The sequence below is a fragment of the Lepidochelys kempii genome, chromosome 4 (assembly GCF_965140265.1).
Source record: "Lepidochelys kempii isolate rLepKem1 chromosome 4, rLepKem1.hap2, whole genome shotgun sequence".
Taxonomy (NCBI): Eukaryota; Metazoa; Chordata; order Testudines; family Cheloniidae; genus Lepidochelys; species Lepidochelys kempii.
Window position 1 is genome coordinate 92,402,512 of NC_133259.1, and position 137,656 is coordinate 92,540,167.

The window sequence follows — 137,656 nt, forward strand, 5'->3', positions numbered from 1 at the left end:
TATTGTAGACTCTATAAATGGATCCAGTAGAAATAATGTTCCATGCTGCAAGTTGATGTCTGCAAAAGGGCCCCAACTTGTGGCACACTTACTAACAAAATGGCACCTCCCCAGAGGATTTCTTCATCTCTGGAGTTGCTGCTATGTCCTCAGAAATCTGGCATTCATAGTCAAAAACAAAAGAGGTGGTAAAGCTCTGTCTGCAGCTCCAGATCCCTCCACAGTCTCTCCTGTCAAGAAGGAAACAACTCCTTATATCCTGCCTCTCTCTGCAATATATTGTACTGCGGAGGCCTACAAGTCCAGCAGCTCCTGGGAATACAATTCCTAGGATTCCTTCTTCCTGAGAGAAGTCTTGCCCTTGTCAACTTGAGCTTTTGAAATGCGAGACGTCAGCCACTGGACAATGAGCCAGTTTAAATATGCAGGCTTTGGAGAGCTCTTTCTCTTACCAGTAGTGTGACTTGTTTATTGTAATCCTACATTGTAATATATTCATCTAAATGTAAAATGGGATACCTGTGTATTCCTCCTCATTTAATTCTCTCATGAACAGCCCATAACTATTTTTTTTTCCTCCTTGGTATAGTACCTTACGTTTTGGCTGTCTTTCCCTTAAGCTAGCTACTATAGATTGCTCCCTGATTATGAGTGTTTTTAAAGGTGTATTAAAGAGAACCTAGTATCCAATACACAGAACACTGCTAAAAGTTTAAAGAGAGGATTAATAAGCAACAAAAATCCTCCAGCATTGAGCAGCATTTCGAAGAAAGGGAAAGAGGGACCTCTAGCCACCTGAGAACTTAAAGCATGGGAGTTTCAAAACCAGAAACATAGGTTCCTGTTAAAAGTTTTGTGCACAGGCACACAGGAATTGCATGCTTCTCTTTTCTATTCCTTTGAAACATAATGGGGTGGGGGAAGAATAGGGAAAGGAATCACTTATCTTTAACTCCCTAATGAGATTCAGAGAACGATTTCTCTCAGCTCAGTACAGTGAGTGGGTCACTATTCTGGTATTCTGCCCTTCGTGCATGAATGGATTGTCCACTGGGAAAGTAGAATATTAAAGGTGAGAACTGACATGAGCATATCTGAGAGAATAATTTTTGTTAATTGTTGAATTGTTATCCTTTGCAGGGATGGGGGAGAGTGACTGACTGCATTCTTCCTGAACCCCTACAGCAAAATTGTGCCCCTATTGAAGTACATAGGAGTTTTGCCATTTGGCTTCAGTGACACCAGAATGTAATGTCTAATATTCAACCCATTTTACCACATCTTTTTGGTTTAGGTCTGTGTACAACTAGCATTACTTACAACTTTAAAATCACTTGTTTATGAGCAATTTCTTCTACTCTTCCACTGTAAAATTCGTATGTTTAAGAAAGAAATCTTCTCTCCCTCCCACCCCATCACTAAGTAAAACTCTTAGTTAGTGTAGAGTAGATAAACTTGTACCAAATGGACACTACCAGACTTGCTTTAAAATGGTTATATTTGTCCCAGAATATTAGAGACCAGGTGGGTCTCTCTCAAGGTTACCTGAAAAAGAGCTCTGTAGAGCTTGAAAGCTTGTCTTTCAGCAACAGAAGTTGGTCCACAAAAAGATTTTACCTAACCCACATTGTCTCTTTAAAATATTCAGAATTTCAGATGCAGAGATCAGATATAAACACCCACCGTTACATGTTCTATCAGGAAAAACACAGCAACTCAGAATAGTTCTCATCATGAGAATGTTACTAGCATGCATACAAGCGAGAGGAGCTCTTTGGAGCAGGGACTATCTCTTTGTCCTGTATTTGTATAGTGCCTAGCACAATAGGGTCCTGTTCCAGGATTGGAGTCCTATTCCCACCAAAATAATAAACATAATCACCTATAATTGGAATGTACAGTAAGCAACTAATAGATGACAGTATATGGAATTACTTTGCATGTCTACAGTACATGCAGACCTGCCTACATTGGCCTATCTAAAAACTGGATAGCTTATCAACATAAAGTTGACATAAATGTGAGTGATCATTCCAAAATCACTTCATTCTCAGGTTCTGGAAGTTCTTCATGAAGGCCATTTTCAAATGGAAAGCAAAGTGCTGTACTACATGTCAACAAATTCAGCATGATCCTGGCCCAACTCATCTACACCCTTAATTATGACCACAGACTACATGGATATGCATTCATGTGGACTTTTGCCAGCCTTCAGAAGATTATATGTGTGTTTCTAATAGACACCCATTCAAAGTGGCCAAAGTACGACTTCTACTATAGCTCCTAAGGTCATTGGGCATCTTCTTACCTAGGTTAGCCAATTTGGTCGACTGTTACAGTTGATAAGTGACAATGGACCTCAGTTCTGCTTAGAAGAATTCAAGAGGTTCCTATCTTCAAATGTAATTCAGCATGTACATTCTGCTCAATACCAACCGGCTACAAATGGACTAGTGGAATGCTTTGTACAGATACTTAAGCATGCCTCAAAATGAGTCTGTTTTGCATCAACAGAAATTTGACAACTTCTTGTCTATGGGAACTCACTACATGCACTTACCCAGAAGTCACCTTCAACTTTTTCTTTTAAAGTGGTCTTTGTGTACCTGTTGGGACCTGCTATGTCCTGAAGTTGCCTCATGTGTTGTCAAATCCCAAATTTAACAAACTAATCTGTGAGACTCGTCATCCTTATTAAGTAGGAGATTTTGTGTGGATTCCCAACTATGGTTGGATACCTGGAGAACTTATAAAATACTCGGGAGCTGTGGTTCATGGTAAAACTATCCAATAGTATTTTATGGAAATGATAGATGGACCAGTTGCAGCCTCAGAAAGTACCAGAGTCCAGGGATGTTCCTCTGATTGAATCTCCTCCTGTTCCAACTCATAATTTCAGCATGTTGGAAGAAACTTTGGGACCAGATCCAGTGATTCCTTACCACCAACTGTTCCTGTTGCATAGGACAATGCTGTGCCACCATCATCACAAAAGAGTGTGTGGAAACCAGTGGTGCACCTGAATTCATAAGCTTATTTAGCTAGTGAGTTGCTATTCTTCGGGCAGAATAATCCTATGCAACTCAAAAGTCTGCCGTAGTCCACCCACTAATTTTAGTTAGGTTATATAATGCTAGCCACATAAACAATGAGTGTGTGTGTGTGGGGGGGTGGTAAGTATTTTAAAGTAGGGTGAAAGAATGAGATGTCCTTCCCCTTAACAGAGTGCACAACCATTTACTCAGAGCAGAGCCTCACTTCTGCTTCTTGTTCTGGCAACAAAAACAGTAGCAAAGTCACAAAAGCAGATGTTAGTGCTGTGGGTATTTAGTGCTGCTGTTCTTGGAGCTCTGATGTTAGCTGCCCTATTAGAGAGCACATGTTGATTCATTTGCCCCTTTAAAAAAGTCTCTTTAAACAGACAGTAATTAGCTAGGAAAATGCAAGTTTGTAATATGTCCTTTTAAGTGATTTATACTATTAGTGAATGCCTAATTAATAAGAGGTCCTTTAAAACAATTCTACATCTTTGCAGTGCACAATCTGAATCAATTCCGCTGTGCAACTATGAATTTAATATAAAGTGCTTCACTTTATTTTGTAGAAAAATAAACAATAGCAATCCATTTATTTCCAGCCACTTTCATGGTGAAGGCATGCAGGATGTTAGGGTTTTTATTAGACAGAACCCAAGGAAAGAGGAGACTTCTCAAATTCCTGTAGCTCTAGGAGGTTTGGTTTGGACCTATTTCTAATTTCTATACACATTTGGAGATGCTTTTTTCTTTGTTTATATTTTTGCAGTTTGATTCTTAGGGTCTGATCCAAAGTCCTTTAGAAAAACTGCCATAGTTTTCATTAGGCTTTAGATCAGGCCTGTAACCTCTGAGCAATCTTAATCTTGCAGGATTCTTGGTGTATGGGTTTCTATCTTGCTTGCTTTTTCCTTCAGGGGAATACATACCATTATGTTGGCTTCAGTAGCCTATATGCTCAAGCTAAAAAATTATTTTTCACCACTTTGGACTTTAGGGTCTCTCTTAAAAAAAACCCTTTCATTTAAAATAAAATCCCCCACTCTAAAGTTGAGTTTGTCAGAGCCTGTTTTTAGTATGAGTCCTCTCACAATGGTCTTTTTTCTAGGCTTGGATTTAAAGATGTGATACTTGTACGTGTTAACTAATGTACTGACACTTTAGGTCTTATCTACCCTAAACTTTTTAAAAACATGTTAGTTAGCATGTGTTAAAATCACACTTTAAATCCTAGTTTAGACATGGATAATGATATTGAACTTTAATTACTAAGTTGCTCAACAATAGTTATGTCAAAATGATGAAGGGGTGAGGAAGGAACTTTTTAGTTTTTTGTTGAAGTGACTGATTTGTTCTAATGCCTGTGGGGTTCTGTTGTAATATTAATTGTGTTAGGGTATGTAGAGACTTGTATAGGAGTCTTAAATAAATGAGACATATATTGACCTGCCTCCTGTTTGTCACCTAGGATATATATGGCTAAGTCAAGAGTAACCTGTTTTTTCTGTACTGATATTATGTCTCAAAAATCTATAGTTTCTAGAGTGTGTTAATGTCTTCCTATTCATAAAATGTATCTACTATTAATAATTAAAGTCTGATGCAGCAAGGTGCTTGACCATGTGCTTACCTTTAAGCACATGAGTCGTTCCATTGAATTCACATGCCTTAAAATTAGACTCCTACATGAATACCTTGCTGAGTTACAGCCTAAATCATTAGATTTATTTTCTGTTTATAATATTAAAATTTTCATTAAACAAAATAATATACATCAAACTTCTTGGTGGTAGAAAACTTACACTTACCAGGTACCAAATTGATTTTCAGGATTTATTATTGTTAAGCTTGAATTGTACCTTTGACTTATCTTGGTCTCTAGCCTAGGATGTGTAATAAATTATAAAATGTTCTTATATGGTTGCTGTATGTCCTTACCAAGGACATATATTTTAGAGGAACATAAATCTTAGATTTTTTTTCAAAGGCCCTTATCATGGGTTGCTTTAAATGAGGATCTTGTATGGGCATTTAAATTACCCTGCATGCCCTGAATCAACCTATTTAAGGGCTGGAGTCTGCAAACTGCTGAGCACCTGTAGCTACCAAGAAATCAGTGGGAACTGTGGGTGCTCAGTACCTCATAGGATCAGACCCTACATTCTAAATATACATAAGCAATGAAATGAAGAAACAGTTCAGGTAGAGCATGCGTTCAAAGGAAGGAACGTAACCTGAGATGTCTATCAATGTGTTCTGTGCCCTACCTGACATCTAGCACTGTTTTTTTCATCTATATTCTGGAGAGGCTCTCCTTGTCCTAGAATGCCTGTGCAAGGCTCTGCCATAATCTGGCTCCCAGCACTGGGAAGCACAAAGTAGATGGCTGGATAGCACAGCGCATTCTAGCAGCCTTATAGTGGGGACACTTCAGGGCTGGGGGGTAATGGAATCGTGACTCATTTCCTATGTGCCAGGATGGCTGTGCCAAGAGCAACACTGGCTACAGGTGTAGCAAGAGGTAATTATCTCAGCGTTCCTTGATACCTGCAGAGAACACTGCTTTCCATAACTCTCTTGAGTGGTCTGCCTTTCACCCCTCCCCAGAATGGCTTAAGCGCGTAAGACCCATAGCTGGGCCTTTCAAAATACGCTATATTTTCATTTTTCATTTTGAAATTGTCTCATCACATCATTTCACACTGTGTATGTGAGTGGGTCTTTTGCGGCAGGCCAGGGCTGAGGTCAAAGAAGACTATAGATTTGATTGAAGACTATATATAAAGTTAAGGATTCAGGATTGTAGATAAAAGGGCTCTCTAACTAAGTTAGGTCCTGCACTTGGAATTCTCCATATACTCCAGAAGGACAGAGCCTATAAATAGGGAGCACTACCTGATGGTAAGCTGTAATACAAAGTTTTCAGCATTGTGAGTTGGAATTGCTGCGTTGGTTATGAGTTTATAATCTAAGGATTGGATTTTAAGCACCTAGTGCTCTTGCTGTGATTTCCTATCATCCACAAAGCCAAGTTAAGTACCGAGGCTCCCTATAAAATGAATAAGGAGAGACAGGAGCCTTAGAATGCTGGCTTTTGTAGCTCAAGTTCTAGCGGTGGATCTGCCTAAGCTAGTCAATGGGGAATGCTGATAAGAGTGGGTTGTGCTAAACCCCCTCCCCTCTGAGTTAGGTGCCTAAATCTAGGCTGCAGGGAGGTCCATATCTCTGCTTGGGATCCATGAATGGGCACGTGCCCCCAAGAATCAGGTGGCCTAGGCACCTGCTTCACTCCACATAAAACAGACAGAGGAAGTGTTAGACATGTCAGCATCCATCTCATAACTTTTAGCCCATTAGTCAGTACACTTGCCTGGGATGGGAGGCCCAATCCTTCAGACATGATCTGAGCACACTTAAAACCTGTCGGACCTCACAGCAAGAGAGGCAGATGCAGGTCACTGATTTGTGCAGGTGCTGTGCTGTCCCTGCACCTAAGACATGGGGCACAGGCAGGGCTGGCCTTACCATGAGGTGGACTGAGGTGGCCGCCTCAGGTGCTGGACTGTGGGGGATGGGGGGACACCACTAGGACCAAGAGTGTAGAAAATTGTCTGCTGCTGGTGCATATGTATTCTCTCCATTCCTGTGCCCTCCTTCCTCCAGCATAGCACTCCACCATCTCTGTGCATCTAGAGACATAAACAGGCAGGCAGGAGAAAGGGTAAGAGGGAATAACAGAAAGCAGCAAGAGCTACAGGGAGAGAGCGAGAGAGAGAGAGAGGAGGAGGAGCCTCTTATGTACCTCTCTAGCACCCCCAGAAGCCTGGACTGATTAACCCCAGCTTCTCAGGGAGCTTCCTGTTTCCTGCTGCTTCCCTGAACCCACTTGAGGAGAACAGGCAGTCAACTGAAGTAGTAGGAGCCAGTTAGGCCCTTAAGATGCTGATATCTTCTCTCACTCAGGCCCTGCTACCAGCCTGCTTATTCGTCCCCTTCAACTGAGTGTTTAGAGCCACTACAGCTTGCACAGAACAGCAGTTATGAGTGAAAGAAGAAAATGCCCCTCTGGGGCAGCATTCAGAAAAAAAAGCAAGCAAAGGAAGCTTTTCTATCTAAGCAGGAAGGAGCTCTCCTGAGATACAAAGACACAAATGTTCACGATGAGCCTTCTGGCCCCAGTGAGGATGAGTGGTGAGGAAATGCCTGATCTTCCAGTTAGTCAGAGTGCAGGTGACCTGGCAGCGACTGCAACATCCATATCTCCATCTCAGATGGATGTAACCATGCACATTCCTGAAGAAAAGTGTAGATCAGAGAAGAGTGTGGTGGAGGCGCAAGAAACAGCTGCTGATGAGTTTAGTTCCTTAAGTCTCGATGATCCAGGACTGTGGACCCACTTGAGCAGTAGCCTGAGGGACTTCCTTATACTGCATGGGCCACAGCAAATGAGAAACTTCATGTTCCCCAATGAAAATAGAAGTTTCCATCCAACACGTTACTGGCTTGAAATCCACAATGGTGAGAAAGTGGAGAGACCTTGGGCTTATGTATTCAAAAACCCAGAATGCTGCATACTGTTTTTGTTGCAAACTCTTCCAGTTTAATGTTCCAGCCACATTGGGTTCTACAGGAACAAAGGATTGGAAAAATCTGGCATGCCATGAGAAGGCAGCAAATCACCAGAGAGCATTCCATAGGTGGAAAGAGCTTGAGATGAGACTAAGGTTAAAGGCCACCATAGATGATCAGTATCAAGAGAAGATTGCATTAGAGTCTCTTTACTGGCAAAATGTTCTGAAAAGGCTCATTGCCATTGTGAGACTGCTTGCTACTCAAAACCTAGCACTGCGTGGCACTTCAGGTCAGCTGTATGTGCCAAACAATGGAAAATTCCTTACAACTGTGGAGCTGATGGCTGAGTTTGATGCTGTACTCCAGGAGCATCTAAGAGTCCCTACCCAAGAAATGTACACACACCACTACCTTGGAAAAACCATTCAAAATGAGATCATACAGTTACTGGCAACAAAAGTCAAACAGAAGATTGTGGCAGATCTGAAGTCAGCAAGATATTACTCTGTGTTGTTCTGGACTGCACACCTGACATCAGCCATACGGAACAAAAGCCTTTAATGGTGCGTTTTGTAACAACAACAGAACCTAGTGAAAATGTCCCTGCAATGGTGACTGTCAGAGAGCATTTTCTAGAATTTACTGACATTGGTGATACTACAGGAGCTGGTATGACAAATGTGCTTTTTAAAAAGCTGGAAGATACGGGAATTGCGATAACTGACATGAGAGGTCAGGGCTACGATAATGGTGCCAACATGAGAGGAAAGAACAGAGGAGTGCAGACGTGGATCTGAGAGTTAAACCATCAAGCTTTTTAGCTTTTTTTTTTTTTTTTTTTGTCCCATTCAGTTCTCATTCATTGAACTTGGTGGTCAGTGATGCAGCATCAGCTTCCAGTGAGGCTGCTGAATTTTTTAATGTAATTCAAAGCATCTATGTATTTTTCTCTGCATCAACTCATTGATGGCAAATTTTGAAGCCACATCTGGGAACATCCTCTCTGACACTGAAACCACTGAGTGCCACACGATGGGAAAGTCAAGTGGAGGCGATAAAGCCTATCAAATACCAAATCGGGAAGATAGATGATGCCATAGTTGCCATTATGGCGGATAATGCTATGACAGGAACTGTTCAGGGGAGAACAGTGGCAGAGGGAAATGGAATCACCAGAAACATACATAACCTCAAATTTCTGTGTGGTTTAGTGTTATGGCATGACATACTGTTTGAAATAAATGTTGTAAGCAAGAGACTCCAAGGTGTTGACCTTGATATATCTGGAGCAATGGAACAACTGGACAAAGCAAAGTCATACCTAAAGTCTTATTGGTCAGATGAGGGATTTCAAAATGTTCTGAAGAGTGCACAGAAGTTGGCAGAGGAACTTCACACTGAAGCTATTTTCCCACCCATTCAAGAATACAAGAGTCACCGAAGAAGACGATGTTTTGATTACAAGGCACGGGATAATCCCATAAGAGACCCCCAAACAATTCAAAGGTGAATTCTTTATGCAGGTGCTAGATTGTGCAATACAGTCAGTTGAACGGTTCATGCAGCTCAAGGAGCACAGCAGTATTTAGGATGTTGTATGATATTGCCAGACTCCTCACTGTACCTGAAGAAGACCTCCACCAGCAATGCAGGGCACTGGAGACACTGTTGACACATGACGACGTGCACAATGTTGATGTGAGTGATGTAGGTGATGAACTGAAAGCCCTTTCAAGATACATTGCAGCAGGATCAACTCCAAAGGCTGTTCTGGAATATATGTGCACAAATAAGATGACCACCCTCTTTCCAAATGCTTTTGTTGCTCTGCGCATACTTCTAACACTTCCTGTAACAGTTGCCAGTGGAGAACGCAGCTTCTCCGAACTGAAGTTAATAAAAACACATCTGCGCTCCACAATGACACAGGACAGGTGGTCGGCCTTGCAACCATCTCAATAGAGCATGAGCTGGCCAGACTGTGTACCTTCACGAGGAAGCAGTTCAAATCTTTGCAACCAAGAAGGCACAGAAAGCACCATTTTGCTTATTTACCAGATTGTAAACGCTGGCATTTTTATGCAGACAAGAAAAGTTACATTTGCTGTTCAGGCATTTGAAAGTTAAATGTTACTTACAATTTTTGAACAAGGTATTTTAAGTTGTTAGTTCTCCTTTATTGGGGTAGGTAGCAGAGCAGTACCATGAGAGGACTAGAACAGGAAGAAGGCAGAACTGAGACCTTTCAAAGTTTTGGCCCAAGCAAGGGGACATGGCGGCGTCATTTGAGCTCCCCGCCTCAGGTGCCAAAATGTTGTGGGCTGGGCCTGGGCACAGGGAGAATAGTAGGACTAGTGTAAGAGTGGAACTGAGGGTGACAGATGGTTTTGGGGGCTAGGACATGGGACACCTAAACTGCTGACCTGGCTTAGGTTCCTAAGGGTTTGTCTACCCTGCTATTAAAAACCCATGGCAGTTCACTCAAGCTAAGGCTAAGGGGCTGTTTAATTGAGGTGTAGACTTTCAGGCTGTAGGACCCTGTGAGGTGGGAGGGTCCCAGAGGTTGGGCTGCAGCTTGAGCCAAAACATCTACACTGCAATGAAACAGTCCCTTAGCCTATGTCAGCTGGTACTGGCCAGCCACGATTGTCTAACTGCAGTGTAGATCTACCCTAACTCTAGGAGAGCAAGAAGCTTATCTCCAGACTGTCTGCCAGGCTCGCCAGGCCAGCCGCTTAGGTGCCAAAGACCCTCTCCTCAGCGTTGTTCTCCTGGCTAGTGTAAGTGGCTCCCTGCTTAGCTGGCTGGCTTCTGAAAATCCCTTGCTGAATCACTTAACTATCCCCATGCACTAGGGATCCTAGTCAGCATGGAGCCACCTAACATTGAGCTGAAAATTCCACTAGCTGGCTAGGGGCTGGGTGTTCCCATGCTGAGTGGAACAAACCCTACACCCCTTTAAAAAATTATAGCACTCATGGCTCTCAAAGTAAGCTCACATGTCACCAGTGATAATGACAAAACATGTTCTGTCAAGCAGGTCTGTAATTTGGGAGCCATCTTCAGCTCCTCTCACCCCCTCTCTCATCCATATTGTCTTCACATCTTGATGTTTTTGTCCATTACATTTCTAAAATCTCACCTTTTTTTCCTTCTGTCCAGAGAACAAAAACATCCATCCAGGACTTTCATTCCCCACCTCCCTCTCTCTGATACACCCAAAACACAGCTGCTAAGATCATCTTCCTGGGTAATTCTGACTATATTACCACTGCCCCCTCTCAGAATCAGTTCCCTGTCTCCCACAATATCATTTTCAGTTTTAGTGATCCTTTAGGACTTTGACTATTTTGTTTTCTCTGCTATGATTTATAGCACATGTTAAAAGAAACTTGTCAGAAGAACAGAATGCTATTAATTGTTTGTTAAATCAATTGTAAATATTAATTTTGAAGTGCTATTACATCTTTTGTACAAGCTTTGTTATTTGAATGTATAATTATATAGTAATGATTAATGAATGCAACAGCTAGTCCCAAGAAGCCTCAGAGCAGAAATTTTCTAGCCTCTGACATTAAATTCATGCTTGTTTTAAATGAGTAATACAAATATTAAGTGAATAGGTCAGTGCTCAGGACCAGGTGGAGTTAGTTTTCAGAGTAGCAGCCGTGTTAGTCTATATCCACAAAAAGAAAGCCGGGGTGTTGTTGAAAAATATTACTGCATACTGCTTGGCCACAAAAGGAAAATGTACCTATCAAAAATGGCTAAAATATATACTTCAGCCATTACTAAATGTAGGGGGAGATTTTTGCAAAGCAGAGTTATGAAAGCAATTCCCACTGACCTTCAATGGAAATTGCGCACCTGTGAAAATCTCTCCCTTAAAGTAAGTGTGTGTGTGTGTGTGTGCTTTTGTTTTTACAAATGCCATGTGTCTCCTGAGGGTTAAATTGTAAATGAAGAGGCTCACACCTTGAAGTGGAGTTCTGGGAAAGAGGGTGTATATGAGAAATGAAATGCATAGAGACCAATATGGAAAAAGGTAATAATACATGAATTCATGAAAGACTTCAACCTAATCTTACATTCGAGAGAGCTCTTACTCTAACCAGCCAAATTACATTATTAATGGATTATTCAAAGTGGCTTGCCGAGAGATTCATCCTGTAGCTGTGACTTACTCTAGGTGGGCCCCGAAAGCAACATGCTGAAAGGATAGGCAAAAGCTTCACACTCCTCCTAAAGACATGTTTGCTGAAGCCAAAAATCCCAGTGTTCCTTTGAATGTCTCCACTGTGCTCCTAAAGCCACTGAACAAATGCTGCAAGGTGTCCTGCCCAGAGGCCAAATATAATCAGTGTGGGAATATTGGACATTATTTGATCTGCACAAAAAAACACGTTCTGTGAAATGCCACTGAAGTTAAATGAGGTACAGTGCTGTATTTATGACTGCAGATTCTCCAGAAGTCAAAGTTGTCTTATTTGACTAGACTTTCTGTTAATATGATAGGTCAAACTGTTGGGCTGATAGTGAACATAGGTTCCTCAGTATCATAGGTACCAGTTTCTTTACTAACAATAATTTCATGACTTTCCTTTGTTTAACTAAGGAATGGGTAATAATCCCCTCAGGACAACATGGACCTGTTCCTGGCTATCTACCTGGTTATGCTGTGTATAATGTAAATTCTGCAGTCCAGTTCTATATAAGACACTCCTTCACTAGGTATGCATTTTGCTGTAAGATTTGGGAAAATCAGATCATGTTACCTAGGTTGGTGAAACAGACAGTTGTAGCTCTTCTTCCTCTGTTCTACTCTTAGATTCCTCCTTTACATATGTCATCCCTCTCACCTTTTTCCTCCTCTTCTATCCCATGAACAGCACACAGGTGTGTGGTGTAACTGTACGTCAAAATAGGGTGATGGCTAAAATCAATTAACCCTTGAACAGCTCGTTGAACGAAGGTGGTCTTGTGGCATGTATGGCAAGTGGGTTACAGAAGCCTCTTGGGGGATCCTAGTGAGGAAGTCAGCCACACAGTAGACATGCAGATGTATAGGATTTGGTGGTTGCTTTAGCAGCCAGTGGTATGTAAACTGCCCCGCTGCAAGAATAGCCCTATAGAGGCTTTTGACTCAGATATCGCCGAGACACAACCTTTCCCCTGCTTCCTCCATAGTCCCAGGGGGTAGTTATTTAAACCTGGCCCCCATCAACAGTGAATTATGATCCCTTTTCCGTTCCCGGGCTGGTTCAACTGCTTGGAGTAGGGGGTGAAGTCAAGGCTCAGCCCAGTACTTGCCTACCTGCCTTGGGAGTGAGCAAGCAAGCAGGTGAGTAGCCCACTTCTATGCATTTAGACCCAAGGCCTGGCTAACTCATACAAAGGAACAAAGCGTGTTCTTAATCCTTTGCATGAGCACACATAATCCAAGTCCCACTATCTGACCCATGGATATCCTATGTATAAAGATTCCTGTGGCATAGCAATTCATGGTTATTCTTCCTTATCTGGACACTAACATCATGTGTCCTACCAGCTATATGAGTTCGGCTGGAGATTGAGGACAAACCTGAAGTTCATGCTCAAGCCGTAGTCTTCAGGCAAAGCTCCCATTGAAATAAAAAGGAATTTAACCTGAGTTAAGATTGAACAAAAACATAAGGCCAGATTCTGATACTCTTACTCAGAGTGAGTAGTGTCTTACTCCTTGATCAGTCCTGTTAATTTCAGTGGCATTAATTGAGGAGTAAGGTATAACTTGCTGTCAGAATCTTGTCCTTAATAGTGAAAATGTGACCCCAGGGCACTTACAAACACTGGTTCTTGTTAGCCTTTAGAAATGCTGCTCCCTCAGAAATAGAGGCATTGCTACACAAGGGTATTGGAAAAGTATCGCGGTTAATCTACTGCCTCCCGTCTCCCTTCTGTTAACCACATAGACAGTACTACAGAAAGAAGCTGACTTCCACTTAAGTAGGTATTTTCTGATGTACTCTGTACCCCATTCATTTTAAAATGGAGTTGGACAGCAGGTGATTTGATAGGTTAATCTGACAGGAGCTGTCACCACCAGGGTCAGTGTTAATTCTCTGCAAGGTACAATGAATTTTTGGGGTGCACAGCCCCAGCCATGTTCAAGCATTCTAATGTTCAGAGGTCAGCAGGAAAGCTACAATACTTGTTGTGTCTATTCCAGTGCACACTTAAAAGGTGGAAAAGCGGGAACTAAGAAGGGATCTGGCGGGTAAGGGACTGTCCCAGGTTAGTGGAGTGAGGTTATTCATTTAAAATGGACACAAGAAAAGAATGACTAACTGGATATGTGATTTGGATAGTGTAAAACTTCACTTGTTTATAACTTCTTTAATTTATCCTTTACACTTCCATGTTGGTAAAATACATATCTCTAACTCAGGACAACAGAGTATATGCCAAATTTGAACTTTAGTTAATGAATGTCTAGTCCCAAAGGTCTCTAATGTGCTTTAACTAAAAATAACTAAGTGAAACAAGGAATCTTGCCCAAAATATCTTACAGCAGGCTGTCAATTTTTAGAGTGCCAAAACACAAATTATAACATCTAAATTTCATTTTTTCATGTTCTAATAGTTAAAATAACCAAACTTATTTCAAATGTTCTTAGAAAAACAAATCACTTCTGTGTTGAAGAGAAGTGTGAGCAACGTTGGCCCCCATAGTAACTTTGGGGGAAAATTGTACAATGAAAATGCCATCCAAGCCATAATTATATTATTTGCTTGACTTTCAAATGTGTTGACCACCTACCCTCATTGCCAAACGTGAAGCTGGTATGCCTCTAGTAACTGGATGACACTTTTAATATGAATGAGTATTTGAGCAGAATATGGTCATATTAAGACATAGATTTGCATGCAGAACCTAAGAATGGCCATACTGGATCAGACCAACGATCCATCTAGACCAGTATCCTGTCTTCCGACAGCGTCTGGTGCCAGATGCTTCAGAGGGAATGAACAGAACAGGGCAATTATTGAATGATCCCATCCCCTGTTGTTTCCTGGCTTCTGGCAGTAAGAGGTTTAGCGACACCCAGAGCATTGGGTTATGTCCCTGACCATCCTGGCTAATTAGAGACATAAGGTGGATGAGAAAATATCTTTTCTTGGACCACCTTCTGTTGGTGAGAAAGACAAGCTTTTGCGCTTCCACACAGCTCTTCTTCTGGTCGAGGAAACTAACTCAGTGTCACTGCTAAATACAAGATTTGAACAGATTGTTTAGCATAAGTAGTTAACACATTTCAAGGGACCATTCAAGATGAAGTAGCCGATTAACATCCCTCTAGGCATAAGAGGGAAGCAGGGGGTGAGGGATTGTTAGTGTGTTACAGATTGTTGTAATAAGTCATACAGTGTCTGTTCAGTCCATGATTTTTAGGGTCTAGCAACATTACGAATTTAACTTCTCAGGCTTGTCTTTTGAAAGTGTTGCGCAGGTTTCCTTTGAGGATGAGGACAGATAGGTGAGATATAGAGTGATTGCTTTGTGGAAAGTTTTCACCCACAGGTGATATGGTGTTTTTGTCTTATCATTTTTCATGTGTGAGTTCATTAGGGAGCATAGTGATTGTCTGCTTTTCACCGACATAGTTGTTGGGACATTTAATGCACTGGATGAGGTACACAAGTTGTTGTGATAGGCATGTGGAGGGGACCCATGAAGCTTGACCAATGTCCATTCATGGACAGATGAATTTCCTATGTGCATAAATAAGAACCCTCCATCTAACATAGACACAAAGCAAATATTTATGCAAGAGTCAACCAAACGAAACCAAATGGGGTATGGATGTGGTTGGATCAAAATCTCCTCTTTTAGCATTTTACAAATATGCTCGTGAATGGTTTTTTACATAAGAACGGCCATACTGGGTCAGACCAAAGGTCCATCTAGCCTAGTATCCTGTCTTCCGACAGTGGCCAATTCCAGGTGCCCCAGAGGGAATGAACAGAACAGGTAATTGTCAAATGATCCATCCCCTGTTGCCCATTCCCAGCTTCTGTCAAACAGAGGCTAGGGACACCATCCCTGCCCATCCTGGCTAATAGCAGTTGATGGACCTATCCTCCATGAATTTATCTAGTTCTTTTTTGAACCCTGTTATCATCTTATCTAGTTCTTTTTTTGCCCTCTCTGCTCACCTGAGTGAATTTCCCTTCTCTACCTCTGTTGCTGACCCCTATCATTTACATTTAAAGGCTCAGCTGAAGCACATATGAAGGGTAAATCAGAATGTTAATTTGAGAATAGGCTATTCTTTCCAAAATACTATTTGGAAAGATGAAAGGGTAAACTTCCAGCTGTCTTTGCTTTCAAGTGTTAAAATTAATTTAATTTCTCCAACCCTTCAGTTCAGGAGTTCAGGATCCTGACGCAGGGAAGAAAGGTAAGCAGCAGGATACGGACCCTGGACTTCAGGAAAGCAGACTTCGACTCCCTCAGGGAACGGATGGCCAGGATCCCCTGGGGGACTAACATGAAGGGGAAAGGAGTCCAGGAGAGCTGCCTGTATTTCAAGGAATCCCTGTTGAGATTACAGGGACAAACCATCCCAATGAGTCGAAAGAATAGTAAATATGGCAGGCGACCAGCTTGGCTTAATGGTGAAATCCTAGCGGATCTTAAACATAAAAAAGAAGCTTACAAGAAGTGGAAGGTTGGACATATGACCAGGGAAGAGTATAAAAATATTGCTCGGGCATGTAGGAATGATATCAGCAGGGCCAAATCGCACCTGGAGCTGCAGCTAGCAAGAGATGTCAAGAGTAACAAGAAGGGTTTCTTCAGGTATGTTGGCAACAAGAAGAAAGCCAAGGAAAGTGTGGGCCCCTTACTGAATGAGGGAGGCAACCTAGTGACAGAAGATGTGGAAAAAGCTAACGTACTCAATGCTTTTTTTGCCTCTGTCTTCACTAACAAGGTCAGCTCCCAGACTGCTGCGCTGGGCATCACAAAATGGGGAAGAGATGGCCAGCCCTCTGTGGAGATAGAGGTGGTTAGGGACTATTTAGAAAAGCTGAACGTGCACAAGTCCGTGGGGCCGGACGAGTTGCATCCGAGAGTGCTGAAGTAATTGGCGGCTGTGATTGCAGAGCCATTGGCCATTATCTTTGAAAACTCGTGGCGAACGGGGGAAGTCCCGGATGACTGGAAAAAGGCTAATGTAGTGCCAATCTTTAAAAAAGGGAAGGAGGAGGATCCTGGGAACTACAGGCCAGTCAGCCTCACCTCAGTCCCTGGAAAAATCATGGAGCAGGTCCTCAAAGAATCAATCCTGAAGCACTTGCATGAGAGGAAAGTGACCAGGAACAGCCAGCATGGATTCACCAAGGGAAGGTCATGCCTGACTAATCTAATCGCCTTTTATGATGAGATTACTGGTTCTGTGGATGAAGGGAAAGCAGTAGACGTATTCTTTCTTGACTTTAGCAAAGCTTTTGACACGGTCTCCCACAGTATTCTTGTCAGCAAGTTAAGGAAGTATGGGCTGGATGAATGCACTATAAGGTGGGTAGAAAGCTGGCTAGATTGTCGGGCTCAACGGGTAGTGATCAATGGCTCCATGTCTAGTTGGCAGCCGGTGTCAAGTGGAGTGCCCCAGGGGTCGGTATCTTCAATATCTTCATAAATGATCTGGAAGATGGTGTAGATTGCACTCTCAGCAAATTTGCGGATGATACTAAACTGGGAGGAGTGGTAAATACGCTGGAGGGGAGGGATAGGATACAGAAGGACCTAGACAAATTGGAGGATTGGGCCAAAAGAAATCTGATGAGGTTCAATAAGGATAAGTGCAGGGTCCTGCACTTAGGACGGAAGAATCCAATGCACCGCTACAGACTAGGGGCCGAATGGCTAGGCAGCAGTTCTGCGGAAAAGGACCTAGGGGTGACAGTGGACGAGAAGCTGGATATGAGTCAGCAGTGTGCCCTTGTTGCCAAGAAGGCCAATGGCATTTTGAGATGTATAAGTAGGGGCATAGCGAGCAGATCGAGGGACGTGATCGTTCCCCTCTATTTGACATTGGTGAGGCCTCATCTGGAGTACTGTGTCCAGTTTTGGGCCCCACACTACAAGAAGGATGTGGATAAATTGGAGAGAGTCCAGCGAAGGGCAACAAAAATGATTAGGGGTCTGGAACACATGACTTATGAGGAGAGGCTGAGGGAGCTGGGATTGTTTAGCATGCAGAAGAGAAGAATGAGGGGGGATTTGATAGCTGCTTTCAACTACCTGAAAGGGGGTTCCAAAGAGGATGGCTCTAGACTGTTCTCAATGGTAGCAGATGACAGAACGAGGAGTAATGGTCTCAAGTTGCAGTGGGGGAGGTTTAGATTGGATATTAGGAAGAACTTTTTCACTATGAGGGTGGTGAAACACTGGAATGCGTTACCTAGGGAGGTGGTAGAATCTCCTTCCTTAGAGGTTTTTAAGGTCAGGCTTGACAAAGCCCTGGCTGGGATGATTTAACTGGGAATTGGTCCTGCTTCGAGCAGGGGGTTGGACTAGATGACCTTCTGGGGTCCCTTCCAACCCTGATATTCTATGATTCTATGAACCCGTATCAAGTGTGTAATCTCTATACAAAATGCAATGACTTTCTTTAAGAAAAGGGTATCAATGAGCTGGAGGTAGATGATATTCTGTAGAATACCTACAAGGGACATTTTAGTCAATTTCACTAGACCCCAGTAGCAAAGCTGCCCATGAAAGGGAATAACAGTCATGTCTCTTGAAGCCAGAGAGGTGAATTCCTGCTGGGTCACTATGGTTGAATTGACTAAATGACTCTTTTTCATTCTGCTTAAAAGAATGAGGAGCAAAGTGAACTTTAAATATCAAAAGAAGCCTAAAATGAATGTAATTTAGTAATCTAGTTGGTTTCATAAGGGGCCTGTAATACCTGATATTTTTATATATATTGTTAAACTTTGAGGGATTTTTGCTTTTTCTAGCTATGTCTTACTGATGCACACTCTGTAGATTAAGTGTAGAAAAACAAGTCTACAAGTTCAATGAGTTGCATTTTATTTATTAGATATTCTGTTCCAAAGGAGGTGTTATGAATAAGTCTTTATCTCCCCCTCAGAATACTATAATCATGGACATATAATAAAAATAGTAGAGTTAGTAACAGGACCATATACATAAGGTCACAGCAGTCTGAACACAGCAATTTCTTAATGTGTTTCACTTCTCAAATTGATTTTAAAGACTGATTATTTTAAAACTATTAAACCATGGATGAAATATTCAAACATTACATAAAAATCATATATGCAGGAGCCTCTGTTAATTTAATATATTAAATTAACAGGGGCTCAAGCTCATATTTAAAATGGCCAGGGAGACATTGACTTTGTATCTTTAAAATGAGTCTTTTAGAAAGTCCTAACTGGGAATTAAGTCAGGTTAACAGCTCTTTTAATTACTATGGTGAACTAGTTTTTAAGAACTAGGGCTTACTGTGCAATTATTTCTGCAAGGCACAGCTTGTGTTTTCATGCAATACGCTATTCTGTCCTGGTATATGGTGTATTCTGTCTTTTGTTTGTTTTTCCAAAATATCTGGGTATTACACCTAGGAGGGGTACTGGGGAGAGTGTGACACAACCCAGGAGCAGCTAGAATTCAAGCAGAATGCCCTTTAGTTGGTTTGTTCTCTTTAATTATTTCTAAGCAAATTTAGTGACCATGGAGGGTGCCAGATTAGCAGCAAAGGAGAATGAAATCTATTTATAGGCAAAGGATTGGGGGTTAAGTTCAGTTAAGCACCCAGAAATTCAGACATTTTTCTTGAGCTGTCAAAGCTGTTCTACACCTTTTGGGGCTGCAAAAAATGGGTGGGATGGAAATCAGGAACTAGCTCTTACATGAGATTGGAGTGGTTGTCCCGGAAAAACAGGAGTAGCCACAGTCATGGTATTTGGGCATTTCTGCTTCTGGTCCCACTCAGGTGATTTGAGAGGCATATGAAAAAAGGTTAACTAACTCTTCTAATCCTGAAAGGTTTGAATGAAACACCGTGGGGGGGTGAGAGGAGAATGTGGACAAAAGAGGAAGGGTTTTTGTTGTTTTGTTCTCCTCCTCCTAAACAAATACATCACAGACAGGAACATGACACAGGGTAACTGGACCCTTTAAGAGTGTGATCCACTACAGTTGTGACTGATTACCTATTGCCCAACTTCCTTAAAGGCAGGAAGCTGGGCCTTATGAAAGGAGAGATAGCAGCAGAGGAAGGGCTACCCATTGATCTCCCCTATACCATGGAGGTAAGAGGAAACTACACAGAGAATGGTTGCAACAGTTCCTGAAGGAAGCGGTGGGGGGAGCTGCTGGAGGACCGTCTGAGAGCCCAGAAACACAGGAAAGGAGGGATGTGCAACCCCCTGAACCCAAGAGGAGTAACAGACCGGCCAGGAAGGCTTTATTTTGAGACTGTGTGGAAGAGACTTGAACTAAAGTTTATATGGACTTAAAAATGTAGAACTTTAGAAGGAGAATTTTGTCCGGTTGCTTTTGGACTGTGTGGAATTCTTTAGTGGCCCCAAGAGAAGGGGAAACTGAGGCAGGACTCGGCAGAGCCATGGGGTGCTACAGGGCAGTATAAGTTTCTCCAATGTGTTTTGACTCAACTTTGTGAGACCTACACTAGTGGTGAGACGGTTGTTTGGTTCTCCTCATCCTTTCTGCCCAGAGTAAAAGCAAGAGGATCATTTGTGATGCCAGTTTTGTTTGTAATATTTGATATAGACAAGTTTCCCCAGAGTAACACCTGAAGTTAGACTGTAGTCAGCATGCAGCTATTTCAGAGGGTTATTTTTCAGTGTGCTCGCATATCTCTTCAAATTGATTATAATATTTTGTGGGAGGCAAGTCAGTAAAATCTCCAGGCAGGCCTTATGGTATGAAATATTCCTTCTTACTGAACAACAGGTTCCTTATTGAAAATCTGTTCATCTTCCCTTTTGTTGTTGTTATGCGTTGATTTGCCCTTCTTGGTGTTGTATTTGAAACGGGGGGAAAGTAGTAGTAATGACGATGAACATGTTGTGCATTAAGTAATCTTGCATTACAATGAAACTTACAAGGATCATGATCACTTTATAAGAATAATTATTTAAATCTTCACTGTGGTGAATGACACCATTTTGAACACACAGTACTTGCCATTAGCTGGAATAAAAATATATTCTGAAGGACTGTAATGGATAATATTGACTAAGCAATATCAGGGGATAGAATTAAAGCTCATGGTTTCTACAAGATCTTCAAATACATCAAGGCACAAAATCAAACCTAAATTAAACTATATGTATTTTACTAAGCATATACTGGGTTAATTGAACAGGCTTGCAGGCAATTACACTGTATTAACTTAGCTGAAACCATTAGCTGATCATTAAGGGTTAAATCCTACAGGTCGTCTTAGACTTATCTAAGGAAAATGACTTAAGTGAGGTCTCTTGGGCTGAAATGTTTAAGGCCCAGCTCCTCAAACTCCCCTTATCTTGTGAGAAGTTGAGGTTCAAATGCTGATTGGGCATCTAGGTTTAGATCCACAAACTGACTTAGGCACCAAATTCCCACTTTAGGCGCCAAAGTCCAAAATTTAGGTGCCACTTAGATCCTCAAAACCCTGCTCAACTGCTGCTGAACTCTAGGGACACCTAAATTGTTACTGTAAAAGTCACCTAAACCCCAAGTTTCCATTGTTGGGCATGTGTACAACATATCAGTGTAGGAATCTGGGCACCTATCGCACTAAGCCCCAGTGGGATTCTCAAAAGAGGTGAAACTAGTTCTCTTCCCCCCCCCCCACATTCTTCACGTTCTGAGCATGCCTAACTCCACACAAAAAAACTTGGGGGACTGGGGGGACAGAGCAAGGATGCCTCCCTTCTAAGCTTTAGCCCAGTAGTTAGGGTACTTACTCTGGATATGGGGATCCAGATCACTTTAGCCCTCTGCCTGATGAGAAGGGATTTGAACATAGGTTCCCCATCTCTCAGGAAAGTGACCTGACCTCTGGGATATTTTGAAGTGGGACTCTCTCAATCTTTCCTGCTGAAGCTGTTCTAATTGATATAAACTAAATATGCATTGGGCCAGAGAGTGATGGAGTGATTCTGTCATCCAGGGATTAGGGCATCCACCTGCGAGGTGGGAGGGCCATGTTCAAATCCCTTCTCCTCATCAGGCAGGGGGTGGGGGTGAGAGAAATGGGGTTATGTGGTGGTGCTACATCCAGTATTGCATACTAGGAGCTTTTTTTTTAAACTCTGTCAGGAAGTATAAGTAGGTATGTGACAGAGCTGAGTCAGGGAAGCTTCTGGAGCTGCATGGGTGTTGTTGTTATTATTTATTGTTAAAAAAGAGAACCTTGTTGTATTTCACTTTTTCAGCCTTTGCCTCCGCTATTCCACAAATTGGCAACAAGGATGGCTCTCCTGCCCCTGAATCCACCTCTACCCTTTCTTTAAAGACTGGGTGAGCCTCCAATTTGATTTTAAGGCTTGGATTTAGCATGTCTGAGGGCTATGTCCTTGCCATTAATGACAAAAAACTTTCCAAACCAAGAAACTATGCTCTGCTTATTTACTGCCTTGGAGCACAAGGCAGCGCGTATATTCTAGACTCTTCCCCTTCTGAATGAAAAATGAGACTGCACTCAATGCATTAAAGAGTTTGGGTTTTTTTTTTGGTACCTAAAGTATATGTGGTAGTGGAATGCTAGAAATTCTGCCAGTGTAAAGAAAACATATGGGAGTCGATAGATCGGTATATTGCTGCCTTAAGGAAATTGATTGCCAAAAATCACATTGACAATGTGGCAGACAAAATGATTTGAGATCAGCTTGTGGAGAAATTGGTTGTGCCCCATACTAGAGAACCCCTGCTACTTGAATCAGACATGACATTATAGAAACTCATAACCATTGCTAATCATATTGAGTCATCTATGGTGGAGGTGAAAATAAAGAGTCCAGGTACAGCAGCTGTGATCCAACCCATACAGCCATTAAAGATGTGGACTACAACAAGGCAGTCAAAACATTATAGGAGTACTACAAATTAGAAGTTACAGGCCCAGCAACTTCAAAACACACAAGAGAAAAGTATTTTACCTCTGGATTTAAACACACCACAAACTACGTAGTATGTCCTGCAAAGACAGCTCAGTGCAATCACTGCAAACAGACTGGATATTTTTCTAAGGTATGCTGAAGCAACCAGCCTAATCAACAAGTACATGCCTTAATTGTGCCTGATGTTACTGTTTTGAGTGTTAACGGAAGCAGTTCCACACATGTTGTGGATAAAATGTGTACTTTTCATGTTTCTGCTGCAGCAGAAGAGGAGCCCCAGGTGCTAGAATTACTGTTGGACACTGGCTCAGCAGTTTCTATGCTACCTGAATCACTTTTACTTGCAGTACTTTGGATGTGTGCCACTTACCAAAAAGCTTATGCCTACAGTTCTACTTGATTAACTACATTCCTATGCGTGGTTGCTTCCGTGTAACTGACTTTTGATACATACTAGCAGAATTCTATATTGTGCATAGGGGTATTCCTATCCTACCTAAACGTGCAGGTAGTCAATGGGTGCATTGCTTCTACTCCCTTTGGCACCATTAAGCACCAACTCCAATTCTGCACTTAATGAGGATGGTACAGAAGGAGCTCCCATTCTCAGTCAAGGAGTCTGTATCATACGATCTTAAAACTAGTACAGAATGGTATTATAGAAGAGATTGAATTATCTGAATGGGTCTCTCTGATGATGACAAAGATGACGACTGGAGGTATTTGTCTTTGCATAGACTTAAAAGAACCTAATAAAGCCATTGTGATTGACAGCTATCCATTCCTATCTACAGATGTGTTTATGGAACTTTGTGGCACAAAGATGTTTTTCTCCTCTTGATCTACTGTGTGTGTGTGTGTTTCACCAACTTATGCTACAGGAGGACTGCAGAGATCTTTGTTTTGTGCATGGTGGACTATTCTGTTTTAAATGTGTACTATATGGACTTACATCAGCACCCAACGCTTTGCAAAGAATGATGCCTGTGATTCTAAAGAATCAGCCTGGAGTCCAGTGTGTTTGGATGATATTACTGTGTTCGGGAAAACCTCTGAGGAACACACACAAATGATTTTCTAGATGGTCAGCAAGACCATCTTGCAGCCTATACTCTGTCATATGTGAGAATTAAAATGTGACTGCTGATTGCTTGAGCCCACCTGCCCTTATCTTCTACCGACATACAGACAGATGATGACTAAAACGTAGTTTTGACTTTTTCACAGCTGTTAAACTAGAACAATTCAAGTGTGCTTGCTTAGCATGCTTTAGAAAAAGATTGTAGGAACTGCTGACAATATGGCCACACAATTCCAAATGCTTTTGATTCAGCTTTACTCTCTTGCTGTACAGTTAACAACATGAGATACTTTAAACGTTGAGTGCCAGATGAACTGCAGCCAAAATTCATACACCGGGTGCATGACACAAGCAATTGTCAGAATGAAATAGCATCTACAGAACCTGTCTTGGTGGAATGAAGGAATGCTGAAGTTGAAGCAGCTATATATACATGCATTACTTGACAGTTGCACCACTCAAGACAGTTGTCCTGTCTGGGCTAACATTACAGCCTGTTCCTTTTCCAGATGCAGCATGGGTAAGACTTGCCACTGACATTATAGGTCCATTTGACAATGTGTCAGGTGACACATCCTGAAGGCTATGCATCCTCAACACATACTTCAGTAAATGGCTGGAAGTGGTGTTTACATCACAGGTCACCTCTACTATGATGATCAAGTTCTTCTTGATGGTCTTTAGCAGGGAAGGGTACCAAAAACAATTAGTATTTGATAACAAAACACAATTTACCTCTCTGGAATTAGAAATTTTTCTGGTAGAGAGGAGCATTAGACATAGAAGTTCATCTGTGTATTACCTTCAGCCCTAAGGTTGCAATTGAATGGCACAGTAGAAGTTTGAAAGACAGTCTGAAGGATAGATACATTGGAAAGAAAAGTAGGGACAGCTTTCACTATAGTTTTTTACAAATCTATAGAGCTAGGCACCATCCTACAATGTAAAGGTCACCTTCTGAATTATTGCATAGTAGAGAGATGCATACTAAATTTAAATGTTGCTGGATTACAGGGACTTACCTCTGACGTATCCATGCAGCCAGGCATAAGACAAACAATTTAACAGAAAAGGCAAAAAATGTAAAATGTCGGGGGGCCAAGGAACTGAAATTCAATTGTGAACCAAGAGTACAAAAACCTAGAATCTTACAAACACAGGTTCACATCTCCACTGAAAATTGTTGGGGGCAGCGGGGAAGGACTACATGATTAAAAGCTATCAGATGGTCAGCTGTGTACAGCTACTCATTTTGTACGTGCTTACCAATAGTGAGGCAAAGGTGTTTCAGATCATCTTTGATGATCCTGATGATTTTACTTTGCCACTGACAATACAGGATAATCGACAGTCTATTAGGCCTGACAGTCATGCTGTCAGCCAGCCACCTCTATGGACTAGAGACTGTTATGTAATAAAGGAAAAGAGGGTTAAGTCTCTTACAACTAGTGTTCAAATTATAGTTACATTACCATTTCTCTTAAGTAATTAGCAAATAAATAAAAACTAAACTGGTGTTAATACACTAACTTGCTACTATTAATTATTATTATTCTGAGATGGGGAACATGTGGTGTTGCTAGATCCAGAATTGCATGCTGAGAGTTGTAGTCTTTTTGTTTTCAAAACACTATCTGCTTCCTGTTAGTTGAAGAGGGTGCATGATACTACTGGGTTGGGGCTTCTGCTGCGACTGTTTCTGGAGCTGCATGGCGGTTGTCTGGATAAAAAATCCAGATGGTTCCATTTCACTCTTTTGGTCTCTCCCTTTTAACCTGTGGAGTAGTGGAAGCAGACTGCAACTGCTGCCATGTCACTGACTTCTTGTGGGTGGATTAAGGCATTTGGTGCTGGTAGTCTTTCAAGAATGGCTTAGGCACCTAACTGTAGGACAGAGTTCCTGACTGTGGATTCCAAATTGATACATGTGTCCCTCCAGTCTAGCCTAACACTCAGAGGGGGGTGGAGCTTTAGACACACCCATTTCTTCTGCATCTGCTATTGACTAGCTTGGGTGGCTTCCCACCTCATGTACTGGCAACTGAGGATCTCATTCTTAGGTTCCTGTCTTTCCCCATGCATTGTATAAAGAGCTGAGGCATCTAACCCAGACTTTGTGGATCCCACTGGCTAGCTAAGCATCTAGAAGTTAGGCAATTCCTAAGTGGTTAAGACCAGATTCACATGTGGATTTCTGTTTTCAGCACAAGGTACAATTCATACAATTTCTAACATCTGGAAATTCATAATTCATCCAAATGTTCCTACTAGCCCTTGCCTCCTCCCTCTCCCTTTCTTCCCTCCCCTTCCCCACCTGTTTCCCATAGGATGCTGGCTTCTTGCACCACACCCAAACTGCTTTTTAAAATCAGTGGTGAAGAGTGTAAGTGTTTTTCCGCTGCCCGAGTTAATCCACACCCGAATGAAGAAGTCACTCGCTCGGCACATCCTCCTCTGGTACGGAACTGGCAGAGAGTGGAGCCCTACTTGTAATAAAACAGCCAACTGAGCTACAGGGGTTTCACAAGCTTCAGGGGTTTCTAGCCAAGGTGACTACTTCAGATTCAGTGGTGGAATTTTCCCCACAGAGTGGTACTAAGCATGAGTAAGGGGTCACAATTTGGCCCAAAGGAAGCTGCCATGAATTAATTTGAGTGCCTGGGACTGCCTACGCCCGTCTTTGTTCCTGGGAGGGGTAATTAGGTTTATGCAAATGAAGGAGGAGGACCAGCTTTTCTCTGGCTGAGTGAGGGAACATTTTTAAATGGCTGGATCCCTGAAGAAATGTATAAACTTCTGAGACACGTAACCCTGCTCCCACACATTTCATGCTGCTTAAAGGGGAGGCATACCCCTTCACCTCAAAGCAGCACTGTGAACTGTGTAGTAACAGACATGTAGCATTTGATTAAAATAAACACATTGCCTGGGTACTATGCTGATTGGCAGGCTATACAAATACATAGTTTAGATATAAAAATATAATTTTCAATTGATTTTTGGGAACCTGGAGTTTTAGCAGAAACAAAGCTGTGCACTACCATTACAGATGAGGAAGACGATCATCGATTTTTATTTTTTCTGGGCAATGAAAGCATAGGGAGTCAACTTTATTTATAAACTAGAACATGTCACTTTCAACAAACAAAACCTGCATAAGTCAAGCCTCTAATATGGGGCTAGTTATTGGTTGAACTGTAACTGTGTCCCTGATTCTGTAAACAAATAAGCACGTAATCCTCTCCCAGAGCTAAATACACTTTTACAGGAGCTAAGCATGACAATCTCCATGACAAAAGCATGCCACCTTTTAAAACACAGGGGTGTTTGCTTTTTATGCATCTTATCAGCATCCAATTGCACTAATAATGAAAACTGGATTGAACTTCAGTGCCAAATGCTCAGGGATTGTCTACATAGCCCTGGCAAAGCACTCCAGAGAGGTCCTCAGCCAAGATACCTAGAAAAAAATAACCAGGTGATCAACCAACAGGTATGATAAAAGCACATTGGCCTGGTGACATTTTACACTATCTTTGTTAAAAATGGTGGCAGTATTTTGTGCACTGCTTATTGATAAGGGTACACTTGCTTTGTGAGTAATTATCCATCCCCACAAGTCATGTTGCATTATTTCTCTAGTAAAATAATGCTGCTTTTTGTTAGGTTTTTTAAGCTTTCTGTAAAATAATATTTGAATGTTTTATTTCACTTTATAATACAGGTTAGATAATTTTGCTTCTTGGAAAACAGCATTTCTAAATTATATGTTCTATTTTTAAAAGTCATTTGTGCTCTCTCAAATCTTTTGAGAAGTAATTTGGGGGTAAGACTATTATTAGAAGTATTAGCATTACATGTTTATATTATAGTAGCGCCTAAAAGCCACAATCTGATTTGAGCCTCCTTGTGTGGGCTGCTGAACAAATATATGAGCCTAGACCAACAAAGAGACATAAGTCTCTAACTCTTATGCATCTAACCACCAAGGGGAATTCACAGACCCTCAGTTAGGTGCACAAGCTCTCTATACAGTGCATGAGGGGAGAGAGGCCCCTAAGAATGGGAGCCACAGAAGCCAGCCTGCTGGGCAAAGAGCTACATAAACTAGCCAATGGGGAGATCTGAGGAGAGGGATGTGTCTGAGCCCCACTTGTCTGTGGGAGTTAGATACCCAGATTTGGTCAGGAGGGAGATAGATACCTATCCACACCAACCAAACAATTTGGGGTTGCTTCTCTTTGGCACCCGTAGAGTCCTTCCCCTGCTTGTGGTATATAAGAGTTTCTCCAAACAAAGAAAAATGGTTCTTTCCCTCTCCTTCCTTGAGGACCGGCAGAATCAATTGTTTTTTTGTTTTTTTTAAGAGCTTTTAACCTCTTAGGCAGTCTCTCAGGCACCGCTTTGGAGCTCGGCTTATCTGCGGGCTTTCATGAGGCAGAAGTTTAGGTGCCTAATAACTTTTACAGTGAAAATGTAGGCACCAAATGAGCTTAGGTGCTTACAGGGTTGGGCAGCAACTGAGTGTGGGGGTTGTGGGTCACATGGGCACCTAAATCCCTTTGTGGATCTGGGCTGTAATATGTAACCGTCGCTGCCCAAATAGCTTACAGTCTAAAGACAAGACATAACAGGAGAGGACACGACCAACGCACAGTCTGTAGTGGGAGACAGGTAGAGAGGGTAATGTGTCAAACAGAATGTGTGCAATTCTTAGCTTGTCAGTAGCAGTGAACACAACTTGCCACTTGCCTAGCCATTATGATGCAATTCTCCTCTATGCATTCCAGCAGTGGTGAATTTTTGAGGAGGGATTTGTCTACCTGAGGGGTCATCTCTCTCCCTGGGCCATATTGCCATGGCTGCGAGCGGCAGAGGTGCTGCAGCTGCATCCTTCTTGGCATAAAACAGGATGGAGGGAGCAGCAGGGCATTCTCTGTGAGAATGTTCAGACTCTGGAACTTGCTCCCACTAAATAGCCCGAATTGGGGACTTCCCAGGCATGCTGCAAAATACAGCTCTTTGAGAGGGTTTTTTTGAGGGCCTATGGTATGCTTTTTGTGATTAAAGTGAGAGGTTGTTGGGTGCCTGAGTTTCCATGGAACTGATGGCTGCTGCTGGGATGTAACTGAAATTGTAATTCCTGTATCACCATGTTAGGGTGCCAGCTTTGGGCAGGCATCTCTATTAATCTAAATAAATTAAAATACCTATATCAGTATTTTCCAAATCAGAAGAAAACTTGAGCTTCTATTTTCATGTGTTCTTTTGAGAATCCCTTCAGTTACCTATATCTCCAAGTGAATATTACTGCAAATTAGGATGCATCTATTCAACAAATCTCAGTGAAAAGGTAATAGTATTGCTTATTGATATAAAATGCAGTATAAAAACTATATCTAACTACATATATAACTACACAATAGAACTCTGCAATGAGCTGTCTTTTTGCATGTTTACTACTGCCCTCTGCTGGATAGACTATATCAGGCCTATTCAAGCACTTGTCACCTCCTTCTTCTGGTTGAGTGAGTACAGCTGCTCCTTAGGTCAATGGAGGATGTTTCTGAAGTGGAAAGACTTGAGTGGTAACCCAATGCTGCATGCATATATTCTGTTACCATTGTGTCTGTACACTGTCAGGGTAATATTTTTCATAAAATGGCCTATATTGTTGGTATTAATTGAATCTCATATGAGGCTGGATGAGATTGGTAATGAATTATAAACTATAAGGCCACTAGTGCAAATCCATCCCAGCTCAATGGCACTGAAAAGCTATTGTAATCTGATTGCTGCCTGGTCATCTAAACTTTTCCTGATCACAATAAAATAATAAATAAATACAAAACCCCCTTATCTAATCAACACCCATAGTCGCAACACCCAGAGGCCATGCACTGAATACTGAAGATGGTGACTCCTTTGACGCAAGGTTGTGGCACGTTGGCAAGGCTTGCACTTTCCTGGACTGTCCCTGTAGAAAATGTGAGGAATTCAGTTTCCAAAACTGTTGCTGTGTTGTCTTTATCTTTATTCAACTCGTTTGTAAGTCTTAAAAAGTGGGGGAATCACTGAACACAATTGCTTTGCTTGAATGAGCACTGGAGGTTAACCAGGTTAAACAAAAAACCTGCCAACAAATGGTGGAATAAAAATTCATCTCTTCTGCTTCCACACAGCTGCCTTATTTTGTAAACCTATCTACTAAAAAGCATTTGTGCTTCACATTTTTCTATCAGTGAGATACAGTTCTATACCCAGGTATCTTTGAACTTCTCTTTTCCCTTTTTAACCTTCAATATCAACGTCCCTAACTAAATAATTGAGAACATTTTATTTCCTTATTTTGGTCTCCCATTAACCTTTCCCGTATCTCAAAGATTTACTGTCTATTCTTTGCTTGCCAATGAATGGAATATATTTGTCATTTGACCACTGCGAGAGCTGTTGGGGGGCAGGGGGAGAATTCCCTTCTCTCAAAAATTCTGAGGTTTCAACATTTTGGTTTCATTCTGCATTGGGAATGAGGCCTTGCCAATTTTATTGGCAAAAATATGAGTGAGTGAGAGGGAGAGTCCCTCCCCTTCCTCCCCCACCCCAACAATAGCCTAGTGGCTTGGGCACTCACTTGGGAGGTAAGGAGATGAAAACATGCAACATTTTACAAATAACACCCTGCATAGCTCTGTAGTTGATGAAATCCTACTGCAAAAATATATTACATGATACAGCAAATACATTATACAATTAATTAGACTGGTATTTGCTAAATGCAAAGCAGAGAATCTGTGTGAGACTTTATGATGTGTAGAGTTGAAAGTCTGAATTGTGACCTGACAAAAGACAAACTGAACTTTTTTCTCTGTACTATTTCATTCTTTTACATCCTATGTCACAGCCTTATCCTGCTGTCATTGAAGTCAATAGCAAAACACCCATTGGCTTTTATGGGAACAGATTCTGGCTTTTAGAGATTCAGCACTGGAGTTTATCTTGCTCTACCCATAGGCCAATTTCTGGCTCCCTGTTTCATCTGCAATGCAAAGAAAGTGGAAAGCCACCTTAACCATCTGCTTGGAGATTCCCTTGGTGTGAGGGAATTCCCAGGTAGAATAGCAGTCCCTACATCCTCCCTTCTGGTGCCAGACTAGAGGGCATGTCAGAAGTATATGGTGGAAAAGGGGTACCATCAAAAATAGGCACATCCTGGAGACTCCCAGCTGGCAGAACCATCTCTTGGGAGCAGTTGCCAGATTCTACAAGTTACAACAACTCTGAAGTTGCTCAAAACAGAGCAAAGAACTGCATCAAGAAGAAGCAACTTTCCAGTTAATCATTGTTTCTTCAGCATCATGTGTGAGATAGAGTTTGCAAACATGGCCAAGGAATTAGATTTAAATGTTTTTTGTAATGATTTTAATAGGATATTGAAATGCTATTGTAAATTAAAATCCTTACAGCTTCTCCTCAAACATAAGATGGTATGCGTTATATTCCTGGAAAGCAACTTTGGTAAACTGAAAAATAACAGGATTTATTCTGGAATATAAGATTTTTTTTATATTCAGGGGTTTGCTTGTGTCAAGACAGCTCCTTGAATGGTGTCTTTTTTGAGTAACTGATTTAAATACATTTTTGGTTCCATAGGTCTTTGGCCATTTATAAACTGTTGAGTTTATCCATGATGTACTGAATAAGTTTTGTCAACCCTTAAATTAAATTATTTATCCATGTATAAATTGTTTTAGTTATGATACACTAAAACAGGACTTGCCATTAATTTTGGAAATAAGATATGCTGGTCTCCTGCAAAGGTAGACCCACTCTCGAATGTGTAATCTCTATCAAAACTCTCCACAGAGAGACATTGTAACTTCAGTTTTTCTGTTTTGTTGGGTTCACCCCCTTCTTTAATAATAGTTATAATTAAGAGTTGTGATTATTTTGCTCTTCTCTAACTGAGAGATCCCCTAAGGCATAGCAAAGAAACGCCCCTCAATTGGCATTGAGAGACCATTGGGTTTCTTTTGTCTGGAGAGAAGAAAACTGAGAGGGGACATAACAGTTTTCAAGTACATGGAAGGTTCTTACAAGGAGGAGAGAGAAAAATTGTTCTCTTTGACCTCTAAGGATAGGACAAGAAGCAATGGGCTTAAATTGCAGCCAGGATGATTTAGGTTGGACATTAGGAAAAACTTCCTAACTGTTAGGATAGTTAAGCAGTGGAATAAAGTGCCTAGGGAGCTTGTGGAATCTCCATCATTGGAGATTTTTTAAGAGCAGGTCAGTCAAACACCTGTCAGGGATGGTAGATAATACTTAGTCCGGTCATGAGTGCAGGGGACTTGACTAGAAGACATCTCGAGGTCCCTTCCAGTCCTACAATTCTATGATTGTTAAGATTTGGCCTGCTATTTCTTGTTTCTCTAAACTATCATTTTTTTGTAATTTTGGGGCCAGGGAATTACTTGAGGCTCAAGAACTGAAAACTCCTTTTTATCCCATATAATCCGAATCTAGGAAACCTACAAAATATATTTCACCTCTATTTATCTGTATGGAGATCACTAATACCTTATGAAATCAAGCCCATAGAACAAATAGAAGATCTTTCTGAAGATCATGGAGAAATTACTTTTTCAGTGCGCTATTGAATGACCTTCGGATCCAAATAGTCTAGAAGTAGCTGGAGAAGCTCCAAGACTTAGAATGTTTAAATGTATATGACATATTTATGTTAGTCTCTAAGGTGCCACAAGTACTACTATTTCTTAGAGCACTGATGTTTCATCACAGTTCTATTACTGTTGTATCCCCCAGTCCCTCTGCTAGGGGTTTTTTACAGTTTAATTTTTATCAGGAGACTTTGCATCAGTGTAATATTCCTGAGAAGTCTAGCATACACAGTTTAGCTGCTTATGGTTTCATAATGCTGCCAGAAGTGAAAAATACATGACATTTAATCCTTAGTCTTCAATTTATGAAAATGTGATTATTAAAGAAAATGAGCAAACCATAAGGGTTTATTCTTTTATATGATCAGCTATGTTGATCTCAGATTATCATCTTAATTTGAGGATTATTTTGGCTGCATCTTTTTAAGAGAGATCCTCAGAAACCTTGCCAACAACAAATAACTTTACATTGTATCTGCACCACCTTCGCCTGGGAGCAACTATAACTCCAAAAGGCAGTACATATTGGCACATGGCAGGCATTTTTAGCCCAATGTATAATTGTCAATTTTTACTCCCCAGTAGATTCCCAGATGTCGGTCTATTAAACTTGTTCTTACATTAGGTGGGATAATTGACATATAACAGATTGCTTATGCAAAGACACATGATCTATATGTATGTATTGCAAAGGAATAGATATACGTTCTTAAGTGTGAAGCTTCCAGTACTTATATGGTGATCATGATTACATGGGCTTGAGACATTCTTTGGAAGATTTCCATAAAGAGAGGAGTGTCTTACTCCTCAAATCCCTATGGCATTTTGGAATAGTTTTAATCCTACTTTCATATCTTTCATTCTCTCTCTCCTACCAGTCATCTGTGACATCAGAAGGTGCACATCTATCCATGTGAGGGTAAAAAGGAAAGAACAGAGCAAATCCTCAGCTGTCACAGAGCTCTGCTCAGCACAGCTGAAGAGAGGGAAGCGAAGTTCGCTTTAAGCCACCTCTTAGCTCTTTCAGTCTCTGGTGGTGCTTCAGGACTGCTTTAAATTCTTCCAGTTTGTACCAACAGGCTGTTACAATGGCTGGGCTTTGCCAGAGCATAGCGCACTCTGGTGACACCCATCCCTCACAAACGCGACCCCTCTGGCAAGGGGCTGGGAGTGGAGTGGCTGAGAACCAGCGCTGTCAGCTCCTCACTAGCTGGGAAAACACTCATCCTGGGGGAATCCTCATCTGCTCCATTACGGCAGCTTTCTGGTTCTTTTTGTCCACTGGCACAGCGGGTGCTGATAGTGGCGTCTGTGGAGCAGGGGTCAGAGTCTAGCTCTGAATATTTATGAAAATGTGTAAAAGCTGATACCAAACACATCAGACTTCTGTGATGAGAGAAACAGTTACGCTTTTAACTGTGCAGTAGTGTATGAAATAATGGAATGAAGGTTATTTATCCAAGATGTGTGTACGTGTGTGACCCGAAGCACCCCATATTCATACTCTACATGCTATTGTAGTAATCTTTGTATAAAATAAGCCTTGTGAGGTATCATTTGAAAACCAATAATTTGCTGGTCAATAATATCATGGTGAAATGTATGTAGCAACATTATTGTAAAGTTATGAATTCCCCCATGTGATGTTACTTGTTCAAAACCAGACAGCCCCACTGAGGCAAAAGAGTTAAACAAGCCTATCCTAAACAAAGGAACTTACATTTAAGTAGTAAACAGACCCATCAAGCTAACAAGGGGGAAAGCAAGCCTCACACTAACAAGTGGGGGAGAAGACAGCATGGTATCTTACACCAAGCAGGAAAAAGAGGCTTGGTCTGGGTTTTACTTTTCAGAAGAATTCATTTACTGGTCTATAAGGATGGGGCTGAACCTCAAGTGACAATCAACTGATTGTATACAATATTACTGTAGTATAAAAGCATAGAGTGAGGTCTGTTCTGAAAGCTAATTGCACACTGGTGATTAATATCATTGTGAATTGTATGAATTAACACTACTGGAGGAATTATGCATACTCATATTATGTCTTAAACAATGGCTGTACAGTCTGCTCAGACAGGAGTGAATGTCACAGCTCTCTACCTGTCTCCTATGTAAATTAAGCCTGGTGGAATCAGAAACAATGGAAGCCTTATTTACATAGAAATCCATAAAGGGGGATGGAAAGCCCACAAAATGGGAAGAACAGCATGAGGTCATCCTGCCTCTTGGAACAAGTTCATTGAACTTTGTATGATATAAGCAAGGAAAGAAGGCATCTTTGGCATCCATCACTGGACAGACACAAGGGAACAGAGCCCTTGCAAGCTGAGATAGATGGGTCCATCAACCAAGGGAGCGGTGAGGTGTCTGGAACTGGATGTAGATGAGAAACCTCTGTAGGCAAAGATCTTTCACCTAAAACAATGAGGGAAGCCAGCACCTTGTAGTTTTGTGGAAGGCGCTGACTGAGGGAAATTCAGCCAGGGCTGGAAAAAAGAATGACTGGTGAGAAAAAACTATCTTGAACAAAGCCTGTATCTTGGTAGATTAAATTTTAGAAGCATATTTTGTTTTGTTTTATTTGTAACTCTTTATATCTTAATTCTTTGAAGAACTTGAACTCACTTAATCCTATGTATATTTTGTTAATAAATGTATTTCATTTTATAAACCAACTCAGTGCTATGTTTAAAAGGAAGTGTGTATTTACCTCCAAGTAACTTAATATGATGTAATATGGTTTTGTGTCGTTAGAGAAACAAATGAACCATATTATTTCTCTGAACCAAGGCTGGTGAAAGCAGAGTGGGGCGGTGAACAGCCTGCTATCTAGCATACACAGACATTAGAAGATAAGCACCTATCCCTGTGAGAGGAAAAAGGAAAGAATGGAGCAGATCCTCCGCTGTAACAGAGCTCTGCTCAGCACAGCTGAAGAGAGGTAAAGCAAAGTTTGCTTTAAGCCACCTCTTAGCTCTTTCAGTCTCTAGTGGTGCTTCAGGACTGCTTTAAATTCTTCCAATTTGTACCAACAGGCTGTTACAGTGGCTGGGCTTTGCCAGAGCATAGAGCACTCTGGTGACACCCATTCCTCACAAACGCAACCCCTCTGTGAAGGGGCTGGGAATGGAGTGGCTGGGAGCCGGCGCTGTCAGCTCCTCATGCTGGTAGATGGGTTGTGAGCATCCCAGGTTGGGATCTACAACTGCAAAGCATTGTGAGGCACCCAAGGTTACAGAGCAGGCAGTGACTCAACCCCTTACTAGTTGAGATTGCACCCCAGAACGTAACAATGTTCACTTTTTGCAAATACATACAGTGATCACACAGAAGGGGACTGTGGCAGCCAAAAAGCAGGTATGTGGCTTCGTTGTGCTTTGACAAACATGGAACATGTCATAAAATTGTTCAACACCGAACACGTCCTTAATTACATATAGGCTTAATGTAACATGGGGTCCAGCACATGAGCTACATAATTTTTGTCCTTTCAGTGAGATCTTTGGTAAATCTTGGCCAGAATACTCCATGGTGACACTATCTCTTGCATTATTTGTTGTGACCATGTCCTTCTTGCACTAACATGCTTCAGCTAATATTAGTCCCAGTGAGGATTACTGTCTGTGAAAATCCAAGGTAGAGAACAGTAAGAGGCACAGTCTTTAGCGCCCCAAACGATTCTGCCTCTGTAAGCATATGCTTGAATCTGGAACAGATATAGCTTATTCTATTAGATGAACTCCCATTATGTGTTTAAGCAGCACAGAACTAGAAACTAGGGCTGGTTGAAAGTTTTCTGTCAGAACTTCACAAAATTGTCTTCAAATTTTGTTAGGGAACCAAAATATTATTGACTAAAATTGAAAAATATTCACAATTTCAGTTTGCTTTTTTTGACAGTCTAAAGTTCCTATGGAATAAATTAACACTTTCTGACCAGCTCCACTGGAAACCCATGCCTCAGCAAGATGCAGACTGTACGTAAGTGAGGGATTCATTTTAATTTCTCCATTTTTGTCTAGTAATCGATTGAACTCTCGGAAAGTAGAATTTAACTTCAGATAATGTCTGTGTGATAAACAGCTAGGGCTCAGTTGTGACATTTAGCCACAACGCAAGTTGTAGCAATGAAGGGAGTGGTGTACTCCGGCAGGAGCTCTCTAAGGCATTGGGACTTTTAAGCAGGCACAGTGACTCCAGAGCAACCTGGCATGCAGGGAACATCTGTGGGGAAGGATGTAGGGTGTATTCCCCTCAATGGCTGGCCAGCTATGCTCAGAGTGGAGATGGACCTTTTGCAGAGGCTGTCACTGATGGTCCTAAGTAATCTTTGCATTCCCTGAAGGCAAAGACTTCCCTAGTGTCTGGTCGCCTTGTGGACAGCACAAAGCGACAGAAGCTTATTTTGCCTTTTTTGTATTCCTGAACAGGGACAGAGCACAGGTAGATCTAAAGCTACAAACTCTTCTCTAGAACTCACTCCATAGTCATAACTGAATGTTTTCATATTTTCAAAGAGATAACTATCCCCCATAAAGTAAATGTCTAGCTTAATGTTGTAGGCCTGATTTTTAGAACTGCTGAATATCTCAGTACCTCTGATAATGAGGCCGTAAATGTCCTAGACTGGAAACTCAATATTTGAGATCCAAAATTAGTGGACATCTTTGAAGCAGCAAAAACTTTTCTCTAGGCCAAAGGAAAATTAAACAACTGAAGCCAAAATACTGCATTTGGAAAATTAAAATAATTAAAAAGCCTCAAAATAGTTCTAAAAGCTAGAACATATTCACATTTTTTGCTTTCTGGAATATTTATACAGGGCAAAAGTCTAGCATTGCTTAGTATTCTAACTTAAACATGTTTTGTGTGAGTTGCCTAACTGCCTCCCTCTGTCCGTAATCTATACAGGTGTAAAAAATAAATATGTAGATGGAGAAAACTACAAGGCCACCTATTCCCTCTCCTCCATTACAGAACTAGCACTTAGTTTTCCTGAATGGGAGTCAAATGTTTGTGGTGATCATCTTCACAGCAATATCCTGGCTAGTATGTATGTTGCGTTGCCCTCTACTGGATGAAGTGTTCATTGTTTTATGATTGTCTTGCCAGGAGAAGCTAGTGTCGTCTAAAAAGGTTATATAAGCCTCATTTCTACTGATAGCTAAAGGCGATTCTCCATTAGCTCACATTGTACAGGCCTGCTTGTTTGACAAAAAGACTGAGAATCCTAACGCTGCATATAGAGTATGAGGTTAGGTCAGGGTGAGCTCAGGAAGAGTAGTCCGGTGATTAGGGTGCTAATTTGGGATTTAAGAGAGATGTTCAATTCCCTTCTCTGCCACACCTTCCTGCTTGACTTCAGGCAAGTCATGTAAGCAGTAAAATGAGGATAATAATACTTCCCTCCCCACTAGAGAGTGGTGAGGAAAAATACATTAGTTTGTGAGGAGCTCAAATACTTCAGCACTGGGGGCCATATGAGTACATAAGATTGTTGTAGTTTGCATGAAAGAGTCATGAAACTTTTGATATTAACATCCAACTGTTGAATTTAATTCCAGTTACTCTGCAGTGCAGTTAAAGGTGATCACCCTTAGCTGGAGGAATTATCTAAATCCCTACAAGTCAGAGGTGGGTGATTTGCGGGGAGGGGGTTAACACTAAGGCATAATACAGGCTAGGCAGCATCCCAGGAGAATCTAATAGTGAATGATACATCCTACAAAATCTAATACAATTCTATGAGCAAATTGTAGAATTTTCACAAGTATTTTCCCACTTCTTGATGCAACCCACATGTAAACCTTAGAGGGGACTCTAGTTTTAAGTGTTTTGATTAAATGAGGAAGGTGTGTGGAGGGAAAGTGCATATAACTGTGAAAAGTCTTTATTCCACTCCTATCTTCAGAGACCCATACCTTCCACATAAGAATAAATTGCAAAGACTCTCGTTTGTGAACACTTCCATGATTTTCTTCCCAAGATAAATGTTTAGGATTAGTTTCCCTCCTCATACATGAGTCATTGGAACATTCACCTTAAGAAATCTTGATAATTGGTCTCAACAGAAGTCAGTACTTGTTTCTGCAAAATCATTTAGGGTCAGATTCTGATACACTGGTTCACAATGATTCCACAAGTTGTTCCATTAAGGTGAATAGAATTATTTGTTAAGCAGGGTACTACTTGACATGAATAAAAGGTATAATAATTTGGCTCTTCAAAACAAATTTTTAAATAAATAATGCACCCAAACCTGCATTTCCACTTAATGAAATATTGACTAAAAATTTTCCAATTCACTCTATTTCCTTATTCTTGGGTATGATTGTCATTCCTCACAGTTCTGGGTCAAGACATTCTAAAATGACCAGTTGAGATCAGAATACAGTGAGGATCAGCTAACTAAATTCTATTTAAGTCAATATGGAGTAAAGATAAAAGTTAATACATCAGCCTGACTGAAATGTATTAATATTCTTTTGTTTCAGCCACTCATTGGCACAAAGGCTAATAGACAGAGTAAGGCAGTGTTTCCCAGTAAACTAATCTGGGAAGGCACCTTAGAGACTAACAAATTTATTTGGGCATAAGCTTTTGAGGGCTAGAAACCATTTCATCAGATGCATGGAGTGGAAAATACAGGAGCAGGTATAAATACATGAAAAGATGTGAGTTGTCTTACCAAGTGTGAGGTCAGTCTAACAAGACAAATCAATTAACAGCAGGATACCAAGGGAGGAAAAATAACTTTTGAAGTGGTAATGAGTGGCCCATTTCAGACAGTTGACAAGAAGTTGTGAGTAACAGTAGGGGGAAAATTAGTATTGGGGAAATTAGGTTTAGGTTTTGTAATGATGCAAGCACTCCTAGTCTTTATTCAGGCCTAATCTGATGGTGTCCAGTTTGCAAATTCATTCTAGTGCAAGTAGAGTAGGGGTGTAAGGGGATGAGAGCTGAGGAAGCGTTGTTCTAAGTCAGCCACAAAAAATGTTGGCATACTGTAGGGCCATGCGGGTACCCATAGCAGTCCTGCTGACTTGAAGGTATAAATTGTCTCCAAATCTGAAATAGTTGTGGGTGAGGACAAAGTCACAAAGCCACCAGGTTTGCAGTGATGGTATCGGGGATGCTATTCCTGAGGGCTAGAGGGAGAAAGTACAGGGTCCACCTCTTGGGAGCAGCGGACAACAAAGAAAACAGATACACCCAATGTAAAACAGCAAAAATAAAAGGAAAGAGGAAAAAAAAGAGAAACACACACAAAAAAGGAAAACCAAGATAAAGATGAAAAAGAAACAAACAACTACAAGAGAGAAAAAAATAGACAGAGCAATGTAAAGGTGATGGTAACTGTGCCAAGGCACGAGAGGTGTCAAGGTTCCTCCCCTACTCTGAACTCTAGGGTACAGATATGGGGACCTGCATGAAAACCTCCTAAGCTTACTTTTACCAGCTTAGGTTAAAACTTCCCTAAGGTACAAATTAATTTTATCCTTTGTCCTTGGAATAACCACTGCCACCACCAAACTCTAACTGGGTTTACTGGGAAACATAGTTTGGACATGTCTTTCCCCCCAAAATCCTCCCAACCCTTGCACCCCACTTCCTGGGAAAGGTTTGGTAAAAATCCTCACCAATTTGCATAGGTGACCACAGACCCAAACCCTTTTGGATCTGAGAACAATGAAAAAGCATTCAGTTTTCTTACAAGAAGACTTTTCATAGAAATAGAAGTAAAGGAATCACCCCTGTAAAATCAGGATGGTAGATACCTTACAGGGTAATTAGATTCAAAACACAGAGAATCCTTCTAGGCAAAACCTTAAGTTACAAAAAAGACACACAGACAGAGATAGTCATTCTATTCAGCACAATTCTTTTCTCAGCCATTTAAAGAAATCATAATCTAACACATACCTAGCTAGATTACTTACTAAAAGTTCTAAGACTCCATTCCTGGTCTATCCCCAGCAAAAACAGCATAGTGACAGATACACAGACCCTTTGTTTCTCTCCCTCCTCCCAGCTTTTGAAAGTATCTTGTCTCCTCATTGGTCATTTTGGTCAGGTGCCAAAATGGTGCTTTAGCTTCTTAACCCTTTACAGGTGAGAGGATTTTTCCTCTGGCCAGGAGGGATTTTAAAGGGGTTTACCCTTCCCTTTATATTTATGACAGGAGGAGACATAACAAGAGTCACCAGTAAATTAATGGCTTGATCTTGCTGTTGTTCCAAACACTCAGTTGATCAGTGTGACACTGCTACAAATGTGTATGTCCTAGAACAAACTTTTGTGGTGTGTCTAAACTGGCATTTACAAACAGATAGAGGAAACTAACCTATTAACTAAGTTAACAATTCTGTGCTAGAAGTTCCCTTGTAGTTTCCTTGATTGTAGCAGTAGCCCCCCTATACAACTGAAGAAGTGTCAATATTTAAAAATGTGTACAGAGGAGAGTAACAATGACCATAATAAGAAGTCTCTCTTTTACACTTGTAATACAATTGCTGGCCTTAAATAATTGGTACTGGTTGTTAGTAATTCTTGCTTTTATTTGATCCCTGTATCAGGCCCATAGAAATAGTCTGGAAAAATAACTAGTCAAAGATCTTTTCCTACACTGGTAGAAGGCTTAAAACTTAAAAACATGTCTGAAGTATTAGGAATAGAGTTTGTAGAAAAAAACTGAAATTTTCAATTAGTTCTCTGGTAGTCAGAAATATACTGAATTTTTCTTTGCAAATTTTATGTAAAATTTCATAGAATCATAGAATATCAGGGTTGGAAGGGACCTCAGGAGGTCATCTAGTCCAACCCCCTGCTCAAAGCAGAACCAATCCCCAACTAAATCATCCCAGCCAGGGCTTTGTCAAGCCTGACCTTAAAAATATCTAAGGAAGGAGATTCCACCACCTCCCTAGGTAATGCATTCCAGTGTTTCACCACCCTCCTAGTGAAAAAGTTTTTCCTAATATCCAACCCCCACTGCAACTTGAGACCATTACTCCTTGTTCTGTCATCAGCTACCACTGAGAACAGTCTAGAGCCATCCTCTTTGGAACCCACTTTCATGTAGTTGAAAGCAGCTATCAAATCCCCTCTCATTCTTCTCTTCTGCAGACTAAACAATCCCAGTTCCCTCCCAAAAATTTGACCTTTTACTTAGGAAGCTAGGAGTAAATATGAAACCTGGGTACAAATACTTCCTGCAAAAGGTAACAAATAGCTAGAGTAGTGATGTTGGAATACAGTTGAAGCAGTTGAGTCTTGCCTTAGCAGTTTGAAGGGCACGGGGAAAAAGCAGATAGCCTGAGGTGTGAGATAAGCCAAGAAAAGGCACAAATGTTGGGCATGGTGCTGTTTAGCTCTTCCTCCTATTGTCATGTTTTCTTAAGAATGAAAATAAGGCTAGGTTGAAAATAAATCTAGTTCTTCAATTATCAAACAAAGCATGATCTATTCAGAGTACAAAATCCAAGATAATAAACAGAACAAGTAACAGTAGTTCAGTCAATATCAAAGAAAGACCGTATACTAGAAGGAAGACAACATGATATAAAAGGGCAACAGCAAGTCTGCAAGCTGGGTAGAAAGTTGAGGTTTGTTTCCTCAGCTGTCTGAAGCCTGAGCTCCGTTTAAATGACAGAATTTTCACGTCTCTGGATTTCAATTAGACTGTGCCAATGGACAAGTGGGGAAGAGAATATTAATGGTACAGATGAGACCATGGTGGGAATTAGATAAGCCAACAAAACTCAGTAATTGTTTGTTTAGGTTATAGCACATTAAACACTTACTTTGAAAGTGGTGATTAAGAGGTTAAAAAGGCCACTGCAAATATTATTTAGCATTTAAGGGATTTCTTTCTTCCCTACTTTGTCTGTGTAAGAATAAGCTAATTTTTTTGTGTGTCTTATCAGTATCTTACCACATTTATGAGTTCACGTTTACTCATGCATTGTCACTAGGGGAGGTCGTGTCTCGTGTATGTTTAATATGCTCATATTATCCGAACTTATGATTCATCAGTCGTGAAGAAAGAAATTAACCACGCAGCTCCTCTCTTTCCCGCTTTGCATTTTCACAAGGGTAGCACTCTAAACACACCCAATAAGAGGCTGTGTCTCTCTTTTCCTTTAGTCGTCTGCCAGTTTCATCTCAAATTAGATGCATCAACAGAAGAAGGTACCTCTTTCGTGCAATCGCCCTGTTTGCATTTCATCACCTGAGATAAAACAGACTACTAACAAGGAAGATCAAACACAGCCCCATAGAAGAGGGTGGATAGGGCTTTGCAGCTGAGCTCTACATAACGTGCTCTTCAATGCACATGGAGCTGACAAGTGAAAGGCTAAATAAGGAAACAACCCCACCCTCCTCCCCACTCTATCTTGCTTCAGTTGCTTCAGCTGCTGCTCGGCTGGTGCAGCGGCCGCACAAGTCACATTTCAGCTCCTCTCTCCCTCCTCCCCTTTTCAGTGCAAACTTCTTTGAACTCGTTGGGCTGGGGTGCGAACTGGTGGCAGGGACGATTGCGGTGGCCTGTCCGGACAGACCAGCGAGAGGGATGCCCGGCGGGGAGCAGCTGCAAGGGACAATCGGAGCCCCAGGGGGCTGCTGCTGCTGCCCCGAGAGGCTCGCTGGGGGGAGGGGGCCGCACAGGGGAGCCCGTGCTGTGCCCCCGGTGAGGTCTGCGGCTGCTGAGAAGGAGATGAGGGGCAAGGAGGTTGGGCTTTGCTCCAAGGCGCTCCTCGGAAGTGCCCCGCGCTGGGTGGGGTGCCTGGCGCTGCAGGGCAGCGGACCAAAGCATTCTCTGGGGCGGGGGAACCCTGGGCAAGCGCCTCCCTTGCCCGGGGTGGGCTGACGAGCGCGCGGGAGCCGCCGCTGCGGCAGCGCGCGGACTCCCAGCCCTCGCGCCGGCCGGCCGGCGGAGAGTCAAGCCCTGCGATTCCGCCTCCCCCTCCTCTGGGGGGAGGGGGAGGGGGAGCGCGCGCCAGCTGTGTGCGCGCGCGCACACTCTCCTCCTCCTGCCGCCCCCCCGTTCCAGCAGGCTCGCGCTGCTCCTCCTCGCGCACATAGCACTCCGGAGCGGCTCCTCTTCGCAGCGCCGCTGCAGTCTGGCTGCTCGGCTCCAAGTTTCCCCATCTTCAACATCCTCCTCTCTGGTGACTAGCGCACGGGGGGACTCCCCCTCGCCCACCTTCCTCGGAGCGCCTCCTGCTGCTGCTCCCAGGTAGGGACCCCGTCGCCTCTCTTCTTGCGCTGCTGGGCATGCCCCCACCCCCGGAAAGTCGGAGTGTCTTCGAGGGGAGATGGAGAAGGAGGGGGGGCTCCGACAGTGGCCCCCTCCCTTAACCTCAGACAAGACAGGCACCCTGCGTTGCATTAGCTAAGCTCCTTGTATTCTGCAACTTTGACCTGCACTGTGGTTGCCCCTTTTTGCTTTTTGATGTGAGTCTATGTCCATTATTATTATTTTTTAAACGGCTGTCCAGCATGTTCCGCCTTTGGCAGCAGCTGCACCGGTTGGTTCACAGTCATGCCATTGAACCTCTGCAAATGAGCATGATGATTATTTTGGGGTGAGTGGGTTGCGGAGTATTGTAGTGAACCGAGGAATGATTAAGAACTGATTATTTGTTTGGTCTTGTCGGGGCGTTCATATTACAGAAAAAAGAAGCATCTGATGCATTTGCTTACATGCCACTTTTGATTATGAATTACATACTTGTACAAAGCAGTATCCTTGCAAAAGATGGAGCTATAAGTTGCTAGTAAGGGAAAGTGCTTCAGGAATCCAGTGTTTTCTCATCTCCATTGAAGTGGCATGTATTTTTCCTTTGGTTAAGTTGAAAGCCTTGCTTGGTGGAGACTCACTGTAGCTCTGAGTGGGTTTGTATTTTTCTTGCATGGTTAGGTTTTGCAAAGAGCAGCTATGAAGGGGAAACTGACACTCTACAAGATGCAGTTGGGTCTTCTCCTTTTATTGGTGGGGGTGCCAACAAGGTGAGCACAACGTTTCTTATTGCTGTTCAACAGAAACGCATATTGTGTTTTGATCTGCTCCTAGTCATTTCCTGTAAGGGGTGATAAAAGCTAGCAGGGGATAATATTTCATAAAAAGTCTTGGTTAGTTGTTTTAATACAATATTTGGCAGATTCTAGATCAAGTGCAGTGACCAAAAGAGTTCTGGGGACAATGTCAAGTTAATTACTTACCTTAAACAATTCGCTACACCGGTGACTTCACATTTTTAATTCAACCATTTGAAAGACAAAAAAATACACCCTTAAATATTTTCTTTGTAACATTCTGAGTTGTAAGAGATGTATTGGAATCAGTATGCCACTGCCAATTTACACCATAAGTTAATCACATAGAACAACAGTGTAGGCAAAGTAATAGATTGTTGTGAAGTCAAATAGCAAACTACAATTTCTAAAATAATGTTGGCATTTTTGAGTATGGGCTTGTCCTTTTTTTTGGTCAACACAACAGATCCCAGAAATGATATTTAAGCTTTAAACCTCTAGGTGGAGATAGCATACAACTTCACAGACCCATAAAATAAAAGAATAGCCTGGTTGATTAATCAATTTTTCATGTTGTTTAGAGATCTCCATTTCTAAAGTGACAACATACCAGAAAGTAATTTTAAACATAATTAGTTTAGTGTTGCCTACGCTCCCTAAATATGCAATTAATTGTAATTTGTAACTTCATTTTACTTGTTTCAACTGTGATCGCAGTACGTTTTCTGGGTAATATGATTTTCAAAATTATAGGGGCCTCATATGGCTGAAAATCTCTTCATTTATTTTGGTCTGATACAATTACCTGGTGGTTATCTCTCAGTGACTAGAATTACCTAATTTTTAAAAATAGGTCATCTATCTTACTTTGCACCCAAACATGGTGCAGTATTAGTTAAATCACAGTGAGCTGAATCCTGTAGTCCTTACTCACATGAATAATCCCATTGATATCAAAGAGACAGTTTGTTTAATTAAGGGCTTTCATGTGAATAAGACTTGTAGGATTACGTCGTAAGGTGATATAACTATCTAAACTGGGGTTTTCAATCATATCTTGACTTCAAAAACTATTCTGTTTTTACAAGAGTAATATAAAAGGCAGATATTCATACTATCGAAGTATAGGTGAAGAAAAAACAGCAATAGTTTTAATTTCCACACAGAGCTTTTAATCTTATTTTACATGTGACATCTAGGTATTTGGTTTGTAAATTAACTGATTATGCTTGATTATAAGGATAGTATCTTGGAAACCACAGACTGCAATAATTTACATTTAAATACTTCCTCCATGATGTTTAATTGTAGGGTGAAAGGAAAATCCTTTCTTTGTTAATTTTTAGGTTGTTTTGTCATAAATTTAAAGATGTCACCTGATTTACTTTTGCTGTAGATCAGACAAAATGTGTTAATTTTACATAGTACAAATTGTTCAATCAAAATTCCTTGATCAACACTGCAGTTGCAGAAGATAAGCACACAGAAAAAAGAAAAAATCTGAAAGATAAAAATACCTGCAGATTTTTGAAAAATAGCATGAACTGGTAATGCATCTAACATGTTGTTTTACTGCCCTAATGCTCCACACAGGTATTAAATAAAGATGGTGTTCTGATATAATTTATTTCACAAAAATGATGCTTAAAATTTGGTTACACAAGAACATTTCAATATGAAGGCTCTATATAGAAGAAACAATTAAGGGTATACAAAGCCATGGTTTGGGTTTCCACACCCAGATGATATGTTCAGCACCATTCTTGACTGGACAGCAGAATCATATTTCATTGGATTTATTGCTGTTTTCCAAGAAGAAATGATCAGTGAAGAGAATTGGGTCTCTTTCTTCACCAAGGAAGTCTGATAAATTTAGATGATCTATACACTCTCCTTGATAGATTAATTTATGGTTTCACCCCAATATTTACAAGATGTGATTGGATCTGGTAAAACATAGGGAAATACTCTTGTCTTTTGAAAGACAAGAATTGTTTCTAAATACCATTTAAATCCACTACAGCTCTTGGGCTGTTCACAGCTCTCGCCCAGCTTGCTTGCTGCCGTCGGCTTCCTTGTGCCCACCCACTATGTACTGACATCAGAGGACTCCCTGAGCATGATCAGTGGAGTTTTCCCTTATGTCAGTACTTCTGCTCATGTACGTTATATGGCCATTGGGTGGAGGCATAACCAAAGTATCTGTTTGAGAGAGAGTGTGTGCAGGGGGTGAGGGAGTAGGCCAGCAGCTCCAAGGAGATAGTTTTGTGTTGGAACTAAGGACACCGATCCATGAGTAATGACCTGTGGAAGCGTATGGCATTTTTGGGGGGTTCTGTACTGGAACAGCCATATTTTTAATTGAGCTCTTAGGAAGCAATATTTACTGTATTTTAATATGTGCTGAAAATAGAGGCTGTTAGAAAATGAAGTGCTTGAAAATTAAAACTGTTTTTCTTAGTATCATGTTTCCAAACCATTGTTTAATATATAATTAGTATATGCATATACACTTACACTACACAGCACATATTTTTCATGTTTCAGAATACTCCTGAAAGTACATTTTTATAGGGAAAAGGTGGTATGATTAAGATAATGTAGGTTATTAGAAGGCAACATCTGACTCATTCAAAGCTAAATGATAACATTAGTTGCATACTGAATGTACATAAACAAATATTTTAGTTTGTAAAATGTTGTTTTAGATCAGTGCTGGCTGACTCCCTAGAAGATGAAGCTAAGAATAACATCACCATCTTTACAAGAATACTAGACAGACTTCTGGATGGTTATGATAATCGTCTTAGACCTGGATTAGGAGGTAACAAAACATTAAAACTTGTTGGTTTTTTTTTTTAAATATAAAATCAGATTCTATATTGCATAATTTGTTGTTTAAATAAATATATATTTTCCCTTAGGAACTTTTTTCCAATGATTTGATTACATATTGCTGCTAAATCATTTATCAATCCATATTTACCTGTTTGACAAAAATTAATGGAACAATAAAGGTATAATGGAAATAAAATCTCTTAACTAGTAGCAACCATTTATCTTTTTTAAAAAGAAAAGAAGTCTGGTGGTTAGAAAACTGAAATAGGATGTGAACAAAGTCTTTTTCCATATAGATAGAACTCCTTCAGCATCAGTCGCTTTTACTGTGAGATCTCGAAGGTGCATATAGGTCCAAACCCTCATGAATGTCCATGGGAAATTTGAGTGAACAAAGATCCCTTGGAATTGAATGAGTATATGAATAGATACATGTATTCACAGAGTATTGGTGTCAATAACACTTGTTTCAGGCTAAATTCTCACCCTGTTGAAGTCAGTGGGAATATTGTCATTGGCTTCATTGGGCCAGGATTTAGCCTTTAAAGAACATGATGTTAGGCATCTTACCTCTATTTCTTATTTTGAAAGTGCCCAAATAATAGAAAGATTATAGGGAGGAGTCAGGGGTCTGTTGTGTCCTGGTTGTACGTGATTTTTAAAATCTTTGTTTGTCGTATTTGCATTTTAATTTAAAAACTTTATTCCAATGAAGAAAATTATCCAAGTGGCAAATTTAAAGAATTTGCTTTGGCTACAAGTGATGGCATATGCTCCATGGCGTATAAAGAACGATCAAATATCTTGCTCTTGATATTTTGTGGTTGTGTCTATTTTTATTTTGTTTGAAATTTTAGTAGGTACAGTGCTAAAGTGTGAAACTGTTACAACTGGCTAAAGCCAGGCATAGTGTGGGCAAGGACAAATTTCCTGAGAGCCCACTTCTGTTCCCATTCATTTCTTTGGAATCAGGCCCTAACTAAGCAAGGGCCTGCTTCAGGTCTCCTTGAAATCAGTGTGCCGGTAGCTCCCCTGCTGTTCCAGTTTGGAAAGCCTTGGCTAGCTTATGACCAGCATAAAGTGGCACGAGCTACCTATAGCTCTCTCATTACGCATTAATCCTGACATGGAATCCCTTTTAATTTCCCGTCCTGGCATCCCTTCAGTAGATATTTGCAAATACATTATTTTATATTTTAAAGGGCTTTATATGTAGATAATTCATAAAATGAGAAGTACAGTACAATAATTGGATTTATGCACATTGTATAGTGATTGATTGCAAGGAGATACTATTTCTTTGCAGAATTATTCATCCTTTCTTAACCATTTTGATGTAGTAAGAACAGACTGCCATACAGATGATGTGCAGAACTAACTTGTCAGAAAATTGAATTTAATTTGTAATTATTTAAAAAACCTTTTTATTGCAAAAGTAATGGAAAAATTCTCTGCCTGTTTACAAAGAGGAACATGCTAATTAATGAAAACAGTCTGCAGTTGCTTTGCATATGGATCTTTAAATTGAGAAAGTTGGAATTAAACATCGAAAGCGTGAATTTAAGGAATGTAAACTATATTTTTATCTTTTTCTGATGGATTTTCAAATTTTGAAAATAAGTCTATATAAATATCTTTAAGAAGAAAATCCCCAAATCTCCCAGGTAATTAATACATGTTTGGTGAGCATGAAAATAAAGGAATTAACATCTGTTCAGTATTGACATACATGCCATCAACCAATGTAGAACATGTGTGAAATGAAAGTGAGTCATGCATTTTGAACCAATAATGATTCATGATATGTGATAATGTTAGTCTGCAAGAATATTGGTAATTTAACAGAACATCAGTTTAAATCAGTTACATATCAAAGGCCTGGTCCTGGATATTATATATCTTACATAGCCTTTTTAGAGAGAGTATGTTATTTCTACAGAATATTACAAAAATTGTATAGACTTCTCTCTTTCTTTTTCTTTCTTATAATGGCTACCTATGGTAAGAATTTGAAAATATTGGTTACTGAAGTTTTCTTTTAAATTGCATTCTTGGTAGACGTTGGTAGGTTCTAATTGTGTCTTCATGTAGACTACTGCATTTTAATCTTGCCTCGATGTTAATCTTGGTATATATGTCATTATTTTGAGTTACTTGGACTAGATTCTGATCTCAGATAAACTTGCTGAATCTGAAGGAACTCAACTGAAGTCATTAGAGCATTTACTTGGGCATAACAGATTAGATCATACTATTACAGTATTTACATTAGTATAACTCAGATCAGAACCTGGAACATCAGAACCTGTCTTAATTAAAACAAAGACATAACTATCAAACGCCTAGCATGGATTCCTTTGAAGCCTTTTGAAAGGAAAATCCAATGCACCAGTTAATTGTTTATCTGACACATTTCCAAAAGTGTCACTAAGCTGAATTTTCTCCCCTATACTTAATTTTTATTGAACTCCACAGTTCCCTAATACTTTCGTGCTTAATATCGAAACAGATAGTGTTAGTTTAGCACTAAATGTTTTAGCTGATTATTGAAAAATAAAATGCAATACAAGGAAACTTTTCTAATAACTGCACATTCTGTCAAAGGGATTGTGTAATCTCTAGCTAAGTGGGAGTCTGTTTGTACCCCATTCCTAAATTTTGGAATAAATTCAGAAACTCCTAATATCAAGCCTATTGAGAAATTAGGGGTGTGTGTATGCTACATGACTTGATTTTTTTAAATTATGGGTGCATACGTTTCAGTTCTGAACTTTATACTCTCCAGAGTGTTAAGGCAGCTTTGTGTTGTGTTGTTGGTGCAAAGCTGGTGTAAAACTAATAGTATTGATCACTGGAGGCCCATCCTAACAGCAGGAGTCCTCAAGTTGGGTGCACAACCACTGTGGAGACTTATACAGCACCTCCCTTCAGCCAACAAAGAGGATGCAGTCAGGGGCAAGGGGACAATGCAGTGTTCCTTGGGGCCATAGGCAGCAGGCAGACGTTAAAGCAGGTCTCAGGCTATTCTAAACTTGTTTCTATGGACCAAGCTGTCATGGAGTAGCCCTAGGACTGAGCCTGCAGATTGGTGGATTAAAGCCACTTCATACCCCTCTCCAGTTTTGCCTGACACTCCTTGGTTGCAGCTGCAGAAGTGGGCCAGAGTACCTCTTCTAAAGTATGTTGTTCGCTTAAACTTAACAGTTCCTTGCAATCTTCTGTTGGGACATCAGACTTACTGCAAATGTTGCTTTAACACAATAAATACATAAATATATGTATCATTTGTAATATTTTATATGGTTTAGATCCAAATTTATTATCCTATTTTCATGCAAATATTTTAGAAGGAGTGTCTACCTTATCAAGGTTTACATACTTTAAGTTGATTTCTGCTGATGTGGATGGGGACCAATAGTCCGATATGTACATTTTTCTCCAAGATAATTTATCACATTGAATCCTGGGGTTTTTACTCTTTTATGGGAGCAGCTAGTTGGGAGTATGCTTTAGGATAAGGTGGGCACATCACACATGTTCAATTTTGTGTGCTTGCAGAGAACAGACATTTGTGGATCTTTGTCCTTCCTTTTTTTGTATGAAAAATGTAAAGACATCAGTTTATTTTAATTTAGCTTCCCATAAATATAAAGTGCCTCCATGTTTTTTGTTCTGTTTGCACAGTACCTAGCACAATGGGGCCCTGATCTACTACTGAGGCTCTTAGGCACTACCACAACACAGATTACAAACGACAAAGATAGTACCAGCTTTGCTTTCTCAATGTAGTTTTAGAAGAACAAATACAGGTGTGACGGGTTCGGTCACAGAGACCCCCTTGGAACTGTCACCTGACATGCTGAGATTACCTCTGAGCCTATTTTCCCTGCCAGCTTGGGACTCCAGAACCTTGCCTTGTTGAGCCAGACACGCTAGCCTGCTGCAATAAAGTCCCAAGTCTGGTCCACGCCCCCAGAGCTGCAGACTTTAACCAAAAACTGCTCAGCAGGTCGTCTATCTCCAACACTCAGCTCCCAATGGGATCCAAACCCCAAATAAATCCGTTTTACTCTGTATAAAGCTTGTACATGGTAAACTCATAAATTGAGTCTACCTCTATAACACTGGTAGAGCTGATATGCACAGGTATTAATCACTTACTCTGGATGAATTAATAAACAAAAGTGATTTTATTACATGTAAAAAGTAGGATTTAAGTAGCTTCAAGTAATAACATACAGAACAAAGCAAGTCACCAAGCAAAATAAATCAAAAACACTCAAGTCTAAGCCTAATACATTAAGAAACTGATTACAGGTAAAATCTCACCCTCAGAGATGTTCCAATAATCTTCTTTCACAGACTAGATGCCTTCCTAGTCTGGGCCCGATCCTTTTCCCTGGTACAGTCCTTGTTAGTTCCAGCAGACATCTTAGGTGTTAACTAGGGGTTTTCACATGACTGGAAGCCCCCTCTGTCCTGCTCCATCTCTTTTTATAGCTTTGGCACAAGGCGGGAATCTTTTGCCTCGCTGGGTTCCCACCCCTCTTCTAAATGGAAAAGTATCAGATTTAGGATGGATTCCAGTTTCAGGTGACAGGATCACATGTCCTGTGAGACATCCGATGAAGTGAGCTGTAGCTCACGAAAGCTTATGCTCAAATAAATTGGTTAGTCTGTAAGGTGCCACAAGTACTCCTTTTCATGTTAGAGAGCTTATTCCTTCACTCTCCCACTTCCCTGGTCCTTCTCGCGTGAACAGAGAGCAACAATACCCGAAGTCCGAAGGTGCAAACAATTCAATGTTTATTGGGGTGAACTTCCAGCAAGCTTAAATCCAAGTTCCTTTTTTCCTTTTTTTCGAATCCCAACTTACTTCCTGTTTGCCCCTAATTTATATAGTAATATTCTTAGCTATACCTTAACCAATCATTCTACTGAAATTTAACTAACCAATCCTAAATATTGTTAGCTAATCATGTTACCAATTATATCCCACCACCTTAATTAGTTTACACCCAGCAAAATTAATTATACAGCAGACAGAAACAATCACAGAACCAGACAGAGACCATGCCAATAAACAATAGCAAAGTGGGAACTATAATGACAAAACAATACAGAAGTGAGGATTTCACAAGTACATCTATAAAGACATAAGGGTTTCCCAGCTGTGTCTATTGATAAGTGAGTTCTTACCAGACAGAAAACTATCAACCTAAATTTCCTTTTACATCTTCTAGGCTCTTCCCTTTCTCTGGAGGTGATAGATCGGATCACCTTCCTAACAGCCCCATATTGACTAGTTTGGAATGTGAGGAGGTGACTGGTTGCTTCCCAGCTTATGGCTGCCTCTACTGCTTAGCCAAAGGCATTGGCCTAAGAACAGGGCCTCAGACTGTCACAGTGAGAGAAGGCCCTTACACAGATTCTTTCTTGTGTACTTCAATTAATAGCTAAATGATAAACATATACGTACATTCTTAGAGTATAGGCCTTTACAGACAGGCCTGAATATCTATATCCTAACATTATACTTCATATTTCTAGCTTCAGATACAAGAATGATACATGCATACAAATAGGATGAACACCCTCAGTAGATTATAAGCTTTGTAATGATACCTTACAAGAGACCTTTTGCCTAAAGCATATTCCAGTTCACATTATATTCATACTCATAAGCATATTTCCATAAAACATATGGAATGCAACATCACAGCGGGATCTATTTATTTTCTCACTTGGACTAATTTTATTCTGGGACAGTTCTATTGACTTTCAGCATAATTAGTGCTGATTTACAAGTGGGGGGAGCAGAAGATTGCTGCAGATTTTAATTTTAATCGGTGACAGGTGAAAGTATAATAAATTTGACAACTTCAGTCCTTAACTACAATGTTAACCAAGAATATATATTTAAGTGAAAAGATGAAACTATCTGAAGGAAGTAGAAAATCATTCATAATTAGTATATCGATGACAAGGTGGAAGAACTGGAGAGAATTTGAGAGGGCTGGGAAAGTCTAGAGAACAGATAACTTTGCTCTCTTGGATAGTCTTTGCCTAAGACTTGGTGGTATTGTGAAGAAGCCAGGGCTGCACTGGCAGGTGAAAAGTGGACCAAGCAATGTATTTTGTCCAGTTCCCACAATACCATGAGATCCTATGATGTGTTGGGTGCCCTTAGTTTCCAATGAAGTCAATGAGAGTGCTCAGCATCTTTCAGGGGATGCACAATACTTCACAGAATCATTCCAGTAAGGGACTAATATGCGATACTAAAGGTAGGTGTAACAAGTCAGTAGTGGCTCTGGGGGTCGGGTGGCATTTGAAGAAGGGAATATTAACACCTTGGAAGAAGGTCTTTGGTATCCTCCTTGAAGAATAAAAACAAAACAAAACAAAAAACCACCACCAACAAACCCTGCCCTTCTGCACATCCCACAGGCCAAAAACAAACATTCTCAAACCTTCCCCTTCACAAGTATCTTTGAGGCAAATTCTTTCTCTCTTCCCCTTTGTAAAGTTTCCTCTCTCCCCAAAACTCCACATCATCTGTTATCCTTCCAGAAAATATCCCCCTTTCCCCCTCACCCAAAATTCCAGCATTCGCTCCACTTCATCTGAAAACGCCCATAGTTTCCCAGCGCTGGTCAGCCCCCCGACCGCAACTCTGTCTTTGGTTTTGACCCCAATTACATCTCACTGCAATCTCTCACTGTCCCAAACACCAATTCCATTGTTGCCTTTGCCTCTTCTCCTATACCATCTCTCATACACTGCTTTCTATTCTGTTCTGGTCTATGTATTTTCTTATACTACACTAATTACTCTAGTGTATGAGCGCCTTCCAGTAATGCGCTAAGCAATGTGATTAACATCTGTCATGTGTTCGTTCTCTCATCCTCCCCCCTGCGGGGAGAAGCATATGCAGTGGAGTTCCTTGTTGTGGTAGGTTTTAGGGTGTTTGTGGGTTGTTTGTTTGTTTGTTTGTCTGATTGATTTGTCTAATGAAATCAATCTGTCGTGGGATTGGGTAAGCAGAAAAATCTCAGGGCGGCTTTCTGGCTGGACATGAGAGGACGGGTTCCACCCCACACACAGCGTAGCCTAGGCTCTTATTTTCCGTTCATGCCAGTATAATGCTGTTGGTACTAGTGGTGGTCTATCGCAGATCTGCTGCTTCTAGTAAAGCTCCTGATTGCATACCAGTGATGCTGTCTAAGAGGGATGCCATCATTTCATCACCCTCTTTACCAAACTATCCCCTCCCAACACACTGAACTACTGCACTCAATATTTACAACTATTAGGGTGTGGGGAGGATGTAGTTTGATAATAGGGTGTGTGCAGAAGGCCAGGTTGTGTCAGTTATGTTGTGTGTAGTAACTTCAAACATTTTGCAACAACATATTGTGTGTGTTAGTTATTGTAGTTGATTATATATATTATGGTAGCACTCAAAGATCCCAATCAGGAGCATAGATGAAGTGACAGTTCATTATATTATTAGCATACCCATACAGGTGGTTTGTTAAATCGTTCATTTAGGTTTGTAAATGATGCTAAGTGATTAGGCACAACACAGGGACTGAAAAGGGGATACCATAAATTGGTCCGTGGATTAAACAGGTGACAAATTAAGGATGATAGTATTTTCAAAAACCCAGCTCAAAACTTCAGAATGAAACACTTAACATAATCAGTTGGATCATGATGGTTCATCCATTTTTTTTCATTTCTGACATTAATGGATTCAAATGATGAGTCAGTCTCAAAAGCAGATATATTAGTTAAGCTGCTGTGTTGTTTTGTAATGCACTAAATTATTAAATCAGAACAACAGACAACGAATCTGAATTAAGATAGTAAATTATCTAATTGTTTTTAATTATAAGAATCGGAGAGCTTTAATATGTCAAGATAAATCCTGCAGCAACTGGATGTGTGAGGTAATATATTTTATTGGACCAACTTCTGTTGGTGAAAGAGACAAACTTTGAAGCTTACTCAGTGTGCTTCAGGTTTCTGAAGAAGATCTTTGCAAGCTCGAAAGCTTGTCTCTTTCACCAATAGAAGCTGGTGCAGTAAAAGATATTGCTTCATCCATCTTGTCTTCTAATTTCCTGGGACAAACATGGCTATAGCAACACTGCAAAGATAAATCCTCACGTGCATTTTTTTTAAATGTCATCTTTTCAGGCTGATACACAGATGAAGTTAATCACCAGGGAAAGGAAAGTTTTATTTACGCCCCAAAATATTTGCTTTTATATTTCTAAATCTATGGGAGCCAGGTTTCTAAACATTTGGATTTGTTGGTAGGGCCTGATCCTGCTAACCTTTACTCATGCATGTGGTTCCATTAATGCTTTGCAGAAGAGAGCTCTTGGATATAAATTCTACTCTTGCATGCCATATGTTTCAGAATACATACTTAAAGCAGGTATTTTAGTAAAATATGCCCCAAATCAGCATTCTGTTGTTTGGATTATTATGTGCAATTTGGGCCACAAAATATTCTAGGAAAGTTATTCTCTGGACCAAATTCTGTCGTTGGCTACACATGTGCAATTTCTGTTGAAGTTAAAGGGAGTTATGTGCATATGTCAGAGGTCTGAATTTGGCACTTCTTTAGGCAAACTAATGCGTGCCTTATAGTCACTCAAGTGAATCTGTGATATGTAAAAATGCTAAGTAAAAGTGTTACATATTTAGTAATCTCATAAATATATGACTAGTGGAAAAAATCATTGCATACAAAATTTCAGATACTTGACCTTTGAAAATCATTATATTCTTGTATGTATATTCAAAAACTTTCACACACAGTTATCTAAGCATAATTAGTTAAAAAAAGCATAAAAAAGCATATTTTGTGTATATAAAATATAACAAATCATGTCCTAGCATGTCTCAGACCCGTAACTAAAATTAGAAATATCAGATGTAGATCTAAAATACCAAATAGCATAGGAATGTAAACATAATACATTTTAATTGAATATATTATTTCTACATATGTTCTCTTTTTTATACAGATTACTTTTCTCATTGAAATATACAAAGGCAGTGTACGCACAAAAGGCCTATTCACACAGGTAGCTGTGTGGTTTCCATGGGACTACTATCATGAGTAGAACAATGTGTGTCCCAAAGATGTTTTTGATTTTAGTTTGAATTTAAAAAAAAAATTGCACCCACCTAGTTCAGTTTTCTTCCACAAAGATGTGGGAGAAAAACAATATATCTTGTGATCAAATGACTGCCTTGTCATTTAGAAATTCCTAATCTTCTTGGGTTTCTCTGTAGAGGAAAAACAAGGTAAACTGTAAAATAGGAGAAGTTGTAGAAATTTTGTGATAGGCTAATTATATAATTAGCCTATCACAACATTTTTAAAAAGGTGACCCTACTCTGTTAACTTGTCAGGTCTACATAGGACTTCGGTTAATATTTCACTCTGTTTTTGACCTGTAGAATGCTCTTCCCTTCAGCTGCATAATTACAGTCTGGGAGCATCACTGTTTTACGGAATGACTTCTCAGAAATAGATAATTATTTTTATGGATGAGCTGCATATCCTGAATTGTTTGAATTGGTCATTCTCATGTTGCTGAGTCTCTCATCCAACAGAGGCAATTGTCTCTCAACACATCCATTGCTCTTGCACCCATCCTCTGGTGCCCTTAGATGATAGATTCTTTTAGACCACTTTTTGCCAGGAGATAGAGAGTGGTTAGACCTCCATCCATTTCCACCCCCTTCACAATTTATAGGGTCACTAATTGAAGGATTAGACATCTCTGGGTGAAACACAAGTAAGTGGCTGTAATGGGGAGTAAATGACAGTGAAAAAAGAGAGGGGAGAGTGTTGAATTCAATATTGTCTTGATAACAGCTCTGTATCAGGCTGAGGACATACCATGCTATTTTCACTGATGTCTTTACCAGTGTCCACATGGTTGATAAAGGGCAGAATGATGAGCTTCTTGCTGCTGGGTCTTCCTTTTGGGCTTGGTTCTGTGTCACCAGCTACCTTTTGTGGGCGAAAGGGAAAGTATTACTACTGGAAAAGTTTTTAAAGAAGGAAAGGGGGAAAATATAATAGCCTGTGATACTGGACTACAGAGCATCACATCATTAACTATCTCTTCTGTTCTGTGTAAGGTTTTAAAGCTCTTCACCGAGTGTAGAATGCTTTATTCCCACTCATTCATTACTTTGTTGATCATAGGACAATCAAAGAGAAAACCTTGCTGGTTACTAAATAACTGGTTACCCTGTACTTATAAAAACAAGATATTGTGTTCTCTGGTAGGGCACACAATGTGCTAGGTGCTGTCCATGTACACATGAAGGTATGATCCATGCACCAAAGAGCTCCCAAGCTAAGAAAAAAGAAAAGGAGTACTTGTGGCACCTTAGAGACTAACCAATTTATCTGAGCATAAGCTTTCATGAGCTACAGCTCACTTCATCGGATGCGGCAGATCAGCAGCAGTGCTGAGACAGCGTGGTGCAGCTGGGGCGGGAGCAGTCTGGAGCTGGAAATCAGTCATACCAAGATCTGGAACAAAATTATCCAGTCAGATCACCTATGCAAATGTGTACATCCAGACTGGCTGCAGGGAATTCCATGACCGTGCTTGATCTTATTAGATATGCATCCGATGAAGTGAGCTGTAGCTCACGAAAGCTTATGCTCAGATAAATTGGTTAGTCTCTAAGGTGCCACAAGTACTCCTTTTCTTTTTGTGAATACAGACTAACACGGCTGTTACTCTGAAACCAAGCTAAGAAACTGGATCATATTAATTCAAAGTGATGGACTCATATTACGCATTTGTTAGACAACATTTTGAAGAACAATTAAACTTTGTGCTTTCTCTGTGCAAAAGCTTCATGGTTAAATGTTAAGGGTGAGATCTTCACGTGCCTCCCCATTCCAGCCTGTTTACACTACCTAAAAGTGCTGAAACAGTAAAAAGGAGCCCCCAAAGCCCCATATCTGGCCAGGGGAGGATTCCTATGCTGTAGAAACGGTGGAAGACAGCCATAAGGCTGCCTCCCGAGGGCCCACCTTGCAATCCCCATCACGGGGGAGCATGCTGAAGGTGGGAGAAGTGTCAAGGGCCAGGATTCCAGGCAGCCCATAAGACAGCCTGGGGAGAGTGCTGTAATTTGGGCGCAGGGCTGTGAGGTCTGTGCTCTGATGCTTACAGGGGCAGCACAGAATCTCTCCCTAAGTCTTTGCTGTTCTTTTTATTTTTAAGTTTTAACTTTGAACACGTGTTAATGGAGAACTAACTGAAAATGGTAATTTACGTATGGATGACGTGTTCAACTTTTGGTTACAAAAAAGATGTACAGTTACCCAAATGTCCAAATTCTGATTTCTGGCTTCTTGATAATGACTTTTTTCCATTTGAATTAAGTCAGAAACTAAAGATTCTTAACATATGTTTAAATTTTAATATGGACCCAGTCCTGAACCCCTTGCTTTGTCAAATCTCTTATTTGGCAAGAAGCTCGATTCCCTTCTCCCACCCCTTTGATTTCTGGGGAAATCCTGATGAATGAGGTGTGTTAGGATCAAGAGAAGGCAGGCCCCTGAGGCTGCTCTGACCTGTGCTAGGATACAGCCCCGGGGATCAGGGAAGTCTAAAAGTTACTTAATTGCTCTGGTCCATCTGAGGCTCTGAGCTGTTAACTTTAATGGGAGTTTTGCTGGAGCGAAGAGTTCAGGATTTGGCCCTAAAAAAAGCTACTGTAAAACATGTAAAAATATAAACCAAACCGAAATCTATACAAAATTCAGCAAGGACACTGCAAAGCTCCCTGCACTGGAGTAGCTCCCAGTTAAGGCTTAGCTACACAGTGAACTATAGATAAACAAGGAGATGCAAGGTGAAATCTTGGCCTCATTGAAATAAATAGGAGCTTTACTGCTGACTTTAGCAGAGTCAGGATTTCTCCCACAATACATACAAAAAATGAGTAGTAAGTAGGGCTGTCAAATGATTTTTAAAAAAATCACAATTACTCATGAGATTTAAAAAAATAGTCATGATTAATCGTAGTTTTAATCACCCTGTTAAACAATAGAATACCAATTTAAATGTATTATAAATATTTTTGGAATTTTTCTATATTTTCAAATACACTGATTTCAGTTACAACACAATACAAAGTGTACAGTGCTCACTTTATATTTTTTTTTAATTACAAATATTTGCATTGTAAAAAGGATAAACAAAAGAAATAGTATTTTTCAATTCACCTCATACAAGTACTTTGATTCACGGGGTTATAGCGATCCTGAAACTCTGTAAGTGTACTCTGTTGTGGTTGCCGGCATTCATTTGCTGCCCGTGGGTTATCTGTAGCACAAGAACTTGAGGCAAAAGCATGTTTAGTGTGTAGGTGGGACTACAGACTTGAAGCACTTTGATGGTATTGGAACTCAGCCTTGCAATAGCTACCAATAACCATTTTTTTTTTTTTATCCAGAGAACCATCTGGAAGTTTTTTTAAAAAGAAACTTCCCATTCAAAAGACCTGAACTTTTGCGTCTTTCCTCCATTAACTTTTTCCTGATATTTAATCACTCCAGATCATGAGAAAAATCAGTAGAACTGTGCCAAGGTCCGCCAAGTGATGAAGTACAGTAGGTGAAGAGGGTCAAAACAGAGGTGTGTGATTAACTCTCGTTAAAAAAATGCAGTAATTTGTTTTGTGTTAATCCAGGGGTGGGCAAACTTTTTGGCCAGAGGGCCACATCGGGGTTGCCAAACTGTATGGAGGACCAGGTAGGGAAGGCTGTGCCTCCCCAAACAGCCTGCCCCCCGGCCCCTATCCGCCCCCTCCCACTTCCCCCTGACTGCCCCCCTCAGAACCATGGACCCCTCCAACCCCCCCTGCTCCTTGTCCCCTGACCGCCCCCTCCCGGGACCCCCCGCCCCTAACCGACCCCCCCAGGACCCCACTCCCTATCCAATCTCTCCTGCTCCCTGTCCCCTGACTGCCCCTCAGGACCCCCTGCCCCTTATCCAATCCCTCCCACCCCCTTACTGGCTGGAGCCAGCCATGCTGCCCGGCAGGAGCTTGCAGCCACGCCGCCCAGAGCATGGGCTGCGTGGGGAGCTGAGGCTACGGGGAAGAAGGAGGGGGACAGCACGGGAGGGGCCGGGAGCTCAAGGGCAGGACGGTCCTGCGGGCCAGATGTGGCTTGCGGGCCATAGTATGCTCACCTCTTGTGTTAATCGCTTGCTTTAACTGTGATTAATTGACAGCCCTAATAGTAAAACTTCTAATTCTTGTAGGAGAGAGAATATTAAATAGATTCCAGACCCAGAAATATAATTACTAACATATCAACAACAGTTGGCTCGCTACAGATGGTCTATGCTAACTTTTTTTGCAAGTGTATTTATTAGAATACTCTGGCTCAAGACTAACTTCCTGTGCTTAATAGTTCTTTCACCTACAGTGAAATAGGAACTGCTGTCAGGTTGATAAATAGATTTAAAGGATCTCTAGTTTCGTTTGGGCTTCTCTGATTGCTCTGCCTCAGCATCCTCTGCCGAAATTCTCTTTTGTAATTTCTTACAACATTTCTGATTAAAATAAAACAAATATTTTTGAGCCTCTTATTGCAGCAGTACATTGTCAGTGCTTCACTGACACAAAAGCTATACTTAATGAAGACACTTAGCTTTTCTACCCTGGTATCAGTAGCTTCTGTATTTCAAATACTGAGCTGAGAAGGAAAAATAAAGGTGTGTGAGCATTTTTAATCCACCCATCACTATAATAAAATAATCTGTCTGAAAGGACCATAGTCTCCATCATTTGCAGTACTTCCATAAGTGAATGTTCTTGCTTTGTCTCCAGGAGAGACTGTGTCAGCCGTTCTGAAGATGTTTTATTCATGGAAGGCTTGTGCAGAAACATACAGACAGAAAGACTTGGGCACATGCTGACCTCCGGTGACACATGAGGGCTTGTCACAGAGCAAGCATGGCGTTTGGCTTTCCAGAGTTTCATCCTGGGCTCCATCAACTGCAACAGCCCAGTTGATTGTATGTGTCATAGTGGATCACAGAAAGGGGGCGGGAGGGGGAAGGGAAGAGGGAAAAGGTTGTTCTCTAAGGGCCTCATCCAAAGCCCATTGATGGAGTCTTTTCCACTGATAGCAATAGTCTCTGGATTGCCCTTCACTGCACAGTTAACTTAGGTCTGATCACCTGGGTTGGCCGAGTCCAGGTGTGAACAGCCACACTGCAAAGCCATACCCAAGTTACTGTGTTCTACCTCGTGGTGTACTCACCATGTGTGTCGCTAGGACTTCTGGGGGCATAACCTATGGTTCTTTGTGCTACAGTAAAATGAGCCACTCTGATTCTTTCCCAGTGAATTGTGGGAGACCTTGACTGGGCATGTGGGGCAAAATGTTGGAGGGACTGTCAGCACTTGGGTTATTTAGCCTGTGTCTTCACTACAAAGTAGGTGGCTTATCTGTCTGAGTGAGAGTAGCACCTGGGCTCTAGCACATGCCCCCAGTTGTGCCAGCTAGCCTGGTTGAAAGCACCACTAAATTTGTGTGAGAGGGTTTTGTGTGGGGACGGGAGGGAGATTAGGTGCAGCAGCTGAGTGAGAGACCAGGTTAAGTCTGCAGGGAAAACATACCCTAAGATAGCTGGGCCTCAACCTATTGATGGACTTCAAAGAGAAATATCAGGAGCTTGAAGCCTGTCTGGAATTGGGTAGGGAGCAAGTGCAGAGTACCAATGCTGGTGTGATGTGCGTTTGTCAGTCTGTTATCTTGTAGGCAGCCCACTGCATATTGGACTGGTCGAAGCATCTGTCTGAAATTCTCAGTCAAATTAAGTCAGATCATATTGCTTGGAGGTGAAGAAGATTAGGTCTGCACCTGAAAGGAAGGGGCATTAGGCTTATGAAGATGCGGAAAACATATTTCTGGGTACTGCTTCTGTTTGGAGGGCTACCTGTACTGATCAGTCCAGAAGAATTCTGAAACTGCATCAGACACCCCTTAAATCCAGTAATAATTAAGGAGGAACATGCAAACATAGCACTCTTTCCCTGAGATATAATCCACAATCAGGGGAAGAAACAGGCACCCACTGCCCTTCAGAAAGATAAGGAAAGCAATGTCTGATGGGACAATTTCATTACTTTTTAGCAAAATGTTATGGTAGGCATAGCTTATTTAAATACCTTTTTAATATGATATTGCTTCTTTGGAGGGAGGGGGAAATGATTGGTGGAAACAACAGAAGCAGACTGGGTCCTGAGGTGCAAAGATCCAAATTTGCTGATCAGGGAACAATACATCCTTGCACACGCCACTGAGATGTTAAACCAGGAATGTGCTCAAAGAGATACTGCTGCAGAGACTGACAAGGGTGTTCCTGACTGGCAAACAAATTAAGGTTGCCAAACTCAAACATTTAAAAAATCAGATAAGCCTTTTGCATGTTAATTTCTAACCTGAAATGCTGACCTGATGTGTTTCCAGTGTTTAAACCACTTTGTCCTGCATGTGTATTATGATACCATTCCAAGTAGCCCTGAAAAGAGTAGGAACCTTAGAGGAAAACACCCTAGGATGGCAATGACAAGCAAGGTGGGTGAGGTAAAATTTTTTATTGGACCAACTTCTGTTGGTGAGGAGGACAAGCTTTAGAGCTTACCCAGAGCTCTTCTTCAGATCTGGGAACCATACTCAGAGTGTCACAGCTAAATACAATCTGTTCCACCATGTATTTAGCTGTGACACTGAGTACATTTCCCACACCTGAAGAAGAGTGCTGGGTAAGCTCGAAAACTTGTCTGTCTCACCGACAGAAGTTGGTCCAACAAAAGTTATTACTTCACCCACCTTGTGCCTCTAATATTCTGGGACAGACTACTGCATACCAGGATGGGAATGGATATTTTGTTTCGCTGTTTTGCCAGTCAAACGGCATTGATTCAAATGGTGCCATATCAATTCCTCCTCATCTCTACCTCACCAGAGACTTCTATCCTCCCACCCCAGAACTCTCTCTCATATTTTGAACGGTGATGCAAGCCCTTGGGCTTCCCAGCCCTTTTTAGCTTTACATCATGCCCACCCTATTGATCTAAACATGGTAATAGTCCCATTAATAACTCAGACCTGGTTATTATATGCAAGCTCTTTGGATCCTGGGGGAAGCTGTAATGGCTCAATGGATGAGGCTGAATGCCAAAAGGTTTGCTTTTTACTTTGGTTGACATAGTTTTGGCTCACTGCCAAACACCTTTTTTTTTCACACCAGATAACTAAGCTTTACCTCAGTCTTGTGACGGTTGGACTATCTCAATACAATCAGACATTTTAGAGCCAAACTCTAATCTCCTTTCAGCTTCCAATTTTAAATCTCCAGTACACTCTGACTGAAAAGAAACAAGCAGAACAGGACCCAACTCAACAGTTCAGCTTTATGCTCTTTAATTATCATTTTAGAGCAAGATTTTTATATGTAACTGGATATTCCCTGTTGGGGTTTTTTTTCCTTTGGTTTTTGCAGCACGTGGGTGGGTAAGATGCCTGGATTTTATTATGAATTTGTGAGGAGTGTTTTATCTTCCTTTTAACAAATCCATTTCTGTTTTAGTCAAAAGCTAGCTTTATGGAAAGATAATTAGTTTTATCTTCAGGTCACAGAATCACAGAAGTGTAGGACTGGAAGGGACCTCGAGAGGTCATCTTAGTCCTGCCTTTAGTGTAGGGGACTGGACAAGTATTACCTGCACAATCCTTGACAGGTGTTTGTCTAACCTGGTCTTAAAAACCTCCCATGACCCAGATTCCACAACCTTCCTAGGCAATTTATTCCAGTGTTTAACTACCCTGACAATTAGGAAGTTTTTCCTAATGTCTGATCTAAACCTACCTTGTTGCAATTTAAGCCCAATGCTTCTTGTCCTATCCTCAGAGGTTAGCAAGAACAGTTTTTCTCTCTCCTCCTTGTAAACGTTTATGTACTTGAAAATGGTTATCCTGTCCCCCATCAGTCTTCTCTTCTGCAGACTAAATAAACCCATTCTTTTCAATCTTCTGTCATAGGTCATGTTTTCTAGACCTTGAATCATTTTTGTTGCTCTTCTCTAGACTTTCTCCAGTTTATCCTCATCTTTCATGAAATGTGGCACCTGGAATTGGACAAAATACTCCAGCTGATACCTTATCAGCACTGAGTAGAGCAGAAGAATTACTTCTGGTGTCTTGTTTACAACACTCCTGCAAATTAATTCCAGAGTGAAATTTGTTTGCTTTTTTTGCAACAGTGTTACACTTTTGACTCATATTTAGCTTGTGATCCACTATGAATTCCAAATCCCTTTCCTCAGCACTCCTTCCTAGGTATCATTTCCCATTTTATGTGTGTGTAACTGATGGTTACTTCCTACATGGAATACTTGCTTTTGTCCTTACTGAATTTCATCCTATTTACTTCAGACCATTTCTTCAGATCACTTTGAATTTTAATCCTATCCTCCAAAGCAGTTGCAATCCCTCCCAGCTTGGTATCGTCCACAAACTTTATAAGTGTACTCTCTATGCCATTATCTAAATCATTGATGAAGATATTGTATAGAACCAGACCCAGAACTGATCCCTGCAGGACCCATCTCAGTATGCTCTTCTAGTTTGACTGTGAATCACTGATAACTACTCTGGGAATGGTTTTCCAGCCAGTTATGCACCCACCTTACTGTAGCTCCATCTAGGTTGTATTTCCCTGCTTTGTTTATGACCTGCAGCACAAGGGTCTTTCTCTGTGGATACATGAGGCTCAGCACCCCTGGATTAGTGCAAGTGAGTCTAATCGAGCCAACATAAAGGGCTGCTAGTAGCTGTATTTCTTTATATTTATGAGGTCATGCAAGACAGTATAAAAAGCCTTACTAAAGTAAAAATATACCACATCTACCACTTACCCTCCCCACCCCACCCCATCCACAAGGTTTGTTACCCTGTCAAAGAGACCTATTAGGTTGGTTTGACATGATTTATTCTTGACAAATTTATGCTGACTGTAACTTATCACCTTATTATCATCTAGGTGTTTGCAAATTGATTGCTTAATTATTTACTCCATTATCTTTCTGGTTACTGAAGTTTAGCTGTTTGGTCTGTAATTCCCCAGGTTGTCCTTATTCCACTTTTTATACATTGCCACTATATTTGCCCTTTTCCAGTCCACTGGAATCTTTATTGTCTTCCATGACTTTTTGAAGATAATCACTAATGGCTCAGATATCTCCTCAGTCAGCTCTGTGAGTATTCTAGGATGTATTTCATCAGGCCCTAGCTACTTGAAGACATCTAACTTGTCTAAGTAATTTTTTACTTGTTCTTTCCCTATTTTAGCCTTAGATCTGACCTCATTTTCATTGGTGTTCACTATATTAGATGTCCAGTTGCTATCAAACTTTGGTGAAAACTGAAACAGAAAAAGTTGTTTAGCACTTCTGCCATTTCCACATTTTCTGTTATTGTCTTGTCTTCCCCCCACCCCCAAATTGAGTAACAGGTCCACCCTGTCATTTGGTCTTCCTCTTTCTTCTAATGTGTTTGTAGAATATTTTATTGTTAGCTTTGTCTCTAGCTAGTTTAATCTCATGTTGTGCCTTGGTCTTTCTAATTTTGTCCTACATCCTTGTGGTGTTGGTTTATGTTAATCCTTTGTAATTTGACCTAGTTTCCACTTTGTGTAGTGAATTTCAAATTATTTGAATTTCAAATTATTGAAGATCTCCTAGTTAAGCCAGGGTGGTCTCTTTCCATGCTTCCTATCTTTCCTATGCAGTGGGATAGTTTACTCTTGTGCCCTTAATAATGGCAAAAGAGCAAGCTATCCTATATCCTTCCCATGTTTACCTCCCAAGTAACTTATTCACTTGTTTATTATGCATCTCTTATCTGTTTCCCTATTAGTTAATACAAAAAATCATGCACAATGAAGTACACTATCTTAAGTACTTTTATGGACCCTATTGTCTGGGCAACTGAGTCTTCAGTGTATTTATCCTCACATCCATGTGGGGTTGGCAAGTGCTGTTACAGCTGGGAACAGAGGCACAGAGAGACTAAGTGACTTTCCCAAGGTGACTCAAGAAGTCTGTGGCAGAGCGAAGAATTGTGCACACGTCTCCTGAGTCTCAACCTAGTGCCCTAACCACTGGACCATCCATAAGTTAAGTTTATTTCATTACAGTAAATAGGATTCCAAAGTATATCTCTGTTATGGTAAACGAGAGCAAAATAGAAAAGTTTAAGTGAAGGGTCTCTATTATGTCAACGTTTGTCATAGATTCATCGATCCGTAGATACCAAGGCCAGCAGGCACCAACTAAGCTGACCTCCTGTATAACACAGGCTGTAGAACTTCCCCTAAATAATTTCTAGAGAAGATCTTTTAGAAAAAACATCCAATCTTAAATTTAAAAATGATCAGTGATGGAGAATCTGCCATGACCCTTAGTTAAATGTTCCAATGGTTAATTACCCTCCTTGATAACAATTTATGCCTTATTTCCACTCAGAATTTGTTTGGCTTCAACTTCCAGCCATTGGCTTGTGTTACACACCATTGTCTCCTAGACTGAAGAGCCCATTATCAAATATTTATTCCCCATGTAGGTATTTACACACAGTGATCAAGCCACACTTTCATCTTCTCTTTGTTAAGATAAATTGTCATATGGGGGATTCCCAGGGTTTGGACAAGGATCCCACATCCCAGCCACATATCTCTGCACGAACACCAACCCTGCCACGAGGAGGGTCAGAGGAACCCACTGGAACAAGTACCACACTGAACAATAGAACAACAGCATTATCTAACCCATGCAAAACCAGGAGTAGACCCAGGTCAGGCTATCTAGCTCTTGTTAGTAGTGTGTTGTTCCCTCAGATGCGTCAGTCTAGGTCTCCAGCTCCGTAAGCGGTGGCACAACTCATTTATCCTTAAAGACTGTCCATAAACTGGGTGAGTTGCCTTGGGATGTGACCTGAGGCTCTTTGTTGATATTTTGACATGGAAGCCCTTACAGAACTATCATATTTCAGCACCATGCAAAGGGAAGCCTGTTTAAAAAATTACTTCATGCTGCTGTGCCAGCCTGGGTCTCTTCCCTCCGTGATTGGGGAGTATTGTTTGGAATTTCCCAAGGGAAAACTTGGTGAAAGTGATCATGATAAGGTTAAGGGGTGACTAGATCACCATTTAAGTACCTACAAGGGGAACAAATATTTGATAATGGGCTCTTCAGTCTAGCAGGCTAAAGTATAACACACTCCACAATCAAGATTGGATGTTTTTCTCAAGTTTATGCTTGAGGAATTATTTTGGGGAAGTTCTATGGCCTGTATTATAAAGGAGGTCAGACTAGATGATCACAATGATCCCTTCTGGAATCTATAAAACTGTAGGTGCTACTGTATAGAAATAGATAATAATAATACAATGCAGATTCATTGGTTTTCTGGACTCCAACACCTTTCTGGTTTGCATCACTGGAAATTTGTGGTCTAGGACTAGTTCTACATATGTCATTTCATCAATCTTTTCTCATCTTCCTGTTCTTCTCATTCACTCCTCACTCTGTGTGAGTGTGTGTGTGTGTGTATGCGTGTGCACACACACACACAAATATTTGCTTCAGCAGCTGATCTTAAGGAATCTTCATCTTGGCTGGTTACTTGTGACATAGGTATCTCTGTCCTTATCTCGTTGGTGATAGGTGCCATCTTCTGTTCAAATATCTAACCTAGCTTCTTTCTTTGGGTTTTTACATAAGACTGAAATTGCAATATGGTATTGCCATTCACTAATAGGATATGACATAATAAAAACTATCCATTCCTTCAGAGTCATCCTTTTGATTGCATAACTTGATATGCTTACACTTCAGGAGGTATAAAGAACAATTTACAATTTTTGTCTCAATCTTATTCCCATTGGAAGTGGGATCAGACCCTTCCTACTTCTGTTCCAAAGAAACAATGAAATTGATTTTCCTCACACTTTTGCCAGGTTTATACCAGTGTAACTTCATTGACTTCAATAAGAATATCTCCTAATTTACTCTGGTGTGAGATTAGAATCAGGCACGATAGTTGCTTTATCATGGCATCAGTTTTGAAGCTATAATATTGCCATCAAGTAGCTTTGTTCTGTGGCTACCTTTTTGGGACTGGCAATACCATTTAAATAGCTTTTGTTAAGCACTCCTGTTGCTGGAGTGGACAGGAGTGGTTAAATAGAGTCTAGTCAAGTAGACAGAATATGTACGGGTACTTTCACATTAGCATTAAGAAATCTTCTTGAAAACAGATCAAGGGAAGGCTGAGGAGAGGGCAGATGAGGTATTGCAGTCTGGAGTGGGGAAAATTAATCTGTTTCCTTTTCTCCCAAAACCCAGCTTCAGTTTACAAGCTGAAATCCCTATGTACATCCTTACTTTAGTACCCATAAGTGGTTCAAAAGTGTTCTATTATAACTGATGACAGTGGGTAACAGTAGAAAAAGCTGAATAATTGGACAGGTACAGCTGTCCTTAAATCAGTGAAGCAAAATATACACTGAAATATTTACATTCCCTTTCCTTCCTCCACTCCTGGAGCTCCCAGTTATCTAAGCCCCAGCCCTAAAGTGTCTTCAGCTGGCACTTTCAGCTATACTAACAAGCTTGTCAGCTAAGGAGAGAATGTTGAGTTGGAACACTGATGGATTAAGGCTCTGGCTGTTTTACTTGTCCAGCTCCTGGACTGTATTATGAATCATAATTTCAGTGTCTTTGGGCAAAATTGCCAAGCATGTCTGTAGAGACCATATTACAATGTCAGAACAATGTCAATTCTAGTTAAATAATATATTTTAATCAAAAATAATTAAAATAACATCAGGGTTTTGACAGCTTTACCACCCAAGCTGGGAAATCCTGGCTTAAGGCTCCCATAGGACTTTAAACTAGACCCTCTTTTTAATTTTATGTTGACATAATTAATAAACAATGCTTCATTTTCACTTTGTTTTATGCCATAACAGCTCTTCAATCCAATTACAACACTGTAGCTTTCTCCAGGATACTATTTATTGCACGTACAAAATAATCTTTATATGATAAAGAGAAATTGTTGCATGCTGTGCGTTAGAATTGTGTGTTTGCATATTTTAGATGCCCTGTCCTATTAAGAAAAAATGGGGTGTTTAGCTTTGTTAAAACAATATATTTTCCTAAAGGCTGCAGGTTATTCATAGATCCTCCCAACACAGCTAGTCTGAGCTTGGCTTTGGGGTCCATGTAAAACCATGGCATAGGTTCTTTCATTTTCCGGGGGAAGATACCAGATCAATTTATAGCTGAAGGGGGCAGTGCTATGCAGGCTGTCATTGATGGCACTAAGGCCACTGCAGATTTCCTGCCAACTGCCTTCAGCTGAGTCAGCTCTTCTGCCTACCAGCCAGACTGCATGACTGGAGGCCACAAGGAGGGCCAGCTCAGGAACATGAGAGGTGGCATGGTCAAGCTGACTAAGCAAGGGCCTAATCCCAGTGCTGACACAGACTCCCTCTGTGACCTTTGTCCTGTTACATGCACACAGGTCAACATTTTCAAACTTGGCCCTGGTACAGTTTAGATCAGCCTAAGTGGTGCTCTACATTGCATCTGGCTGACAAAGTTCTAGCAGCTGAGAATCACTGTACTGTTTGTCTTTTTCTCCCAGCCACATCTTTGACCTGCTCTGAGGTTGGGGCCTCTAAAGGAGGTAACTTAGGGACAGCTAGAGGAATCTCCAGATAGTTACAACAGCTTTTCAGCTGTTCAGTGTTGCCTCTTTGATCTCCCTCAATATTGTGCGTTCACTTTCTGTTTTTCAAAGGGGGACCAGGCGTTTAACCCTACTGGTGTGTTTATAGTCTTAGAATTTGGGACTGATTTGCTCGCATTGATACGTAAAACTGAAGCCAAGTTCAAGGATTGTGTGCATTATAGTTTACTGTATGTAAAATTGGTAATGAAATTCCAGTTTGTATTATATATTGTATTATTTGACAAATAATGTATAACAATATAAAGATCTATTGTAAGATATAACAGGACTATGTTGAGGTCCCTATCATAGCTCTACTTTTTTGGATCAGTTTCAAATCTGTTATATTGGAGTAACTCCCGAGTGACTCCTTTGCCTGCAGTGGTGTTACTCCAAATTACACCAGGGTAACTGAGATTAGATCTGGCTTCCTGCCTTTTGAAAGCTTGATTGTCAGTAATGCATTAACACCTTTTTTGCATAGAATTATAATTAGGGTTGTGAGTTTTTGGAATAGTGCAAGCCAACTTTCACAGTTAATCTCTATAGCACTGTTTGATGCCCTGGAGAGAGAGAGATTCTGTCTTGTCACTTTTAATTTCCTCTCAGCCTGTAACAGGTGCCCATTTGGAGATGACTATCCTTGATTTGAGATTTCCTGACAGACAATATTCAGTCTCTGTATTTTTGAACCATACTTGTGGTTTCCATATGTTATTTCAGCGACACCTATGCTTACTCCTAGCCAAATACTGAGAACATTAATGCACTCCAACATCTTACGTTGTCCCTTGTGTTATACTTAGATTGCAAGCTCTTTGGGGCAGGGACGGTCTCCTTGCTATGTGTTTGTACAGTACCTAGCACAGTGGACGCCTGATCTACAACTGAGGGCCTAAGTGTTAATACATAATACAAATATATAATAATCTTCATTTGGACACACTGAGGAAGGATCTTTTTTTTTCTTGTTTTTCTTTTTGTTTTCTAAAAAGGCAGATAAAATATAAGTAATCCCAAAATAAAAGTATTGTGAGGAGCAAAGAATATATTGAATACTATACTATAACAAATGTATAGCTACCTAGGAACTTTTGCTTCTGAATATGGCCACTTGGAACTTCATGGTAGCTGTGGGGACAGAATTTAGATTGCCCTACTCCAAAAGCACAGGCCCTCACCACTAGATTGAGTGGCCCCTTTAAGGTGTACAGGCAGGAAGGCGAAAAAAGCCTTTTCCCACTTTTCTTGCACTTCACATCCCCCTGTGTAGCAGCAAGGCATAATTACAAGCTCCGTGCTCTCCTTCAAAAGCTTCTTTTAGGACCCACTGGGCACAGCTGGTTGGCTGTGAAGGGGAGTGCATGTTTCATCATAAGCGACAAAGTAGGGATGCATTTCCTCTATGCTCCAAGAAGCTCCAGAAGGGATTGTACCAGCACAGTTCCTCCTGGTGTTCCCTCTTGGGTGGGGGTGCATCTCTACACCATTTCCAAAGCACAGCAATATATAATGGCCCTTAGCTGTTAATAAAAATAAAAGGGACTGTTCGCTTATAGAGCCTATATAAACAATTAAGCACTTTTGATTTTATTCAGTAGAGGGCAGTGGCGCACACGCACCCTAGCATGTTCAATTGCACTGCTCTTTGTCAGGAAAACATTGATTATATAAGAAACTAATCTGTGCAGGTCTTCATTTTGTGCTTCTAATGCAAAGCCTCCATTATTGTGTTCATCAATGGAATGAAAAATTTAAATCTTATCATACAACGTCTTGATCAAAAGATTTTTTTTTATAACCGCTTTTAACCAGGAATAGAAAGGACTAAATGTCTGTTCCTGTGTTTTGATCAAATATGGAGGTCAAGATAAAGCAAAGAGCAGTTACGAGGTGCAGTGCTCTTTTTAGGAAAAGGCATGGTACTTTCATTGTCAAATTGCACTTAGCTGTGTTTAATTATCCATTTTTTTCTTCTTCCTTTTTCATCTAAAAATTTGTTGTAAGGCAGATTTCAGAGTAACAGCCATGTTAGTCTGTATTCGCAAAAAGAAAAGGAGTACTTGTGGCACCTTAGAGACTAACCAATTTATTTGAGCATGAGCTTTCGTGAGCTACAGCTCACTTCATCGGATGCATGCCGTGGAAACTGTAGCAGACTTTATATATACACGGAGAATATGAAAAAATACCTCCTCCCACCCCACTGTCCAGCTGGTAATAGCGTATCTAAAGTGCTCATCAGGTGGGCCATTTCCAGCACAAATCCAGGTTTTCTCACCCTCCACCCCCCCACACAAATTCACTCTCCTGCTCACCAGCTGGAGTGTGAATTTGTGTGGGGGGGTGGAGGGTGAGAAAACCTGGATTTGTGCTGGAAATGGCCCACCTGATGAGCACTTTAGATAAGCTATTACCAGCAGGAGAGTGGGGTGGGAGGAGGTATTGTTTCATGGTCTCTGTGTATATAATGTCTTCTGCAGTTTCCACGGCATGCATCCGATGAAGTGAGCTGTAGCTCACGAAAGCTCATGCTCAAATAAATTGGTTAGTCTCTAAGGTGCCACAAGTACTCCTTTTCTTTTTGCGAATACAGACTAACACGGCTGTTACTCTGAAACCTGAAGATAGAAAACTGAGCAATTATTTTTGCCTACAGCAAAACAGATAATATGCTGGTATCATGGCTGTCCAGCTATAATCATTAGGAGGACATTTTTTTCTGCAGCTATAACAACAGTTCAGCAGCATGGTGAACACAGGGAAGGGACTATTGTGCTTAAACATCTGTCACTTAAAAACAATTGAAATATAGGATGCGGTTGCACAATTATTTTTAGCATCATTAGTAATTGTATTGTAAGCAGTTTCTTTGGCTTTGAAAAAAGCTGTTCAGTCTGGAAAAAAAAAAGCCTTGAATTAGAAAGCTTTTAACAGCAGTGATCTACAATACTGGGCATAGTAGCTCTGCAACAAAGGTGTTTTATGTTTAGAATTGTGGCACCTTATTAAATACCAGGCAATGTAATTATTTTTACGGGCTGTGAAAATGGGAAAGATGTTTGTATTTGCTGTAAGTGAAGCACTCGGGGGGGCGGGGGCGCAAGTTTTCTTCTAGTAACACCAGAGTAACAGCAGAGGAATTCTAATGAAGTCAGTGGAGTTACTCCATATTTGCAACAGTATGACTGAGAGCAGAATCTGGTTCAGAATGTTCCACATCATTCTGTGTGCAGAATACAGAAAATGTATATGCTAAAAATGTGTTTGTTTCTCTTCTCTTATCAGACAGTATAACGGAAGTCTTCACTAACATCTACGTAACCAGCTTTGGACCTGTTTCAGACACAGACATGGTGAGTTCCTGAGTGAGCTAAGAAAAGCTGAGGAGAGCTACTGTTGACCTTAAAAAATGTTTACATTCTGCTCCCATTTACACTGGAGCAAATCAGGAGTGTCACTGAAATCAATAGAATTATGGCACTATAAACTTGATATACATGTCAAAAGATGTAGTGTGTGACTTAGGTGGTCATAGGTTTTCTTTTGGTCCTCTGCATTTGGGTGGATTTCACCTGGAGTGAAGTCAAGGCAGGGAAGCCTATCAGTAACAGTCCCCAAGTTGTTATAAATGTTTTGTTGAATGGCTTTGTTTATATCCACTCTTTATAAAGAAGAGCATAGATCCCTAATCACTGGACAAGTTGAGGAGCTTTCAAGGACTTTGGGTGGATGGCTTGGGACAAAGAGATAGAAAGTGGGCTGTGAGGTTTGTTCTGGGTGGGCCTCAAACTCCGCCCCCACAATGAAATGATCTGAGAAGAATTACTGGAAGGGAGGGGGCCCTTGTACTTTTGAGTTTCTGACAGGCAGTTTTGAACAATGGCTCCAGTCCAGCAAACACTTGTGTAAATTATTTTTAGGTAGTCTCCTGAAAGTCATTGGAACTACTCAGGTCAGGAAGGACCAGCAGGATCAGGACCAATGGCTATTAAAAGAAAGAAGCTAACAATATTGGCCTACAGGGCCAGTCCCAGGTGTGCTGTCACCCAGAGTGGAAAATGTTTTCCCCAAATGGCTGCGAAAACCCCCCACCAATCTCCTTCCCCCATTTGTCTCCCATAATGATGGGAATTTGCTACCCCCAGAGGTTGGTATCCACAACAGATGCCCTGAGCTCCTTCCCCGAACTCTGGCCTCTCCCTGTTCTGGACTCTTTCTGTCTCTGAATCATCATGTTATGATATGGATCATTCTGTAATTGACAACTATTAACAGGTTAGTTGGTAATAGGGCTGTGAAAGATACAAGGAATTTGAAAAATTCATAACATGAGGTTTTGGTGGGGTTTTTGATTCATGAAATGGGTGCAATTTTGCAAAGAAATACCAATTTTTTTTTCTTGAAAGAAGCACTGTTTTTGAATAAATATTTGCCAGTTGCAACTGACACACTATATACTGGATTTTATTAGATATTTCAAATAAAAAGCTGATTTTAGAAAAAAAAAGTATGTTTGTTTTCTTGGGCGGCATTATAGATGGCCTTGATTCTTGTGAATAGCAGGAAATGTTTTTTTCCCCCTAAGGATATGAAATGAAGCTTCTAAAATCATTTGTATTTTGTTAGCTAGCACTATAGGTTTAATTCTCCACGCAATATACACCAGGGCAAAAAAGGTGTAAAATTTTATCTATCTTAGGTACTTATATGGCCCCCTTAACCGTAATATCTGAGCACCTCACAGTCTTTAATGTATTTATCTTCACAACACCTCTGTGGGAAAGGGAAGTGCTGTTATCCCCCCATTTTACAGATGGGTTATTGAGGCACAGAGAGACTTAGACCTGGATCCACAAAGGGCTTAGGCACCTAAATCCCACTTTCAGGTGTGATCCACAAAACTCCTGTGTAGCTGCCACCTAAACCTGTAGGTGCCTAAACTAACATGGCACATAAGTTCTGTCTGAAAAAGTTCCCTAGGCACCTATGTTTCTGCCTCAGGGCATTCTCATTGCTGCCTCACTCTGGGCACTTGGAGACCTATATCCACCTAAGCCCCAAAGTGATCTATGAAGCAGGAAAAGATGGGCTGATGATAGGATCCCACATCGCAGATGAGTATCCTAATCACAGAGCTAACGGTTCCTCCTCTGCTACTGCCATTGCTACCACCTGCCATTTTGTATGGAGCAAGACAGCTGCCTAACTCTTAATCACAAGAAACACCTTAGGCATCAAACTGCTTGACTCCAGCAGAGGGGTTCCCAGTTGTGGCTCGGAAGCTGAAATATTGCCTCCTTGCAACCTGGAGATAGACACTGAACTCTGAGAGGGACTGGGGTTAGAACACACTCCTCTCCCGGGCATCTCCCATTGGCTAGCTTAGGCAGTTTGCTGCCTAGCCTGCTGGCTTTTGTGGATTGTGTTTTAAAGCAACTGTTTCTCCCCATTCATTGTATAGGGAGCTAGGCAACTAGCTTAGGGTTTGTGGATCCCCTTGTTGTTCAAGTGATTTTCTAGGTGCCTAAAAGGGCAATATCCAAGTCCCTTTGTGGGTTTGGGTCTTAGTGACTTCCCCAAGGTCACATAGGAAGTCTGTGGCTAAGTAGGGACTTAAACCCAGGTCTCCCAAGTCCTGGCTGCTAACCATTTGATCATCATTCCTCTCCAAAATATTGTCACTGGTATACGTGGAGAAGTTTGACTTTGCAGTAAATGACCACACAAGGTGTGCAGCAATGGAGAATCAGGTCATATGATATCAGTCCTATTAATGCAGTTTTCAGGGGAATACTTGTGGAAATGAACTACAGTGAATCAAAATGACAGTTGTTACCATTGGCTGTAGATCTGTTTGCAGATATGTAGATAGATAAATAGAAGTGGTTTAAGTGTTCACTAACACCAAAGTTTCAGGCTTAAATAACATGTGCAATTGACTCTTACAAAATTACGTTTACTGCCAAGCAGGAGTCAGCTTCAAAAACTGAGTTTAAAATAATTATTGATTTCCAAGTAATCACAGATCTGTCAAACATGAAAATGATATTTGTGTAAATGCCATAAATTATCTTTTAAGCAAATATTACGTTCAGCTGGACTCTGTGTAAATTTAAACCACTATACATAGGTCCACAGAATATCTGTATGAGGAGGCTCTGAAGGGAGGAAAACTCTTTGATATTCCCATGACTGATATGGCAATTTCCTTCAATATCTTTGGAAGACCTTATTTTATTAAGTTTATGTATTAAGTTGGGCAAAGATTGTATGTAACTTCCCTTGGGGAGAGAGATGACAGATGTGAAATCTGGGAAGTTTAAAGGGGTTCAAAAGACTGTATTGAATTGTGCCAGATAAACATGGACTTGAGGGGACGATAAGAGTTAAGTGGATTCCCTGGAGAATTCCTAGAGAGTAGCTAATGCAAATTCCACATCTCCCATTATGCAAAAACCCAGCCTTTTGAATCTGTGCTCCTGAGGAGAGGGCCGTTGTTTGCCGATTACCTGTTACAGAAGGTCAAGATCAAAGACCCAAGCTGCATAAATGACTGATCTGCTCAGACTTCATTCTGGTCCTAGAGCTAAGATGGATGAATGTGTAATCATGGGGAAAACCCAGTTGTGAGTTTTGAAGGACTAAAACCTACCAGAGCCCTAGGTTGGAGCTGGGGGTGACCTCTGGTAAACTTTTTAGCATGCATGTAGGTTCTTTTATTGTTTTAATATGCTTCTCTGTAATGCTTTTTACCTTAAGAATAAATATGCTTGCTTCAAAGGAGCTGTATGGTGACTTACATCTGCAGACAATACAATGGTCAGAGCCCTCAAAGAGAAAGCAAATTGCAGGTGCTGGCCTTTTAGGGTGTCTGGCTTGTTGGGGATATCACAATGGAAGGCAGGGAGTTGGGCAGCCTTAAGATTCCTAATTAGGAGGGAATGAGATGCTTGTCTCCGGCCAAGAGAGGTGATGGCTGAGGAGCCGGAAGCCTTAAGTGGGTGCCCTTGGTTGACAGTGGGGAAGGTTTAGATTGGATATTAGGAAAAACTTTTTCACTAAGAGGGTGGTGAAACACTGGAATGCGTTACCTAGGGAGGTGGTAGAATCTCCTTCCTTAGAGGTCTTTAAGGTCAGGCTTGACAAAGCCCTGGCTGGGATGATTTAACTGGGAATTGGTCAAAAGATCAGGGGGTTGGACTAGATGACCTTCTGGGGTCCCTTCCAACCCTGATATTCTATGATTCTATGACTACAGAGTGGGAAGACGGGTTCAGTTGCTCTAAAACTGACTGTTCCCTTTCAGAGTTTTTCCCAAATTGTTTCACCGGGAAGATGGGTTTGATCCCCCCTGGCCTTCTGGGGTGGCAGGGTTGTAGAAATTTTGGTGGTGCCCAGAACCCGCCCCTGCCCAAACTCTGCCCCGCACCTGCCCAAGGCTCTGGGAGGGAGTTTGGGTGGGGGAGGAGGTGGTATGGGGTGCAGGCCCTGGGCTGGGGAAGGGGACTGGGATGCAGGCGGGATCTGGGGTGCAGGCTCTGGGAGGGAGTTTGGGGACGGGAGGGGGTTCAGAGGTAGGGGGTGCAGTTCTGGGAGGAGTTTAGGGATGGGAGGGGGTGTGGATGAAGGCGTGCAGGGGTGAGGGCTGTGGGGTGAGGCTGGGGATGAGGGGTTCACAGTGCAGGAGGGGGCTCAGGTCTGGGACTCAGGGCTGGGGTTTTGGGGGCACAGGCTCTGGGGTGGGGCAGGGCCAGGGATAAGGAGCTTGGGGTGCAGACAGGCTGCCCCAGGGCTAGGGTAAGAGAGAACTCCACCACTCCGCTCCCTGCCGGCAGCAGCAAGCTCCGGGTGGGGGACCCCTCCTCTTCCTCCCCCCCCCCCAACACAGTCACTCTGCACCACTGTCACTGCACATGGTCCTAGGGCCCCTCTCAGGTCCAGGAAGCCCCCTCGCCTCCCCTATGGTGTCCCCTGTGGTGGGTACCGGGGGGGGAGTGGGGGGCTGCCGTCATGTGTGGCCTCCCTTGCTGCTGCCCCTCACCGTAGCCTCACTTGGGGTGGGGGATGGGGCTGCGCTTTGCTCAGCGTGGGGCAGGAGTGGTGGCTGCAGGGGGAGTGGGGGGGTCAGATTATAGGTCAAACACTCACCAAAGCCCCAGAAGCTGCTCAGGTGAGTGAGGTCCACTGTAGATGATCAGGTCTCCCGCCGGAAGTCCCCTCGGCATCTCCTCCTGGTGGGTGCCGGGGGAGGGGATGGGAGGGCTGCCAAGCACGTGTGTGCCGCCTCCTCCCCCTCCTGAGTGCTCAGCCTGCTGCCAGCGTCTCTTCTTGCCACAGGTGGCAGCAGCCGGCAGCACGTGCAGGCAGGCAAGGAAGAGGCGCCCGCCGCTTTCATTCTGGCAGGGACGCTCCGGGCCGGGGGGCAGATCGGGGGTCGGGAGGCAGATGAGGGCCGGGGTCTGCTCCAGGTAGGGCCGGGGGAGAGACCAAGCTCCAAATATTGGTGGAGCAGGGCCCCCGGGTCTGAATATTCCTGGAGCATGGGCACCACGAGCCCATACAGAGGGGGAGATCCACACTGGAAATGATAGGATGGGGCAAATGGAATTGTGGTGGAATAGCATTGGTTATTCACATTGCTAACAAAACAGTTCATGATCATTATTACTGTTTGCTATCAAATTAATAGGAATCAGTTATTGCTCAATTTCCATTAGCGCTAATTTATTTTGTATCTAATCTGCCACCTGAAGCCAATGCCATAATATAGGTTTCCATTGAAATTCCAATTTTTTTTCAACCAATTATAATTTTGGCAGAAATAAATTGTGAAGCTTTCAAAACTTGGTATCAGGCTGTCAAGGAAATATTGTGAGTAAATGTGACAAAATGTGGTTCAACTGTTTAACATTGGAAGAATTAAAAAAAAGTGAAGACTTTTTGTACTACTAAGTTGTGCTAAATCCTTTAATAGGGCATTGCTTTAGTCCTCGTCAAGATTTAATTAATTTGACCAGTTTGAAAAAAAATCTTATCTCCTGTACATAAACTGAGTTACCTAATGTCCCAGTTGTTGGCTTCAGAATTGTAGTTCTTTTGAAATTCAGTTTGTCCAACTGCATGAATGTGTGCATTTGTGGTAACTGTTTTTTCTCTGACGTTCAAAACTATTTATGGTGTGTCAATAGAAGGAAATGTCATTAGTGCTGATGTTTTGTCATGGTGGGTCACAAATTCCACATCATGGGAGCTCATGTTTTTTGTCATGGTAGGTCATAGCCTCCATTTCTGCTTTTATTTACGTTGGGGAGTCTGTGTGACTTCTTCCTGTTGCTCTGCCTCCTTGTGGAGGTGCAGATACTTGTTTCTCCCTTCCAGCTACAAAAGACAGAAGTTACAAAACAACATTCTTCAAAAACAAAAATCCACAGCTAGGCTAACCATCTGCAATTTAATCAGAACTTGCCATGACTCGCTTGTGATTTTGTTTTTCTTTTTTTGCACCCCCCCCCCCAAAAATCATCCATTGTAAAACAGCTTTAATCATTTCCATTTTATTTTCTGTGGTGTCTTTATAGGTGTCAGGTTTCAGTGATTCTTGTGAGTTGACACTTTTTTTTCTTAATTATTTGAAATGTTTTTCTTAGGAATTTGACAAGCACACAGGGGCTGAGAGAACCCTGAAATCATTAATGTAGGTCATATATATACCCACTACAGAACTTGGAAATTGAACTCATAGTCACTCTTGCCCAGTTGTCCCTTCATTAGCTTGTTAGCTGTTGCACTTATATGTTATGATAGAAGCCTTAGGGAAAAACCCACAAAGAATATCAGGATTATTCAACCAGTTATGGGCTATATCACCATCTTCATTACATTATTGGTAGACTATCTGGGTAAGCTTTAATGCCTGAGTCTTGTGTCCTTTCTCCATCTAGCCCAATTTTCGTTTTCATTTTTTTCACATGATCATTGCTTTATATATTTAATAGCCAACCAAACCAAAATAAATGCCTGGTTTAATTGTGAGATGGATAAACTTTGTGAGATGAGGCTCATGCACTTCAGGATTATGGGAAAGTGAAATGGGATGACTCTCTTCTAACTTAGAAAAAGTTGTTTGTATTTCTATACTGAGAGCTAATGGAAATTATTCTTCAGCTCTGTAGCAACAGCTCCTTCTGTATCTAAATGATCTTGGTTTAAATTTCACCTGGTAGTATTCTTTACTAGTAAAGAAGCTTCAAAGTTCAAAGTAAAGAAGCTTAAATTTTCAGGTGGCTGTAGTGTTGAAGATATGTAAGGTTTAGTCTTTTTTTCACTGTCACACAGAGTGCTTATGGACAAAAGACACACTGCAAAATTCACTACTGCCTTACTCCACTTCTATGTTGGCATAACTCCATCAATTCTGATAGTTACACTTGAATATGACTGGAATAATTCTGTGGTGAATTGGGCCTATTACTTTTTGAATATTTTTTGGTGAAATAAAGTACCGTAAATGCTACTGCTTTGTAACACAGTTCAGCTTTTTTTATTTTTAGTCAGAAAAAAACTCTGCTTTTGAATAGATTTGAGTCCAGCAAAAAATAAATTGGATAACATTAAAAACCAAAATCGGTTACCATTTTGAATGTGGATACGTGATTTTAGAAGAAACTATACATTCATTGGCAAAACACCTTTTAGTCCTGAATTTTTTTTAAAAAAAAAACCTTAACAGCTGCATGTCACCTGACATCATTTAGTGTATTAGTGCAAGTTTTCTTTAAACTACACTTTGTTACTTTCAAATTATGAATTCCTTTTCTTGTGCTCTCCTCTGCCACACTGAAACTCCGGCACGTGTATCTGAATTCAAGACCTTAGAATTGCTTTCTTACAAATAATACTATACCTTTTCATCAAGCTTTGCTTGAAGGTAAACAGTGTTATTTAAAGTTACTATTTTAGCAGCCTGTCAAGGTTCCTTCCCCACTCTGAACGCTAGGGTACAGATGTGGGGACCTGCATGAAAAATCTCCTAAGCTTATCTTTACCAGCTTAGGTCAAAACTTCCCCAAGGTACAAAATATTCCACCTGTCGTCCTTGGATTGGCTGCTACCACCACCAAACAAATACTGGTTACTGGGGAAGAGCTGTTTGGAAACGTCTTTCCCCCCAAAATACTTCCCAAAACCTTGCACCCCACTTCCTGGACAAGGTTTGGTAAAAAGCCTCACCAATTTGCCTAGGTGACTATAGACCCAGACCCTTGGATCTTAAGAACAATGAACAGTCCTCCCAACACTTGCACCCCCCCTTTCCTGGGAAATGTTGGATAAAAAGCCTCACCAATTTGCATAGGTGACCACAGACCCAAACCCTTAGATCTGAGAACAATGAAAAAGCATTCAGTTTTCTTACAAGAAGACTTTTAGTAGAAATAGAAGTAAATAGAAGTAAAGAAATCACCTCTGTAAAATCAGGATGGTAGATACCTTACAGGGTAATTAGATTCAAAACATAGAGAATCCCTCTAGGCAAAACCTTAAATTACAAAAAAGATACACAGACAGAAATAGTTATTCTATTCAGCACAATTCTTTTCTCAGCCATTTAAAGAAATCATAATCTAACATGTACCTAGCTAGATTACTTACTAAAAGTTCTAAGATTCCATTCCTGGTCTATCCCCGGCAGAAACAGCATATAGACAGACAGAGACCCTTTGTTTCTCTCCCTCCTCCCAGCTTTTGAAAGTATCTTGTCTCCTCATTGGACATTTTGGTCAGGTGCCAGCGAGGTTACCTTTACTTCTTAACCCTTTACAGGTGAGAGGAGCTTTCCCCTGGCCAGGAGGGATTTCAAAAGGGTTTACCCTTCCCTTTATATTTATGACACAGCCTAACCTCATGTCCTGTCTACAATGAGAATTTTTAGCATTTCTCCCACTGATACATTGGGGTTAGACCAGATGTGGGAGAATTGCTATAAATTTTCTATATAATCTGAAATCCAGATCCACCTGTACTAGCTGCTTAATAAAGATATGTAAGTATATTGGCCACAGAGTTTAGTGTCAAAGGGAAAAAATGGGAATATGCTGGAGCTGTTTTTCAACTTCATTATGCCAAGTAATGGGGACTAATCCAGAGAAGCAAAAGTGCAGAATAAAGCAGATTGCACCTTTAGAGCTTCAGTTGTTGCATTGTTATTTCTATGAAACATTATACGTTCAGTATTGTGATGTAAAGCCCTAAAGGCTTCCACCCAGGTCAGTGATGTAAATTTATTGTGACACTAGCCTGAGAGGAAAAAGCTGAATACTTAAAAACAAAAACAGAGCAACTAAAAAACAAAGCAGTATCTCTAAATTGTTAATTACCATAATTGTCCAAGGAAAGTTATAGGACTAAATGGTAATTAAAGCAGTTAATTACAGCATCTGTAATTAAGCTTGCAAAAACTTTAACATTTGAAAATTGAGGTAGAAGGTAATTGAACTTTGGATGGAACATGGCTGAGAAGATGACAAAATCTGAAGTGGGTTTGTGAATTCAGCCAGTTAAAATTGGCTCTTTCTGTATGCCCTTTTCAAAAGTAATACTGTAATTAAGGAGATCTTTATTTTTTCATTGTATATTTCCTCCTCAATTCTCAGTGTTTTTACAGTTTTTCCTCACAATTGAATTATTGTCTGACAAAGCCTCCCTGTCATTCACCCATCTAAAGCTTCTCAAGAAGCAAAAAGTGTTGATCTCCTCAAGAGAAGGGCCTGTACATTTTAAATGGTAAATATTATTTTTTACCTTCTGAGCAATAGTTGTCATATGGAGCACAAAATACACAGCCAGATTATAAAACTTGTACCACTGAGAGAAAACCGCAGCCAAGGTCCTCTCTATTTCTAGTCTTCAGTGGCAGTACTCACAGAGTGAGATATTAGGTGTGTAAGGTAACAGAATCTGGATATGCATATGCAAAAACTGGGTTAAGCTTGATCTGAATATTATAATAGATAGACTTCCTGACATTTTTGTATTTTATATTTTACGCTTAACTTTGCATCAAGAGCCTGCACAAGGACCCTGTTTTGAGGCCCAAATGGGACTTCATTGGTGCAGAGACTTTGTACAAGACCATACAGCTGGATGGAAAAATTAAGGCTCGTAATGGAATGGATCTTTTCAAATATAGGAAGGTTTTGCTATAACTCAATAGAGTAATATTACCCCCTTTTCATACTTCTAACATAGCAGAAATTACTTCTCAAATAAAAAGTTGAATACAAATTCCCTGAAAGTGAACTGATCATTTTGAATGGGATTTACCCCTGCATAGTAGGGCTGGTTGAAAATTTCCCATTTTTTTGACAAAATGATTTTTTTTTAAATGGTGTCTGTTTTCGATGTTAAATTTAGATATTTTTTCAAAAATGCCCCAAACCCCAAAAAGTTTGTGGCCAAAATATGTAGTTTTATTTTATATTTTATTGAAAAATCAACATTTGCTACAGAAGAACATTTTCCACAAACGAAAAAACCTTATTTTTTCCATCCAGCTGTATGCTGCTGTGGTCTAGCACAAAGCCTTTGCACCACTCAAGTTTCATTTGGACCTCAAAATAGGGTCCTTGTGCTGGCCCTTCAAACAGGGATGAATCTCACCCTTTATGAAACTGAAGTGAGTTTGTTGCCTACAGATGTATGTTAGTTTTTACTTCACTAGTAAGCATTCTTTTTTCCTCTAGAATCTGTGAGGGTATGTTTGTTATTAATACCTAAAAAATGTGTGTACAGCAAAAAGTTGTTAGCCTGGTTTTAGGCAAAAAGCAATGCCCATCCCCCTGTCTTCCAAGTCATGGTGGGGAGCAAAGAGGTGGAAGTTGGCCTAAAGGGAAGCAAAAGTAGTGGAGGGGGAGATGGTTACAGACCACATTTCCCCCACCTTTCTGTGACTCACAGGAGCCCATGTAAGTCCCTCAGCATGGATGCCTCAGGGATGGGAATCCATGGATGTGGGAATCTTTGGACAGAGAAACAAAGGTCAGGATAGCCACGCTACGCGCGCCTGTGGAAATACATGTAAGAGATAATCTTGGCCAGCTCTAGCTTCCTCAGAACTGGGTTGTAGAGAGCAGGCATAGGGATCAAAGCCAGTGAACTATATTACTGAGGCTGTGAGTTACATGGAGCTCTCCTGCATTCCTGGACCCATGGGATTAGATTTGAGATCTCTGTGGATCTGGTGAAGCTATGCAGTTTCTGGCCAAACATTTTGCCATGAGAGAAGTCTTTTTTGGTAACTACAATTTTAGTTTCACAAATTTTCCCACCGTCTTCTCCCCTGTATTTTTCCAGGCTCAGGGAACATTTAGTCCAGTGTCCTGTGTTATGAGAAAAAGTACTGGGAAACAGTACTTCAATATTTACAGTGACTCCACTAAACAATTGGTAGAATTGCCTCAAATCTCCTGGAGGTTGAATGAAAACATTTGACTTCCAGCTACTTGTCCTCTACAGTCTTTGGCTTGTGAAGATTAGAAGCTTGTCAGGCTTTGGGGAAAGAGAAATTGACTTTTTTTTTTTTTTTCACTTGTATGGAATCAGGACTTACTGTCAGGCTAATAGCTAATGGTATGCAACATAAAGTGTTTGGTCTTCAGGTGGTAGAGGGCAGAAGAGTTGGAAGTGGAGAAATCCATCCCCAAGCCTTGTCTGCTCTTCAGTGCTGTGGCCTCAGTTTTGGCTGCTATTCCACTCCTGCTATTCAAGTTGCAGAAATTGTTGGTGACCATTGGATTAGTACAAATATTCCCATTGCAACATAGCATGCTGATTTGTGAAGTGCCAACATGGGTGGGGTGGGCTCTCCACACAACATGGTGAGTGTCCAGGTAACCATCTGCCTGCTGTCCTATGCACATCCCTGTGTGTGACATTGGCAGTGCATAGAGCCTTGAACTGGTCCTCTGCACTGTGAGTAAAGTCTTCCCACAGAGAATTAAATGATGAAGCCAAATAAAAGTTGGCTTATTGCTACCCCTGCAGAACTTACCTCAGCTTGAGTTTGGAAGCTGGGCCCAAATGTTTAGCATTTATTCAAAGAGAGCTGTGATGAATAATTCATCAGTAAAATAAGTTACAGGACTTACACTACTTTCTCTGAGTGCTCATCACTCCGGCAAATATCACATTATAACAAGGAGGCAGATGTGTTCCCAAGGCTCAGATGAGTCTGCTTTGAATAATTGCTTTTTCTTATGGGTCTTGCCTAAAACTGTTCCTTTGGTTTCACAGAAGTGTTTGACAGTTAGCTGCAGAGTAACATTATTAATAGCTTTGAAACTAAACTGAAGCAGGACTAATTTAGTAGGCTGAATTGCCTTAAGACTCAGTAAGAAAAATTAAGATGCGACACCAGGAGCATTGGTACTTTAAACAACAAAACAAAACAACTGACAGTTTGTAAATAAATATCCAGGACCCAGTTCTGCCCTCATCTACATGGATGCAACTCCCAGTGAGGCCCCTGCTTCGAAAAGGAGGTGTGTAAAGGTCTTTTGTTATTCTCAACAGATATAAATTAAAGGGAGGGTGAGGGACTTTCTCTCCACACATACTTTTGACTGCCCTTGAAGATTCAGTAAAAAGGTAGTTTAACTTCTCATTGCTCCCAACTTACCTTATTTTAAATCAGTTTACATAGATTATGTTTGTGTGTTACTTCAGAGAGTTAATACTATATAATAAAAGGCCAATCTGAATATAAAGGACCCGCTGGGACAAGTCTGAACGAGTCAGTAAATGAGGAATTTTGGTTTGATCTAGTCACTAAAAAGCTGGGTTACAGGGACGTGATTAATACACGTTCAACCTGTTCAGCGTCAGTGCTGCACGTGGACGGGCACTCACAATGTCTGAAGTGTTTGGAATGTTTCCATCTCTCCTCCAGATGCAAAGGCTGCCACAATCTGTCAGCCAGGGACAGATGAGACAGGTAATGTATTCCCCCATCCTTCCCCAAACTCTATCTTTCCATGTCTAGCCTTCATAATAAAGATTGTCGAGTAAGGGGAGAGAGTTGCTCAGACTTGACTCAATTTGAAACTTTGCTCTAGAGATACTGACTTACATCTAATGTCTTCACTCACACAGGCGTCAAGTACAACAACTTTTTACTAGAAAAAGAATGAAATCCCTATCATGATTTTACCCCAGTGTCCAGTCACTGAGAAAACAGGCCCAACAATTCTAACCATGTAATATAAAATATTACAGCAAGTGGCAGGATACAAATTTGATAGCTAATGCAACATGTATAAATGTACAGTATTGGAATCCAGCTGTGAGACCATGATCTCAAATACAAATCAACAGGGAGTATTCATTAGATCAGAAATCAGCACCAGAAGATTTCTGTAATACTGAAAGTATGCTCTTCTACTTTAATGGAGGTACTGTGCTGAATAATATTTTGACTAATACCGAGTATATAGACAATACATCTTTCTTGATGAATGAGTACCTGTAAAATTTACAATACAAATTCAAGGTATCAGTTTAAGGCTCTTTTTTTGTAGAGTCCATCTCTGCATTTATACAAAGCATTAGTCTGCTTTAGGAAGTGTTTACCATTCGCTACCATATAGTGGTATCTAAGAACACAGTTTCCCCTTTTGTTTAGACGAGGAAAGCATTCTGTAAATGTGTGGTGTCTTTTGGCAAATGCTGACTTTTTTGGCTGGAGACCACTGTGTTTCAATAATTGCAGACTTGCATATGTGCCCAAATATTTCAATCCTCTGTATAATAATATAGAGGACCAGATTTGTAGGAAAGAGCAACACAAGGAATATCATGTTACATACCATCCATTCCCCTCAGGCTGCACGTTTTGGGGGGAAAGTTATCCTTTTTGATCTTCTGTTGCAGTGGTTCCTATGCTGTGGTAGGTAGAATACTTACTGGGGGTCCACCAAGAGTTGGCTGGTCTCAATATGCTGACTCTTTTTTTTTTTTTTTTTTTTTTTGGCTCAAGTTCAGAAACAGAAAAGATGGAAAAGGGCAATGAAATGAATAAACAAATGGATTAACTTTAGTCAAAAAGGACAAAGCATTTATCACACTAAAGACCGCCAAAATACTTTCCTAATATTATTTTCCAATCTAAGTGCTGAAGTTGCCATGGGGACATTATATGATTATGGATAGGGTAGGAATTGGTCCAGGTGATTGCAAATGGGCAGGGAGGTTGACCACGAGAGACACTCATGATGATGTGGCTCAATCCCTGCTCTATTCCATGTTCTGCACAGAACACCATGCAACTGTATGGATGGAAGAGGGGAAACTTGCCCTTAACCTCAGAGAGGTTAGAATTAGCTATAGAGCTTGACATATTTGCCAGAAGAATGTTTTTAAGGCTCTGATTTTCTCCTACTTTGCATCTTCCGTAGACTGTTTCCATCTGTGTGAAGTGTGTATAAAATGCTGCTATTCTGATTTGCACATATATATAATTGTGTACGCAAGATGCAATGCAGTGATGAATAGGACCCTTAATATATTTTGTTTATGGACACACTAGAAATAGTGGAGGCAGACATTTCGATTTGTGTATATGCAGACAGATATTTTTAAAGGAACCTAGTGAAATTAGGTACCTGATTTGCATGGGATTTCAATGTGTAACTCCCTTAGGCTCCTTTGAAAATACCAGCCTGAAATCACATCTGTATGGCTCAAGGACTAATCTTCTAATGCACAGCAGTGATTTCTTCTCTTGAATACTTAGTACAGCTTCTCAATTTGGAACTGGGCAGAACCTCAGTTGAAAATCATCTTGAAGCTTTTTGGACAATTGTCATTTCTGAATTACCTGGCATGTCTAGCTAGGTTTCACATATTCCTCTCATCAATGAATAGTTCCTGCTCTTGATCTCCTCTGACTTTCAGATATCTGATAACTGAGGGATATTAGGCAACCTGGGATTTCTAAATAGGCTCTTGAGCCACAAGAAATTTAACAGCCAAACATTCAGGACAATTCACCCTGACCTGCCATAGGGGAAAGGGAGTAATGAGGGAGTGTCTACAGAAAAGAACAGAGGCCTTTTACCTCATTCTTGTCATACATTAAATATTTGAGAAATATGTCCTTTCCTCACTGCTACAAAGGCCAGGTGTTCGCAACCTAAAACATAATAGTATCTTGGAAACTATGGCACATCTTAATTTCATGGGAGCACTCATTAATAAATAATGTTTAAATAGAGTATTTTAAAAGAAGTCCCACCATATTTGAGACTAGTCTCCTATTCAGCAAAAAGTCAGAGGCAGTACCATACCAAAAGATATAAATGTACTTACAGCAAACTCTGAAACATGTAGCAGCTACTGGAGGAGAAACAGATTGGCCGGTAAAATAAAGTTATATAAGGTATGCATATTAAGGGAGAAAATATGGCAGTATGATTTGACACAATTTTCCAGGTTTTAGTATGTTTTATAAATACTAAGGAAGATGGAGTTACTTGTGGATTTAAGCCAGCCTTTTCTTTTTATGATTACAAATAGAAGGTAGCATCAGAGGAAATAGAACTAATAAGTGAAAGGTAAACCATTATCTGGGGTATATTCAGTGTAGCTCTGGGATAGTTACCTTTGTGTCTTCCTCTCTCCGGCCCTGCATGAATGCAGTGACATGGTAGCCATAAAGGTTTCAGCTATATGATTCCAGGAGTAATAAAGCATTTTAGTAAATTCAAAGTCAAATTGATTTCGAAGTTCTGATTTTGCTTCCTTTTGCATTTCATGTTGTGTGCATCTTACTAGTCCACTTTTTGTTAAATCACAAGCCCAATATTTGCAATAGATATGATGTATTACAAATACCTGGTTGAGAGTTTCTCACACTAGTTCCACTGAACTAGGTGGTTGCTTCTACCTCTGCAGAAAGTAGGGATATTGCAAGTGGGAATTGTCATGTTATATGCGCTTTCTCTGCCCAAGAACACTTGCTAATTTCATAAGGTTACTAATTAACAATATTTCTTTTGCCTACACATGCCTGTGGTTTTTTATTTCCTTTTTTCAGGAAAAATAAGGGAATACCTTTAGATTTGGATTTATGATTTACACATCAGACTCCCCACAACTCTTCTTGTAGTTTTAGAATATTCTGTATGAGTTGTGGCTGTTCACATAAGGATGTTTACTGGTTCAGAATAGCAGGTCAGGGTTGGATTGCACTGGCAAAACTGAGGAAGTTTCCCAGTGCTTGTTCTTACTGTGCCTGGCTCAGCTCAATGCCTTCAGCTCCTCACTTTATTGAGTGCTAATGTTGCCGAGAGTGCTATGTGGGTACATTGCAGGCACCACATAGTTGTTGTTTTTTATGAAGGATGATGTCCTAGGAATGTTTTTTATGTTTATGTGCTTGGGACAGTATTTCCCATAGCTCCTCTTCTGTATGCAGATCATCCGAATGAAATCCTGGTCCTGTTGAAATCAGTGGCACTTCAATAGGGCCAGGATTTCACCCCAGGTGTGTAGTTCCTGCCCGTGATCTTAAATCAGCATGGTTCTGCCCTGGCTGAAATCCACAAGGTACCCCCATCTTCACTAGTATTTGTAAACAAACATAGAAGGCCAGTGTGAGAGTTTTGTCAAAGGCCTGATCTCCCATCTCTACCTCTCCCCGTTGTAGGGAAGTTCTGTCAACTTCCAAGATCCACTTCTTCAGTCATTGGTTTGTATAAATGATACTAGGATTCAGTCAACAGAAACTTTGCAACTTGTACAGAAATGAATTTTATTTTGATACTAAAACTATGTATCAAATCACTCACCAGCAGTTTGGTTCATTCAGTAGCTGCATTTAGCAAAATTTCTTGTAAGGATTTGGGAGGAAATACTTTGGATGGGCTATCACCAGCAGGAGAGTGAATTTGTGTGGGGGGGTGGAGGGTGAGAAAACCTGGATTTGTGCTGGAAATGGCCCACCTGATGATCACTTTAGATAAGCTATTACCAGCAGGACAGTGGGGTGGGAGGAGGTATTGTTTCATATTCTCTGTGTATATATAAAGTCTGCTGCAGTTTCCACGGTATGCATCCGATGAAGTGAGCTGTAGCTCACGAAAGCTTATGCTCAAATAAATTGGTTAGTCTCTAAGGTGCCACAAGTACTCCTTTTCTTTTTGCGAATACAGACTAACACGGCTGTTACTCTGAAACCTGTCATTAAATTAAAACTCACACATCTGCCTGAAAAAATATTTAATTGCTAATTTTACAATATCTGTAAATGGAAATCTCTTTTTTTCAGTTCATTTACTTTTTGCATATTTGTAGAACTAGTTTTGTTGTTTGCTCTATACAGTCCGGTAGGTCCCGATTTTTACAAGCAGCTCTTTGCAGATGGACCCCTGAAAGAGAGCCCCATTGAAGGTCCATGTGGGCACAGAGCTGCTTGTAGGATCAGGGCCTGTGTGAGTTTCCTCTGTTTGCATGGGGCTTTGCAGAGGGGTTGGAGGGAGACACACACACACACACACCTCTATAGCAACTGAAAGTGCCAGAGGCAGGTGTAGTAACAAACTACTTTTAACTCATTTTTTATACTGATTGGATTATAAGAGGACATTTGTCATTCAAGCATAATGTGCACATAAGATTATCTCCATAAAGTGTAGTATTTGCAAAGTAATTACAATAGAACAGATTATTGGAACATACTGATTATTTTAAATGTACAGCTACATTTTGCAGCGATACAACAAAACTGCTGCTGCACCAGAAGATGTAATATTGCAACTGCATGATTTACAGTTTTATGCCTATAAAATTTTCATGTCCTTAAAATTCCATCTTATCTGCAGTACTGATAGTTACAAACCACTCGATAATTTGCACATACAATTTTAACGTACTTGATATACTCATACTTTTAATCAGTATTTTTCTTTGCTGGAACAAACAACAATCCTAAAAATATGTACAGAATATCTATAGAATAGTCAGATAGCAGTTAGTGACTCATGCACCTGGAAGTAGAACATCAAATTCCTCCCAAGATTAAACACCAGGGCTATACTTCTATCAGCCCCTTCATAGGCATGGATTTCAGCAGACAGTCTGCCCCCTTTTGTTCATCAGATGTCAGTGAAGTAGTATAATTCACTGTTCCCTCTCTATGTATTTATGCTAATCAAGCCTATAATTATTCAACAGCCTTGTTACATGTTTTTCCCTTGGGAAGAATCTTTCTTATATTAATGTTCCTGGATATATCCTGCCCTTTCTGAACATGCTTGTTTTCTTGGCTCATAACATGGCCATTCTTAGTGCTACTGAAGTACTGGCCTCCTTCTACAGGCATGTTTGCCGCAGAAATGCATTCTAATTTGGTCTGTATTGATCTTCATTTCTTCAGAACAAAATGCAAAACTGTTTATGAAAACTAATTTGCACTACAGTCATCTAATCATTAGGGCTTATATATACTAATGTAGCATGTCTGTTAAGGTTAATGAGCATTACTCTATACTCCCCTTGGTAAGGGCACATAGACCCTAAATGCTTTCTCTCAGTTCCTCTTCATTAATCTCGATATCATACAATTATAGTTGTTGACCACTCTTCCCCTTCAAATACTTTTATTAACAGATTTTATAAAACCAGCATTTTAGTGTTCTGTGCTTGGAAAACAGACTGATGTTCATTATGACAAAAATAATGTCTTTTTCCATTGTAGGAGTACACAATAGATGTTTTCTTCCGTCAAAAATGGAAAGATGAGAGGTTAAAGTTTAAAGGCCCAATGAACATCCTTCGCCTGAACAACTTAATGGCTAGCAAGATCTGGACCCCAGACACATTCTTTCACAATGGGAAGAAGTCAGTAGCTCATAACATGACAATGCCAAACAAACTACTACGAATCCAGGATGATGGAACTCTCTTGTATACCATGAGGTATGTCTTTTTATCTGTTTGTATTCACAGTATTTATTTACATGGCTTTTCTAAGGAATGAATGCTTTATGGCTCATGCTTTATGCCTTAGTCCAACTGGAGAGATGGAGTCCACTTTCACAGTCAGTGCAATTCATTAAATATGTTCAAAGAAAATCATTTAAGAGTAAGTCAGAGGTTTCTGGAAATTGTTATGCAGTCGTTTTAAACAGGCCAGGACAAGTAACAGTATTGCAATAGAATATGGAAATAGGAAATTACACATCATTTTCAGTCTCCAAGTTACACCTTGCTTCACTTGTGGCCTCATGGATACAACTCTGGACTGGAACTCAGGAGACCTGTGTCTTAGTCTCATCTCTATCACTGCCCTGCTGGGTGACCCGAAAAGGGATCCTGGTTGCTCCGGTCAGCACCGCCAACTGGGATGTTAAGTCCGGTCAGTGGTGCTGCGGGTCTAAGGCAGGCTAGTTCCTACTTGGCACCGTGCTGCGCCCTGGAAGCAGCCAGCAGGTCTGGTTCCTCGGCGGTGGAGAGGCCACAGGGCTCCACACACTGCCCAAGCACCAGCTCCGCACTCCCATTGGCCAGGAACTGCAGCCAATGGGAGCTGGGAAGGCGGTGTCTGCAGGCAAGAGCAGCGTGTGGAGCCTCCTCCCCCCCCCCCCCCGCCCGCCCACCTGCCCCGACCTAGGAGCCGGACCTGCTGGCTGCTTCCAGGGCGCAATGCGGAGTCAGGACAGGCAGGAAGCCTGCCTTAGCCCCACTACACTGCTGACCAGGAGCCACCCAGGTAAGCCCAGGCCCCAATCCCGAGCCCCAATCCCCTACCTCAGCCCTGAGCCCCCCACAAACAGGAGCCCCCTTCTGCACCAAATCCCTCAGCCCCAGCCCAGAGCCCATACTCCCTCCTGCACCCCAACCCCATTCCTCAACCTGCAGCCTCCTCCCACACTCTGAATCCCTTGGCCCCAGCCTGGAGCCTCCTCCTGCACCCTAACCCTTCATTCCTGACCCCACCAGAGCCTGTACCATCCTCCCATACCCCAACTCCCAGCTCAGAGCCCCCTCCTGCACCCTCAACCCCTCATTTCTGGCCCCACCCCGGAGCTCGCACCCCCAGTTAGAGCCCTAACCTCCTGCCCCAGCCCAGTGAAAGTGAGTGAGGGGGGAAAGAGCAAGCCACCAAGGGAGAGGGAATGTAGTGAGGGGGGGCAGGACCTTGGGGAAGGGGGTGGGTAGGGGGCGGGGCCTCAAATAAAGGGTGGGGCTAGGGTGTTAAATTTTGTGCAGTTAGAAAGTTGGCAATCCTAGTTTAAAACCATTGTATAACAATTTCCAAAAATCTCTGACTTATTTTTAAATGATTTTCTTTGAACAAATTTAATGAATTGTACTGATTGTGAAAGTGGACTCCATCTCCCCAGGTACAGTAAGGCATAAATCATGAGCCATAAAGCAATCAGGTACATTACAGTCTTCCCCATACAGCTCTGCCAGAGCACCTTAATCCTGATTTGCTGTACAGCTGCCAAGCAGTTACACTTCTGAGTCTTCATAAATAGACTGCTAATCATATTGAATTATGTGATGGTTTGAAGATGCATAGAAAAGTTTACTAGGAACTAAATTGAGGCTACCACCATTTATAGTATTTTCACTTGTGATCAAATCAATATTTGAATCCATGTTTGTATTAACTGACTGAAATGTCAACCGACCAGAAACTTGTCTTTAATCCTGTGCGGCAAATCAAAGAAAATGCTGTTTCCACCCAATTTGAAGAGATTAGAAAAAGAGGCAGCTAATGTAAACCGACAGATTATGCCAAATAAAACTAATCATGCAGTTGTGTACAATTATAAATCAACTAGTTAGAGATACATTGCTCCTGAAGCTGTGAAATACATGTCTTAAACTACTGTAATTTTATAAATTCAGAACTGGCTATTGTACATGTCTCAAATTACCATATGATTAATACAAGCCTTCTGCTTAACTTCTGACTATGAATTTTGAGAAAATAAAGCTAAAGGAAGCACTAAACCTATGTGATGGAAATTAAGGTGCATGCTTTAAAATAGACAGTTTTGTTTTTCAGTCTGTGATTACTAGTATTTATTCTTTTCATGACTTACTATAGCTAGAGATGGTCTGTATTGGGGACCTGTCCATTCATGCAGTTTAGTGTTGAATCAAAACTAATCCAGATTAAAACATTTGGAATAATTTCTTTCAGATTTTTCAAATTACATTTGTCCTTGAGTTTGATGTAAGCATGGTGCTCAGGACATTCTATGTATTTATTGTTAACGTTTTGGCATTAGTGTGTGCACTGTGGTCAGCTGAGGAATGGGGAGAGCCATTTTTTCACTTTCCATTTAAGAAGTCAAAAAAAACCCCAAATGTTCAGAGGCTAGTGGAGCATATTCCTTGAGCAAATCCAGCTATGCTTTATGTGCTTTTGTAACACGTTATTGGGAGCCATATAGCATGTGCCTCTGAATATTAAGAGAAGAAAATGACTATGCAGAACAACCTGCCGTTATATAATTTATGTTTTCATTTAAATGGCCTTTCCTCATAGTTTTGAGGTCAGCTGCAAGTTTTTGATGTGATAAATCAATGTCTTCTGAAGGACCACAAAAAAGTGAAGAAGCAAGAGGTGATTTAAATTTTAATTAGTTTAATATAACACTGCAACTTCATCACCTTAATCAGCTTCATCTCCTTAATCAGCATGAACTCTGTTCATTTTTTGTGGAATTGATTTTCTTGTCTTGTTAACTGACTTAAACATATAGTGGTGTGTTGCCTTTTAGGCTTACAGTCCAAGCTGAATGTCCAATGCACTTGGAGGACTTTCCTATGGATGCTCATTCATGCCCATTGAAATTTGGCAGCTGTAAGTACATAGCTAGAAGTATAGCTGTTGGCTAATGAATATCTTGTGTGGTTCAACATCACTTTGTTTCACAAATTGTCATTGCCCAGGTTTATTAGGCACAGAAGGTTATACTGTATCATGTATTTTGACATGCTGAGATCTTTTTCAGTGATCTATCCAGTAAGGCATTTGAATAATTCCTGGACTCTGCTTTAACTAAAAATATTATAGGGCTAATTTACCACTGCACTGTTCCAGTTTTATGCTAGTGTAACTCTGTTATTTTCAGTCACACAGTGGTGAATCAAGACCTGTGTGTATGACATATAAATATTGTATTTATACAAAGTAAACTAAAGCCTTCTAAACAAAGATACATATTCAGAAATATATCTATGAAGTTTCTAAAGATTCTAACTGGCATACTTTAGAATGCAGTGCATTTTCTCTCTTAATGGTATGTGTTGTTTCATTCTTAGTCAGTGAAGGCTGCAGCAAATGACTTATTGAGATTAAAGTTACAGTATACATTTTGTAGTTTAATATGTAGGGTCTGATCCTGATCTCACACCACTTTTATACCAGCATAACTTTATGAACTTCAGTGGCATTACTCCTGCTATAAGTAAGATCAGAATCAGGCCCATATTTTATAGTAGCTGGGGCTTTTTAAATATTGTATCTCTCTCCTTGGTTTCTTGCATTTATTTTCCTTTAAGAGATAGCAGCAGATTCACTGCTGGGCACAAAACAGAAGGTGAATTTCAAGGGGTTGGTTACTGCTGTTTGATTCTCTGGCTGATTTCACACTGGCCTAATAGAGTACAAAGCAACCCCCACATTCCACCGGGTGGTAACTAAAGGGGTAATTTGGTTCATAAGCTAGGCAGTGTCAAAGCCCTGTACATGCCTCTGATGTGTCCCCTTCCCCAGGAGTGTATGGGGAAAAGACGTAGGAATAGGCTGCACTAGGTCCATGCCCTCTGGGATCATCTCCATGCGGGAGAATCCCCGGTTGGAGAGATACAGGGAGTTTTTATTGTGCCTGGTGAGGACTGAGTAGGGTCGACTCTTACAAGCCTACTTTGAATACATATCAAATTTCTTTCTTGCGGAAGTAATCTTTTGCTTTATATTCTAATTTAGCTATGTGTTACCCAAACTACGTAACATAACAACATAACCCCAGAAGTCTTACATAAAATCAACTAAGAAATAATAGCATATGGGTCTTGCAGCCAGTGCTGTCTGTGTGCAGAGAGAGCGCCCAGGATCTGGGGTACAAATAAATGCATATTTGCCAGGTGTAGTAGTAAAATAACAAGTTTTATATAGCAGTGAACTGGTCTGAAGACAAAGTATTATGAAAGGCTGAATGCCAAAGGGAAAGTATAAAACTAGAGGTAATCCCAAAACATGAAACAAACCCATTGAAATATATACTTGGACAAGGCTATCACTGTATAGCTGCACTTCATTTGTACACAGCGGTTTGAAACGTGTCTGTCTGGAACTGAATATGTGAGACTGAGTGAGTTTCTTCTGCTTTTTGGTAATTGAATTGTTCTGTGTCTGACAGTGGTAGTGCTTATTTTGTTTATTTGGCATCCTCCCAGGCTTCGGGTTCTGTAGGAAGAGGAAGAATTGAAACCTGTTCACAATATTTTCTCTTTTGAAAAGCTGACTCTCTTTTCCTGCAGATGGCAGCTCCCAGTGCTACAGAACTGCTGAAGTTCTCACACATCTTTGCGTATGCCCACTTTCCGTCTCTCTCTCTCTTGTTCTTACTCTTACTTTTTTCATTGTTTAATTTCTCTACTTTAAAATCATTTCTAGAGTCCCATGTATATTTCCATTTTTAATGAGGGAGAGAAAACAAAGAAAAAACTACTGAATAATTATAAAAACAAAGCTGAGTGCTTGAGGGCCTGTGGTTTACACATATGAGGACAAATCTTCAGTTGGTGTAAATCAGCATAGCTCCATTGAACTCAGTGTCGAACATTACTGTCTGGAATTTCTGTATGAGGAAAGCTCAAGAGAGTCTGGCTATGCCAACTAGGGTTCTTGGGTTCTTATCACGATCAGCATTATTATCAAAGGGTACCGACGAGCCGAAAAAAATCAGAATGGACACTTAGGGTATGTCTACACTACAGTAGAAGACCAGTGACTGGCGTGGGTCAGCTGACTTGGGCTGCCAGACTATAAAATTGTAGTGTAGAATTTGGCTTAGGCTGGAACTGGGCTCTGGTATCCGTCCCTCTTGCAGGGTCTCGGAGTCTCGTCTCCAGCGTAAGCCCAAATGGCTACACTACAATTTTATAGTCCCGCAGCCCAAACCCTGTGAGCCCGAGTTAGCTGACCTGGGCTAGCTGCAGCTGTGCTGCGGGTCTTTTATTGCAGCGTAAACATGCATCCTCTGTCTATCACTAGGAGGATCATCAACCAGCAAGACTGTTGCAATATCTCTGCCATACTCAGAACAAAAACCAAAGTGAAAGAATCAGAGAAATCATAGGATAACAGATGATACCAGAATTGCCTTACTTCATGCTTCTCAATAACCTAACCCTAAATGGGAAGGTTAGGGACAAGACTGTAATGGTGATTTGTCAGGCAAGAGACTTCCAGCAGCATATATGTAGGAAGCTGGCAACACACTATCCTTCAGGGAAGTGTTAAGAGTCTCTGCAATTTTGGTCTCTGCTAGATTTTATTAGCCATTAGCTCCTCCATGAGCGCTAGAGCTTTCTCAAATGAAAATGACTGAAACTCAGCTAGGTGATATGTTGTATTTCTTTCTCCACCTGCACTATAGCCACAGCATAGGATTTAAATTTACTTATCACTATCAGACTCTGAACATGATTTCTTCCATCAATGCTTTAGCCTCCTCTCTTCACGCCCCATTTGCCGATTGGGGATATCAAACTGGAAAAGTATGTTCCTTTCTTTGACAAAATAAATGTAAGGGACAGGATTATATTATTTCTTGAATTTTATTCCCCTTGGTGGTTTTATTTGGATTACATGGACAGTTTTTCTGAATCACTTGCTAAGTGTTGTGTACAGCTTCTATTATTGCAATGGAAATATCTTTCCCGTCTCGTGGCCTTTGTTCTGCACAAATCTCCCTCCTACTGTTTCCTTTGTACTTTCTCCCACTCTGCTCTTCATGTCTTGCTCAGTGCTGCACCCCAGGCTTGAAACACTCACCTACTTCTTGTATAATAAACAGCCCCAGGCATCCCATGCAGCAAGTGTTAAGCCAGTGTCCTAACAACACACAGAATAACACATTCACACTCTGTATGACCGCATCCACCTTTAAGGGAAGCTAGAATTGCTGAACATAATCATCTTTTCCTGTCTCCCAATCATTGAAGATGCATTAATGCTGGCAGTTTTAGTTCCTTTTATTTTTAGTTTATGTTGGCAGTGCTATTAGTTTTGCAATAAAGTTCCTGTGGGAGGGTTGGGGCTCCCCTGAGCCCCCAGAAGACCCCAATTTAAGTTGTTTATAATGTCCTTCCCCGTTTGCAGCTCATGAGGGGTTCTCCAAATAAAATCAAACAAATGAAAGAAAGGTCCTTTTCTCTCTCTTTTCCTTGAGCGAGAGGGGAATCAGAGTAAAAGAAAAGAAAGGCAAAGGTGGACTGTCTCTTAGGCAGTCTTTTGGGGTCACCCCTTTGGGGCTTGGCTTATCAGCTGGTATTGTGTCTTTAATTAGGGTCTACATACAGCTTCTTCTCTTAGGGTACCCTGCTTTTGAACTTGTCCAGGTGGTTTCAAGGGCAGTGAGGCCTGCGACTGTCTCCCTCTTGGTTGATCTGTCTCTGTGGTCAGCAGTCTCTGAGATGTAGCAATCTTCTTCCTGTTCACAACCCCTTCCTATGGTGGTGGTCCATTTTTAAGCTTCCCTGCTCCAGGCAGAGTAAGTCTTACAAGTGTGCCTGGTTAGTGCTGAATGAGCTCAGAATAGCTTGCTAGTCTCCTCTCTACAGGAGTAAGAGTGGGCCCCTTCATAGTGCTCCTTGGCAAAGTGGGTATTTTCCCTTTTGCTATCCTCTGAAGTGGACTGTGTGAGCAGCCCCAACAGTCTGCATGTCCCACTCCTTTCAGAGGGGCCCGGTTATGGAGTGAAATTTAAGGGAGAAAAACCAGGCCCAGAAACAGCAGGGCGCAGTGACTCTTGTTGCAGCGTTAGGCAGACCCACCATATTTAGATATGAACGTCAAACAAGCAGGAAAAGCTTGTAGCTCATTTCAGACTCCATAGATAAGCAGAAACAAATTTCCAGAAAGTTAATCTGTCCTACACATAACAAATCATTGACACAGGCACCCACTCCAATTTAGGCTTTAGGGCACATTTAATAAGTAATCTCCAATGAATATTTTTACAGTTTATAAACAGATTTTGCATGTAACTTAACAGCAATAATGTTCAGTTGGTTATATCAATGAAAATTAACAATATATAGTCCTGTGCTGCATGTATACTGTGAGGCCAGCATACTTATATATTCTCAAGCAATTTAAATATTATTTTTCCCTATCAGTCTTAGACTATGATGGCAGTTTTAGGAAAATAATTAAATAGTTCTCCTAATTATTTACGCCCTGAAGTTGCAAATCATGAACACTTTTTGTTCTAAAATGCTGACAAAATATTTTCTTAATATTTTCCATAGATGCATACACAACTTCAGAAGTGACCTACATTTGGACTTACAATGCATCTGATTCCGTACAGGTTGCACCGGATGGCTCTAGATTGAATCAGTATGATTTGCTAGGCCAAACAGTTGGAAAGGAGACAGTTAAATCGAGTACAGGTTAGTAAAATGCATTGGAAGAAAAGGATAGTTGCTTTATAATAATAAGCATAAGATGCTGATGGTATTATGTCATTAGACTGCCAAAACCAGTATTGGCAGTAATAAGATTACTCCATTTCAGTAATATTGTATATTATGAGCAGCCTGTAAAAACAATTTGCTAATTCCTTGAAGCTTAATGAAATTACAAGTGGCAGTGGAGGTAAACCGTTCCCTATCGCCGTTTCCAAAAGGCTCCCGTGAAACCTAATATCAAGGGTTTGTATGAATCTTTGTAACTCAAACCTTGGTTAAGGTGAAAGATGGGAAGTGTCATTTTCAGTCTACTACCTTCATGGTATGATTTGATTTTTTTTTCCTCCTGGACAATGGATTATTAGCATTGCCTATTGGTATGTCCCACAGGCTCATACATGTAGTTGACCCTTGCATCTGCATAGAGCCCTATTGACTTCAGTGGGGCTTTGCATGTCCACCAGTATCTGCCCACGTGTATGAACATGCAAGATCACCAAAGGTCTTTGTCATGGCACACAGTTTTTTCTTTGTAAATACAGTATAAAAATTCACTTCTAGAATATATTGTGCAGGACAAATATTGGATCCAAGTTTGCTCTCATTGAACCCCATGACAACATTTTCCTTGAATTCAGTGACAGTAGGATACAGCCCACAGAGCCAAAGTCAAAAAGTTCATTTACATTCAGTAGGATTTTTCTGCCTAAATAGTTTTGTAGACTTCATCTACAGCACATTTGTTTCACATAGATTTACCGTGCTACCTTTAATTGCCAGGAAAATGAATTGTCTATAGAGGCTAATAGTTCATTTTATAGGGTTTTTTGTTTTTCTCTTTCACGTACTAGGTGAATATACAGTAATGACCGCTCATTTTCACTTAAAGAGAAAAATTGGTTATTTTGTGATTCAGACTTACCTCCCCTGCATCATGACAGTCATTCTCTCCCAAGTGTCGTTCTGGCTGAACAGAGAATCTGTACCTGCAAGAACAGTCTTTGGTGAGTATTCTGAGGAACACATGGCATGTGCATTAGGCAACTTCTGCAGCGGTCAGTAAGCATTTCTGAAACCAGCTGAAGCCCATTTAGTTCTTTTTATAGGGTGGCTTGCCCTGTATGGGCTGGAGAGCCTGGGGCTAGCAAACCCTGCTGACTGAAAGAGTGGAATCAGATGATTCCCCTATTAAAAGCACTCAGAAGTGGCAAGCATGTGTGTGTGCTTAGGGAGAGTAGAGACTTTCAGGAGCGAGCAGAGTCTTGGGATTTGGGACTAAGACTCTATCTAGGAAGGGCTGGGGGTGGCCTGCTGAGGCTGGGGAGACCCTGAGAAAACATGTTTGTTGGACTTTGTTTTATTTTGAGTTTACTTTTTGTGCATAAACCCACAGCCCAAGGAGGGTTCTTTTGACCACAGAAGAAGTCTGTGTAAGGGGCCCTGAAAAGGAGGGAGCAGAGGTGGGGTTCCAGAGATTGACCTCTGGCTATGAAGGGTGCTCAGGAGGCAGAAGAACTTGTTACAAAGATCCTTTCTGATTCAAGTTCATTATAGAAAGTGACAAAGTGCTGTTGTTTGTAGTCCATAGACCCTTCAGGTGCAGGCTACAGGTCTTCTGACAGCCCTTTCACGAGAATTAGCATATGAAAGTGGCATACAGATATTTCCTTGACTTTTTTTTTTTTAAGGGATCAGTTTGCATATAAAGTAATAAGGTTCTAATCTTGAATGTTTTCAAGTTAAATATTGTATTTATATTGAGGTTTGGTTCGGAAAGATTTCATCTATACTATCAACGAGTGTTAGTGTGGTGTTGGTGTATATATACTTCTAGCTCTATTTATAAACTAAGCAGAATGGAAGTCCCACTTCATTTCAAAATATTGCAGTGTGCGAACTACAGTTCTTTTTCTAGTGAACATGTGCTTTTAGGCCAAATCCTTCTCCTTCAGCCAAACCAGAATGTGATGCAAGGAGGGAGGTAGTGAATGAGTTCAGCAGCTGAGATCAAGGAGTTCTGTCTATCTAATACACTTACATGCCCTCTGTTACTGAAGTATCTAAGTGCCTCACAATTTCGAACGTATTTATCTGCACCCCGATAAGGTAGAGGAGGACTATTATCTCCATTTTACAGATAGGGAACTAAGGCACAGAGAGACTACATGACTTAGAGTCATAGAAATGTGGGGCTGGAAGGGATCTTGAGGTCATCTAGTCCAGCCCCCTGTGCTGAGACAAGACCGAGCATACCTACTCCATCCCAGAATGATGTTTGTCTAACCTGTTCTTAAAAAACTTCCAGTGATGAGTATTCCATTATTTCCCTTGGAAGCCTATTTCAGTACTTACCTATTCTTATAGCTAGAAAGGTTTTCCTAATATCTAACCTAAATCTTCCTTACTGCAGATTAAGCCCATTACTACTTGTCCTACTTTCAGTGGACGTGGAGAACAACTGATTACTGTCCTCTTCATAACCACCTTTAACAGATTTGAAGACTGTTGTTAGGTCCCCCCTCAGTCTTTTTCCCTCTCAAAACTAAACATACCCAGTTTTTTTTAATCTTTCCTCATAGGTCAGGTTTTCTAACCCTTTTATCGTTTTTGTTGCTGTTCTCTGGACTGTCTCCACATTGTTCCTTAAGTGTGGCACCCAGAATTGGTCATTGTACTCCAGCTGAGGCCTCACCAGTGCTAAGTAAAGACCATTACTTCCTGTGTATCACATATGACGCTCCAGTTAGTACACCTCAGAATATTAGCTGTTTTTGCAACTGCATCCCCTTGTTGATTAATATTCAATTTGTGATCCACTGTAACTCCCAGATCTTTTTCAGAGTACTATTGCCTAGCCAGTTATTCCCCATTTTGTAGTTCCTTCCTAAGTGAAGTACTTTCCATCTTGGTTGAATTTCATCTTGCTGATTTCATTCCAATTCTCCAATTTGTCAACATCATTTTCAATTCTAATCCTGTCCTCCAAAGTGCTAGCTTGGTTCCATACACAAATTTTGTAAGCATATTCTCCACTTCATTGTCCAAATCATTAATGAAAACATTAAATAGCACCAAACTAAGGACAGACCCCTGTGAGACCTTGTTAGATGAGTCCTACCAGTTTGATAGCGAACCATTGATAACTACTCTTCTAGTATAATTCTTCAAGCAGTTGTGCACCCACCTTAGAGTAATTTTGTCTAGTCACGAGGCTGTGACAAAAGCCTTACTAAAATCAAGATGTATGACACCTACAATTCCCCCCTCCCTCCCATCCACAAGGTCATTAATCTGGTCAAAGAAAGGAATTAGGCTGGTTTGGTATGATTTGTTTTTGACAAGTTCATGTTGGCTATTCCTTATTACCCTGTTATTCTCTAGGTGTTTACAAGTGGATTTTTAAAATATTTTGTTTCACTATCTTTCAATGTATCAAAGTTAGACTGGCTGATCTATAATTCCTTGAGTCCTCTTTGTTTCCCATTTTAAAGACAGGCACTATGTTTTCCATTTGTCAGTCCTTTGGGACCTCACCCATCCTCCGTGAGTTCTCTAAATTGATCAATCACTAATGTTTCTGAGATTGCTTCAGATAGTTTCTTAAGTACCTTAGCGTTCAGAGTTCCATTTATGTCCTGCTAGTGTGATTTATTGATTTAGAAGTAAACCGTGCTTATGAATAAAAGGGAAAATATTATTACCCTTTGAAAATGAGATCACTTATTTGTCTAATATGGAGTTAGATGCCTACATTTGAAAATGTTAGCCAAGGTATTTTATGTTTCTGTAAGAATATTTCTTCTTTGCTATTCCATAGATATAATCGAGTATCTTTATAATAATATTTTCTACTAGCCTAGCATGGCATTGCCACCCTTACTTCTGTGCCGCTGATAGTGGCAGCACTACCTTCAGAGCTGGGCGCCCGGCCAGCAGCTGCTGCTCTCCGGCCACTGAGCTTTGAAGGCAGCAGCTGCCGTTCTGTTCGCTCTGCCTTCGCAGCCGAGTGGCTGGAGAGCAGCAGCTGCTGGCTGGGCGCCCAGCTCTAAAGGCAGTGCCAGCATCAGCGACAGAACAGAAGTAAGGGTGGCGTGGTTCAGAGGCAGATTAAGGTTTCCTGGGGCCCTGGGCCAGAGCAAGTGAGGGGCCCCTCCCCACCCCTTCTGTCTGCGGTGCCCTCCCCTGTTCTGCCCCTTCTGCCTGTGGTGCTGCCCACAGCCCCACCCCTTTCTGCCCTTTCCCAAGGACCCTGCCCCTGTTCCACCCAGGGGCCCCCAATTCTGCCCACCCTACAACCTGTTTGCTCCTTTCTGCCCCCCCGCCCCCCGAGCCCCAAGACTAGAGAAGCTTTGTCCCTGCACCATGGCCATGGGGCCATAGTGGGGAGCCAGAGGTCCTCTAGTCCCAGGGACGCAGTAGGGGTCCGGGTGCTGGGGCTTCCACTGCCACCCGCCACGGTTCTGCAGGGGACCAGGGTCAGGGCTCTGGGGCTCCTCCCTCCCCACCTGCCTGGCGCTTCTGCCAGAGAGCTGGGTAAGGCACAGGTGCTTCCCCTGCCACCCCGGAGCTTCTGCCAGGAACGGGGTCGGAGTACAGCAGGCTTTCTCTGCTGGAGGCAGGACTGGGGGTTGCTGGGGGACTTCCCTCATCCCATGGCTTCTGCTGGGGACGGGTGGGGTGGATGCTGCAGGGGTCTTCCCCCATCCCACGGCTTCTGCCGGCTATAGGATTGGGGGACACAGGGGCTTCCCCTGCCCCATCCGGTGGGCAAGAGAAGCCAGTGGCCTCCCAGTTGGCTGAGGCCCCTGGGCCTGGGCCCAGTGGCTAATCCAGTGCTGTACCCGTTGCTCTGGGAGGAGTGGCTACGGGAAGACTAAGGCAAATTTTGGGGTGGTACAGCTCCTGCGAGCTCCTCTAGCACTATTCCAATCACCTTCAGAAAAGGCAAAGTGAGGAGCATCAAAAGGAAGTTGCATATAATGTTTTTGCACTTCAGCTAGCTTTATTTACTGTAGTAGTTATCCACATGTCCAGTGTATTGAGGGCACTCTCGAGTATTCATATTTGTACTAGAAATTAAACTGAAATGAGTTGATATTGAATTCTAGGACATTGTGAGTCCGTCTCCTGTACACTGAATAGGAGAGGGAAGAAAGGCCATCCAGTCTGTCTTTTGGGGCCAAGGACCATTTGATGCTCATTTCTATGCATCAGTACTAATTTTTATTTTTATTTGATTTCTGATTTGGAGCTACATCTGTTAGTTCATGCATGTAATGCTAAGATATAGATAGGGTTCAGACTAATACAGAGCTTCTCAAAATGTTTACAAGGTGGAATACTTTTTAATAGCAAGATTTTCTCCTAAACCATCTCCTGTCCTATATGCAGTAGCGTAAACTACATTCCACTCCCATTGCAATCATATAATATCCCTATTGCAGATACACTACTTTAAAAGAATCACTGCCCAAGTGCAGGAATGGATAGGAGATGGGGCTGCTGCACAAGTATAAATGAGGGAAGTATTTGGCCTGGAAAACCTTTATTACTGGTTGTGAGGCACAAGAAAGGAAAAAACCAGCTTGGTTTTCAGATCACAGATTGGGTTTGCAGGGCTGACAGTTAGAAAAGACATCTTCATACTTATAAACTAAGTATATTTGACATAAAATCATTGAAACATTAAACATGAAATCCCACAATGTCATTTTTATAGACTAGAACCATATTTTAAACAGTAAAATTAGAAAATGCCAAAATTAAGGTTTTGTCTGTCACTGTTTGTGGCCATCTTACAGTCTGACATAAAAGAAAAGAAGCGTTTCTTGCCATTGATTTGGTGCCATATCTGCAACATGATTGAGAAAGGGTTAGGATATTATTGCCTGAGGTCAGGTGTAGTTGGAGACTGTTCATCTCCTTATCAACCTTCTCTCTTATGAAAGAGTGATTAGTCATTGGGCAATGGTTATGAGGCCTGTTGAGTTGGTAGCATTGTTCAGACTGTTGCATGATTGAAGGCAGGAGACTGCTTTCCTCAAAAGAGGTGTTGTCTGTGTTACTTACCAGAGGGCCCATCCACTCATGACTCTCACACCAGTGTTACACCAGTGTTTCTTCTCTTAAATTAAAACTTGGGTAATGGAATGGAAAATCAGACCCTTAATATACTGTTTAGAGCAATATGCATTCTATGTGCTTGCTAATGTACAGAAGTGAATTTTCTTCCATCTTTGTATAGTACATGAAATATATGTGCTTCCTTTTACACTAGTTAGGCCTGATTCCTCAGCATTACTGATTTTTTCAGTCATAGTAGGTCCAACAGTGAGAAATAGGTAAATTCTCTTTATACAATGCTTTGCCCTAGGGGAGACCTTATAATGCAGAAGGTTTTTACATTTTCATTAATCCTAATAATTCAAAATCTGTTGTCTGTTGATTGAAGAACAGAATGCCACAGATTTCCACATTGGAAATCTGGCATTGCAATATAAATTCTCTTTATTTTTTTCAAAAAGAAAAGGAGTACTTGTGGCATCTTAGAGACTAACCAATTTACTTGAGCATGAGCTTTCGTGAGCTACAGCTCACTTCATTGGATCACATTGCATCCGATGAAGTGAGCTGTAGCTCACGAAAGCTCATGCTCAAATAAATTGGTTAGTCTCTAAGGTGCCACAAGTCCTCCTTTTCTTTTTGCGAATACAGACTAACACGGCTGTTACTCTGAAACCTACCTTTATTTTTTTCTTCATTCAGTCCAGGTTATACAAATGTGATCACTTGGACATCATTCAATTTATTGAATAGATAAATAAAAGTCCAGAAACCTTCATTAACAGCTGTTTGGTGATTTTGCAATTTGAATAGGGTTTGGGATGCAAAGTGTGCAGCTGAACATTTTAGAGGAACTGGCAACCAGTAGCAGTTTATAGAATGTAAACTAATGACATTTAAAACAAGATTAGAAAAGGTCACCAACAAATCTTGAATTAGAATTCTGAAGAAGCCAATGTGGCTTCAAGAAAATTAGTCTTCTCCAAACATTATGAATTAAACAGAACATTGTTGGCTGCTGTATATATTTATAGAGGAGTTCCTGTCATCTTATCTTTGAGAAGCAATTACTTCATTGATACCTGTGTATAATGAAATTGATTTATCTTAATTACCTGAATAGTAGTACAGTTTGTATGTATTACTTCTGAGTTTAAGGTGTGGTGTCCCCTTCTCTCTTTTGGGGAAGGAATCAAAAGTAATCAGCAAAGTTCTTTGAGCCAGATAATAGAAATCTAAGAAGGGAAATAAATGCTTGAACAAGCATTTAATGCATATTAGCATGTTTTCATAAAGAATTTATTCTGCATTGCACGGTGTACAGTGGGATAGCTCCCACCTGACACAACAGTATTGCTGTTGATTTTGTAACTATTGCTACCTCCCTAATAGGTGGATTCTAAAAATAGAAATATCTGATGTGTGGCCTGATGCCTGGAAACTATGTGCAATAAGCAATAAACTTCTAGAGAAGTCCTCTTAATCACTGCGGGGAAGAGAAGAATGGAGGTTTTCTGCCTAGCCTCCTTTTCCCTTCACAATCCTCTCAGAGAATGAGATTCCTTGCTTAGGGTCTGATGGGGGACAGAGACAGCGAAGGCAGAAGGGGACTGAACAGACCCACTCTCTGCTTCCTTTCCTTTCCCAATGGTGCTTAAAAGTACCTTGCCAGTAGAGGAAACATACATGGTGGAGCCCCATTCTGCAAAGCCTGGACTACTGATTTCCAGTGATGGAGGATCTTGCTGAGTTTCTGTCAGAATTCTCCATTCTTTGTTTGATGCTGATATTCCTTCCTGTAATCCTGTGAAGTTAATATTTATTGCTGCTCTTTTAGGGATCTGGTTTTATTTCCTCTTAGCAACTGTAACCAGTTATAACAAATATTTTTGTTTGTAATATTTGAATTGTGAGCTATGAGATGCTATTAGTAATTCTTTTTTTGTCACTGAGGCTCTTTTGACTACATGTCAATATTAGTGTGGATATATTTATCTCTGGTATGTGTACAACTTTGTATTGTTTCTTATCCAGAAGAGAGACACATTTTTAATGGCATTCCAGAGATGGAAGAGTTAAGGGTGCCTGAGTGTAACTTTGGTGACTCTGGTTGGGTAGGGTTGATTTACTAGGGGAATTGTTGGTGTATTTGTGTCAATGGGTGGATTTATATTGGTATATGGCTTTTTTCTATATATCCTGTTTTTTGTATTGTTTTGAGTATGGCTTTATCTTCCACTATTGGGGTTTCATGAAGCGCAAAGTATTTTTGTTTGTTTTCCCTGTTTTGTTCAGTGTTTAAATACAAATAGTAGATCTGAAAGTTTCAATTAATTTGTTGTACTATAATATTATCCGTTTTACCTCAGTGAGAAATTGACCAGCTTACCTCACTTAATAATTGTATGTGGAAGTGAGACAGCCACTAGCAAAGATACCTGCAATCTCCTGTTGTCCCCCATAGGAGTGAAACCACAGGCTGTACTTAGTCAGAATGGCTGCCAAACATGTATAGTCTTTGACAGTGGACACAAAAGACTACTCCTTGGAAAGTTAGCCATTAATTCTTTTCCATTGTTTGCAATGCAGTTGAAGCCAGGCTGACCTCAGAAAAGTTGACCATCCCTTGGATTCGCTGGTTGGGAAACTGGGCGGGAAACTGGGCAGGAAACTGTTAGGAGGCAGGGATTATTGGCACTGCAAATGCTCATCAACATGTCCTTTTTGCTATACTGCTGCAAAGTGATTTGACACATTCCATAAAGCAAACTAGTTAATTTAGTTGCCTCGCTGTGGGGTTTTCTCCCAAAAGTCTGATTGATCAAAAAATGAAAAAAAAAATCTGTATGTATTTTCAAGACTGTATCTTCAGACATTTTTCACCAAAATTTTATTTAAAAAAAAAGTGAATCAAAACTAGGTTACAAAGGAAAATTCTGCTGCCACCTTCCATATGGTGCATCTAGTATGCCACCATACTATATGAACATTATGTAAACATTTTTATAATTCTTAGAAATGTACTGTAAGATGTTCCTGTTCTCAATCTTATTCAATTTCAAAATTCAGTTAAAATTGCCGATATTTTCTTTTTTTCCACCCTCTACAGGAGTAACAACTGTCTTGACAATGACAACGTTGAGCATCAGTGCACGAAATTCCCTCCCAAAAGTAGCTTATGCAACAGCCATGGATTGGTTTATTGCTGTTTGTTATGCATTTGTATTCTCTGCATTGATAGAATTTGCCACTGTAAATTACTTCACAAAACGAGGATGGGCATGGGATGGAAAAAGCGTAGTCAATGATAAGGTAAATGATAATGAAACACATTTATATTTCCAGTCAATTCTAAGAAAGCATTTAACAGATATTTTGGTAGTTGCTTACTACTGAAAAATACTTGAAATTTCAAACCAATAGAAAGATTATGTCTTGTGAGATGAAAGTAGGTGTGGATAGAAAGATATTGTAAAGTGTGTGCTCAAATTGCCAACCTCTCGCAGAAATTGAACTGCATACAAGAACTTTCTCTAGCAGGCTGTCCTTGGAGAAATGATTATTGTGTCAAGGCTTTTGCCACATTAATCAATATCCTATTTGAGTCTCGTTAAATGTCAAAAATATAAATTCTGAGGTTACACCACATTATGCTCCTGAGTCCTTCATGTGGAAATGAATAAAATCAGAGTAATATTTCTGTAAAATATCTTTATTCAGATTTATTCAAAATAACTGTAACCCTTCTGCCCATCAGAGTTGGCAGCAAGAAGGGCCAGGTTCAGTATCTAGGGGTTCCATTCCAACAATGCAAAACCGGCTCGAGCCCCCACCCAGTGACCTGGGACAAATATATACCATCCTCGCTGGGCGCTTCCAAGAGGCAATACTTCCCCTCTCGCAAGCACAGAGTCTGAGTGTAGCAAAAGCCTTTTAATAACATAGAGAAACAATGTGGCATTATGTTGTGGAAACACCACCAACAGGATTCATAACACAACCCATGAGCAAAAAACCCACCCCAAGCAAATTGGGGCATGTCCTTTCCCTTTGGTTCTTGAGTCCAGCAACCCAAAGTCACAAAAGTCCAACAACCCAAAAGTCTCTGTCCCTGGTCAGGTTTCAGAGTAGCAGCCGTGTTAGTCTGTACTCGCAAAAAGAAAAGGAGTACTTGCGGCACCTTAGAGACTAACAAATTTATTTGAGCATAAGCTTTCGTGAGCTACAGCTCACTTCATCAGATGCATCCGATGAAGTGAGCTGTAGCTCACGAAAGCTTATGCTCAGATAAATTTGTTAGTCTCTAAGGTGCCACAAGTACTCCTTTTCTTTTTGTCCCTGGTCAGTGCAGCACCAGAGTTCGAAAGTTTATCTGCAGAGTTTTACCTCCCAACCTGGGTGGAGATGGGAGGGGGGGTTTAAGGGGTCCAAAGCCAATTGCCCCACCTCTCCATGCGGCTCTGCTCCACTCCACACTCTGCTCCACTCCACACTGCAGTCATCCCACAAACTGCTCCGCTTCACCAGCCACTCTGCTCTGCCAGCCATCCCATGAGCCGCTCCAGCTGTTCCGTAAACTGCTCTGCTCCAAGAGCCACTCTGCTCTGCCAGCTGTCCCGCAAACTGCTCCACAATATATCTTCAGGCTCCCCCACTACTTAACACAACACTCCATGATTTCAGCTCTTAGTAAGTTTAGCTCTTTTGTGATTTCAGCTTGTAGTAGGGGAGCCTCAGTGCTGGTGCACCATTGGCCCAAAGTGAATTCAGCTCAGCAGCCTGTAACTAGACTCCAAATGGAATCAAAATTAGCTCGGATATTCCACAGTGGAGAGAGGAGGAAGTGCAATTAGCGTAAGGGGCCCATACCACCACGTATTAATACCTGTCCTCAGCCTCTCTCAATTCACTGAGTTTTGGAACCCATGTTCCTTGCCTAGCGAGTGCTACTTAGTTGATGGCAAGTCCCTCCATCATAACAAAAGGCCAAGTATAGTTCCACTGTCTTTGATTCACATAATCAGGATAATAATTTATTCTTCCTGCCACAATAACAGAGAAACTGGGGATCCCACAGCAGCCAAAGTGACCATTTGGGCAGCTATGGGCTCATGCTAGGCTGCGTGGGTGTGCCTATGCAAATGAGATCAGCCCCTGAAGTTCTTTTCCACAACTTGCCACAACTCACCACCAGATGTCAGGGTAGAGCTCATCCTGACTCTGCTTACATCAGCTTCCTACACTTGCATCCATTACATTTCAGAACATTGGAGATACTGTCACAGTCACCCAACTTCTTTATTTCCTTATTTGTTTTATAGTTGTCCATTTCCCTCTTGTGCTTTATCTGCATCACTGTAAAGAATGAAGGAGTTATATGTAGGGTTTTATTTATAAATATAATTTGCCCCTCAGGTTATGTCTGATATTAACCTGCCCAAATGCCAGGAGTTAAATCAAAGAGGGTGTTAAGAGGAAGCAAACAGGAACCAAAATAGTGGCTCCTTAATGGATTAAGGGGGGTAAACTTTTAATTAGGGAATGGCCCTGCTTGGCTCCCACCAGGCTGCATAGTTTACTCATCATAAGGCTGAAGGCCTAGCATCAAAGGGGGTCCCAGAATCTTAAAGATGCTTCCCATGGGAATGAGAGGGGGCTGCCCAGGGAGTGTCAGGGAGAGCTAACAGTCAGACAAGGAGAGACACATAGGCAAAGACCGCATGCTGCAGGCAGGAGAGTCTGCTCCTCCCAGCTAGAGATGGGAGTTAGCTGGGTTAAGGGGAATTTACAAAAATGTTCAAGGAAAGATTAAAGTGTAGGTAAGGGACAATATATGTGTGGGACCCTTTGCTCTGTGTGCTTTCTACCTTTGGGTGAATGAATAATGCTTTGTTTTGAAGACGCTGTTTCTGGGTCACTTCAAACTTATATTGTCGTGGACACCTGAAGGGAAAAGGTTTACAAGTGCCAAACTCAACTGGGGCTGTTTAGCTAGCAGGTTGAGAAATCTGGGGTTGGGGAAGGGGCCTGCAGCCTAGAGACCCAGTCTCAGAGTGGCTGGACAGTGTGATTCCACTCAGAACAAGGTGCAGGAAGCTAGCTCTGTCACCTGAGGCGTGCACTCAAGAGAGGCTGTCCCTAACCATGGGACGTGCAATATCGGCAAATTCTAGGTGTTCCAGCGTGTTGTGAGCAGCAGTGCAAGTAGGGCGGTCTGCTCCAGTACACAGTACCAGCAAGATATTTATAGCTGGTACGGCGCACCGGAAAGAGGAGCAGATTGTGGGGCTGCTGGGCGGCCCCATGCTGGCAGCTCCTCCGGTGCAGCTGTACTGCCCCAGCCCTTCCATGCAGGGTCTCTTCTTTCTGTCCAGCAGCCAGCCTCACTGGTGGACAGGGCTGGGGGAGGTACAGCTGCTGGTGATGCTGCTGGTGTTCTGCTCCTTTCCCTGCTGGGGTTCCCGGGAGAGCCCTGAACCCCAGCGGGGAAAGGAGCCAAACATGGGGCTCCCGGGCGGCCCCATGCCGGCAGCTCCTCTGGTGTGGCTGTTGTACTGCCCCCAGCACTGTCCTCCTGCGGGGCTGGCTGCTGTACAGAGGGGAGTCTCCAGCACAGCGGAAGAAGGATAGAGACCATCCTTCCCAGCCCCAAGATAAGGGGGGTGGATCATGGGGCAGGGATGGGGAGAAGTAGGGGCCCTGGGCTGGGGGCGGGGTGTTGAGTCACATGGAGGGTCACATGAGGAGGTCATTTGCCCCTCCATGGAGGGGAGGGGCGTACCAGTAAGAAATGGATTCCACTTGTATCACTGGTTGTGAGGATCTTTGCAAAAAATAATTAAACTTGAATATGGGCCTGGTATCTAAATCCCAGAAAGCATGGAAAAATGCAAGCACATAATGGTCCTCTGACCAATTTAATTTCAGAAGATAAGGCCTGTTTAGTTTTTATGAATCTCGTACGCTACCTGAAATTTCTTCTTGTCCGTCTTATCATTACCCTAATCAGTGGCTTGGTCTGGCAAGGGTGCAAGTAAGTGCTGACCTATTAGTAGGACTTCTAAGCATGGTGGAGGAAGCTGAGAGTAGGAGGCAAGACAGCTGGGTAGGTTGGCAAGAATAGCCTGTTCAGACTAGGTCACAAGGCGTTATGCAGCTAGGAATGAGAGAAATTTTTTCCTTAGAACTCAGGACACATTTTTCAGTGGCTGGCCCATGTGGCTGCTCTCCCTCTGAGTTTCTTTCAAGTGCAGCTCATAAACACACTCCAGACAAGCTGTAGGAGTACTGGAAAATCATTAAAATGCCAGCACCGTACTCATGGTTTTTACTGATTTGGATTGCATCTAAACAGCTGTGCTCTGACCACAATGTGTCTCAGGCTCTGTTGCCCTTGGTCACGGCCACTTTCTCCCTAAGCCATCAGTGCTGAGTTTAGTGCAGTTCCGGTTTGTTCATGGTGCTGATCCTTGTGCACATTTGTCTGCACTATGCGGAACCCTCTTTGCTCAAGTTCTCAGTAACAGCTCTTTTTGCGCTTCTATTGGCAACTCTCATCAATCTGCAAGAGAGTCAAGAAAATGTCATTTGGGTCCCTGTGGCCATGTGGTTTGCTAAGGAAAGCGAGACTTCATTACAATCATTATTTTGACTCTGATTCAATTTGCTTAATGTTCAGTTGAATATTAGGCTTTCTGAGATATAGAGAGTAGGTGTTAATAGTTTGCTGTTCTTTAGCATTCTTCAAATACCACAGAGCACTTTACAAACCTTCATAATGTAATTAAGCCTGTGTGAGCTCCGAAGTATTCTCATTTTACAGATCAGGAAAAAAGACTTCAGTGAAGTAACTTGTTCAAGGTCACACGGTGAGACTGTGGCCAACCAGAAACCAGGACTTGCCAGTCCTGACCCTCCAGTCCTGAGCTCTAGCCTCTAACATACACGTTATCCATTCGGTTAATTGTAACCTCTTGTTGGTTGAAAAGCTCAATCTCAAATTTCTTTTTTACGCTATAGGACAACTTTCAAAGTAGGAGTCTAAGCAAGACTTTCAAAATAAGAACGCCATAATTAAACAGTTATCTTCATGCATTAAATAAGTAGTTGCATGCACAGAAACTTGGTTTGCATAAATAACTGCATATTTTGCACATGTAATCACCTTTTTTGTGCTTACAGGATCTGCATATTCTACAGGCACAACTTCGGCACTTGTTATTGAAAATATGGTCCTGTATATTTTACCCTGCAGACTCCTTGCCTATTGATAGCTTTTAGGCCCAAATCCAACACCCATATAAGTTAGTGGAAAGACTCTGATTGATTTCAGTGGGCACTAAATTGAATCTTTAGTTTCCACAATGTGACTGCCTGCCTTCACAAACAAGCTGAAATTAGTATATGTTCTATTCTTAGTGCCAACAAATGACATCTGAATGAATCAATGCAAGATTGAATCTTCAGTCACACCCTTGGTTTTATTGAAAGCATAGAGTTATAACACACAGTCATTATGCTGTAATAGCAGTAGCTGAGACACTATGAGACTTACAATATCTTGCAATGTTTCAGAGTAACAGCCGTGTTAGTCTGTATTCGCAAAAAGAAAAGGAGTACTTGTGGCACCTTAGAGACTAACCAATTTATTTGAGCATAAGCTTTCGTGAGCTACAGCTCACTTCATCGGATGCATACCGTGGAAACTGCAGCAGACTTTATATATACACAGAGAATATGAAACAATACCTCCTCCCACCCCACTGTCCTGCTGGTAATAGCTTATCTAAAGTGATCATCAGGTGGGCCATTTCCAGCACAAATCCAGGTTTTCTCACCCTCCACCCCCCCACACAAATTCACTCTCCTGCTGTGTGGGGGGGTGGAGGGTGAGAAAACCTGGATTTGTGCTGGAAATGGCCCACCTGATGATCACTTTAGATAAGCTATTACCAGCAGGACAGTGGGGTGGGAGGAGGTATTGTTTCATATTCTCTGTGTATATATAAAGTCTGCTGCAGTTTCCACGGTATGCATCCGATGAAGTGAGCTGTAGCTCACGAAAGCTTATGCTCAAATAAATTGGTTAGTCTCTAAGGTGCCACAAGTACTCCTTTTCTTTTTGCGAATATCTTGCAATAACTCTCATTATAATATTTCATTTAAGAAGTCTCCACACACCAAAATTTTGTGTGCTCTCAATTTATATATTATCAAATCCTAAACATACTTAGTTTAAGACAAAATTCCTGCTGAAGTCAACAGAAATTTTGCCTGAATTAGAAGTTCAGGATTTAGCTCATTTATTTTAAATTCTGAACAAAAACATACTCATATTGATGACACTTTGGCTTGTTGCACCTGTTTTCAAATCGCTTATACTCCATTATTGAACATCCTTTTAAAATGAAGTAGGTGTGGGTTATTTTCAGTTGTGTTTCTAGCTCATCAGACATTATTCACTTTATAATTTATTTAAGAAACAATATACCAGTAAGTTAATTTCATTCTTGTCATTTTTCAAGTCCAGTGCAGTTTAATATAATCCAATTGGACTGAAGTTAGCAAAGAGATCACAGAATATGAGAAATAATGTATATTAAAATGAGTGATGTCTGAGGACCAGAAACACAATGGGATGATACCAGACACCTACTGCTAATTGTAATGGATTCCGGAGGATCTGAAAACAGCTCAGTTAGCCAAAAGCAGTGTAGACATACCCTCAGGGACTCCTTAGATCAACAGAAGTTTGAATCAATTGAAAACATAAAGTACTTTTGATATTGGTGTAGAAGGGACAATGTGTGTGGAAACTTTTAACTTAATGTAAGAGTGTTTTAATCACCTGAATATACTGGCGTTATTGCAAATTTGGTGTCAAGTCCTGTACATTGTTGTTGTAAATAACACAGAACAAATGTTATTGCTGTCTCTTGATTTTATATTATGTAATTACTCTCTCTACCATACCCTCATTCAGTAAATGAGAGAGAATGTCAGCTAAGGAAAACTCCAAGTTGTGGTTGCTCCTGACCCAAACCTGGGTACAATATTATGTATTTCCCTAATAGGAGTGAAGCTAAGATTAACAGTTAATGTTTGCACAGTGGTTTGAATGTGTAAAGTGGTGCATATAAGTGCAAAATATTATATTATTAATAAGGAAGAACAGTAGAAAAAGTGACAGCGCATCCTTTTTTAACTCCTCTTGTTCCTAGTGAAGAATGAGACACCCACAACTTCAGGCATCACTCTCTAGATTCTAGAAATAGATCCTGAATCACTTACCAACAGATTATCTGCATGTCAAACAAATGCAGCTTTTCTGACTGGCACATTGACACTCCATTATAAATGATATAGGAAGACCATATGAACGCTCCAATCATCCTTCAGCTATTGCTTTAAATTAGTGTAAGAGTGTTCTTGCATGATCTCAGAAGTGGCAGCTGCTTAACAGCTAAACTATGCCTTCCCTGGGCAAAACAAGCAAAATTCAAGTGACCCAGCATCAACAGCGTGTCTACTCAGGTTATCATTCTTGATCTTAAATGCCCTTTCCTTATAAATAGGTTAGTTGACCTGTTCCCTATTTTATTTCTTACAACTCTCAAATGTACTGATGAGGAATCTAGCTCTGTTCCTATGTAAGTGACTACTGTAGGAAGTCATTCAGCCTTTCTTTCAGTATTGCTACCTTAATTCTACTGCTCATGAACTGTCCATTCTGAAATTCATCTTGTTCATATATGACAAGATTAGTTCTGTAAAGGCTACCTACCGATTGTCAATTGAAAATATTCTATCTTCTAACAACCTATTCAATAATTACAGTCTTCCCATATCCAATTGTCTAAATATTTGAAAATTAGAAATTGCATTCAGAACAAAATCATGTTGGGATTTTCTACAGTACTGCAATATCTACTTCCCTGAAATCATGTAATGACTAAAAATTAAGCTTTCAATATTTCAATTGTTTCTAATACAAAACCCACAATTTACCATAATATGAAAAATCCCATTAATGGGATTACAAATACTTTAATAGATTTTTTAAAAATCACGGTTCTTGGGTATGAAAGAAGGGATTTTTGCAGATTAGCTCATATGCACCTATCTCTCTGTTCTTTTTCTCTCTGGTTTTACACACCCTGACCCTGAACACAACACAAAGCTCAGCCACTTTCAGCTAATAAGCAATGTGTCAGGGTCAAGGAGAAATGACTGTGTTTACATTCCACTGAGGTTCTTCTCTAACTCTGGAGTAGGCTTGGAACTTGTATTTCATTGGGGAACTGAGATGGGGATCATAGGAATTTCCATAGTACATAGCAGTCCGCATTCACACTCCAGTCAGTACACCAATTCACACCATGCCTCACATGAGGTGAGAACTGGAATGAAACTCAGCCCTCCCCAGACCACCTCCAGCAGCTTTTTTTCCATGGAACATAGGCTACATCTACAGTTTACACCACTCTTGTGGTGTCTGAGGGTATGTGTAGCTACACACCGCAGTGAAAGGCAGGCTATGTCCACACTGCCGTGTGTAGCTGCCTAAAGGGTGATTGGTCTCTTGAAAAATTTAGCCTCTGAAGTCCAGATCCTGAACCTCCTTGCATGTGGTCAGACTCTTGAAGCTGGGCCAGTGAAGTCAACCTTGCTCTGTTCAGACAGAACACTTTGCAGGGTGTGGGCTTGTTTTCCAGGGGAAAAAATGACACAAGACATGGCTCAGACTTGTATGTGTTTACCTACATTTGCTCACTCATTCATATATCTGATTGACACCATTTTAGAAAAGGTAGATTATCAGGGTCTGCTATTACAATTGCTTTTTGCATAGTCAAAAAGATGAGTCACCATCAAGGAATATAGGCCAAAATATAGGGTTCGTGTAACTTAAGTCTTACAAAATTTAATATTAACAGAAATATTTTTTAGGTGGTTGGATTTAAAAAAAAAAAGAAGCCAATAAAGACAATTTTTTGTTTTTGGTTTTAACATTCCACTACGACATTTGCAACGCAAACATTGCAGCATTGTATTAGCACACAAGAAAAAAATGGAAATTATGTTTTCAAAATCATGTGGCAAGCAGAATGAAATACAAAAAGTAAGCAAATAGGAAAGATGGTGATTAGATTTTAAAAATGTGGGTTTTTTTGTATAACTTAGGAGCTGATCCTGCATAGTGCAGGAAAGAGAATGGAAGGGTTTTTTCGGCCACAGTTGTTGAAAAGACATAGCTGTTAGTTCACATCTTGTTCGGGTATCTATGTTATGGTACATAGACAGCCAACCTACCTTGTACAGACTACAGGTTTGTGTATTAAGGGGATGAAGGGAAAGGGTGTGGAAGTGGCCATCGGCAGGCCTCCTTACCCTTATCCTCACCCTCAATCCTGACCATCAGATCTGGGGCAGGGATAAGTAGATACATACCTCACGTAGTGATGATAATGTGAAGTAGGGCTGTTACTCACTAACAGATGTCTCTTCCCCAGGTTTTAGCCGTTGCAGGATTTTAAAATATCCTCAGCCACCCAAGCAAGCAATATAAATATAATTTAAAATATATGCGAGTAACTGGAGTATCTTAAATAATTGAATTATAGTAAGAGTTTGTATTTTTATTGGTGTGGAATTATGGGGTTTATGAGTAATGCAAACATTAGATTTGGGGAGGAGAGATGTCCCACTTCCTAATTTTTATATAAATGTACTGACAGGTAACCTTAGTCACCTGGCTGTGCAATCAGTCTTTAATTATCCCCTTCAGCAGTCATTGTAATCCTCCTTTCACTTCATTGTGGTGGGAACTGGGCATTAGATCAATGAGAGTGGATTGTATCATTCTCACCTACGTTTTATTTTGGTGGTGGCCCTTTTCCTGATCCATTCCCTGTTTCCTGTTTACCGTTAGCTCTGTCAGAACACTGGGCCTCAAGACAAGACTAGAGACTGTAATCCTTTTCTGAAGCTGGCTCCTACTCAATCAATCTAGGGAGAAGCCAGTCCTTCGAAGATATCCACAAGCATGGACCCTTTCTCCCCTGGAGACTCCTGTTGACTTCAGTGGGACTCGTGTGGGCATAAGGGCCTATGTTTGCAGATTTCTTTACTAGATTGAGACACTATTCTGTAGCTTCCATCTGGGAGACTGAGGGCATCGTCTACATATGCTTTGTCATTATAGTAATCACCGATATTTATTTTCCCATCTTCACTATTTTTAAAAACATTTGAAATGCTGTTTTATTGAATCTGATTTGGCAAATGTCCCATGCAGTAAATATTTAACTCCATGCTGTCTTCCAATAGAAAAAAGAAAAAGCATCTGTCATTAAGAAAAACAATGCCTATGCAGTGGCTGTTGCCAATTATGCTCCAAATATTACCAAGGACTCAGTGCTACCAACAATCTCCAAGAGTGCTACAACCACAGAACCCAACAAGGCAAAGCCAGAAGCCAAGCCGCAAGAAGCAAAGAAAACATTCAACAGTGTTAGCAAAATTGACAGAATGTCTAGAATAGTGTTTCCAGTCTTATTTGGTACTTTTAACTTAGTGTACTGGGCTACATATTTAAACAGGGAACCTGTCTTACTTGGGTTTGCTCCCTCAACCTAAAAGCTGAATTACACTGGGAATGTATAGCATCATTATATCAGTTAGGTTGTTTTGCTATGTACAGTACGACTAATAACTGCTAATCTGTGAACCAATATGTACAGAGTGTATATAGATATCTTATCCGTGTATCTCCAAAGGAGACACACAGTGTTTATTCATGGATCTGTAAACAGATAACACCCACGGCTAATATAGCCAACTCTTTAGAAGTTCTACCCAGGGGATTTCCTTTAAACTGGGATTCAAATGCACAGAATTATATCTTCTCCATACAATTAGAGGACAATATGGTCCTGCATAACTATTTAGGAACAGTATTTTCTTAATTTAAAGTTAAAATATTTTTCTATAAAATAACTGATTCTACTTTAATGGGATAAGCTGTCATTAAAAATGATTTTTTTTAAAAAAAACTTATTTCATACAATGGTAGTGCCCATGTACATATTATAGAGTGATGAGCTCAAACTATTCTGTTGTTCACAGCCATTTTGGAAAGTAGTTATGTTTAAAACTTAGTAAAGACTATTGGAATGCCAAAGCCATTAGTTCCTTACTTCAAGACCTGCTTTGAACTTGTTAATGAAGTATTCCAACTCATTTAAGTGAGCAGTGGTGAGCATCAATCAACTTCCACTAGAAAAACTTTTTTTTTCTCCTCAGTGTTTGTTTCTCTGAGGTTGCTGAACCAAGTTCTCCTTTTCAGCAAGGTCAGAAAAGGTTTTTTGTTTTTTTTTTAAATTAGATTGACATCAGGCTCATAAATATTGGTAATTGACACTCAGAAATTTTTCAGGGTCAAGTATATCAGAAATATAAAATGCTCTTTTTCCTGCTTCGTATTTACAGGAAAATCTGCCTTAAAAAGGCTTCCTCACATCTGCCCATAGAAGCCACTGTTTTCAAAGGAAACTGCAGTTTGGGATTGCAATCCAGGAAGTTGTCCTCATGGATAAGATTTATTGCTGCTTTTGTAAATTGCAACTTTACATTTCACTGACATCACTTAACAACTTTGTATACTAGAAAGGGTTTTGCTAAGATTTGAGTGTTATTTTTAATAAACTTCAGTGCATCATCAGTAATTGTCAATTATTTCATACACAAAATATAACAAAATTGGAGCTTCCATTTGCAATTTTATATGCATATTTAATGTTAGTAAAATTAATTTTCATCTGAACCTTTGCAAATATTCCTTATGCCCTGAAAGGCCTGGTAAATCATGGCATAACTAATAACTGTGCACTGTATTTAGATTTTAATATACTTGGCCAATCAAAAATATTTTGATTCACATATACATTAGCAGTTATTAGTTGGCCTTTTAAAATAGATACACCTTTATGATGGTGTGTTTACAGTAGAAACATATGTCATCGTATAGTGTCATTTATTGCAGTTTTGTACAGTACTTGAGTATAGTGCATAAAATAGGTATGTTCAAAGTTTGACAAACTTGTACAAATATTTCTAAAATGAATAAATGAATTATCTTAAGACGTGGAAACTAGCAAAAACAAAGAAGAAGAATCTAACATTGCTTTTTTTGCTGTTTAATTTTTCTTGTCTTTTTCTTTGTTTTTAATGTGATTCTATTTTGTGCTTTGCATGACAGTATAGATGCCAAGGTCACAAATGCATTTTATTAGTAGACTTTACAATGAAGACAGACTTGACTTTAGTCAAGCAAGATATTCCATACAACATCAGTAAAATAGAAGGGAGAACCACTGGTGAAATGTGTATTCCCTTCATCCCCTCTAATAAAACCATCTTTATTCATCAACGGTAGTTGAAAAACAAGCACTTTACTCAAAACATTAAAATAGAAATATCCTTATTTTCATATATATATTTATATATAAATGTAGATCTTCCATGTAATACAGAGATGTGTGCAATAGGGTGATAAAGTGTAAAAGGGTTGAAGGCAAGCAATAAAAAGTTTTTTCATGGTATAATTATACATTTTAAAAATGTTTTATTTGTAAATTATAAAAGATCCCTTTAATGTCATAGTGTCCAGGTATAACATATATACATATGTAGAATATTTGTAAATATTGGTCCAGTAGAAAAATCCTTTCATGTTTCTGTCTGTTTCTGGTAAAGGGCTGTGACTGTGTAGTATAGTGGAGGCCCAGGCTTATCTGCTCTCAGATAGCAGGTTGATTGCTGTTTTCATGTACCTTTGGGCATCCTACAATCTGATGGGGGCTCTCAACTCCCATTAACCTCAACAGGAGTTGAGGACTCTCAGCACCTCACAGGTTTGGGCTTATAAAAAGTAAGGTCTGTATTTACCCCAGTTACATCCCAGATAGCTCAGCAACGTTAGGTTTGCTGTCTCAAATAATGGGAAGTCAGAACTCTGCCCTCTAGATACATGAGCGGTGCTTAATTTGTGCCAGGGCTGAGCCCCAGCACCTCTAGGCTTGGCATTTCATAGCCCCAGCACCTCTGCGCTTGCTGTATCAGTCATGAATGTAAAAAAAAAAAAAAATGGCTTGAGCACTGGCACCTCTTTCATTGCAAATTAAGCACTGTATGTGAGTGTGTCCAGAGGTCCATTTGATTGTGTGACGGGAGAGGGCTGTATAGTTTTTTTTTACAGCTACACACATAAAGGTATCTGACTTACAGAATCAAGCAAGTCCTGTCTTCACTTGAGAAAAATAACGTGTTTAATTTATAGCTGCACCAGGACTGCGGTAAATTGTGCACCCTCAACTTCACAGAGGGGCTGCTCCTGTTCCCACCTAAATCAATGGGAGTTTTGGGAGCAGAGTCAAAAATAATGCCTTAGGAGCAACTATTTAATGCACTGAACAGTCCCTCTAGACTTGTGCAACACCTAGAGTAAATTGCATAACCACCAGACCTTTATCGCATACTTACAACGTAGAGAAACAAACACCATGTCAATGCAATCTATGTGCATAAATATGCTTTCAGAGAGCTACATGCAGTCAGTGGGATTTGCAAGGGCATATCTGAAAGCAGTTTCAGCTTGAAGCCTTGTACAGTTGGTCTAAATTTAATGTTGGCTTCTTTTGTTTATTGCATTTTAAGCAATTTCTATCAGTTGTCCTTATAATTCCAATGTTAAATCATTTATGATGATGAAAATGACTAAAAATAAAACTGGTGTGTTCTTAAGAGTGACAACTGTATAGCTTTCAGAGTAACAGCCGTGTTAGTCTGTATTCGCAAAAAGAAAAGGAGTACTTGTGGCACCTTAGAGACTAACCAATTTATTAGAGCATAAGCTTTCGTGAGCTACAGCTCACTTCATCAGATGCACATCTGATGAAGTGAGCTGTAGCTCACGAAAGCTTATGCTCTAATAAATTGGTTAGTCTCTAAGGTGCCACAAGTACTCCTTTTCTTTTAACTGTATAGCTGAATGCAAAGATTTATGTGAACACAAGTACCCAAACATGAATTTTGAAATGCCAGCCTTAGGGGTTTTTTTTAATTCATTTTAGTCTGTGGCTAAGATTTTTCAAACCTTAAAAGTTAGGCTCCTAAATTCATATTTAGGCACCTTCATAGATGCTGAGCACTTGGCATACATCTACAACATGGGGAAAAAACACATGGCTGGCCTAGGTCAGCTGACAGTTGCGGTGTAGATGTTGGGCTAGAGCCTGAGATCTGGGACCCTCCACTCTCCCAGAGCCCCAGAGCTCGGATGCCAGCCCAAGCCCAGATGTCTGCACAGCAAATTTTAGCCCCACAGGCGAAGCCTTGTGAGCCCGAGTCAGCTGACTCAAGTGAGCTGCGGCTGTGCTGCGGGTCTTTTATCCCTGTGTAGACGTAGCCTTGGAAGCCTGATCAATTTCAATATGATTTGTGGATGTTAAGCACTTCCAAAAATCAGCCCACTTTTATTTATAGATGTAGGAACCTAAATTTGAATGTTTGGCCTAACTTCTGTCCCTTTCTAGTTTATTCCCACCCCCTCTGCCCTCCCAGGCCATCCTCCCAAGCCTTCTGGTATTGCATTTCTTACGTGACCCCACAAATAAATACACTAATAATTTAAAACTATAAAAAAATAAATAAAATGGCCTAACACTGTGGTGACTTGCACTGGGCTCAACATGGTTCCAAGCTAGGGTTAAAGAATAGCTTTTCGATGTAGGGACTGCAACATTTACTCCTTGATGCATAAGGCTAGAGAATAGTACCCAAATATTAATAGTAATTTGGAATTGGGGGTGAGAAAATATAGAGAGCCCAGGGTTTATCAGTCTTGGCATCCTCTGTGGTAGTCTCCTGTCTTAGTGTGTCTGTTGTAATGCACTGGCTTCCAAACATTTTTGTTGATATTTTTAAACAGACAAAGTAACTTTACCTTTCATTTATATTTAATGCAGCTGCGAACTCCTGTGCTATTGTGATGTTTTATTTATGTCCTCATGTTCTCCCAGCTCTTTAGTGCAAATTTTTGGCCTTATTCAAAATGGCCACCATGTCCTATTATTTCAATTGGTGTGACGTTACATGGGCCCAGATATTCACAGGTATTTAGTCTCCTAACTTCCATTGATTTCAATGGAAGTTAAGAGTCTAAATATCTTTGAGGATCTGAGCCATGACGCTCTCAGGGAAAATGTCTGCCAGGAAGGCTCTGTTGTAGTTTGGAAACTAGAGGAGAAACTACGTGCAGTTGGGGGAGGTAAGCAGAATTCTGAAGGGAGTGCAAGAGAAGAAGGAGAAGGCTGAGGGAGAATGTGAAGAGAAGGGGACTGAAGGGGAACAGAGGCAGGATATGGGCTCAGGAGACTGTGGGTACTTGAAGTGAGAATGTGAAAGGGACAGCAGAGTGGTTGAGACGTGTGGGGAGCAATTGTGAAGAAATGGGGCAGCGAGGGATAGCATAGCAACTCCACTTCTCCAGAGGAGACGGTAAGTGGAATCCCTTTCTAAAGAGCCCTTGGGAAAGCTTACATACCTTTGTGTGTGCATTTGAGGTTGGATTTTGAACTTGCAGTTATCACACACCAATTGTGGGCAGACAGCTTTGCACTAAAGGCTAAAAGGCAGATCAGACCCCAATGGATTTTTGTAATCATGATTTTTTGGTGATCTGACTCATAATCTTGAATCCTCTGGATTGGCAATGCCACTAACCACTTCATAATGTGCTTAATTTTGTGCTCTTCCATCTCTCTGCAACTCCTGAAAAGAAAACAGATATGTCAGGAATAAAGTAAATCCTGTTAGTTCCCAATACATTTTCCTCAGGTTGTATGTAATGCCTTATTTTGAGGGCCTAAGTGGAGCCTCAGAGGTGCATTGGCCCTCTGCACAATCACAAATACCATTATTTGCACTTTTTAAGAAATCTGCACTCCTAACTTAAGTGTTTATGTGAAAAATAAGTCCATATCTGGATATGAAATTATGATCAGTCCCAATCCCACTTTGAGTTAATACATGGCCCATACTGCCAAAGTTCAGATCAGCAGAACAGAGCCATGAAACAGAGCAAAAGAAGATGATAAAGTGAGTTTTATCAGCAGAACCAGGAAAATTATTTAATTCTTCTTTCAAAAACAGCAAGTAGAAGGATAAGTGTGCAAACATAGGAACAAGTCTAAATAGAGTTCACTGATCAGGGCTTTATCATTTGATATCACAGAAATAAGGAATTCTAAATTTTGATTAAAGATAAGTCTTTTGCAAAACCTAGAATCATTAATCAAATTATGTTTACCTGAAAAACTATTACTAGTTAGGGTTCCAAATAAGGGAACCCATTAATTTTAAAATATCAAACATTTTTCCTCAGAAACTGTAAAATGTGTCTTCCATTGGATAACTAATTCTCAACATAATTTTATGCTTTAAAATACTTTCTGTTATGCTAATTGTATTATATATGGCGGGAGACTTTTTTCCTCGTTATTGTAATTAAATCCAAATCCCTAACAATTGGAAAATATGGTTTTATTATCCTGAATTTAGATTTCTAAATTACAGCTTCATAAGGATTTTCAGGAATCCATGAGTGAGCTGATAGATTCCCCCTTCACAAATAGGGGTGCAAAAGGCAAACATTTTGAGACTTAATTTTGGGAATGGTCCATACTAATTGCATTGATAGCTTGTTTTGCTCTGCTTCTATTGTTTAAGTATTTATCTTTCACTTTATTTTCAACTAAACCCCCTTTATTTTTAAACTTAGTTCATGCTTCTGTGATCAGAGCCACTTGGTGGATCCTTGTGCCCATGTGGTTCTCAATGCAGGATTGGGGCCTTACTTGAGAACTATTCACTTTGAGGGCCTGATCTTGCTCCCATTGAGATCAGTGTCTAAACTCCCATTGATCTTAGAGGACTTTGATTAGATTTTAAGGACCTGTAATGCACTACAAAAGTCAATGGAAGTCTTTCCATTGTCTAATGGAAGTCTGATCCAGCCCTCCCTGAGAATTCCTCGATTATTTACCTTTTCACACTGAGAAGATGAACTTTTAAATAAAGGAAGCAAATATATTTAAAATTGGGCTTTGATCATGCCTGTTTTACTCCCAGTAATGTATTAATGTTGGTTTAGGAATATTGTGAAAATACTGTGGATTACAAGCGGGGAACAACACTTGTGAAAAATAATTTGAAATGTGTTTTAAAATATGCAAGATGGTTCATACCCTTCTCTTAGTGCTGGTGTCTACATACACACTCTCACAAATATTTTTATTCTGTAACTTGATGATTAATTATTTAAATTAAGCTGTACTTTGAAATGTTAATTGCTTATTTTACATAACTTTGTGAATTCTTCACTCTGTCAGCTGGCCTGGGGCTCATGTATATGCATTAAAGGTGCTCAAAGATTTCACTAACTGATTTTGTAAACTGTTAAAGGAAGTAAGCTTCAAGGGTCATCTTTGTTTTCCATCTTATGGTTTTAGGCTTTTGGGGATGGATTCAAATACAGAATGGGACAAGATATTGTTTTGATCCGGTGGTTTTGAATTTAGATGTTCATGTTGGCTGTATTAATCAGTTAACAGGCTACTGTAGATTAGCTTTAGAACAGAATGCAACTTAGTACTTTACAGCTATATATTAGAATACAGATGTACAGTTCACACAGTATAAATTATTGAATAAATAATATCCAGCTGCTAAACAAAAAACTTCCACACATAGTCACTTTACTCAGAATTGTTTGAGGGCACTTTACATTTACTTATCGAAAGTGATCACACTAAATATTAATGCACGTGCATTTACAAATTCAAGTTTGATTCAGAGAGAAATCATTGGTAGTAATTTCTCAACTAAACAGGAATCAGAACATACCTAAACACTTGATGGTAAGTGTATTTCAGTGTGTCACCAGGGCTTGAAAATGTATAGGAGCTTGAAAAAAGCTGCTTAGTATGCATTGCTAAGTAACAGGAAATAATAAGAATGGAGTTGATGCATATAAAAAAATAGTCACAATTTTAAATATAAAGCACATGCACAATAAAGAAACTGCATGTTAAATGTAAGTATACTTAACCTTGAACATCAACATCCTATAAAAACTTCTGGGTGACAGTTCACTTAGCTATTAGGTTTCATAGTTATAAATAAGTAAAGGGGATGATAATATTCTGTAATTTGTGACCTTGTTTTAACTGGACAGAGTTGTTACTTTTTTAAAAGTCTAAAAGAAATAACTTGACTTATGTTTGAATGTGTCACTTTGCTTGCTGTTAAAGAATATTTATTAACCACATACAAAATATTGTTTAACATTATCTTTTTGTACTTATTAAAAGTTAATTTAAATATACCACATTTTGTTTTGGTTGTTTTTAATTGAACAGCATAACTGTTTGACACTGCTCAAGACTTTTCTCTACAAGTGAAAGAATTTTAGCCTCTGCAAGGGTGTTTTTAGTTATAGATGGAGTTCATAGCAAAAAAATAATATTTTGGAAGAAAAACATTCTTTGGGGTTTTCTGATGTTATTTGCTATTTCATTATGGATTTTTTTTTTCATTTCAAACATTAAGCTTGTTGTTGTACGCCAACACATTGACTCAAAGCTTTCATTAATGAGGGTATATTAAAATTAGTAAGACTCTAATGGGAGCGGGGTTCCTAACTTTTTAGCACTCGCAGTCTTAAAATCACCAACAAACCCATATTGCAGAATATTTTGCAGCTTTTGGTTTATTCCCAATCTAATTCACTATTTCAGAACAGACAAAGCAGCAAAACATCAATGCAACAACTGGACCAAAGCTTAGATTCTATAACAATCTAATACTATATTTATCATCTCTTAATTTGTTGCATCATATCAGATTATATAGAAAGTCAGATTATATATATACAGATTATATTACACAGTAGTTCAGCACATTATGGATGTAACGCTATAAGAAATTGCATTTATATCACATTTATTTATATTAGTTAATATTATTTAACATTTGTATATATAGTCACATAGTTGTGCATGATACTTTACATAGAAATAATAAGATGCAGTCTGCCCTGAGGAGCTTTTACTGGAAGGACATTAGCTTGCAAATCCATATGTGAATAAATAGTCCTGTGATTTTTAGGACTGGATCCTGCGCTGAGTATTGCAAGATAGGATGCAGAAGGAGTTGACATATCCCAACTAAGAAAGGTTTGCAGCTGGAATCTCATCACTGAAAACCAAAAAAATCCTACACTTGTTCAGTTAGAAGCATGGGCAGGGGATAAATGAGGGGGGCAGGTGACAAAGATAAACAGGAGCCTTGGGGCACCAGCTGTATCACTTTGCTAGTTGGTGCAGGTGAGTGACATCATGAAAAAGACCCAATGGGAATGAGGCTTTGAACAATCAGTGTCCCCAGCCATGCTAGGATTCAAATGTTTTTGCCAATGTTCTCATTATCCACATACATGGATAATGAGAACATTGGCATTTATATTAGATGTCTTTGTTTTTTTTAATATAAGGGAAGAAAGCTCTCAATAATCAGTTTATTCCATAAATTGATGTGGGGGAAGTGTGGACTTAATGAACCTTCTTCAGAAGCATTTTGGCTACTGGCAGAGACTGGATACCAGATGAAATGGCCCACTATAATGATCTAGTGTGGTAATTCCTGTGTACTCTGCCACCCTCTATCTGCCCATGTCCATTCTTGTCTCACCATTACTGTAACCAGAGGCAGGAAGTAAAATGATCAGAACCTTTAATCCTGTTTGTTATTTGGACCAGGAAGCTTTTCGTGTCTCCAGATCACATTCAGCAATGCAGGAAGAGCAGAGGACAAAAAAAGTAAGTACAGTATTTTGAGCTTAAAGGATCTCAGTGGGATAGACCAGGGGTCGGCAACCTTTCAGAAGTGGTGTGCCAAGTCTTCATTTATTCACGCTAATTTAAGGTTTCACGTGCCAATAATACATTTTAACATTTTTAGAAGGTCTCTCTCTATAAGTCTATATTCTGTAACTAAACTATTGTTGTATGTAAAGTAAATAGGGTTTTAAAAATGTTTAAAAAGCTTCATTTAAAATTAAATTAAAATGCAGAGCCCCCTGGACCAGTGCCAAGGACGTGGGCATTGTGAGTGCCACTGAAAATCAACTCGCGTGCCGCAGGTTGCCTACCCCTGGGATAGACCTTAAATATTTCAGAAATGGTCACCCCACATCTGCAACTGCAACCTATCAAGGCAAGTAGTGCTGCTTCTTCAAGTAGTGTCCCTATGGGTGCTCTACTGTAGGAGTGTGGCTATGTCCCTGCACTGCCGATCAGAGAACTTCAGTGGCAGTGTCCATTAGGTCCGCGCAGGCGTGGTGTCTCTTTGTGCTGCGCCATGAGGTTAGTCAGTGTGTGCAGGCTAATCCCCTCAGTTCCTTCTCAATCACCCCTGGCTAAAGACAGAAATATTCGCAGTCCGCTAGGACCATTACTTTGGATTTGCATTTCTAAAGTTAGCCTCCTACTTCTTAGTTGTAGTTCTAGCTGTAGCTTTTTCTGTTTCCTTATTTTTTCCCCTTTAAAAAAAATGAAGAAAGGACTAGTTTCTTTTTTTTCCTGCTTCTTTTCCTCATTGACCCTTCTCCCAATGGGGAATGCTGGCTCACTGGGGTTCAAGAAATGCCTCTCTCGCAAAGAGGCAATCCCTGTCAAAGACAAGCACTCCCAGTGCATTTTCTGCCTTGGGTTCGGCCACTTTCAACAAAAGTGTGGCCTTTGCCAGCAACTCAGACCCTGGTCTCATAAGGATAGAGAGCTAACACAGAAGATTATCTTCATGGAGGCAGCTCTCTGACTCTCTCCGGACATGCACCATGAGTCAACTGGCAGATGTCAGTCTTCCCTGCAGCTTCAACACCTAAAGGCTGTCAGGTGAAAAAACAAGCTGCTGACCCCTCTCATAAATCATTGAAAAAGAATGTGAAGTCTTCACAGTGAGCACTGAGATAGCCGCAAATGTTCTCCAGCACAGTCAGTATCCTTGGTAGCTCTGGCACTGAGACCTTCTCAATCCCGTATCTATGGCTCACAGAAATCCTCAGCGGCAGGTACCGTTGACAAGCCCATGGCCCCAAAGGGTATGGGCACAGAGTCAATGACACCAAGGGACAAGGACAGGGGAAAGCACTCCTCTAAGAAGGCATTACCGGAACGTGATTTTACATCAGTACCATCATCGACACCTCATTTGGCACCAAAGTGACTAGTAGAGACAATATTTTCGTCTCCCCCCAGTACTGCCAGTGGCATCGAGTCAGTCAGCACTGCCAGAATTCCAACGCTCTAACGACCTCCATGTATCAGACTTACTGGAGTCTCCTCTTCTTGGTGCTGGAACCTCCATACCAAGTCTTTGATTGGCACAGGCATCTCCCCTGCTGCCCTGTCATGCTCCCCCTCTTTAGTGAAGATTCAGATAGTGAACCTGAGGAGGTAGCATCACAGTACTCCTCCCAGGCTCCTTATGGTGCCCAGTATCAACAGGGTCCTTGAGCATACCCTCAGATAGCCCCATCACCACCATCTTGCTACGGTCACCCATGGGCACTACCACCTCCCCAGTGGCCATACTGAGATCCATGGACTACATATTGGCACCATACCTCTCAAGAATCTAGCCCCACCCAAGAACCCTCAAGGCACACCCCTTTGGACACAGCTTCCAGAGCTTCAGAACCTCTGGAAGAAATTGTGGAGGAACATGAGGGTGCAGTTGAGGAAGCAGTGACCCCGAGGACTATATTCTTCTCTTCTCTGGATGAGGCCATCATGCCTCCTCCACCATCCCTGGTGGATGACATTTGCCTTTTCCAGGACCTGGCAAAGAGAATAGCAGACACTCTCCAAATATCACTGAAGGAAGTCAAGGACACCCACCATCATCTCCTTGACATATTCCACTCATCCTCTTTCTCAAAGATCCCCCTACCCATTAACGAGGCCATTCTGGACCTGACAGATCCCAGTGTCAGTGGCACCTACCTGCAAGCGGCAGACAAAAATATTATGTCCCAGCAAGGCAGTCTGAATTCCTTTTCTCCCACCCTCCACCCAACTCCATCATGGTGGAAACTATTAACTCCCATGGCCGTCCACACCAGATGAGGTCCACTCCCTATGACAGGGAAGCATTTGGACATTTTTGGGAGGAAGGCCACACTTCAGTTTCAAATTACCACTTACCAAACCCTCACAGTGAAATATGATTACATAAATTATTCAAAATGGAATGATTTTATTGAACAACTGCCCAAGTCGCATAGTGACCAATTAATGCCATCATTCAGGAGGCACATGTAACCTTTTATTTTATTTAAAATGAATTTGGCAATGTGGTATTACACCTCCATGGGTTCAGCTCTGGCGGCTACAGTTTCAAGCTTAACAGAGTGAAAGTCACCTCTGCTACTTGCTTCAGATTTAGAGTTTCTAGGAACGCATAAAGACCAAGGGTAGTGACCACACATACATTCACAAGTACAAGGTCTATCTGTTTTACAAGTTTTATTTAAGTTACTATTAAAGTTATGATTACCCAAGCATATAGCAATTCTATACAGCCCTCCAGAAGGGACACTGCTTGGGAGTCACCTACAGTGGAGCACCCACAGGGACACTACTAGAAGAAGCAGTTGTGCACTCACCTTGTGCAGGAATGATGGTTCTTGGAGATGTGTGTCCCTATGGGTGCTCCACAACCCATCATCTGCCCCTTTACTTTGGAGTTCCTGTCAATGACTCCGTGGTACAGAAGGAACAGAGGGGGGTTAGCCCGTGTGCACTGACTAGCCTCATGGTGCAGCACAAGGAGAGAGAGGCACATGTAGGCCTAACAGACCGTGCTACCGAAGTTCTCTGATGAGCAGCACAGGGACGTAAACACACCTAGAGTGGCGCATCCATAGGGGGACACATCTTGAAGAACCATCGCTACTGCACAAGGTGAGTGACTTCTCCTCCTCTTCCAAGGGACTTTGCCCAAGGTGAAACCCGCAAATGCAGGGAACTGGACTTTCTCAGTACTTGGACCAGAGCTATGGAACCTTCTTCTCCAATATATTAGCATGACCACAGATTACACTACCTTCAAAAGAATATATAAGAGCCATTTGTAAACACCCTGCTCTGAACAGAATATATACATGCTGTATGTAGTCCAAACTTATTCCCTGAGGTTTGACTTTACAGGTAACTTACATAATATAATACCTAAACATAAACTCAACTTCAAGTTTGGCTGTTAGAGTTTTCTCTGTGACACCTCCTCTGCCCCAGTCCCTTGTTTCCTGAGCCTCAAAGAAATATTGGATGGAGTGACAAACTCCACCTGTCAGCATGAATCACAGAAATTACCGTGCATCTTTATGAAGGCTTCTAGCAACTGAGTTTAGGGTGATTCAACAAAACAACCTTTCATTCTCACACAGGGACCCTAGCACGTGCTATGTTGACACACCATGATTTTACTTTAGCCTTCCCACAGTAACTCCTCTGAAGACAGAAGAAAAGAAGGCAGGGTGGAAGAGGAGAAAAATCTTCCTTGTCTACATAGACTCTCATTGATCCGGAGGTAAGGCCTACAATCTGACTGACTGCATTGTATAACTTTGGTTGCATTCAGGAACTTTGTTACCATGCTCAGTTCCTGATGTAGGAACCAGAAGAAGATTGGATAGGTACCCAGAAAAAAAAAGAATAAGGGGGGAAAATGTTATTCAAACTCTTCCAATTCTCTAAAATGGTTTTTGTTCAAGTTTCGCTTGGAAGTTTGAATTGGGTCTTTTTTTTTTAATGTATCTTGATTCCTTCATCTAGATGCCAGTCTTCTCCTGTCACATGTGAAAATGTATTAAATAACTATTGACAATGCTCAGGAGGCAAAGAGAGTGAACATGGTGTAGCCTTCACTGAGCTGCAGGTAGTTATTAGAAGCTGCTGGAGCAGGGATAGCTGGCGCCAGAAACAGTGATGGGGTTGCAGGTAGCAATCTGCTCCCCCTAGGCTTACAATACAACACCCTCCAGGCTAAAAATGCAAACATACTCAAGCTGAGAATGCCTCCCCCTCCTATTGGCACCCTCCACCACCAGAACCAGAAACTCCTTCAGAACAGGACCCACCATAACCACCATTTGTTGCTGGGTCTGGAAAATTAGGGGTAGCTACAGTGGGGCACATGTGCAGACAAATGTATATGTTGCTTCTGTCGGGCTAGCCCACCCGAAGCTGGTAATTCCCTGCTCTGTGCTTCCTCCCTCTTCTGTCTGCAGTACCTCAATGGCTGCCAGGTAGACTGCAGAATCCAGAGGTCAGGAGTACGACAGCCCTTCCAGAAGTCCCCAGTGCCAGCAAGACATACAGTACTCTGAAGTATATCAGGCACACTACATAGCTGTGGCTCTAGTAGTGTGACTTAGCCCCAGGAGCCTCCAGTGACCACCCACCCCCACTCCACAGCCCCTTGTTATGTCAAAATATTGATGGATAGTTGAGGTGACTTCTCGTCCATCTCTGTACACTGTTAAATCATCCCTGCTAGAGATGAATGATCCCTTGGGCTCTTAACACCACTTCTGAAAAGCAACTTTTTCTGCCTTTGATTGCACCAAATGGGAAGTTTTCCCACAACTGTTGCTGGGGTGGACAGCCCTGGACCCTTCTACCCCTCACCCCTCTTCAAATGTGGAAACATTTCTCTGATATAGCATATAAACATGTCCAATAAGAGTACTTAATATAAGTTTGCTTGACACGTTTTCTTGCCTTCTTCCTTCATTATGCCTAGAAGACATGAGGAAAAGGGGCCCTCTTCCGTACTCTCTGCAAGCACACAGATGCAGGCAGAATAATTTTGTGGTAGAGCCTTGTTAAAATACTGGCACATATTTTTGTCAGCGGCAACTACCCAAGAGACAAGTGGAATAGCATTTGACTGAAAAGCTGGCTATTGATCTGATTGTTGTTCTCTCTAAGATTCACCTGCCCCAATAGAGAGTTGCTGGGCAGTTACAGAATGCACAAAGATTAGCATTTCTGTGTTAGTTTGTCTACAGCACAGTGCAATTTCTCATGACATTTTTGCTTTGAATCCAAAATCAGATTTTGTGGGAGGGAAGGTTTTGTGGCTTTGGGGTTTTTTGTGTTTTTCATTTTGTGGGTGGTAGTGATGGTAGTGGTTTTGGGAGGGGGGGGGGGGGTTACGTACAGGTAGTAATTAAATGAAGGACCATGTAACGTTTTTAGAATCAAGGGGAAATATGGCAAAAGAGAGAACAACATTTTACCCAGCAAAGCATTTAAAACATTTTGAACAGTTGTGCTTGTCACTTGTGGATGTGCGAGACCACTAAAGTGGAAAATGAATATTCATAATGTTTGAAATATTAAAAGCAACTCTAACTTCAATTTCTGTGCAGATCTTGAGAGTCCCTGATATAAATTATTAAAGAGGATAGAGTTTAGTATCTCTCCCCCTTTGCATAGACTAACACGACCTCTTGCTAACACTGTAGAGTAGTAGTAAGTGAAAAAGGATGCTACTGAGTTTTATTAAGGACCATTCTTTTGTATTGCGCTACAGAATATTTATCAGCTGGTCAAAAAAATTCTAGTTTCAACATTCCAAAATGTCCACAGTTTTAATTAAAAGCTACCATTTTTCAACCAGCTCTGTTTTTTATCACTTTGCCTGGCACATTGCCAGAGCCAGAGTTTCATTTTTGGATGGAACAATTTCATATCCCACTTCTCTTCCTCCAGTCCACTGTGACCACACCACTGTACACAGGCCTGGCTTTACAGTTTTGGGTTATGCCAACAACATGATTTTGTGAGGGGGCGGGGGAGAGGTCAAGCCTAACCTTCAGCTGCAGGAGAACCAGAATCCAACTGTGCTTTTGCTGGGGTCTGTGCATAGTGGCCAACACTTAGAAACAAATACGCTAGGGACAAATATGCTAATAAGATAGAGGTCTAGAAGCCCCTCATCCATCAGCCACTGGAGGATATTGTGAGAATTCTGGAAAATCTTAACCAAACACTAATTAACCAATCGTAACCCTGCCACATGGCAGAAATAAAAATTATCCCTAATTTACAGATGGGTAAACAAAGGAAGAACAGTTGAATGAATGATCAGAGCCCACATTAGAGCTAGGTGAATCTTTCTAGCTGAATCTTTATTAAGTAAAAAATGCAGATTTAGGTTTACTGAACTATTTCTCAAATTTGTATTGAATTTCTCAACTTGTTTTGGTTGAAAACAAATTTTGAAATAAAAAATTTAACATTTTGAGGGGTGAGGGCACTTGACTTTTTTTATTTTTTGGCATGGCCAGTGAGCTGAAAATCAGTCATTTGCACCTCTCTAGTTGTCAGCAGAAGGTAGGATTCATTTGTCCTCAGTCCCATTCTAGTTAAAACTAAATGGGGCCAGGATCCAATCCTACTCTCTGCAAAAGTGCACATGGGTCTCCTGGCTTCCTGCCCTGAAAAGCTACCTCCTGCTCCTGAGTCCTGGTGGCAGACCACATTATCATTGGATCCAAATTTTGTAGGTCTCTGCATTCCTTCCCAGAGAGGGACCATTCTGCAGATCAATCTATTGCTGGCCACAAGTGGCCACGTTACCTGCTCAAGATAATTGCTTCCTCAGCTCCAGGCAGCAAGCTGGGATGGACTTTGTGATGGCCTTAACACCAACAGTGGCAGGGAGTGTGACACTCCAGGCACAGAACTGAAAATTGGTCTGCACTTCCACACACAACCAATCCAGGGACACGGGCAATTTTAGCCCAATATCAGATTTGTTTTCCCTTCAGAAAATTATGAGCCTGTCAGATAAGTTGGTGTGTGTGTTGAGGGAATATCTTAAAAAAGAAAATCTCAACACAATCTTTACCATAAAGTTCTCTTGGCTGTTTTACCGGCACTAACCCTCGCCGTGTTCCTTTTCAGACTCACTTTCTGTGCAACTGCTTCCCAATTAAATTTACTGCAGGTGTATGATTTCACTTCCACCCATTACATAGCAGCTGTTCATGCTTTCCAATACAACTGTTAGCCAGTGAAGATGGACATGCACTCTCACTTTTCACACCATCATCTGAGTCAAAGTGTACACCTACACCTTGAATACTGCATGAAGTTCTGGCTGTCTCACCTGAAAAAAAGATATATTGGAACTGGAAAAGGTGCATAGAAGGGCAACAAAAATAAAGGGTATGGAAAGAGACGACTAAGTGGGGCTATGATAAGGGTCTACAGAGTCATGAATGGTGTGAAGAAAATGACTAGGAAAATGGTATTTTACCCCTTGTCAAAATGCAAGAACTAGGGGTCACCAAATGAAATTAATAGGCAGCAGGTTTAAAACAAAAGGAAGTATTTCTTCACACAATGCATAACCCGGGGGAGTCCTTTGCCAGGGATTGTTGTGAAGGTCAAAAGTATGATGGGGTTTATCAAGCTTCCTTCCCCACTCTGAACTCTAGGGTACAGATGTGGGGACCTGCATGAAAGACCCCCAGGCTTATTCTTACCAGCTTAGGTTAAAACTTCTCCAAAGTACAAACTGTTTTACCTTTTTTCCTTGAACCTTTATGCTGCCACCACCAAAGTGTCTAAGAAAAATAACAGGGGACGTGCCCACTTGGAAACGTCTTCCCCCCAAAATATCCCCCCAAGCACTACACCCCCTTTCCTGGGGAAGGCTTGATAAAAATCCTCACCAACTTGCATAGGTGAACACAGACTCAAACCCTTGGACCTTAAGAACAATGAAAAAAGCAATCCGGTTCTTAAAAGAGAATTTTAATTAAAGAAAAAGTAAAAGAATCACCTCTGTAAAATCAGGATGGTAAATACCTTACAGAGTAATCAGATTCAAAACATAGAGAATCCCTCTAGGCAAAACCTTAAGTTACAAAAAGATAAAAAACCAGGAATATACATTCCATTCAGCACAACTTATTTTATCAGCCATTTAAACAAAACAGAATCTAACACATATCTAACTAGATTGCTTAATAACCCTTTACAGGAGATCTGACCTGCATTCCTGCTGTGGTCCCTGCAAAAGCATCACACAGACAGAGCCTTTGTTTCCTCCCCTCCAGCTCTGAAAGTATCTTGTCTCCTCATTGATCATTTTGGTCAGGTGTTCATTCCCCCTAAAGAATCTGGCTCTGACCACTGTCAGAGACAGGATACTGGGCTAGATGGACCACTGGTCTGACCCAGTATGGCTGTTCTTATGTACTTCTCCAGTTCAAAATATAACATCTTGCTCATCTCATTCTAATCTGGGAGTATGAGCTGTGCATTTTCAGGGCAATGTGCTGCCATTTTATAAATAAAATGGGACATATTTTGCTTTGATTTACAACCCATGCCATGGCACTTAAGTAAGTGGTTGTGGTCAGTGTAAAATCAAGGCAGACTGAATCCCAACAAATCCAAAG

At 40.9% G+C, this 137,656-nt stretch overlaps 1 protein-coding gene across 2 annotated transcripts; it reads left to right on the forward strand.

Annotated features, from left to right (window-relative positions):
- Window positions 1–43,650: 43,650 nt before the first annotated feature.
- Window positions 43,651–121,673, forward strand: GABRA2 (gamma-aminobutyric acid type A receptor subunit alpha2). Of its 2 annotated transcripts, XM_073340104.1 has the most exons (10): window positions 43,651–43,755; window positions 44,440–44,528; window positions 47,264–47,379; window positions 73,561–73,628; window positions 92,024–92,244; window positions 95,067–95,149; window positions 99,829–99,972; window positions 100,842–100,994; window positions 109,163–109,365; window positions 119,383–121,673. In XM_073340104.1, exons 2-10 carry the CDS (start codon window positions 44,458–44,460, stop codon window positions 119,689–119,691), a joined length of 1,368 nt encoding a protein of 455 aa, XP_073196205.1. In that variant the 5' UTR covers window positions 43,651–43,755; window positions 44,440–44,457; the 3' UTR covers window positions 119,692–121,673. The 2 variants fall into 2 exon arrangements, with proteins under 2 accessions (XP_073196205.1, XP_073196206.1); XM_073340105.1 differs by lacking the exon at window positions 109,163–109,365 and having other exon boundaries at window positions 119,383–119,505.
- The last annotated feature ends 15,983 nt before the right edge of the window (window positions 121,674–137,656 follow it).

Coding starts and splice junctions, on each gene's coding strand:
- GABRA2 (XM_073340104.1), top strand. CDS start 44,458: ATGAAGGGGAAACTGACACTCTACAAGATGCAGTTGGGTCTTCTCCTT. Junction 44,529..47,263: donor TTGGTGGGGGTGCCAACAAG/GTGAGCACAACG, acceptor ATGTTGTTTTAG/ATCAGTGCTGGCTGACTCCC. Junction 92,245..95,066: donor ACTCTCTTGTATACCATGAG/GTATGTCTTTTT, acceptor GTTGCCTTTTAG/GCTTACAGTCCAAGCTGAAT.